The sequence below is a fragment of the Lasioglossum baleicum genome, chromosome 7, assembly GCF_051020765.1.
Source record: "Lasioglossum baleicum chromosome 7, iyLasBale1, whole genome shotgun sequence".
NCBI classification, from domain to species: Eukaryota; Metazoa; Arthropoda; class Insecta; order Hymenoptera; family Halictidae; genus Lasioglossum; species Lasioglossum baleicum.
This window is the reverse complement of record NC_134935.1, coordinates 10,602,937-10,707,081: the sequence shown is the minus strand read 5'-3', so window position 1 is coordinate 10,707,081 and position 104,145 is coordinate 10,602,937. Positions and strand designations below refer to the sequence as shown.

The 104,145-nt window shown below is 42.3% G+C and overlaps 6 protein-coding genes across 8 annotated transcripts; 5 read left to right on the top strand and 1 right to left on the bottom strand.

The window, feature by feature from the left end:
- The first annotated feature begins 7,292 nt into the window (after positions 1-7,292).
- LOC143210718 (uncharacterized) lies at positions 7,293-13,387 on the top strand. Its single transcript, XM_076427844.1, has 2 exons — positions 7,293-10,012; positions 12,054-13,387. The coding sequence occupies exons 1-2, from the start codon at positions 10,000-10,002 to the stop codon at positions 12,353-12,355; spliced, it is 315 nt and encodes a 104-aa protein (XP_076283959.1). The 5' UTR covers positions 7,293-9,999; the 3' UTR covers positions 12,356-13,387.
- A 2,511-nt stretch (positions 13,388-15,898) lies between these two features.
- Positions 15,899-29,266, bottom strand: LOC143210604 (uncharacterized). 2 transcript variants are annotated; one of them, XM_076427608.1, is made up of 5 exons: positions 29,201-29,266; positions 27,766-27,892; positions 26,199-26,404; positions 25,863-25,970; positions 15,899-19,578 (listed from the first exon to the last, which is right to left on the bottom strand). In XM_076427608.1, exons 1-5 carry the CDS (start codon positions 29,224-29,226, stop codon positions 19,443-19,445), a joined length of 603 nt encoding a protein of 200 aa, XP_076283723.1. In that variant the 5' UTR covers positions 29,227-29,266; the 3' UTR covers positions 15,899-19,442. The 2 variants fall into 2 exon arrangements, with proteins under 2 accessions (XP_076283723.1, XP_076283722.1); XM_076427607.1 differs by having other exon boundaries at positions 25,863-25,957; positions 29,201-29,260.
- Positions 29,267-36,767: 7,501 nt separating this feature from the next.
- LOC143210541 (uncharacterized) lies at positions 36,768-39,963 on the top strand. The gene is made up of 4 exons (XM_076427465.1): positions 36,768-36,916; positions 37,759-37,945; positions 39,387-39,561; positions 39,753-39,963. The coding sequence occupies exons 1-4, from the start codon at positions 36,794-36,796 to the stop codon at positions 39,907-39,909; spliced, it is 642 nt and encodes a 213-aa protein (XP_076283580.1). The 5' UTR covers positions 36,768-36,793; the 3' UTR covers positions 39,910-39,963.
- Positions 39,964-44,858: 4,895 nt separating this feature from the next.
- On the top strand, positions 44,859-78,605 carry LOC143210356 (uncharacterized). 2 transcript variants are annotated; one of them, XM_076427145.1, is made up of 5 exons: positions 44,859-45,325; positions 52,220-52,380; positions 54,339-54,473; positions 74,518-74,637; positions 77,950-78,605. In XM_076427145.1, exons 1-5 carry the CDS (start codon positions 45,119-45,121, stop codon positions 78,113-78,115), a joined length of 789 nt encoding a protein of 262 aa, XP_076283260.1. In that variant the 5' UTR covers positions 44,859-45,118; the 3' UTR covers positions 78,116-78,605. The 2 variants fall into 2 exon arrangements, with proteins under 2 accessions (XP_076283260.1, XP_076283261.1); XM_076427146.1 differs by lacking the exons at positions 74,518-74,637; positions 77,950-78,605 and adding an exon at positions 54,934-56,002 and having other exon boundaries at positions 44,883-45,325.
- Positions 78,606-81,014: 2,409 nt separating this feature from the next.
- LOC143210357 (uncharacterized) lies at positions 81,015-89,837 on the top strand. Its single transcript, XM_076427147.1, has 5 exons — positions 81,015-81,310; positions 81,423-81,563; positions 88,291-88,490; positions 88,930-89,037; positions 89,101-89,837. Exons 2-5 carry the CDS (start codon positions 81,423-81,425, stop codon positions 89,255-89,257), a joined length of 606 nt encoding a protein of 201 aa, XP_076283262.1. The 5' UTR covers positions 81,015-81,310; the 3' UTR covers positions 89,258-89,837.
- Positions 89,838-93,782: 3,945 nt separating this feature from the next.
- Positions 93,783-103,893, top strand: LOC143210546 (uncharacterized). The gene is made up of 4 exons (XM_076427480.1): positions 93,783-94,323; positions 99,049-99,203; positions 99,677-99,784; positions 102,894-103,893. Exons 1-4 carry the CDS (start codon positions 94,210-94,212, stop codon positions 103,006-103,008), a joined length of 492 nt encoding a protein of 163 aa, XP_076283595.1. The 5' UTR covers positions 93,783-94,209; the 3' UTR covers positions 103,009-103,893.
- The last annotated feature ends 252 nt before the right edge of the window (positions 103,894-104,145 follow it).

Here is a 104,145-nt window from a genome sequence, read left to right as displayed (position 1 = left end):
TTCGGTGGATTTCCGCGCGGGATTTCTATTTCGGTTGGTCAGCGCTCGGTTCGTAGAATTCGGTCGCGAGACGACACGCGTCATCGACCGGCAGCTAATCGCCGCGCCGGTCCCGGTTAAGCGGGAAAATCGGGTCCCCGAAGAGTTCAGGCCGGCTGACGCGCGGTCTGGCATCGATTTTCGTTTCTCGTTCCAGCAGAGGAACGCGCCTGGCCAACCGCTGCCCTCCCAGAGCTGTCCGGTTTGGTAATCAACGTACCAAGAGGGTTTAATCGTGGCCGCGCGGCGGCTTTATTTTCAGCCCGGCCAGCCCGGAACTTGAATCCTATCAGATTGCCTCATCGCTGCGGAATACACGGCCGCCAGCTTAGCGGTTGCGCCCTGACTCCGATCTCTCATAACTCTTTCAAGCCGAAGTCCATTGCCCACATTCGATTGGTTTGTTCTTGTTCCCTATCTCTTTCACGCCTCTCCGTTGATTAGATTTTCCAAAGAACCCGGTCAAATTCTTCACTTGCGACGCGGTCCACAAGAGTCCGATCGCTGACAACAGTGACCAAAATCTAATCGCAAACATTTGTTAACTCTTTGCATTACGATTCATTTATAATTTCCTAGAAGAAATCGAAAATTTATATCTATCTTCATAGTTGCTATTATTTAAAATGCTCTGCTTGGCCAGTGATAACTTCTTTCGACTTTCTCTGGCGCTAACAATAAGTGAAGTTTACAATAAAAAGAAACAAAACAAAATGTCTAAAAATTGGTGAAGAAGGAAATGACATGTGGAAAAGCAGAATAACCCGTCAAATAATTTTTGCTGGATACGTCGCGCGTCACGAGCGAACGGGAAGCGACGTTTCAATCTCTGCTCTTAGCTGGGCGGCGACCGCGCGTCCCTCTTCCCTTTTTATTGTAATTTACAGGGTAATCCGCGGATAGACGTATAGTGGATAGATTTCGTTTAGGGATGGGCCGTCGACGAGGGTTTGCACGGCGATGAAAGGCGAAGAGTGAGAGAGAGAGTGAGAGGGGGGGGGGACAAAGACCGCCGAGGGTAGCGGACGGGGTTGATTGTAGCCGGTCGAGCAGACCAGAGAGAAATTGCATTTCCCACCGCGTATATCCACGAGCCTTGCGTCATTTCGTTTAAACAAACCGCGTCCATCCACCGCTGCCGACGGCCGCCCTTTTCATCCCTGTTTCGTCTTTTTGCCGTACCATCCTCATCACCCCCACCGTCCTACGGAACCGCGAAACTTTCATTTGCCGTGGATATGCATCTCTCTGTACAGCGCGTACACTTTGATCGCGAGCCATCGAATTACTCCGGAACCGACCCGCCGTAAAATCACCTGTCGTGCCTCCAGATCTTGCTCGCGATCCTCGGGACACCAAGTAATAATGTTTACGCCTGTTTATGTAGGACAGGTTCACGCGAATACTAATTCTCGGAAGCACTGCTTCCCTTTTGTTTTTGTTTTCGCTTCTCCTTGTGTACAGACGGATGTGATCCTGTACTCTCTGTCCTTCAGAAGATGGCTGGGAATAGTGTTTACATTCTGACTCTGCCCTGGCTCCCCTACAATCGCACGCATTGTTGTTATTGGCCGAAGACGGTGGCGAAGAACGACAGCGGTCACATTGATACCCAGTGAAATGGAACGATGACTTCTTGGATAGATGCTATGATCATGCTACTTCACTCGGTCTCGGTATAATGTTCTTCATCAACTTCTTCGACCAATAGCGACAGCGCGTGCGATGGTGAACCATCATCAGACGGATAAACAGTACACGTGCACTGTTCAATTTGCCCAAAGACGAAGACAAACTGGTCTTAACCCTTTCGAATGAGACTTCAATTAATGCAATGTATAAACAAGTAAGTCTCTGAAGATTTAAAGTTTATTTATTAGTAAGTAATGAAAGAATTCAACACATGCTTAGTAAAACATCTGTCAACCACATACGATGGAAAACATTTGTACGCTCAATTTTATAACTTTATAATATGTCGCTTAATTTGAAATTTAATAGAGTCTGGTGTTATTCATGTAGTCCCCTCATTGAGTTTTTAATTAGCGTCTAAGAACAGCTCGTTCTCGCGTAAGTTTATTAAAAATCGCGTTACTCACAACAATAATTAATGGCTTCATTAGTGAGGCATTACCTCTGGTTATAGCGCGTGTGCAGCCATGCTATTTATCTAGACTGAAGAATAATTAAATATGCACAACTGGGACATGATAATACTAAATCAACAAGGTACGTTCTTCTATTTACTGTTGAATAACCGCACGATTATCTGCGATTACGTAGCATTAGCATTGTGATCATTTCACTTGCCTTTATAACAATTGATACGTTGTTATACGATTTTTTATACATCAACCGATTTCAATGAATAGGCACAGATAAAAAAGGTAAAAATCGTGACCTTCCTTTTTTCTTCGAACTTCCATGCAAAAGCAAGTGCAGAAACATTCAAACAATCTCTTTATTTAATTAAAACAGTAATAGCAAGTTCAAAAAATTCCTTAACGCATGACCTAATGAACTAATCATTCTGAAAAAACGTCGAGTCATTTCGTTTAATATTAGAAGAGTTATTAGTAGACTGCGGATTTTATGCGTTTATGATAAAAAAAATGGTAGGCCTAATTTCTGATAGTAAAAAATTTGAAGAATTTAAATATAGTACTATAGAGTAGTTTTAGCCGGAGTTGGCCAATAATCAACTAATATTTAAAAATGACTAATAGTCTTTATGAATGTTAGTCATAGCAAAATAGTCATTAGTCAAAATCTTTTTATTAGTTAGTGATAACTAAAATACAAATAAACAACTAAAAAACAAATAGTTAGTCGCAGCTCTAAGTAATCGTTAGCTATTGCTTGTTAGTTAATTAGTAGTAGATGATCAGTGTCATCAGTCACTATTGTGCGATTAACATACATTAATATTATTAATTAGTTATCGCTAACTAATCAAAAAGTTGTGACTAATGACTATTTTGGTATGACTAACATTCAAAAAGACAATTAGTCATTTTTAAATATTAGTTGATTATAACCCAACTCTGGTTTTAACCTATTAAACATATTCAACAAGAAATTAAAAATTTATTTCGCCCCAGCTTGTTTCGATTCAGGCAGAAAAAGTTTTTATTTTGCATAAATAAGCGTAAATAAGTGTCCACTTGATTTTGTCCCCGATTGTAAACCGACACGTTAATAAGAATAATTCGGCTGAGGATTGAACGGATGGAAAATGACACTTTAATTCAGCCTGATCATTCTGACTTTGCGTCTATCCCCTCGGCGGCGGGAAAGTGTCGTCGTCACGCATCCTCAACGGGTCGTTCGAAAAACTAATTGCATTCCGATGTAGCTCCACCTACGTCCGGCGCTAACTAACACGCAATCACCGTCAAAGGGGCGCTCGCTCGCGCCACGGCCAGAGCTTTTGTCGTCCGCGAACTTTCCGGATTGTAATTTTGCCGTAAATTAACTTTCCCGGATCACGATCCTTTCCTTTCGCCGAGGGAAACTTTTAGCCCCGATGATTGTCACGGAACTCGTTCGAAATGAGCGGGCACGTTACCTCTTTCCCGAATACTTCGTCCCTGTGCGACCCCTCTCGAAAGTTGTGATCAAAAATTGGAGCGTCGTCGTTTTCTTCCTTTTCCTGTTCCGTTCGCTGCGTCTCTCCCCACACCGCTCTTCTTTCCGCGCTGTTTTTCCCTCGCTGTCCCACACCCCCGGGCCAACCGCGTTCGTTTACTTAAACGTTAAACAGGATATTTCAACGTGAAAGATATACGCTCGAACGGGCGTTAAATTAGCGGAAAGCTCGGCCGATATTGGCAATGTTCGGCCCTGCGTGGCAGAAAAAAGCAGGAGGGAACAGGAAGAAAGAAGAGAAAGAGAGAAGAAAGATACGCCCCTATCGCAATAAGAGCAGCGCGTCGACCTTTAACCCGATAACTCGAACCAGCGTCGAAGGGAATGCGAATAATTATCACGAGCAATCGATCACAAGCGGAACGGTATTGGATTAAAGCGCTATTAACGATCTCGACTCTGCTGCTGGTCCGAGAGCAGCTTTTCCCAGAGCGTGACAAGCGACACCCCTGATGGCCGCGCCCGTTAGCAAGAATTGCCCGCCCACACAGTGGACAGCTCGCGGGCCGCATCCTCCGCCTCGAAGACGCGACAATGTTTGGTTGTATACAGGGTGTCTCAACTGAAGAATGCCACCTAAATATATCCTTTATTTTTAATGGCACAAAAAGAATATTTATGGCATAATTTAAATGGTATCGAAGGAGGAATATCATAGAAGAACAATTTCTTTCGTCCGGTTATTTTTTCATAGTTTTTTCAAGGTCATCGTTATTTTTTTTATCGGGAAAACTTATCTTTTTTCATTTCATCTTGTAGCGGCTGAAAAAATACATTTGAATATGCTTAAGTCGTTAACAAGATGGAATAAAAACAAATAAGCTTTATCGATAAAAAATAACGATGACCTTGAAAAAACTATGACAAAATAACCGGATAAAAAGAACTGTTCTTCTATGATATTCCTCCTTCGATACCATTTAAATTATGCCATAAATATTCTTTTTGTGCCATTAAAAATAAAGGAGATATTTAGGTGGCCTCCTTCAGCTGAGACACCCTGTATAGGAATCGGAGGAAAATTAATTACTTCTGAATTAATCCGTTTTCGACCTACAACACCTAATACTTTTTCAAAGAGGACAAGAAGGTGCATCGATTGATCAAAAAAAATGTTGCTAAAATGAATTCCATTAATCTATAATTTGTTTCATTGCAATTTATTATCGTGTCGAGTTTCGAGTCTCTAGTCAAGTTCAGGATCCGAAGTGAGTTCTGAAATTAATGTGCCGGACGAATTTTCGGGATCTCACTCAAACCCTACTCGAATTTTCGAGTGCCTTGACGCTCTTTGATATTATGCTTTATTCTGATTTAACACTAAATCTACCGCCATCGGTCAAAATGACCGTTTTCATATTCTTCATTTTATAATTATTGAAATTATGAAGTAGCATACATGGAAATTGATTCGATAAATTTTTTCGTCCGTACACATATTGTATTAAAAATTGCGCGAAATCTAAATAAATAGAACCTTGTCATTTTTATCAGCTGAAATATTTGAATCGCTTTTAGAGCTCGATAGGTTTAGTGTTAACTATTTTTAATATAGTCAATTAACTATACGTATAAATATGGTCTTCTCCATTACATTCGAAGAATTTTTAATCCTTCTGTGATAGTACCTTCTTAAAAATTGTATAAGAGTTATATTTAATAGGATGTCAACAATGTTTTAAAAGCGTGTGGCCTCAGAAATGATCATAAAGTTAGGAGTAAATGATAGTCAAAATGTTTATTGATCTTTCTGACGTCCTTGCTGGTCTAGTTATTTCGGGAATGTATTTTCCGGGTTCAAGGCGGAAAATGAATCGGAAAGCGTTCGTCCAAGAAACGACTCTTCTTCTCTCCTCTATTGGACCCAGCAGTATCCCTTCTTGCCAACGATTGCGTATTTCAATCGATGCTTCCAATTCCCGGTTACGTGTCCCGCTACAAAACTAATTTCGTCGTGGATTTATAATGCCCGGCCTCCGTCAGGCCGCCAATCAGTCGGCTTTGAGCCCGGCTCGCTTCAATCAGTCACGGTAACTACTTTTTTTTCTCCCCATCCGTGTAATTGTTCGCAAATTGAATGTCCGCGTTCGTGACAAGGTTTCCCGCCATAGCCGTCTCCCCTTGGCGCGCGCGCGCGCGAGCATCCGCGAATTAATTTGCACCGCGATTCCACGAGAAACAGAAACAAACGAGTATCGGTTTTTATGAATGCTTAATACTCGGGATTACGAATCGAATCGAATATGGAGGCATGCAGCGGCGGTGCTTGCAGAGATTAGGTTGTTAAATTTTGAAAACATAGTTTGTGGAAATAAAATGTCGTGAATAGACTGCGGATCTTTATGAGCATATTGTTACGTGCTAAAAAGAGCTATATTTTAATTTAAAGATTTAGGTAGAGGATAAAACGCAGTTTTTGAACCTATCTGCATTCACCGGCTTTTCGGTTCGGGTAATCGAGGATTTCTTAAGACTAATTGGCCTCGTTCGTGGATTTGGATAGTTGAAATCGAAGTTGGGTAACTCTTTCAAACATGATTTGATTTTTCGATTTAAGTATAAAAATATACACGAATATATTCTGAGCAACAAATTTCGGATACATTGAGTTATTGGGATTCTATTGTAAATTGTTAGTATTTACCGTAAGGTAACTCGCTTTCGGGGAGATTTTAACGGATGGTCGCTTCAATTTGTTGGTGATGGCGATGATGTTGAGGGCCGATCATATGGTTCCGCTTTTGGTGGCGGTGAAGACGGATGTTCACTTTAGTATGATGTTGATGGCGATGATGTTGTTCCGGCGGGTTAACACGCCTTTAAACTTTTTAAACTTCGCTAAACTGATTACTGAACTCTGAATATGAAATATTGACGGACTTTTGAATGCTAGTGAAACTTTGAAATATTGACTGGGTGTCCTGATGAGGAGCCATTAATTTTATACATCGGTCAATCCATTGTTCTAAGCTTGATATTCACAGGGTGAGTCCATCCTCACCAATTCTTCATAGTCGCTTTTCTTCTTAATCGTCTGCATTTTAACCGGATGTATAATTTTCGATTTATTCTTATCATCCTCTTGGCTAGATTATATTGCTCTGCACATCCTCCTAGATAGTTAGTCACCAACCTATTGTTCATCGATTCTTTTGTCCATTTCTTTTACGTAGTGTCTTCCTTAGTTTCCTCTGGGCTAGCTTTGTTCTTCAGTGATGAACAGGATCCAACGGATGCTTCTTTTAATTATTTGCTCGCATATTATATTTCGAATTATTTCATTTGTTTAATAAAATAGATTTCGCTGTACTCTTAATTTGTTCAATGGAGGTTTAAATTCAAGATGAGTTTTAAGTTTGAAATAAATCACATGGGTTAGCAATTCCACGTAGTCAACTGCGAAATATGTCTTATGAGTTTTCCGTAATTCTATCGCTCGCAATGTGGTATAATATACGATAGTTTAATATTAATTATCAATTATAACATTTGATATTTTGTTTGCCGTTTTAGAGCAAGTATAAAAAAGAAATTCAGAAAATTTATGTTATACGTGATTGATTTTATCAATTATTATTAATAGCTGAACCACCGGACATGACAATATGATAATTTTCAAAGAATGCTAGAATATAAAAGTCGATGGAATTTAGTACAATTCTTATCTATTTTGGATCTACAAAGGCTGTTCCTGTTAAAAGTAGGATTTTATTTGATTCCACTTTCTTAAAATTTGATTGTAAAAATTGAAAATTGCATAAACGTCCGCAGTCTAGTCACGAATAACATGAAAAGTGAAATATTATTGTGAACTGGTCCACAATCTACTAAGCCAATACAATATAACGTTACATCAAAATGAGAATAAATGAAGGATCTGGGAAATCGAGATCGACAGAATGATCTGAAACGGTTAGATTAACCGAACCTTCATTAATGAACAAGAAATTAACATAAACGGAACAAGAAAATTATTGTTACGCAACTGGCAACTGACAGATGACAGGTGTTGCTTCGCACCAGTTCTAAACGGTCCGCCATTTTCTGACGTTCGCCGAAGAAACCCGAACAGACCGTCCTGGAATTAAGGAAATACCGAAATTTATTCATCTACTAAATGAGAAATCGTAACCGCGATTACAATTAAAAATGATAAGGAAAGCTTTTTGTGTTGTTACGAATAAAATTCAACGACGTTTCTGTATATTCGTTAAAACACCTGTGGGCAGGGCCAGTTTGTTACCGCTAACGAATTCGCCGTTTGTATATGGATTAATTCCGGATTAACAACGGGAGCCGAATCTTAAATATTTATTCGTCCGACGACAACGTCCGTTGACCCCGTTTCGAAATGGTGACGGGTGCACGCGACACGGCGCGCCGGCGTAACTGTTTTTCGAATCGTTAGAGAGTTTTTGAAACGAAAATCCACCAGCAAAAATCACCTTTGGGGCGGTCGCGTCGCATCGCGTTGGGATCGGTGGGAAATTTCTACCCGCGCTTCGTCCTCCGGCACAATTGTCGCGCCGTGTTACGTTTATTGTTTTTCCGTTTCTCGTTTTTTCCCCCATCCTCGTAACGGTTCTCATTTCAGAGGGGAAGGTTGCTTAAAGTATCGGAAAAATTAATGGGAAACGCGACAAGTACTGGTGCGCGACCCGCCTGGCGCATTTATTCGCGCTTCCTGGTTGTGCAATTCGCCTGTTAACGAGCATTCTAATTGGGAATACTTTACCATGCGCGGGGATCAATTGATTGGAAACTCTCGATACTCGTATTTTGTTATGCCGACCGATAATTCCCGTGCTGCTTAAATTACAAGTTCGTTTACATACTTGCGAGTAATAGGCGCGTAATCCTTTATCGTAATTTGTCGCGCCGATGCATTGCACTCAACAAGTAGTTTGTTAATCAGGGGCCACGGCGCCGAGTCGGAAGACGAATAGATGACCGTTTAACGCGAACCCGATTTCACCCTGCACACGATTAATGATTCGCGGAACGGCTCGTTCGTCTGCACACGCCTCCACTAGAACAATTCTCGTCTCTGAACGGTCTAATGTGTCCTTGGCGCACGATATTTCTTCTCGCTCACCGATAGAGTATTATTTAATAAGCTAATCATCTAGCTCGACAGCAAAACGGAGGTCGTTTGGTCCATTTACACAAAAGTTATTGTGATTTAAAGAATAATCATCGATAGCCATCGATGTTTTTTAAATGGCACCATATATTTTTAACTTCATAGTGGCGTAGCTGATGTCTACTCTTGTATTAGGAGAATATCATAGTAATAGAGGTGGTAGGAAAATTTGGTGGTACCTCTTTCTCTATCATGTTCTAGTAGAAATCCAAACATTTACGAAACTCTTCAGACATCTCAGAAATCGACTTTTTATTAGGAGAATATGACATCGAAGGAGGTAGCACGAAAATTCAGTAGTGCGACTCAACGTCGAGCTAGGCAGCTGACAATTTTCGAAAATTCAGTAGTACAACTCAATGATAAGCCAGAGGGCCGAAAATTTTATTATAACCTCGGAAATCAACTTTTGTATTAGGAAAATATGACATTGAAGGACATGGCACGAAAATTCAGTCGTACTACTCGATGACAAGCCAGAGTGCCGAAAATTTTTCTAGAACATCGAAAATAGATTTTTGTGTTAGGAGAATACGATTGCGAAGGTGGTTCGAAAATTCAGTAGTACAGCTCAACGACAAGCTAGGCGGTCGAAAATTTTTGTTTTTCACAGTTGCGCTATTCTTGCAATTGCAAATCAGTACAATAACTCAATGACAAGTTAGACGAGCATGAATTCTTGCGGAAATCAGTAGTATAACTCTACGACAAGTCGGACGTTCGGGAAAAATTGATTCAATAAATACATACGCAGATATGTCTTATATTACTTGGTCTTTATTTATTCATTGTACATTCATACGTAAAGTGTTTCCATTGTACACGTACATAACTTATATTTAAAACATTTACCAGACTGACAACGCTGAAGACACGTATACCTTTTGTGTTGCAACCTGATATAGTTCACTAGCTGATCGTTTCATTTCAAAAAGTAAAACGGAGGAATCCTTAAAGTGGTCACAAATGGTGGGTCTGTCCTGCTGGAAAGACGCGCGAGGAAGCAATAAAGAGGACAGAAACATTAGCAGAGGCTGACTGGCCCGCAGAACGAGGGGAAAAAGGCACTATGAAACCGGGGGAGAACTGTGGAACGAACGAGCTGGGTGTTGCCAGGAGAAGAACTACCGCGGAATAATCAAAGAAGAACGAGAAGACAAAAACGGGAAATGCTGGAGATACGTAAGTTTCAGCCAGGTTTACGATGCGAACGTGACTTCTTTCTTATCATTGAGATTAAGATTCTCGGTGTGCGACCCGCAGATTTTCGTTCATTATTTCCATTTATTACCAGGGAAACTGAGCTCTGATTTCAAACGGCGAGCATTTCCGTGTTGGAGGTTCCTCGTAGAACCATTTTCTGTAGGATTAAATACATTATTTATTACCAGAGTCTGTTGACGCGCGTAGCTTACTTTCCTGAAAGATTACAACAATCATCTCCGACATCAGCGTCTAAAAATTATCGATTCGCGGTGTTTCTCAGGTTTCAACATTCGAAAAACAATCTGTAAATTCCTGATACGTGATAATGTTTAGAAACACGGCCATCCTGCGTGTCCATCCGCATTCTTGTAAAAACAACTTTGATAAATTATTGATCAGGTCAAGCGGAGCGAAGGGTTCCATGGAAAGTGCAATTTATAAGCCTGGCGCGTTCTTAGTGGTGAACATCGTTCACCATTCCACGAACCGGAGATACGGTGGGAATACTGCGGTGCTTTGAGAGCTAGCATGCAGCCAGAATTATACTAAATGCCCCGTCGATATTCCGATAATCTACAACTCTGGCCGAGCCTTTCCTTAAGAAACGTTGCGGCAGGATCTTCTCGGTGGCCTGTCGTTGACACAGATTTTCCTGGAAATTTTCTTGGAAATCAAAGACTTCTTAGTGTAGCTAGTCTTCCCCTCGTGCCCCCGGGATCCGTCAAAGAATTCTCGGCTCGTGTGTTCGCGAATGCTGAACGGGCTTACGTGCACGCGAAATTCTCTAGCCGGTATGCAAATATCAGCGCGCGACGCGGAGCCGAGCGGAGCGGTTCGGCTCGGCTCGGCGCAGCGCAGTCGTCGAAGAGCGAATCAATGGAAGCTATTACGGGCTCGGATTATTCCAGGAAATTCGTGGAAAGTAATTAATGCCGGCTGTCGAGGATTCAATTTGCCCGTATAAATATTGCAATAGCCGGTTAACGAACTCCCAGCCCCGCGATCGACCGGAAAAAATCGCCGATCACGAAAGGAGTTGAATCGACACCCCGATCGAGACCCGTCCGCGTCCTTCGAACACGTTTAAACGAGAGAACGGAACGAATGAACCGTCCCGGAACAACGAATTTGTTTCCCGGGGAATCTCGTCGAGCAAGTTTTCCCATCCGGAAGGAGCCATCCGCCGCAAACGACATCGAACTTCCAGATTTATCGTTTCACGTAATTTCTTATCGTTCCCTTTCGCTTCCTACGTTTTTTCGCCCTCCCTCACTCGTACGCCCCGCGCTGCTCCGATAAAAACTTCCGGGAAGTTTCATTCTCTTTGAAAGAGAACCGGCCGTTTTCACGGGGAACGTGGAAGAAAATTCCTGGGCTAATAAACTTTGTTCGTAACGGGCGCCGCTCTGCAGACGCGATTGTTTTTCTTTTGTTAACCAAAGAATTCGTTGGAATGCCTGCCCCGCATTCTTCCGGCCGTTCATTCATATCGAGGGACGCGCGTGCGTTCCGTTAACGGCTCGGACATGTTTCGCAAACAGCTCGAAACGCGACGCTGACATTTTCAGGTCCCTTCGAGCCTGTTTATTTATAAAACAAAAACCACCCCGAAAATACCGCGGCCGTCGGAACGAAATTTTCGGGAAGATGGTTCGTTACGGTTCACAGTGAAATCACGGAAGTTTGCGCTTTTAAATTAGTACGGTAAAGGACAGTCTCAAAATTTTCAGGAAAAGCAGTGAATATGTGGATTTTCAACATCGTGGCTACGGATAAACCGTGGATTTCGTGTAATTATGACAAAAATTAAGCAAACAAATTTAAGAATACTACCAGCATCAACTTACTAAAATTGTTAAATTAACACATACATCAAATACAAACTTAGAAGAGTTCGATCTAGTTATTTTCACCGTACCTGCACAAAATCCGCTTCTACTAATTTATTTCCGCCATAAGTGCATAAAATCCGCAGTCTATTCATCACTAATGAAAATGATAATGGTTTAAATTATAGAAAAGTTGACTCGTTTCACCGACTCGTCTACGTACATCGTGGTTCCATTTGACGACTGCGCAGCACTAGCGAAACACAAAAACAGTTTGAGACCACTTAAACTGGAGTCGCCTTTCCCAAAGGAATGCATCAATTTAAATCTGCTTACGAGCCCGCCCAACAAGCAATCTACGTCGCATATATCGCAGGGAAGTCTAAAGTCAAAGGTGGATGAGAATAAAAAGGTTGGTATAGACCTCCTTGTAGGAGGCAGCTCCTCGAGCGAGCTCGAGTATACGGATAGATCAAAAAGCGTCCTGTGACGACACTTTCCCGGAAAACACGGCTAGTATTTAACTGAAAATTCAGTGACGCCTCGCCGAACTCCTTTGAAAGGCATTTTCCATATAAGCTACTTAAAAACGCGATGCTTTCGTTCGGCATCAGACGGATTATTATGAGCAACCGCGAGACGGTACCGCAGTGAGCTTGCTAAGGACCCGGAGACCGGCGAAACGAAATCGGGAGCTGGTTAATCAATCTTCCCCGGTCTGATAAGATGAATCGTGCCGCAGGATAGGCTTGGGCGTGGCGATTAATTAGGGAGCATGCAGTTGCCCCGAGCGTATCCTTGCTCGTCCTTTTATCCGCAGCCGAGAGCATTTGTACCTTTCCGAGCTTCTCTTAAGCTCCTTTCCGCTTATCGAGATCGATCGCGTCGCCAGCGTGCAACCGTGAAACCGTTCCTCCCTGATTTCTTCGAATTCCAGCCATTTCTAGTTCCAGACCTCGATCATATGGCGGGCTGAGAATCATAGCGGTCTAACAAGGAGAGGTCACAGTGGTGGGATTGTCGATTTTAATAAAAATGTTTCTGGTGAGTCTGGAGCAAAAATAAGGTGACCAATGTCAGGGCGGTTTTGTTAATCTTTGCACTCCAGCCTAGTGACCCATATAGTTCACCAACAACTCCAGCACTATATTAGTTACAATTGTATATACAGTGGCCGAAATAATGATAGGCTCACTTCAATTTGTTGACATAATGTTGTGTTTAATGCAGTATTTTTGATTTTACTTATTATTATTTATTCATTCTAATAAAATTAAGAAAATCCACAGCTCAATTGAATAACACAATATTAATTAATGTCAATTACAAATTTTCTATTACAACACTTGAATTTTAGTTGCGAAATAAACATAGGTCCATTATGTACTTTCACATAAAAAATTAAAAAAAAGAAAAAATAATTCTAGTTCAGTGCTTAGTTGAACCTCCTTTGTGTTTTATAACTTCAAATATTCTGCGTGGAATTGATTAAATTCATTTTTGTAATGTTTCTAATTTAATTTCAGACACGGCTCTACAATCCCATTTTTCATTTCTGAAACAGTGCTATACAGTTTTCCGTTGTCGTATACCTTGAAGGCCAGGGTAAAATTTCAATTTTTATCCTCTCAAAATAGTTTTTAATTGTTTTTGCACGATGTATTGCTGCATTATCGTGTTGGAATATTAAATTAGGTCCACCAATCCTGTCGACAAATTCATCCAGTACGTATTCCAATAGTTTCTGATATTTTTCAGCATTGGTTTTTGGAGGGAACCACATGATCGGAGTCTTACCGTTCCAGCCGAATGCAGCCCAAACCATTACACATCCTCCTTCATGCAATCTTGTCATTTTTACACTTTTTCATCATGCAGATCGTGCCAGTAATATTAATACCCATCTGGGCCGTCCAAATTAAATTTTTTTTCATCAGACAAAATCACCGTCTTCCACTTTTTGGTCCACGACATATGATATTCTGCAAACCTTAATCTCTCCTACTTGTAGAATTTAGTTAGCGGAGGTTATTTCGTATTTTTAGAATATTTATTTTTATAATTTTATAATTTTACTTTTATTTTAGAGGCATTAAGCATATTTGGCCGTGCTTCTTGAAAAATTTTATCTTTGCCCCTATGTGTTAATCTTTTCGGATGACCTGTAGATTTTTTACTGCCGTATTTTCCTTCTAATTCAAAAAAATTGTTTATGACATTTAATGATCTTTTCAATCTTCCTGCAATTTCTCTGTTAGAGAGACTCATATTGTGAAAAGCAATAATTTCGCCCTTTTTGTTATCGTTTAATCACATCGTTACTCCTTAGCTACGTTATATAAAACAAGTTCAAGTTTATAAATCTCCAACAAAATGAAAATTTTATGTTTAAAGTTCATATTTCAAGTGCCGCATTATCGGCGACAACGGAGTGCATTTAATTTTCTGATGTCTAGAAAATTCATTGAAATACTTCATTTCATAAAATTAAATGGAAATTATCTCGAAGAATAATGAGTACATACTGTCTAAAACGCTCGAACATGAGTCAGTTTATTTTTGTTCTAGACTCACCAGAAATAGTTTAATTAAAATCGACAATCTGTGACCTCTCCTGCGAGTTCAAATTCTGAAGACATCGTTAATTTATGCAGGACGTCATTCTTTACTGAAAGATGGCAGCATATTCTGACACATATGGCTGCCACCGTATGTCAAAAGTGCCGGAGTCTGACAATCCCACCGACAAATCGCTCCCACACGGTGGCCCCGCGTCATTTTTCTTTCCGCGTCGTACCCGCTGGTGGCCTTTGGCGCGAAACGCCCCCGCAATCGCCGATTTACGAGGAACCGCGGTCCAAACGGACCTAGCCTCCCGGTCACCTTCGACCCTTTGTTTCACACGAGTAAACGAGCCACAGACTTGATCTGCGTCGGCAGGCCGTTCCGCCGATCAACTAGATCCAATTTCATCGTCGTTCGTCATTCTTCCCTCCTCGCGGGAAACGCCTGTTAGACGCTAGGCCCACGGCAACACTCTTGCCGGTGTAATTCGCGGAACTGCCATTTGTCTCGTCATCGCTCGCTCGAGGAAAATCGCTGATCGATCATCTCCAACTGACCCCGCTAGATTGATAGCGAGCCGATCGCTCAGAAAACCGACAGATCTTATTCAATTAGATTCGCTTGTTTCGGCGATGTTTTCTGAGGTCTGCGCCAGATCATTGAAAGATATTGTCCTAGGGGTAGGAAAGTTAGTTTGATCCTGAAATAGCGGGACTTGGATCTAGTCTGAGCTATTGTTAGAGTGGGTGATAAATTATTAGAGCCACTACTTTAAGCTCTACTTTAATTGTAAGTTATACTTGCCTGTGCTATGCACAAGATCCAGTGTTCATCTATTTGTAGTACAGAGATCTCGGCTAATTTAATACGTGGCGGAAACACGTTTTCGTAGTATTGTTCATAGCAGTGAACTATCCTCCGTGCAGTGTTGGGCAAATTTTATTTTAAATAATACATAAACGTGTGATTTTAATTACAAATAATAACTAAACTTTTTATTTAAATAATTCCAAAAATGATGTATTTATTATTTCTTATTTGCAAATAAAAGATTATTTATTATTTGGACTGAGGTGGAAATCAATTAAATAGTTTTTGGTCTTCTCTTATTTCTTGTATTTTATATATGTATACAATGAACACGTGGCGAAATGAATATCGTGTGATTACCCGTATGTATAATATTTACGTAAATACAACTATTTTTTGTACCAATTTGCTTGGGTCTGTTGCACGTGTTGTCCATCTGTCGGAGTTGAAGTTGTCGGAGCGCCGTGGTTTTAAATAATCGGCCGATTCGGAGCTGATCCGTGCGCGTTTTTTCTCTGCTATAGCAACCTTTTCAGGTATGTATACCGCCAGTGGTCGGGCTCGTCCGGAGGGCGGATTAATGAATGAAAATATTTAATTGTTATTTCTCCGAAACGGATAGACTTTTTAAAAAAATTCCCCAAGTGTGGGGGTGACTGTTTTCGAGGTACGTAATGGTACCTAAGAGGTACCTAAATGTTCGCGCTGTGCCTCTCAGATCGGTTGCGCCCGACGGAAGGTTAAATAATTCCGAAAATGATGTATTTATTATTTCTTATTTGCAAATAAAAGGTTATTTATTATTTGGACTGAGGTGGAAATCAATTAAATAGTTTTTGGTCTTCTCTTATTTCTTGTATTTTGTATATGTGTACAATGAACATGTGGCGAAATGAATATCGTGTGTGTGTGATTACCCGTATGTATAATATTTACGTAAATACAACTATTTTTTGTACCAATTTGCTTGGGTCTGTTGCACGTGTTGTCCATCTGTCGGCGTTGAAGTTGTCGGAGCGCGGTGGTTTTAAATAATCGGCCGATTCGGAGCTGATCCGTGCGCGTTTTTTTTTCTGCTATAGCAACCTTTTCAGGTATACCGCTAGTGGTCGGGCTCGTCCGGAGGGCGGATTATAATGAATGAAAACTAGGTACGATTCTTTGCGGGAACATTTGTAAAGAAAGTCTAATAAAATTCATAATTTGCTAATGAGTCATTTTGGGAAGTTTTCTCGCAGAAAATCTGTGAGACTATATTAAAAACATATTTAAGATTTTTGTGTCGTTCAATTGAAAGATAAAACTTCGTTCCTTCCTCCAAAAATTTTTCAAAATTTTTGAAAGAATTAATTTGCTGGCGTTTAAAAAATTTAAAAAATTACCGGAAACGCGTGCTGGAATTTCTGTACGCTATCTCTTTAAAGCTGTTACATAATCCGAGAATGGACCACGGTTTTTGTTGTTGTAAACAGTGTTACGAAGCGATTCTTTTTCAATGTGGGTCCATGTACGTTCTAGAGAATTATACATAACACCGATAACTATATCTTTTTTAACAGCCTGTACGTGCGGACGGTATACATATATTACGTTTGCGATGATGTTGAGTCTACCGCATTCCGGACAGCGCGCGATTATTTATACTATAAATATTTCATGTTTGTAAAGTAGAATATATGCGTTACGCAGCATTGTGTGTTATACGCACATCGTGCGCGATATGTCGTGAACACAATATTGCATTATACGTTTCACAGAATGTATTATCCGTACGATACACCGTGACACTTTGTATCGTATAGTTCACATGACATACAGCTGTAACGCATTTTACTAAATATTAACCAATGAACGCTCAGTACAAATAACTCTGTTCGTTTTCAGCTGATTAATACTCCCCACATTCAGTTTTATTCTACAATTTATTTTATCCAATTAATAATATGATAATATACAATCTATAATAAAAATGTCTACACAGGATTACATTGAATTCTGTTTCTACAGGCAAATTAATTAAGTTTAATGGTTGGTAGCTTGGTAAGCTGTCATTTGGTATACAGGGCATACCACAATAACAAAAATTATATTTTATTATTAAAAATGATTTGTTACGACCACTCATTTTCCAACCGTGTTAGAAATGAACTTTTCGGTTGGTTTCGAGCAATTTTTGATAAATCGTGCACATAAACATAATAAACATAAATCAGGTGTATCGTACACAAAATAAGGTGTATGAGAAATCCATCATACAGTGGTTGCTCAAATTATTAATGTATAAATGTATAAATTTGATAATTCTTCGTTAAATATGGAGAAATATCAATTTTTCAGGTCACTCTGAATAATAAATCACATCGCCTCTTGTTGCGATAATTTAATTCTTGTTTCCAAGAATGACTGAATATAAAATTAGCTTGCGTCTACGTTTATTATAAATTAATAATTCTTCATTAAAAATACATGAAGAAATACCAATTTTTTAAGGTTATTGTAAATAAAATATAACATCGCCTTCTGCTGCAATATTTTAATTCTTGACTCTAGAAAAATGACTTTCGATATAAAATTGGTAGTAACCAGATTACAGTAACTACATAGGTTCCCATTGAAGAATTCCCTGGTTCAGCGTGAAATCATACATTTATGCCAAGTTCCCGAATAATTCGAGCACCCACCGTACATTTCAGTAACTCGCGGAACCAGCTACATTATCTGGAACGTACAATATACAAATTACACATCTAACTCAATTGCTGCTCTGTCGCTGACGTATACGCATCTGCATTTCAACGACGACAGTTCCGCCCTATAGAATGCGATCTTCCCTGTCGCAAAATATTCCGTTAATAGCATCCGATCGGTGACGAGACTCCATCGGGATTCCTCTTGACGAGGTAATTGCAAGCACGGCGGAATTTGCACCTCGAGAATGACGTTGTTTTTTTACGTCGTTTCTGTTTGGCTATGCGAAGGAAATTGAATGTGACGAGCACGATGACAAGTTGACAAGTGCATGGGCCTATCCCGGCGACAACGGCAGCTTGTAACAACGTTTCGTAGACGAGGATAACTTCGAACGATGCGCGAATTCGGTTTCGTGAGTTTTAATCGAGTCAAGCTCGCCGCGAAGCTCCGATTCGAGGTACGCGTCGCCGAGCCAGTTGAAAAGCTCGAAAGTTGTCAAACATCTTAAACAGTTCCTCGACAGCGTGGCTCTGCTGGTAAACGTCTAAATTCTCCGAGACCTTCAAACCCGTGCAGGAGTTTCGAGACCTACTCGAGAGATCCTCGATACTCGAAAGATTCCGGCGACAGCTCTCGGGGCTCTCGCGAAACGGCGCAAGTGGTCAGCTAAACTTTCCCCTGATCAGCAAACTCGCTTCTGGGAATCTTTGTCCACTCTTGATCACAGTGTTTGCGTTGTGGAGCGGAGGAAATCGTGACTTAAAAATTCCAGGGTTGATCTGCTGAAGGATCGCAAGCAGTTCGAAGAGGAACACTGTTGCTACGATGCCGTGCGAAAAACTAGTTCGACTCGGCCTTTCTAAATAAAAAATAGCTACCCTATACGATAGATGCGATCAAATCCCTCCGAGACTGTCGCGTCTATAGAGGATTTACTGTACAAGACATATTCGAGTGGTTTTGCACATTAAGGGGACGTCTACCATTACAAAATTAAACGCGCTATGTACCTAAATTTCTTAGACGTCCGGATATCCACGAACGTTAACGTAACCGGCAAGATCGGGTTCGCGCGAACACGCTTAACACTACTTATCGCGCGCATACCTTTAACTACCCGATCCTTTGAACCCTCCGGACGAAACTTCGCGTAAACTTAGCAAAGTTGTCGTTCGAAAATATCCGGCTTTAGCTTGGGCGGGCTTCGTCGAAATTCCCGTTGACTGGTGGGTTCGGGCCGCCGCGCCGCACCCGGTCGGGTCCCGGGAACTTTCAGAATGGCAAGCCCTTTGCAGGAGGCGGGTTTCTTTCCGCTTTGAAAGAAGCCTCGGTGTCCCCTTTTGCCTTGGGTACCCCGGCAAAGATACAAGGCGAGATACGAGTCGATCAATCAGCCGAGTACACAATAGCCAGAATCCTCGAGCGTTCGTCGAGTGGCTGGCTCTGAAGCGGAGCGGAGGCATAAAATCGAACTGTTTACTCGGTGCACCGCGGCGGCGGTTTTTCAGGGCTCAGCCGAGGACTCCAATCAAGTCGAAGAGTCCCACGGGGCATTGCGGTTGGTACTTCGAGCAGCCTCCATTACGTCCGACCACTTCAGCTTGAAGAATGTCCTGCGGCAGTTCCTCGTGTCGCGAGCTCGTCGGTCTGAAAACAACAAGACTGCAGTCTATATACGTGCACACGTACACAGAGGACGTACACAACGACGATAATAAGGGGGCTTTCTATTCTTATCCGCGATACCGGGACAGCGTAACGAGCTCCACGTATCGCGGGACGACTCGTTAACGAACGGCCATTAAGTCGCCCATCACGAGACGCGATTTCTTCCGGCCAATTTAAGGTCTGGACCACGGGGCTCGGATTCGAGGGCGCTTCGAGTGTCCCGGTAGCTTGGAAAAACTGTGAGCATGGCTCGGTGCATCGTTGAACTGGATTCCGAGCGTTGTGTAACAATAGGGCACACACCAGTCTACCTGGTCGACAAAAGTTTCATGATCCCTAGAACTGTGATTCTAGTACGAGTTTGTTGACATTGGACACTTAAGGAGCACATTTTGCAGGAACATTCAATTATTGTATCGCACCCTTGCGACAAATGTGACGGAAGTCAGAAAACTATATTTTTCAGAAACAGCGAAAAACTGTTTCTACATAATAGAATGTTACACATTTAAGCATACACTGACTGGTAGACAATGAAGTTAAGTTAATATGCTTTTGATGACTTGTAAAATAATGTTTACAGAGTTCATTAATGGTAATAACTTTAAAATAAGGTCTTTTGACTTGCGGCATTTTTGTCGCAAGGGTGCGATATATTTTTGCAGTATAGAGTTGCCTCGAAAGATCTTTTCTTAAAAATTATCACAATTTTGTATCATTTCGAAAAACAATCTCATTATTTTCAAGTGTTCTAAATGAGATCACAAAAAGGCGACGTTCACGCGAGGTCCGGATTGAAAGAGAGAAAAAAGGGCCTCGAAGGGCCGGCGCTGTAAACAAATCTCTAGTTTCCGCGGCCGTTCTATGAAATTTTATATTTGCATTAAACATACGCGGTCTAAATGAAGTCGACGAATAAACGAACGCGAGAGCCGAGGTCACCCGCTTGCAAAGTAATTGTTGCAACCACCGTAAAGGATCGGCGTTTCCCCCGAGAGAAAGAGAGAGAAAATTTTCGAAATTGTACCGGCAAACAACGTTTGTTCTCGCGGATCGCCGTTCGTCTCTCCTTTGACGTAGCTGCAGTGAATTTTGCAACAAACAGCGCGGCGTTACGGGGATTCTCTCTCTCTCTCTCTCTCTCTTGCGCACACGTGTTCACGGGTCAGGTGTTTTTAAGCAACCGGGCACGCTCTGATAACGAAATCGCATTGTTTTTCGCCGCCGATTCCCGGAGCGGAACTATTTTTGCGATAAAGCAGAAGATGGAAGTAGGTGCGCTTTTTCGCGATCTCCTCCCATTTCTCAAGTTCTTTCAATCTTCCTCGAGCTCGATCGATTCCGAAGTCTAACTAGATCCGAGTCGGAACAACAACGTGCGAATTTTTGCGATCGCGGACGGTACGCGAATCATAAGCTCGCCAGAAACCTTGACCAGACAAATAAAGTAGTTTTTAAATAAATTCTGTTCAAACCTATATATGTATATCTTGTTTACGGAAGCATTCGTAAATGTTTCACTCAGGAATTTTCAAAAAATACATTTTCATGGGTCAAATATTTTAGAATCTGTATAATAACAACGTCTCGCAAGAGGAATTCAAACAAGGTCTGAACTATGAATTATGTAGGGGATAGGCAATTTTCTTAGACCCTAAAGATCCCGTTTTCTTAGATCAAGACTTCACATATTTTACTCTTTAATTATTGAAATTAGAAAGATCTTTCCATGGGAAGTAATGGAAGAAATTTTGTTATTCGAGCATGTATTGTTATCAAAATCCCACAACATCTAATGAAATTTAATCTTGCCATTTCTACAAGACGACAATAGTCGATTTTAATGCGTAAGTTTGGTGTTAAAGGTAAGCGAATATTTACGTAACATAAAAGTCCAGGAAATTATGTTCAAGAACGGGAAATTATATAAATATGGTCGGTGTACATACGACGGAAGAAATTCCGTTTATTTCCATCCAATTTTCCCCGCGGACCTGCCTCAAATCCTCAATCACGCTCCACCTTTTAACCTTTTACGGCAACATTGAATTCCGAGTGGTTTTAAGCACGCCGACTGATCTGGAATTCCTTGGATTCAATTTCTGGATGAACTGCGCGATGCCCAACGGAAATTTAAGACATTCGAATTGTTACACAAAGCCATATAATTTCATCTTCTTCCGTGTTTCATTCATCTTTCCCCGGACGAGAGACAGGTCTGATTTCGCGATACATTTTTCGCAAAAATCGTTCAGCAGACGTTTCTAATATTCCATTATTTTCGTTATTTTACAAAATGAAACTATCATATACACAAGAATCATATTCAATGGAATTATTCTAGGTCGGAAGAAATGTTTAATTTTCAAGTTAAAATAGTACTGACTGCAAGGGGTTAAAACCGTTTATGTTCTTTCCTCTTTCGACTTCTGTTTTTATACGAGCGTTTCTTTCATTTTCATCTGGTTTGTTCATTATTTTCAGTTTTTTCGTATAACCAAGGGGCACCGGTAAACCAAATTACCATCATTATCATTGAAATTGAATGTCGAGTACGCCCCTGCGTACGGTCGCAAACGTTTACGCAACTTGCGAATTTTTAGATTAAACAGAGAGAACACGATAAACCGTACGGACTGTTTCGCCCCGGTGAACTCCAGCCATCCGCGTGCGCCGTAAATAAATGCATAAACATTGGAATTTTACCGAACAATGGTACGTGTGGCACGAGGACGACACGTCCGCAGAAGAGAAGAGAAAATAACCAGTCCTCCCATGGTTTTTTCATACCTTCTTAGCCGGTACTATTCCCGCAAATTACCCGTGAGACCAGACGAAAGAGTTTCCCCAGCAAGGACAATGCATCCTGCGCGCGTCTTCCCGCGATAACAACTTCAACGGCAAAACAAACCTCATTTGCAATTTTTATTTTCTTCTCGCAAAAACCGTCCGCTCTTCCCCCTCTCTCTCTCTCTCTTTCTCTTTCTTCTAACCCCCTCCGTCTCTTTCTCTGCTTGCCTGTATTTCGCTTGGTCCGCGTTTTCTTCTCCCCAGCGCGGCCGGCCGGTTGCAGCCGCGGTTCTCCTTTCATGAATCACCGCGGGTTCCTTTCCGTCGAGGAAACTTTGAAAACGTTCTTTCCAAGGCTCGCAATAATAATTTAACACGCGGCCTCTGTATCGCGGTGCTTTGTGCGCCCGTGTAAGTGAAAAACTGAATAGAGCGGATCTCTCTTGGTCCATCGTGGTTATAGTGATCGATTTAAGAATGTGGGCTTTGGAAACGACGCGGCGTATAAGCTCAAGCGATCACGGACCGAGAGGAGGTCCGGCTTTCGCGCTTGTACGGTTAGGGGTGAAAAGATAGGACATCCCCAGGTTTCATTGAAACAGTAGAAACAATCTAAGAGTATCAAACACATTTTTAGGAATTCATTAACCGACTTCGAAAAAGGAGGATGTTTTACTCAATCCGATCTGTATGTGCTTTTTACGAATTTATCGGGATTCCCGAAAATTTCGAGAACCCGGTAATCATTTATATTCATTTTAATGAATACATTCATAGTTTCGGATTTTTTATTCTAGATGTTTTCGAAATTGAAAGAATGTTGTACATCACGAATTCTTTTCAAGAGTGTCTTATGTCATATTCCCGAAATATTCAGGAACCCGATTCCTTCGGGAATCTCGAAATTTTCGGGAACCCGATCCGACCCGACTCGTCCCGACCGTCGGGTTCCCGATATGTCGGGTTCTCGCACACCCCTACTGGTTACAGAATCTTGTAATGGATGAAGAAAATTTCTACTTTCCATAAAGATCCGCGGTCTAGTTATGAAGAAAGTCGTAAACATTGCAGTTTTCATGGGGGGGATAGTAATTCGCGAAATTTTCGGGACTCTCAAGAATTTTCGAGGAACCGTCCCGACTCGAGATTAGCGGTTACTCGCACAGCTCTAACCGAAGCGCGCAAGCGGCCGCAAGCTCGACCAAGGAACGCTAATATCATGACCGTCCGTAGGACGCGTCGAGTCGCGGCGCCGCCCATAAATGATCCAAAAACGCGGAGAAAGAACGTTCTCGACGGTCCTAGTTCTAATACATGCTCCCTCCCCGACAGGGCCAGTCCATTTTCTACCTCGTAGCCGGGAAACCGCTCGGAAATTCCCCGACGAGGAGGATGTAGGACGTCGTCGACGCGGAGGACGACGACAATGCGCCGTCACGGGCCGCCTGCGGGTCCTCTTTTTTTATTCATACGTCCCTGGCTCGAGAGTTTATCCACCCGTGATGGTTCTCTCGCGAGCGCACCTACACACAGTCGCGCGCGCGCACACATCGAACGGAAAAGCTTTACTGGGATGATGCAAGAGAGCGAGCGCGGTCGTGCGCGCAAGCTCGCAAGAGAAACGGAAGGAAGAGTTGGCTGACAGGAGAGAGAGGAGGGAGAAGAGAGAATGCTAAACCAAATTTGCTTTTCTACACGGCCCCTGTGTATCTACTCCAATTTGCGCCGCCTTCGACCGGCCGAAAAAAGGTCTCCGGCTAGAATTTGTTCTTTTCCATCGTCGCCGCGCGAAAAGGAGGTCGCGCCGACGAAATTTCCAGCCCCAGAGTCCTTTACCCGCCCGAGCGCGGCACGCTTCGCGCGAACAATGCCACTCGCGACGGTCGGCAACCCGAGGATGTGGTGAGCGGGCTCCAGACAGGGATCGAAACGGATTCCGAAAATCAGTGTTATTAATATCCACTATCAAAAACATTTTATTAAACCCTTTGCACTCGAAGCTAATTTAACTCTCAAAATTAAACATCTATTCCGATCTAGAATATTTCCAATCCCGATGATTTTTTCAATTTTATGGATATGAACCTGGTGTAATACCTTGTACAATACCTAAATGTTTAGTAAGTGATTAGCAGACTGCGGATCTTTATGCAAAATAAAAATATCTTACCTGAATTGCATCAATCTGGAGTGAAATTTATTTTCTCCCCTATTATGTTTAGTAGGTTGAATGTAATATAACAGTATGTTTAAATTTTTCTAATATGTTTGCTGTTTTAAATTTCACCTACTCATTTTTGTCACAAATGCATAAAATCCGCAGTCTAGTGGTTACTACAAATTTTCTGCATCAATTTTAAAAAACACAGGCCAAGAAAAAAAGTTCTTTCCTTCTTTAATAATTGTATTGGCTTGAAAATAATACATTGGTGTTTCTAAATTCTCTTCGTCTCTAATCTTTTTTCAATTGGACTTACACATCTTTGTTATAAATGCATCAAATCCGCAGTCTTGCGATTAGACACCGACATATTAAATAATGTAAACAATATTTTAAACAATGGCACAACAATTTTTGGTGGCGCTTGTCAAAGTTACCATTCGAGTGTTAAGGGTGAAAGAAGTCAATAAACTTCCCTCGTACGACTCCGAAAGATCTGGTGCGTTCAAAAAGTTCGGAAAGATTAATTAAAAAAATTATTTATTTAAAGGCTCATTAAATTCCACATTATCACCTTTTTAAGGTACTCTCCTTCGACACCTATGCTCTTAACCCACTGTCGTTCATATTGAGCAAAACAGTGCTACGTACACTGATGTCATGTATACACATAATTCTTTGATCTTGCCACCGGCAGAACATTTTTGGTATTTCTGGCGGATGCCGGGTCCACTCGGACCCAAACGCGCGTACTTCCTTGAAATGAAACGTTATTCCTGAGATCATTCGAAACAACTTTTTCCTTTATGAAAATATTCTCCGCGGCATCGTTAAGGAGTTATCAACAAGAAACTCTGACCAATCAGAGCGCGGCTACTGTGGACGGATTCCGCGAAACCTGTCGCTGATTGGTCCGTGTATTTCGTTCATAACTCCTTAACGAAGTCGCATAGAACATTATCGCAATGGAGAAAATTTGTGGAAATGACTTCGAGAATCACCCTTCTCAAGGAAATACAACATTTTTGGGACACCTTGTGAATTTCAATTTTCTACCTTCCATATAATAAAGTTCAACAGAGATGTAAAAATATTGAAAGAATCCGCGATTCCACCACCGACATTTATACAAATTATTCCAATTTTAGGACTCTCGAAAGGTCTCTTAAAACGAACGGTTTTATTCGGGCATTCGAGGTGCGGAATGAGAAACGTTTCACGATCCTTATCCCGGTTATGGTTGCGCCCGTCGGAGGAATCGCGGCGGAAAAAGTTGGGCGTTTAGCGGATTAGGGAAACGCAGGGAACTTACGTGAAGATCACGTGCAGAATGTCACCGATGAGCCCGTTATGTCTCAGGGTATGCTCCGAAGTTTCGCAAATTGCCCTCAGCAGACACTCGTGACCCTGATACCCGTAGCTGCGCAGAAACCAGGGAAGCAAAGCGAAAAATAAAATAAGACCGTCTCTGACCCACTGCGACTTCTAGGTCACCGGTCTCTGTACATGTGTCTATACGTTTCTGTACGCGTAACAGTTTCGTTGGTCCGCCCGCGCGCGAACGCAAGGGAACCAACGCGGCCGCAAGCTTAAGCAGCGAGAAGCTAATTGAAAAAGAAGACAGAGGGCACACCGGCCGCGAGTTCACCTGATAAACTTGTTCTCGATGACCTGGTAAACCGTAGCTCTGTCCAGGCTTCTTCTTGTTCGCCTCTTCTTTCTCGCTAGCTCTGTTTCCGTCCAGAGTAGCTCGTCGGTTGCGTTCGTTGGCAGGGGGTAACCAGCTTCGAAGAAGTTCGCCAGAGAGATCGATTTGTACGGATCCGCCAGAGGCACTGCCAATGCCAAGAACAACTAAAACGAACATTGTAGGTGAAGATCATTCACGCAATAAGAGAAATGATCAAAATGATGTGAAACTTTAGAAATGGATAGAAAAACCCGGCTCCTCGAGTTTATCCGAATAGCGTTTCACCTCGGAGCGTGATGAATCAGACTCATTCACTGCCCAGCAAAAATTGTGTACACGGTGCGCCTAAAGAAGTTTTCACTTGAATAACTGGCTTGAACACTTAATTAATTCTAACAACAATTCAGGTACATAATCATCATTTCTATCGAATGATGCAACACGGAAACGATCCCTGCTTTGTGTCGTATACTTTCTGCGACCCAGTAACAACCGACGAGGTTGACAAGGTCAGAGGGCGCAGATAACGATAAGTACATGCGTTCACTTTGATCTGTGCGACCGATCGTCACCGAAGATCGACGATTGCCCTACATACCGTCAACTAAACCATTAAATAAACTCTGTAAGTATGCGTAATAAAAAAGAAAGTTTGAGTACCTAAATTCTATTGAGTTTAATGAGAGGTATCACAATAACTACTTGGAACGAAAGAGAGTCCGTAGCGTTTCTAAATTACAGTTCAAAGATAAATTAATAGAACAGAATGTGAAATATTAGCTTGGCAAGAATGTAATTTCGGTATTTTAAGGAATGATAAAACTGAATTTTTTTTATTCGAGCAATGAACTTTAATCAAGAAATTGGGTTTTATTTCACCTTAAAATACCGAAATTACAGTGTTCCCGCGATTGTTGTGAGAACCTCGGGGGTATCGAGTCTCAGAAAACGAAATGGTACTACGTTTTTTTACGCGCGCGCGTAACGGTGCTAAGCGGGAAATTGTTGTATTTGTACTAATGCTATTCTATACCTGAGAATGATACATCGAGTATCATAAAACCCGAATTTAAACACCCTAATACCTTAATTTCTTTGTAGCGGGATCGACCGCCTAAGGGGGAACCCCCTAGTAGTGGAGATAAAAAAGTCACATCATCCGCATACCCGAAAGTCACATAAATCGCGGGAACACTGTACTTTCTTGCCAACCCAATATGTTAATAAAAATATTGAAGTTGTGTAATTGGATTAATAATGCTGCACACCGATATACCCGACCCCGTATCCGATTACGCGATGTGTTTACACTTTACACTGCCCCACGACCGAGGCAGCTTCTTCACCCCGCAGTGGAGGGGATATTCGTTTTTCTTAGACTGTACAGTTCCCGTTTTCTTAGATTCTACGATCCAGAATATCCCTAAAACCGTTCTGTTTGTAATTAATAATATACAATTACCAAAGACACGAATTTTCTCCAACATTTTGCGATTCTGGCACACTATGCGTCGTAAGTACTTACACCGCTTTGGCTTTCCTCGGGAAACGTCAGAGCCCGGATCGGTCGGCGAAGAATTTCGGCGAGCTCCGAATTCGTGGACTTGGAACACACCCGGCAGAGTAACAGTGCCAGATTGAACGTGAGAAACCTGCAAAAAGAGGTTCACTTTCCTTCGGAACAGTAAAAAGTACACGGCCCGCGCCGTGACGGTTCGGTTCGTTCTCGTAAAGCGGATTCGACGAAGCGACGCGTAAAAGTTTACACGCACGAGTTCCGCGCGGAAATAGAAAACAGAGAGTCAATGGGAGAATGCAAATCGCCTCGAGCCCGGTCTTTAATGCGCCGCGATATATCGCGGCTACCGCAGGAAGCACCCTTAATTAGCATTACAAATGAACGACCGGTCGTACGAAATTAAAGCTTCTTCGGCCCGAGGGGATGAAAATTCATCGGGCAAAGTTCAGACTCGCCATTTCTTCGCTCCCTTTACGAACTCTTAACGTGTCAACTTCCTTCACCATTGTACTTTTTAAAGGATCCTTCACAACGACAACGTCGAAAAATCGATTTCTTTTTACATCCTGCTTCTCGAGCGTCACTCGCGTAGGATACGATATTTCTCCTTTCAGATGATACCATTCTTCTTTATTTTTATTTTAGCTCTTCGACAATAGTCACGCTCATGAAAATTGGGAATTTTTGAAGGCTTTTATACACGTTGCAAAAACAATTGTAATAATTTTCTTGTTGCAATTTATATTTCTAGTCGAAGTCATTAAAGATGAAAATTATTGAAAAGAGAGATACATTTTTCATCTAATTTCTTACGATCGGCTTAGAAAATGTTTATTTTACACAATCAAGTCTATTTTATAATATGCTATGCCGATGAAAAGTTTGAAATCACTTGCTCACTCTTTTATAAATGTTATTTTAATAACAGGTTTTAAAACGAGTATTTACTAAGGATTAAGAGTATTCGCGTCGCACATTGGTTATCGACATCGCCGGTTTTTTCATCTTACTCGTTCAGTCAAACGTTAAATGGAAAATGAATATTTATAACGGAATGTCAATAAAAATTATATTCAGATCGTTGCTTCTCTTACAGACCCTTTGTGTCGATCACAACCGTGTCAAACTAAATGAATGAAAAATACTGCCCCCTTTCTATTTAATTGGAATCGAATTATTATTATTGGTCAATATGTATATATGTATATGTATATACTAACTTGACGATCTCGAGTTTTTAATAGCATTGGAGAAAAAATTGGTCTGTAACGGGAAGCAAATATTTACCTTGTCCGCAATTACTCAAATTCGTCAATTTAACGAGCGTAACTCCGTTTCCATCAATTTGCGGAACGATTTCAAACTTTCTGTTGGCAATTAATTAAAGAAACTTGTGGCAAATACCGGAGAGAATTGAATGAACGTTTAATGTGAAACGTACGGAAGTATTTCTCGAAGGCTCGACATCGCATGAACCAGGATCCACAACCATAAGCTTCAACGAAAGACACTGATCTACGAGTTGCGGCTACGGATCCCGGTTCGAGGAGAGACCGGTTCCAAGGTGTTAATCTCTTGTTGTAACATTGAATCGAACAACGGTACCAATCAGCAGGTCGATATAGACGTAGGAGGGGAAAGGCTGAATGGAAAAATTAAGAAAGAGTTCTCCCAGGACATTGTGCTTGTAATATAATTAGTGATCTACAAAAGATATTTGATTGGATTAATATATGCATTTATTTCTTCTTATTTTGTTAATTTTCTTATTTTGAAAGAATGCATTTAAAGATCATATTCCAACGAAAATACCATACCAGTATAAGTACCCTTCATTAGCGCGTGCACAATGAACTTGTTTGATAGGACCTGACGAATTGACTAACATAATACTAGTAGTCTGATAGTAAACAAGCCCTGGCATCGTGTAGTACACAAACACCGTTACAGTAGCGAACTGCGGTGAATGCAAATCCGTAATGCCAACAATTAGAATGCGGATTTTATGCATCTACGACAAAACTGAATTACAACATTTAACAACATCGATATACACGATTTTCAACTGACTAATATGATTAATTGATTGATTTATACTTCTTGAAATCGATGTTGAAAATATTCATTTCGTGGAAATATCCATTGTCTAATGTACACAGTTATTATCTACTGTCGAAAAACAGGATACTCGACTGTTTTTTAATTTTCTTAAAAAACGAAGCCATTAGCGTAATTCCATTTGTTCCAACTTTCGAATAATCAGACTGCGATCTGCATGTAACATACAAATTTTCTGTAGGAATTGATGATGCGCAAAAATGTATTTCTCATCTCGTAATAATTTCAATTTGTCCAACATGATTTAAATAAAACATATAGAAAAAAAACTTTTTTTCCTGAAAATAATTTTTTTCCTGTGCTTGTCCATAATCTAATTAAATGAACCTAATCTAATTAAATGATTAATAATATTTATCCTCAAAATTTTAAGCAATGAGTCCAAAATTTCTTCTGTTATAAAATTAGTGTCTAATTTAGTGTATAATCTATGACTATAAAAATAAAAGCGTGGAGCGTCCACGAAGATTACGTCAATATAGTTTAGCGCTCCACGCTTTTATTTTTATAGTCACTAATGTAATGATTTATTTTAAATTTATATTAAATCTTTCTATCTATTCCGACACTAATTTTATAACAGAAGAAATTTTTGAACTAATCGCTTAAAATTTTGACGATAAATATTATTAATCATTTAACTGGATTCGGTATTTTATGGAGAACCAGGAAAAAAATTATTTTCTCATTTTTAGTACATTTTAATAAAAGCGTGGTTTTTAAAACGTTTTTGTTTTATATATTTTAATTTCTACTTTTACTGTTTAGAGGTTTAAAATTCGATTACAAGATTTGACGCACACAACAACGCATCAAGTTAATATAAGCGTGGTAAAATGGTCGTCATAAATACAATGCCACTGTATATCAATTTATTAATACTGATACGAGCTAGGTTGTAGTGTAAGATTAAAGATTTTCGTAAAACAATTTCTCTAACAAGAAGAAACGGACTTGAGCCCCTCATTGCCAATTTTAACCCTAATTCAAGCATCCGGACGAAACGTGTTCCCGTAAACGGAGCGTTTCCCTAGGCTATGGATCGCGAGAACGCAATTACGATCGCGAGATCGTGAGTATACTGGTTGCGTTGATGAAAAAACTTCACCGATTTCGCGGCAGCTCGCGCGCAGAAAAAAAAATACGGCGAGAGTGGGTCGTGGTTAAAATGCTGGGCCGGGGTGAAACCGTGCATGCGTAAATGAGGCCACTTTGCCGGGATTATTCTCGTTTTTAATTCTCTTTCTCGTTTACATCAATACACGCCGTCCCGCGCGCACGGCAACGAGCTGTTCTCAGCGAACGAGCCACGCGCGTCCGCTTAACGACTCGAACACGATAATAAACTGCAACACACACGAGCAAATCCCCGAAGGAGTCCGTTCTTGTTGCGAGCCGAGCTTCGACCGCCGACACGAGAAAAATGTGTATCGACGTCCGAAAGCAGTTCCCTTCGCCGTCATGATTCGATTAATCGACGCGAAACTTGCCCGCACAAGTGTACACTCACGGAAACCGTCGTTGGTCCCTCTGGCCGCGAGGATGTTTGCGAGTTCGACGAAATGCGATTAATTTCAGGAAATCTCTCGCGCATTCAACTCCAACGATCATAATAACTGTCCGACTCACTCGCATCGCTCATACGCTGTAAGCCGAATGTAATTGCAGCTGGCAGAGCAGCTGTTATGGTTGTTAACGCAAACATCGGAGTCTTCTTCTCAAGCTCTAGGCTGCATAATTACTTGCATTACCAATTTCTATGAACTTGAAATATATATTTATTATGTTTCCGGGGTCACTATTCTAAACAACTTTCGTGTATACATATATTAGCTCTTACGAGGGTAAATACCTGACTGATGCACACCGATTTTGACGAAACCCCTTCTATGTAAGTGCTTATAAATCGCAAACGACGAAAGATACGGAAAAGTGGTTGAAATAAAAGTTATATCGTATCTGCGGGACCATTTCTGATGAGGTGGGACCAATATCTGTGCAAACATTTTTCTGAAAAATGCATTTCCAAAAGTTTTATTTCCAAAAAATGATTTTTTTTAAAATTTATCAGGCGGATTTATGGGCCCCAAGATACGATATAACTTTTGCATCGATCATTCTTTTATATCTTTTGTGATTTGTCATTTATAGGCACTTACGTAACAGCATAGAAGGGTTGATTTCTTCCTTAAAGTAAACGACGGGCACGAAGAAAATACGACTGAGAGAACACTTGTGAAAAGTTTCGTTAAAATCGGCGTACATTAGCCGCCGTGGTTCCTTTGTTATTTGGACACTGATAATAAAAATCGTGGAAATACGTTCCGCCTGTCGGAAACACGAATCGTTTCTCAACCGATTATGAAATTTCCGGGGCGTGAGCTCTCTCTCTCTGTTCTCGCGTGGATCGCGAAGGCAAGAGGCTGTACCGAGCCACAGCCCCCGTCACTGTAAACCACCCACGAATATGGTTCGTGTTCGCCCGGCGTCGTTGGATTTTCGTCCTGTTACACAACGCCCACGTACGGAGTCCCGCCGGGGTCTGTAATTTCCTCCCAGCCACGGACTATTCTAATTTCAATGATAGAGATGTAACGCGTCCGCACGGCCTGTCCTCGGGGACCGCGGAGAATCTGTTCAAAGGCGGAGTCGCCACTTCGCGCCGCGGTGCGGTGGTCCGAAATTACGATCCATACCGGTGGTCCCAAACAGTAATTTAACGTACTCGAATCCGCCGAGATCTCCTCCGTGTATACGCCTCCGCACTTTTTACTTCACCGGATTCCTATGCTCTCGCGCGACAGCGTCAAATAAAATTATCAAATATCTCGTGAAGTATTTCTACGATCTTAGGTCAGTACTTTCATACTCAGGATCATAAAAGGGACCAATTGGTTAAAAAAAAAAATTGGGCTGCTTTAATGAATGAAGTGCAATTGCACCTGGCGGGTGCATCGGTGCATCCATATAAAAAGTAAGGTCGTAAGAAGTTAGCACGTATTATGCCATATGACTTTTCTCCGATTTTTAACCGACTTCGAAAAAGGAGGAGGTTTCTCAATTCGATCTGTATGTGCTTTTTTTCGCTTTTTTTTCTATGTATGTTCACCGATTACGTCGAGATGGATGGACCAATCGGAACGAAACCTTTTGCATCTTGTAGAGTATGTTCCCGGGATGGTCCCGGGCAAAAAAATTTTACAATTATTTATTAATTATACGATTTTATTTGCGAAAATGTAGGGTGGTGATACCGTCGTGAACTCCGCTGAATGTTAGACATTAGGAACAGTAACGACGCGATGTCGTTACCGTTATCGATTGCCGCTTTCAGATATTTATAAATTACGATTCGGAATGTAACGGCTGACAGAGATGAAAAAGTGTGAAATAAAAAAAAACTTTTTAAAAAAAAATTAAACCGACTTCGAAAAAACGCACTAAAAAGTATGAAATAATTTCCATTTAATATATGTGAATATACACACGAACTTAAATAAAAAATTGAAAATTTTCGACACTGGAAATTACGAAAATCCTTCAATTGTTCTAAATACTAATATATTTATATTTAAATAATAATATATTTGCGCCGCCTCCGAAAAGATCGTATTGTATTTAAGTTCGTGTGTATATTCACATATATTAAATGGAAATTATTTCATACTTTTTAGTGCGTTTTTTTGAAGTCGGTTTAATTTTTTTTTTTTGAGCTTTTTTTTATTACTTAAAACTATGGCTATTTCGCACCTGTCTGTGCGAGTATACCCGAATAGCGTTTCACCTCGGAGCGTGACGGATCAGACGCATTCACTGCCCAGCAACCTGTCCTGGTCCCTTATTTTCCGTAACCCTAGACATTTTGTATCATTTCCCGGACGTCGGATGGGTCGAACGGTAAGCGCGAAAGGGTTAACCGCAGCTGCACGAGACAAATATGAATTCTATCGTTGGTACAAAGATGAAACTTTTTCCGAAAGCATCGGCCACACTCGATCCTCGGCGACCCTCGACTCGCGGCATTCCAAGGACAGAAACTATCTCCCGCAGAGAAAGTAAAGCAGTATTTCTCGTGCTTCCGGTCCAGATGGGAATAGATTGTCGCTGAAATAAACTGGATTCGCAGCTGGAGTCGTAAAAGCGTTCATCGGACCGCGGACAAAGATGAATGAACCGGTAACCGAGAAACCAGGCGCGATCAAGACGCGAACAGGACTCGAGAGCAGCGTTCGTCTCCACCCACGGAAATGAAATTACTCGTCTCTTCCCTTCTTGCGTTTTGGTCTCGAGCGGCTGCCGAAGTGTGTCCCGCACCTATCCTAAATCAGAGATCCTCCGGTTTCCTTGGGGGAAACGAGCAATAAACGTCAACGGAGACACCTCGATCGGTGCTCATGCGATAATCGCTTCTCGCGCAGCCTGCTTTTTTCGCCATTATCATGGCCTATGTGCTGCCAGCTATTCGTGAGAACCCGCCGCGGTATCACGTTCCTCGCTCGAATCAATCCCCAGGGCACTCGGCTAGGATATATATACATATACATATAACATATATTCCTCTCCGGTGTGTTTGCGGGCCGTTGTTAAGAAGATTTACGACCGTGGCGGACGTTCTGGGACGCGCGAGGCCGAGCGTAATACGAAAATAATGCAAATGTCGTGCGAACGCGACGATACAATTGGAAAAGAGTCGCAATGTCTAACGCGACGGAGCTGCGAATGCGATCATAGTCCGCGAACACCAACCAGACGGCGGAACATAAAGGTGGAATTTCCTAAGCGTGTCAGACCGCGCAGTGCGCAGTGTCCGAAACACAAAAATAAAACTTTTACGTTAGCACACGTAGGGACCTCACAGCAGTGTTCCTCGGTAACTATTTCAAAGATAAGTGTATTATACATTATATAGGGTGCCCCAGCTAAAAGAGTACACCTAATAATCTCCATTGTTTTTCGTGACATGAAAAGTGTTCGTAGCACAATTTGAAAGGTGTCAGCTAAGGAGTACTCTGAAAAGAACAATTTTTCGTCAGAAAGTGTATTTTCCTGTACAGGGAATTTCGGGCGAGATGCACCAGTTTTGTATTGTGGCAATACTGGACGATTTTTAACTGTTTTTCGCGTGTATAACCGCAAATCACCTCGTTTCGAGGAACACGTGTATCACATCATTTACGTGTAACAGAAGCATAAAAACTTCTTAGCGATCCGAACTCCTGACGAAATATTTTTGTAAGTGGTAAGTACAAATGTTATTACGTGTTATTATTGTATGGTTTTAACTATCAGTATCGACTTAAATAGAGATAATGATTTCTCCTTTACGATTTTTCATGTTACGACAAAATTTTTTGTACTGGTTCTTGTGATTTTATAGGTGCGTCTCTCCCACAATTTACGGATAGACGTACCAGTAATTTATGTAAGTATACCAGTCAGTCGTTTTCGTCAGGAGCACCCCTTTTTCAATTAATTACAAAGCGATGAATTAAAACTGAGACTTTTTGTTCGACACTCTATTTGTTAACATCATACACTCTTTAAATAATTAATATTAGTAATTATTTATAAAGAGGTACTCCTCTCCTCAACTTTTTCCTGTTCCTATATGAGGGGGTCTCTTTTAGTTTTCGAGATATTCGCAAAAAACTATTGCTAGAACTGAATTGAATTTTCCGTGTTCGTGGCAGTTCGTGCACACTCCATGACACATGCACAATGTATACTACTTTATGTAACATATGTGGTAGAGAAAAAAAAGAATAGAAGTAGAGAGAAGAGGCTATAAATGAAGGAGTGCGTCTATCCCCAATTAGGAGTGCATCTCACCCCAGGCCCTAGGGAGAGGTGCACTTTTTCGACCTTTTTTATAAACAGCATATTAATATATTGATATAAAAGTTTTACTCATGTAACGTTATATTTTATTGAAGAGAATTAAATAAAGAATTCATCTACGCCTGTCTACACACTTTCAATTCTATTTAATAAAATTTTTATAAGCAGAAAACAAAATTTGGTACATCTCTCCCTTACCCTATTGGATTTTGTAGTGGACGAGAAAGTACATTTGACTATACCTGAATTATGACATTCAGATGACCTTGACCACCAGCAATGTGATCAAATTGTTGGCAAGATCAATCGCAAATCCCGTGAAAATGACGGGTTCTAATATTCCTTAGAAATAAATGAAGATTAATAGTGAAACTACACGAGTTAAGTGTCAGCTTGCATTGTTACACCTGCATTTCAGATGGCTCCGAATACTTACGAAGGGTACAGTGGTGACTTTATAGAAGCTTCGCCGACTGTATTCGAGTCCGCATTAAGTTGGCTGCGTTCTATTCGCCCTCCCCCGGTCGCGTCGTTTTATTCGGCCGTTTGCGTATTCGAGATTGAAACTCGCCCCGAAAACTCTTCCGGCTCCAAAGCGCTGGTTCCAACGATAAGCTCCGCTTACGATCTTATGTAGATTTCGCAGATTTCGGCGTGGCGTTCGACTGCATCGAGCGCTCTCTCGGCACTTATCTCCGATCTTCATTTCCGCGAGAGGGAAAAATGCCGGGGCTACGCTACGCTTCGAAGCCCGTTAATTGATTCGACGCATTAATTGCAGCCCACGCTCGAAAAGTTTACGTCCGCAGCCCATCGGAGCGGTGAATAGGAGCTGATCGCTGCATTAACATCGCTGTGGGCGCCTTGCTGCAGTTTCAATGCAGCCTGTCCGTCCAGTGAGCACACCTTCGACCGCGGTAATGGGAACCAAGCGATCGAAACCGGTTCATTATTCGCAGAATTCGCGATAACGAACTAATTGCCGCTATTAACGAGTCTCTCGTCTGTGTCTAGACCTGTCCATCGCGCACCGTGCGCTAGTACCAGTCGCTACAGTTAGACGATACGCATAGTAAACATGCGCTACGAAATTCTAATCGTGATCATCCTCTCTATGTTTCGCGGTGCGAGTTGTCATGATCGCGGGAAACGGTACCTGGTGTTTCCCATACCTCGGGGCAATGCGCCGACGAAAGTGCAGGTATTTTGTTTAGCAGTACAGTTTAGATTAGAATCGATTTCCAAATAGCAAAATATGATTGGAAAGTGAAGACTTGATCTAAGGAAAACCATCGGGTCTGTGTTGTTTCTTACATTGCAGGCGTTTTGTTTAACAGTACAGTTTAGATTAGAATTGATTTCTAATAGAAAAATATGATTGGAAAGTAAAGCCTTGATCCAAGGCAAACCATCGGGTCGTTCTTAGATTTCCGAACGTAGAAAAGGACTACATACCGTCGTTGTTTTTCTTAGATCGTACAGTTCCCTTCTTCTTAGATCAAGGCTTCTGTATAGTACATCTAACTTTCCAAAATTAAAAACTTGAACACTTTACTACACCTATATACTTTCGCGACAGAGTTAGTTTACTGGAGAAGGACGAGAAAAACTTGGGTAAAGAGGCTTCGAGGCTTTTTTTATAAAAAAAAAGTTTCGAAAATATGACATATTTGCACCGGCGAAGCTTAAAAATTGTTTTTCGCGAGACCGCGGAATTCTGTATTCGGGAACGAGTCGCGAGAACATTTGGAAATTGAAACAGTGGTATGTCGCAGCGGGGATTGCGGGATTTCAGGTGAACACAGTTGCGCGGCGGCTCTTTCGATTGCACCGGTAATGTCTGACGCACACCTAAAACCGAAAATTGCCTGAGGTAGAAACGATCTCGTCGTCCGCGTTCCCCCGAATTTCACTGTGCCTACATTTCCCGATCTAATTTCATCCAGTTGAATGTCAGTCTCGAATGAGCCTGCCAATTGGAATTCGATTGGCGGTTATTATAAACGATCGATGACACCTTCGTGCATTTGAAAACCGTTCCAGTTAATCCTCGGCCTCGGTTTACCCATGGAAGTCGATGTCAGCCTGATTATCGGATATGTGATGAAATTTAATTACGTCCTACCCTATAACGCCTCCTACTTGACGGACTCATACATTCGGTATGACAGATCGATCAGCAGCGGTGTCGAAACCGACGAGGATGACGACCACTCGCTGGATTACCAAGGTACACGACCTCGCTTCTTTGCCGAATACCTTCTTTCTTCTTTCACTTTCAATAAGTTCTCCCACAAATTTGTTGGATAGTTTCGTTTCGACTGATTTTTGGTCAAAGCACTCCACTGTGCGTCAGCCCATAGAACATACTGGTATACCCCCACCAGTGTGTCCGGACAGGGGTAATCGAAAAAAGGAATCGGGGGGAATACAAGTACCCCCTCTCTGATGACCAGAGTAATATGTGACACGTTGCGCGTGCGCGATAGGGACTGAACGGTAGAATAGGATAGTGGAAGGGGATAAGGTGGAGAGCCTGGAGGGGGAAATGAGGTTGGTCTCAACCTCATCTGGCCACACTGACCCCCACTCTCTAATTCGCCACAAATGTATGAAGCAGGCTGCCGACGCTCGAGCCGCTACCCCCACTACCGAGAGAGGGGGAAGGGAACTTGCTTACTAACAAAGCGCGGTAGTGGGGAGTAGCGATTCGAACGTGTCGACACCTCGTGAGCAAGAAGTTGCCACCTGGCATTCAGTAACCTTCACTAATTCGTCAAAACAATCGAGCGTTAGCATCGGCTCTTGTGGGTAGGGTTAGGCACGCCCTGCACGGGTTAATATTGACCTATAGGACAAGAACAGGTGTGAGAGAGAGCCAAAGTTAGGTGAGCACTGGAGTAATGCGAGTAGCGGGTCGCAGTGCTCACCATTCTTTGGCCCCGTAGGAGGAGGAACGGATCTCAATTTGAGTCCTGGACTGTTAGGTTTTTTTAGTGGGTATGGGCCCGGTACATTTAAGAGTACCGTGTCGAGCCCCACACTTTCCCCCCGACTGTCATCTTTAGGGAGAATGGTATGTGCGTAAATGCATTTTTCCCTAACACAGTCCTTAAAAGTCTAACAGTCCTAACAATCCTAAAAAAATAATACTAAAATATTAGAAAGTCCCACTATTGTCTTCTATCAGAGCATCAAATTGCGGGGATGCCTTAATGAGTTCTACATTGTTTATTGAATGTATAATACATTGTGCTGCAAACTGCATGAAAATAATCGATGCTGTCCAAATTTGTATACGTCCGTAGCAAACATCCTGATGAAAACGGAGGTGCATAAGGGTTAATAAAATCTTCGGCTCGGTATTAGCAACAAAAGTATCGTATCGCGGGAGAAGAAGCGATCCGAGCGGGTTCTGAATAGAGCCCGGCTGTAACAATCCGATTCTTCTAAATCCGCGGGAGTAACCCGGGGCTTCAGGCTGGTCGAGAGACGAAGTCTGAACACGAAGGAGAGATCCTCTTCCTTTACATATTAACGAGGCTACTTTTGTTGCGTGCCTTCTAACGCCGTTCCCGAGCACAATGCCGGAAGCTGTCTGCCTTTTATCCGCTGATGCCCGGCCGTCTTCTTCTCTCACGGTATTTTTAGCAGTCCTTCCTTCCCGACAGGCGGAGAGTATCACGTCATTTCCAGGTGGGAAATTTACGAAATCTTGGAATCGGTGCTCGGCGACTCGCAGACAGGGAAAGCCTGCCTTCTGAGAGCTATCTGCGAGGTGTCCGCGGTTCCTTTCACCAACGGCGTTCACGGTCTCAGCTCGCAGCTCGTCCATCTTCTCTTCACGTGAGTACGGAAACCCACGGTTGTCAGAGTCGCATCCTAATGTTTGGAAACCCTAGCCCCACTTACGTATTCGACATACCAATCTCCCCTCCTCTGTACTCCATTGCAACGCTGAGCTGGTGACTTTTTCTATTGTTAACTCTGAAAAAATTCATAGTTTTTCTTTTCAAAAATGACTTTTCGTGTTCCAGCCCTTCGACGACTTCAGAACCTGTCAGAACCGACTTCGATCGAATGTATCATGCTGCCGAAATGCTAGGACGAAGTGCATCATGGAACTGCGGTAGTTTGTTTCCGGAATGTGAAGAGAGTCCCTTGGAATATTTCACAGAAGTGCATGATCAGTAGCGAATTTGTTGCATTTATGAGAAAAGTGAGTAGGTGCACTTTGGAACAGTAAAAACGTTCGAAGAATTACAAAGTACTGTCACATTATTTTCAACCTATTCAATATATGTACAGGGTGTCCTAGCTGAAGGAGGCCACCTAAATACCTCCTTTATTTTGGTATCGAAGGAGGAATATCATAGAAGAACAATTTCTTTTGTCGGGTTATTTTGTTCATAGTTTTTTCAAGGTCATCGTTACTTTTTTATCGGGAAAACCTTTCTTTTATTCCATCTAAAAGCGGCTGAAAAAATACATTTGAATATGTCATTAATAAGATGGAAAAAGTATAAGTTTTCCCGATAAAAAATAACGATGACTTTGAAAAAAACTATGAAAAAATAACCGGACAAATAAAAATTGTTCTTCTATGATATTCCTCCTTCGATACCATTTAAATTATGCCACTCAAAATAAAGGAGATATTTAGGTGGCCTCGTTCAGCTGAGACACTCTATATTAAGAAACAAAATTTCTACTCCGCTGCAGTTTGTTGCATATGACATGTCCGATTTTTAATGATATCGTAAAAAAAAGCACAGAAGTTTCCCACGAAAATATTTCTACAACTTGACGAATTGTGACCGAAATGAAAACTTCTCTATGGCGATTGCACGTCTGTCTACCCGAAGTTTGCTCGAATAGTGTTTCATTTCGCAGCGTGACGGATCACACTGACCAGCAATTGTGTACGCGGTGCGTCTAAAGAAGTTTTCACTTCAATAAGGAGAAGTGCCCAAGGATTTTAGTGGCAGGCACATAAGATAAAAAAGAATTGTATAGAATTGACCCAGTTAACGAACCCCGGACAGGGATCTCCGGGCGTGTTAGAAGAACCGAACGGTTAAGGCAAGGCCGGGGAGAATCTGCGGCTGAAACGAAACACCATATCGAGAGACCGTGCTGGGTAATTTATGTGTCCCGATGTCGTACGATATTAGAAATATCAAGGGAAGAAAGCACGGCCGGCGGAGGGTCGCGCGGCGAGTGCGGAGCTGCAAAGGAGCGGGGGTAGAAAAAGGGACGAGGGTTGTGGATGGTAGGCGGCGAGGGTGGCCGGGAACTCGCGGCGAAACGTGACGCAGTTATCCGGCGTTATTGGCAGTTCTCTCGTTCAATAACAGGTACACGTAAAAGAGAAAATACTCCGGTTGAAATTTATAGAGGGCGTAGAACGAGCGCGGAGCGGGGAGCAAAAAAAAATGGCCCGTGACGCTGCGCCGGTGACCGAGAGAACCGGAGAGAGCGAGAGAGAGACAGGGAGAATGGTTTCCCAGGGTAAAGCCATTCGTGGTAATTAACACGGGCCGACAATATACGATTTTACTTCCGCGTCGTTACAACGCCACCGAGGCCGAAACCTTTGAGCTTCGCGGTCTCTCTTGCTCCTTCACTACCTCCCCTCTCTCTCTTTCGCTGTCCTGCTACCTATCCGTATATTTCTGCTATCTCATTCTTTTTCTCCATTGTTACATCGCACGTCCCCAAACCTGTCTCGCCTCGTTTCCCTCGGCCCAGCAGCCACATTTAGTTAATTGTCAATGATTCTCACCACATGAAAATGACGAACCCTCGATGATACACGAAAGAACTCACAAGGACGATTTTCTCGCGGATTTACCGCGAACCTCGCGAGCTCTTGGCTTATTTCCGTCCCAACTGACATCCCTCTTTGCGAACTCGTTCTTCCGAATCGTTTCATCGCGTTGAATAATTGCACTGCGAGGAGAACGGAAATCTTTTTATTACCACGCTTATATTAGCTTGCCGAGTTATCGTTGTTGTATGCGTCAAATCTTGTAATAACCGTCACAACTCGCCCCGCGACGCTCGGTAGTACGTCATCGCGTTCAGCGATCCCCACTCCGCGCACCAGCGCTCCCTGCTCCAACTACGTGTTCCCACTCCGACTCATCCCCACTCCACTGGTCTACTTCGCACCGAAGGTGCTCGGTGTGGTTATGGTGTTCCGTTCATTCAGTTCCATTTCAATAAAGAAACTTTTTCAAAACCACGCTTATATTAAAATGCACTGAAAAGGAGAAATTAATTTTTTTAGACATTTTTATATATTTTTTTGTTGCACTTCTGTCGATCATCGATTTCGGACAAGAGTAGTGTAATTGCAGTATAACCTCGTTTATCCGAACACCTCAGCGAGATACATACACCACAGTCCGGGGAAGTTTGGAATTTCCATGGAATGGTGTAAGCTTCTCGTTCCACTCGCCCTGGTAATTCGCCAAGAGTCAGGATCTCGATGCACATTTTTCAAACCATCAAATGCACGAACGAGTATCCATACGTCCGCGATGACAGGGCCGAAATTTTTAATAAAGTTCCCGCTGGTTCGACAGCCGACGCAAAATTTGCTGAACTCTTCGAGCCGTTCACGCCGAACTACAATTTCACGATTCTGCTCCGAGTACAGATCATCACGGATATCACGATAACGTATTCGAAGAGTTCCCGTGGATGGATCAGCTATCGTGGCCGAGTGCCTGTAAGCTGATAGCCAAAATTAATTATCTCCGCGGAGAGTTTTTCGAACTACCCCGTCGCGTCGGAGAGGAAGCTGACCGTCGCGTCGCGTCGGCTGAGAAGTTCGGGAAGCTCGCGTTCTGTATCTCAACAAGGATGCAGAAAACTTCCGTTGCTCGTGTTTTCCGGTTACACGATTTCTGGTTGGCTTGAATGTGCGACAGCTTCGTCGTCCAGGAGAAAATCCATTACAAGAACTATTATTATGCCCCCGATTTTGTTCGGAGGAGAAAACGTTCTACGTAGCACACGATTTTTTTGATATCTCAATTCTTCCATTATTTGTAAACATTTAAAAAATATTTTCTCACAGAATCAGGCGTTTCTCCTTAATCTAAGCAAAATATCTTTCATCGCAGTTGACGTTCAACGACCTTGAATGACCTTGAGATAGTACAGAGATGTGTTGAGACCTATTAGATAGGTAAGTATCTAGGAAAGTATCTACTAGTAAGTATTTTCTAGGGAAGTATATCATTCTAATTTTAAAAAAACGGAGTTGACCTATTAACGGAGTTGACACTATTAGCACGAAATCAAGCAAGTTTCGGCTGACATTTTTTTCTGTTACCAACCGAGTTATTCAGATGGCCTGTTTTAGGCGCCTCACCCTGTACCTTGTCCATTAATTAACTCGTGATTCCGCCGACGCTTTCATTAGCCGCGAAGCCATATTTGATTCCGTTATCCGACTGGTAGCTTTCCGTCGCAGCATCGTTGCTGATTCATTGAAATCCAGCCATCGATTTTCTGCGTAGCGAGACAAGCTTTCGATTTCCTGCTCGACCGTCTCGGCCAGGCGGATAAGGAACGACAAATGGACATCGTTTAACCCACATAGATAAAAGCTGGGTATGCGTGCTCGCGTTCGTCGAGAAAAGATTCGTGTACATAACTACAGAAGGAGAGGGAGAACAGGAGAGAGCTAGGGGAGAAACAGAGAAGCCAAGAGGAAGGGAGAAGTTTTACGATGCCCGTTCAGGGGTTGTAATTCAATTTAATGCCGGGTTTGCAGACTGTCAGGCGGTTCGAGAACATTTCACCTTGCCTCCAAATTACGAATTGCGAGCCGCATACACTATACACTTACTCTGTTTGGGACTGTATAGCAGCACCCTGGAGGACCTCTGCACTTACACCATATCTCCATTGGAAATAAGTAGAGCGCAAACCACTTGCCGGATAAATTGCATCGTCGCCTTATAATCGGTTCACTCTGCTAAGATGATTACTGAACATCTCATGTTTGACTCCCAACAGCCGGCTGTAAGATCGTTTGCTCTTGGACACGTCTCTTGAGCTGCTTAGCTACTGAAGAGCCGAATACCAGCTAAATAAGGGACGTCTGCTTTACTCGATTAGTTAACAGGCTCACTGCCACGCCAGTTACCCATAGCTGCTACTCGTTTTCACCAGGGCTTCGGAGTCGGTAGACGAAATTCTTAACTCCATTTCCGACTCCGACTCCTCTTTTTTTTACCTCAGTCTCCGAATCCGACTCCGACTCCTACTCCGACGCCGATTTCGACTCCAACTCTCCAAATTGAAAAATATGTACTCAATAAAACTGAATAAATAGTTGAAATATTGTATTAAGGTCTAAGAATATGGAACAGATAACACAACACGACTGTTACTTTCTCACTTTCAGGAAATAGTTAGAAAATACTACTACCATAACTTTAACTGTTTCTCCTCTACATAGTGCCGAGGTATATAAATACATACATATACAATACGTCTACACTGTAGATCGAATATTATAGCAATTTACTTATGTATACATAAATCTATTAATGATTTATAGACAAAAGAGCCAGAGTTGGAATCGGAGTCGATATATTTTTATCCGACACCGACTCCGAAGCCGAAGCCCTGGTTTTCACAGTGGGTCCTTCGCGGTCGTGCAAGAAGTTTTTCAAAAATTACAATATGAATATTAGAATTAATTTATTTTGTGGAAGACGTTCTTCAATAAACCAACATAGAGAAATACGGATTCAATTTCTCACGATTTCTATTATTATTTCCATACTACACATTAATCTTTTATCTCCGTATGAAGCTTATACGACAGAGTCAGCCAATTAACAACAATAGAACCCATATGCAACCAGTGAGCCGATCTCCAAGACCACCTCGGTTCAACCATAGCAACTCTAACGTGTCGATAGTCCGCTGGTACCTCGTCCTCAAGAACCTCAGCGTCCGCGTTCGCAGGTAAATTCGTAACTCAAACAAAGACTAATCAAAGACTGACAGCAGAATGTCCCCAGAGAGAGGCTTGCTAACGAGGCTTCCCGTTACGAGCAAAGTCTCCTCGGCGGGGTTAGCAGTCGGGGGGCCGCATCGCATCGGTGCGAATTACAGTCAATTGAACGAGCAAACGGCTGGGTGACGAGCCCTGTGTCCTCCGACGAGGCGTTATTGCCAATCGTTCGGTTAGCCTACAACGGGATGAACCGGTTATTCTTCGGTTGACCGGTATCGCGATCGTTTCTTTCCCGGCTGTCTCCGTTGAACGCCCGCTCGGAGCGTTTTTCGGTTCGGTTTGCAGCTGAAGCTGGACGAGGCTGAGCTGAGCTGCTTCGAATATATTCCCGTCGCTCGGGGCTTAAGCTCCGTTCCGATGACTGGGGCGAGCATTTTCCTGACGCTGTTGCTCGTTTGGCTGTCGCGGTGTCTGCACCAGACTCGAGCTAACGTCGACGGCGACGACGACGGAACCGACGCAGGCGTCGTCAACGATTTCACGGCGAACAACGGCACCAGGCTGATCGAAAGTCCCTCACGGCGAGCCAGGGCCCTTGTTTTCCCTCGCGCGTCGCAGCTCCTGGTACGTATACCCGCCAAGTTCTCCTCGACGAGGCTAATCAACCGTCTCTGCGGCCAATCGAGGATTCAGTCGCGCGTCTCTCAAGTGCTCGGTATTGGCTCCTTCCATTGGCGTCTCTTCCACTGCTCGAGTGGAATTCGTGGGCTCGCGGTATCGGAAAAGTCGAGGATCTTTGCTCTCCCTGGCTATTAGCTACCCGGACCGTTGCGCGAGACTTGTTCCAGGATATATCGCTTGCTTCCGAATCACGCTTATCGTTGGTCGATTATTCTAATTGTTTTCCGATTATCTTCATTGGCCGAGTTATCACCTACACCATTTTTTCTCTCTCGATCTTTCCTGTTACCGTTGGATTCTATTCGTCGTGTTTGAATTCGAGGTCTACGCCGGAGTCATTTCTGACCCACACCAATATTTCACTAATGGTATTGAGAGTTGCTCGAGCTTGTCCTTACCGCTACTGCGATGGGCCACGAATGACTCCGGCATAGCATACGACAGAGAGTTGGGCAATAATCAACTAATATAATATTTAAAAATGACTAATAGTCTCTTTGAATGTTAGTCATAGCAAAATAGTCATTAGTCAAAACTTTTTGATTAGTTAGCGATAACTAAATGGCAAATAATTAGTCACAGCTCTAAGTAATCGTTAGCTATTGCTTATTAGTGAATTTGTAGTTGATGATCAGTCATCAATCTTCTGTCATCAGTCACTATTGTGCGATTAACATACATTAATATTATTAATTGGTCATCACTAAGTAATCAAAAAGTTTCGACTAATGACTATTTTGCTATGACTAACATTCAAAAAGACTAGTCTTGGTCATTTTTAAATATTAGTTGATTATTGCCCAACTCTGGCATACGGAGGGTTAATAGGGGGCATTCAGTAAAAAAATAAACTACCTGTTACAGTGCTGTTTATACAGGGTGTTCGAGTACAGGTGGGAGAAAATTTAAGGGGTGGTTCTCGACGATAATATAAGACGAAAATGAAGAATAAAAAAATACGATTTTGACTTCGTTATTTAGTTATTAACAATTACAAATCTGCCTAAAATGCGGCAACACGACCAACAGAGGTGTACGTTATAGAGGCACGCGACAGTCACGTATCGATATAGAGTGGATAAGTGGATATTAGATATGCCCTTGTGGATTTTAACGAGTTCAATGTCATCCAACGATTTATCAAACATTTTCACCTCGCTGGGGCCCCAAATGAGAACCAAGGTATGCATGCATCTGTCACTTGACACGTGACTGTCGCGCGCCTCTATGACGTACGCAACGTACACCTCTGTTGGTCGCGTTGCCGCATTTTAGGCGGATTTTTAATTGTTAATAACTGAATAACGAAGCCGAAAACGCATTTTTTTTTATTCTTCATTTTCGTATTATATTATCGTTGAGAACCACCCCTTAAATTTTCTACCGCCTGTAGTCGAACACCCTGTGTACCGCGATGAGATTAAAAAAAAATTAAACGTGAAGGTGTATAAAACGATAAATAATTTTGCGAGAATATTTTACAGTAAGTAAATGACTCATATTTAACTTTTCTCAAGCTGTGGGTTTGAGGACCCTGCTGTAGTATTCGTAGGATCAACACTAAACCTACCGAGCACTAAAAGCGATTAAAATGTTTTAGCATACGAAAATGACAAGGCTCCATTGATTTAGATTTCGTGCAATTTTTATTACAACGTGTGCTTGGATAAAGAAATTTATCGAATCAATTTCCATATAAGCAACTTCATAATTTCAATAATTGTAAGATGAGAAATATAAAACCCTCGTTTTATAAAAACGATATAAAACCGTTTAGTGTTTTTCCGAATGCTTATCCTCGCCACACTGTATAATTTGATGCATCAGCGTGGCCGACACATTATCGAAAATCATGCGTCAGAGCGGGAACCGAGTCGAAACTGCGGAGCATCATTGTTTCGGGCCATCGACGAGAATCGAACCTCGCACAGGAAAGAAACTCCCGGCGGACAACTAATTCAAGTTTTTGCGGGACTGTCCGGTCGGTTCGCTCAACTCCTCGACCGCACAAAGCGGAATCCGGTGGTCCGAGCGTTGCGGGGGCGGGCGGGGCGATTTCAACTCGGAGATTCGTGAGCTTGCTGGCTACGGTCTTGTCCATCCTATCAAACCGCCGCGGCGGTTGTAATCCTAACGGCGACCATTCCCAAACACACTGGATGGAAAATTGGATGAGCCTCGGACATGTGGCTCGGCCTGGGGAATTATTCAAGTAGCGGCCGCACCGTAAACGCCGCGGCGTACGGTTTCGAGCGACACCGTCTCTAAACCCTCGAACCCGTTTCTCTTTCGGAATAATTGAGGGAGCGGGATAATAATCGAGCGTTGATCCGCCGCGGGTGCCGACCGAAACGCTCCGGGCGACATCCGCGAAAGCTTTTCAGCTTCCAGTTTCCCGGCACTCGATGCTAATGGTACTCGTTTTTAGGGCGAGAAGATCGCTCGTTATTGTTCGCTCCTGGGCCTTCCGTGGGAACGGCATCGTATACTCTCGTCCCTCGCTATAACAACAATCTTCTCCTTTATTAAACGTCTGACGAACCTGGACTTTGCCTCGGCCACGTACAATGGCTAGCAAAAGTATGTGGATTTATATTAATATTCAAAATTAGACAGCGAATCTTTATGAAAAATAAAAATTGTCTACCTGAATTGCAACAAACTGGAGTGAAATGGAGATTTATTTTCTTTCTTAATATGTTTAGTGGGTTGAAAATAATATATTAGTATTCTTAAATTCTTTTGATGTGTATACCATTTTAAATATACAACTAATCATTCTTGTCATAAATACATAAATTTCAACAGAGAAGGAACGAGAATTTCTTCTACCGCAATTTGCAATTTCTGTTAGACGAATTTTAAGAAGGTGGAGTCAAATAAAATGTTATGTTCAGTGGTAGTATCTTTTGTAGATCTGAAATGAATAAAAATCGTACCAAATTCTGTCGAGTTATATATTCTAGTATTTTTTGAAAATTTTCAGGAGCCCCATAAATGCATAAAGATTCGCAGTCTATTCATTATACTTCGCACAGTCAATTTGGCTGCCAGTCCATAAACGTTAACTTTATTACACATTTTTCCATTGCCACAGCGTTCGAACGAAAGGGAAACACTCCGTCTGTGTAACGAGCGAAATTTAACACCTGTGACACGATGCTGTTACACTATCTCATCCTGAAGAATCGCGAGTTTATGTGCAATACATTTTTCTGTGCCGTGTAGACACTTTACTCGGAACCCGAGAAGAGATTTTATCTATGGAGAATAATAATAAATGTTCAGATTCAGATTCATTCTTGAACGAAACGATCTCAAAATGTTTTATTTACATTTCTTGCTGTTATTGTTATTATTATATAGAAGATATTATATTATAGACATACAGTGGTACCTTGTATACGACCTCAATCTGTTCCTGATGTTTGCACTTATACCGATTAGGACGTATACCAAATCAACCGTTCCCATAAGAAGTAATGTAAAATTATTAAACCGCGTTCTCATGTAAAAAAATCTCCTATTGATATTATACCTACATTAATGGGGTTGTAAAATGATTTAAACACTGTTTAAACACATAAACAAAAAATGAGATTTTATTATAGATTTTAAAATTTGAACTCTGCTTAATGCTAAAATACTACAAATTCTAAAATGCTAAAATAGGAGAAGAAGAGTCCCCTTGCAATAAAACCTGACATTCTGGTGTTTTTTCTTTTTCCGTCTTCTGTCGCTTTTCACTAGGCTCACAAGGTCAGTCAGTAATTAATACATCAACCGAATAAATTAATTTAATTTTTCCTCCGAGATAATTATTTTAAAAAGACGCAACATTTATGTTGTATATCGAGCAAAATTTGTTACGTCCAAACAAGACGTATTCCGAGTTGGACATACTCCAAAGCAGACGTATACCGAGGTACCACTGTACAAGATACATTGAATACCGATGGACCAAGAAGGATAAACTTATTCGACGAATTAATATCGATAAACAAAACATCTATCACTGTAATAGGAAAATTTATATTTTTTAAAGTTCTAGAGGCAAGAGGAATAAAGACATCTTTCAAAATATTTCATAGATCCGTGTTTTAAATAATCCATTATATACAAAGAAGTTTCATAACTTCTTCGATTTCTGTCGGGGAGTCAATGTCTCGAGGCAAAGCAAAGATTCTCGCAACTTGGAGAACGTAATGAGTGGTTGCTACATAACAAATCGCGAGCGATTTACCGCGGAACGGCCGGGAGAAGAGTCCAATAAACTGCTCGAATGCCGGGCGTATAACAAGAGGTCGAATGTCCATCGGCGATCGGGTGCATTGCGGAAAATCTATTTCGCCCGTTAAAGATCGCAATCGGTGGGCCGGCCGCGCGAGTAATAATAACCGGTCCCGGAAGACTTTGCTGACGTGGGTTCGATTCCCATCTTTCGTGGCTGGATATCGCGTTCCTGCTAACGCGTTCCACCTGACCTTTCTAGGGCTCGTCCAATTTCTGCGCCAGGTGGATATACCACGCTGTTCGAAGCGCGCGCGGCCGCTCGCGCGCACGTGTACCGCCGTATACATATTCATGCACACGTGCACGCGGCATCGTGGCCCGGTATGAATTTTCGATAAAACCGCGAATTTCCACGGAGAATCGTTTCGGGCCGCGCGTCTGGGGAGGACAGTTTAACGAGATTCGCGGAGGGCTTGGTGGAAGGGCGTCAAGCGTTTTTCCATCGAGTTCCGGCCCGCTGCCAATCGAGATCGATACAACACCGAGTGCCGGCCTCGTGCCATCCTGATCCTACCAATCCGTTCCAGTTACTGTAATAACGCTAATGATAACAGGCCAGATGCGGTTGAGCCTCTATAAGACAACGGTTTTGTATATCCCCTTTATGCCCTTAATCAACGTTTGTTAGTGTATCATCTAGATTTTTCATTTAATCTTGGTAACCCTCCTATTTTATTCACCCCACAATTTCAAGTTGTACCGATCTAATTTTATGTTTATGAATTTTAAGTGGCCATGAATCGTTTAAACGGACACGAATGTTCAACTGGGGATACACATAACCATATTAAGTGGGTAGGAACGAGACACAATAGAATATGAAATCGTTTAATACTGGATCATGTCGTATCACCTTTATGTGCACATCCACTGTTGCTAATATTTAGCTACAACAATTTTGTCAGTGTTATTTATTAATAAATATCGCGTATTTTATCCAATAACATTTAAATATTTAGGGAAATAATATTGAAAGTCGATACAAATATTTTCACAACAAATAACACACACAAGTATCCAAATACTGTTCGACGGTAATTAAAATTAATTTCACCGTCTATCACCAACAACCAGCTGGAAGCCTATCACTTAGGTAATTGTAAAATTGTGAAATCTCCTTTGACGTATTCTTTAAGTGTCAAAGAAGTAAAAAATTTTCAGAAACGATTTTTTCAAAGATCGAGACTGGAAACCTCCCGTTAACCTCTTGCCTTAGAATATCGGGTCTGACTCGTGATGAAGATTCTAAACAGACTCTGATGAAAATGTATGTTAATAATTTCCTTTAAAGCGAAATAAAATTCTATTTTGGTTTTGTTAATATACAGCTATTTGAGAACATATAGGAATACAATTTATATCAATATTCCCCTTTTTTTACCACGCTTATATTAGCTTGCCGAGTTGTCGTTGTTGTTGTTGTTGTATGCGTCAAATCTTGCAATCGAATTTTAAACCACTTCCCGATGAGCTAGAGACTTAGAACTTTAAACATAGCTCAGAACTGGATGACAATGCAATATTAAAAAACAAATTTTTAAAAAAACTATGCATTCAGGAGAAAAAAAATATTTTAAAAACCACGCTTCTACTAAAATGCACTAAAAAGGAGAAAATCATTTTTTTAGACTTTAGTGACTATAAATAAAAGCGTGGAGCGCCCACGAAGATTACGTCAATATAGTTTAGCGCTCCACGCTTTTATTTATAGTCATCGATGTCTAAAAAAATTATTTTCTCCTTTTTAATGCATTCTAATATTTAAGAAGTTGTTTTCATATATTTTTTTTAGGAAATTACAATCTACAAAAAGGTTCTAATCACTGAAACCGTAAAATAAATCGTGGGACAAGGGGTTAAGCGAAGATCGAACAGTTATGTGCGCGAAGTATTGAAAAATGTCTCGGTCGTTTGTCGCCGATCGAAGTCGGCCGGGATCTTAAACGCAATAAAGACGTATCTCCGGAGTATCGAGAAGATGATGACCGAAGAGTGATTTCTCTGGTTCGGAAGAAGCGTGGCATCCGTAAACATCCCTGACACGATTTGCCCGCGGGTTTCTGGATCCCTCTGGCGAACGCTCGACGGAAATGCGGTCGAGATACCGCGGCGAAGCGGTTTCTCGATTCTAGCTTCTAGCACCGGCGCGACCCGGCCCGGCCCGGGTTGGACACTGTTGGACCGTGCACCCCGATCTCATCTGAGTTCATCCAATTTCCGCTTTGGACCGGACGCCCCCTATGAATAACCACCATAACCGCGACTTTTCTGATCGAATCTCGCGACCCACATCCACACCGATATCTGGACTTAGTCCCTCGGCCCGACGGATTTCACGGAAACGCTCCGCGGAAGGAGTTTAAAGGCGACGTACCACCTGCAGAAACTGAGATAGCGTATAGAATAAACGTTCCTGAGCTTCTTATTATTCGTTCGAACGCCCAGCTCGATCGTAGACTCCTCGTGCCCGATCGTTCTGTCTTCCGAAATCGTTCATCTTGGATTCCGAGCATTTATGAAGGGAACGTGTCATATTGTTCACAGTTAATCTTCGGACTTGGAACACCGCTGCAACTGGATCGCGAGAGCGTGATTCTTGGATACTTCGCGAAGATCGTGTACGACATGCCCGCCAATGCTACGGATTTCACTGAACCTGGCATTTATTATTCTCGTCAGCAGAAGAGTAGGTGGAGCATTTACAGGTAGTTGTTAAACGAACTCAATGATAATTTCATTAATGTCGATGAAGATCAATTTAAGTAAATAAGTTGTAAGCAATTTGATTACGAGGTACAGTGAAGCCTTGATCTAAGAAAAACCATCGGGTCCGTGCTGTTTCTTAGATCGTGTAGTTCTACTATTTTGATTGAGAACTTACTACCTGATTGGATTGCAGTTCTGCATTTCATCTGAATCTATTGTGAACTAATAAAACAATTGCAAAAATTCAAAAGAGATAATCGCCTTGGATCGATTTGAATACAAATCAAAGATAATAGATTGATAGATATTGACGTGGCAGTTATTCGTTGCAATATGTTCTAAATTGTTGACAAATGCACCCACGATAAATTCATTCACAGAATATCAATATCAAACATAAACGCATCGATGGCGTTGAACTAGTCTCACAAGATTCTGCGCGAAAGAAACCGAAACCTATTTTGCAACGTACCAATTAATCACGTGAATTTTTGAGAAATTGGTTTGCTAGAATTTGGACATTTAAATATTTTCTCTGTAATTAATAGTTTCCCAGATAAATGACCAACTGTGCTTTGCATAGCCAACTTTGGAGGCTATTTCCACCCCTTGAATAAGAATGATGACCGCGAAAAAAGAAATACGTGTCGAATATTTTCCCGGGTCCTATATTGTATGTACTGTATACGGGGTGCGTCGTTTATCTTATCTGCCTTAATATCTTCCTACCTCTAGCCGATACAAGGAAATGTGCTAAATTAAAGACGTTTGTTTCAGAATGACGAATTTTATGATTTTTTCTTTTTTATCAGATAAATTTGGCAATGTTCTGAGATCACTTAGCTAATGACTTAATAACATAAATAATAACTGATATAATATATTTATTATAATATACTTATATAATGAAAAATTAAAATAATGACTTAGTTAACTGCAAATAGTTGAAACTCAAAATAGTTGTCTATTTCACTGCTTTAAAGAATTGTTGATATCTGAACTCGTGTAACGTCGTGTAAAAAAGTTTCTAAAAAAATAACTGTGTTTAAATACAGTTTCTCTAAAGTCACCTTGTTCTTAATTGTTTATCCAACCAATTTTTTCCACATTCATTTCAATGTGATCTTTTGAAGGAAAACCTGCCCTTGGCTATGACCTCGGAAAAATTGATCTGCGATTTTCAGTCACGGTTTCATTGCACTTTAAATGAAAAGTGTGCCGCCAGTGTTATACAATTAGACTGCGGATTTTATGCATTTATGACAAAAATGGGCACGTACAATTTAAAGCAGTGAACGAATTAGGAATATTTAAGGACATCTGTGTATTAATTTCAGCTTATTAAGATGATTAAACGAAGAAAGAAATTTGTATTTGGCTCCTGTGTCTTGCAATCAATGCAAACATTTTTTATTTTGCATGAAGATCCGCAGTCTAGTTATAATAATCTAAGGCACTCTGGGTATAGTCGGACTTGTGTCTGCGCGTGATCAGTGTTTGTGTCTAGTGCGTATGTCTAATCTACATCTAGTGTGTATGTGCAATGCGTGTGAGTGTCCAACATGTACGTCAAGTGTGTTTAGTAATTATTACATTATGTCTCCGTCGTCTTATCACCTGTATCTTGGGTTATTCGATTACCCACAGCACAGTTTCTATTTCAAGTACAATCAATCTGTGACCATTAATCGTAGATCGACTTTTACATTGAAACGAACGTATAGAAAAATTGTTAACCCCTATATAGTCATTTAAATCCGTACATTTTAAAGTGAAGAAAAACATCACGAAGCATCTGATTCGAGACTTTCGCACACGAAGTTAGTGGAGTTCGAGTGTCGACAATTTTCTGATTATAATTCAATGGTTCGTTAATTGTACGAAGAATGAGTATGTAATTTCCATGAAAATCATAAGGCAGTTGAGAAGAGTCCATTCACCCGATTCTTATCCGTAGGATGCTCGAGAAGGCCGCAGGCTTGTACGGTTTCGGCGGCAAGGCGTGCGTGATGAAGGCGATTTGCGAGGCGGCGTCGACACCGTTCGACGACAGGCACAGTCTATTGGGGCAGCTGTTGCAAGTACTTTTCAAGTAAGTAGACCGCATGAATGGGAATTACGGGCAGCTGGGGACACGTGCGAGGTAGCATCAGGCAACGGGGACAACACGACAACGTGGCGGCGTTAAATCAATGCCCCGAATTTCGTAATGCGGGACGCGACCGGTGGATTAGAACCGGACGACGGCTGCGGCAGGATTGAACGGTGTCCGCGGAACGTGGAGGATCAATTAACGGGTACCCGAGGGAGGCGCGAAATAACTTGGCGGGCTTTTCGCGTATCCGCTCGTATTATTGATCCCACGAACTCCACGAACGCAAGCCCCCGCAACACCCACGCCCCGTCCGCCCCCGAATTCTTTTCCGCCCCGTTTCTCGCGGCCCGAGAGAGCCCGCGCCCGGCACGATCCACCACCGGTCCGATCTCTCTCGCGGACCGATCGATTTTAATTCTTCGCAAGACTGCCGAGCCTGAATCCCGTGGAATTCCAGGCCCTCCAGCACCGAGGAACGGTACGAGGAATACGGCGACAGGGAGTACAGAGCGGCCGAGCGCTTGGGCGAGCAGGTGTCGACCGAAAACTGCCACGCCCTTTATCCAGAATGCCGCAGAAGTGTGCTCGACGTGTTCTCCACGGTGATCTCGTGAGCACCGACACCGAAAATACGGAGCCCAGATGGAACAGGCGCACGCCACCAGAACAGCCACGCCTCGAATCCTCGGCGTTTTCGAGGGCACGAACCGCTCTCTGTCTCGCTCTCTCTCTCTCCTCTCTCTCTCTCTCTCCCTCTCTCACTTCGCAAGCCATCTATCCGCTTTTGCTACGCTCTCCTCGAGCAAGGATCAGACCAGCCGATTGCCGGAAGCGTCTACCGTTGCTTTCTTCTTCTGTTGAAACTTTATGTACACCGGCGAAATGGCGAAGGTTAATTTCATTTCACCCTCCCCCCCCCGGAAGGAGGGGGGTGCTGTATCGAAACTGCCTGTGTCCACTCTAAACCAATTTCCTCTTTCAGGCTACTTGATGTTTTAGCAAAAACTCATGTATCAGCATTAACTATCGCATTATCGATCGATAAGAGAAATTCGATTTTTCATACAGTCTGTCTGATGATTGATGCCAGACACTTGAAATCAGAATCACTTTTTTGTAAATGAACCAAACGACTTCTGTGTCCACTCTAAATCAATTTGCTCGTTCGGACTACTTGATGTTTTAGCATAAACTCGTGTATCAACATTAACTATCTCATTATATTATCGATCGATAATATAAATTCGATTTTACATACAATCTGTCGGATGATTGATGGCAGACACTTGAAATCAGAATCAACTTTTTGTAAATGGACCAAACGACTTCGGATGACAATAAAAATTTCGAAAAAGTTGCATTTAATATGAATCACGATTTTTTTGAACAACAAGTTTTCACAACTTTTTTATTGAGACTTATAAGGAAGATTTGAAAGATGTGTTCTATAGGTTCGTATGTTCAGAGCACAACAAGTGATGTTAAACTACAAATTGTGTAAGAAATATATTAGTATTTCTCAAAAATTGATGTTACAAATTTTTACATCGTACCCCTAAAATGTAGTCAATGCTGAACAAGAGTTGAATGGTTCGTGGACGGAATCTCGTATGTCGAAGGTATTGGAATTTTATTGTTGTCGTTTGTTCCGGCATGGTGGACGAGGGATTATTTTGACGCTGGCATTAAAGCCATCGTATAACAATCGGATTCTTCGAAATAATGATGCGAGCTTAAAAGGATATATACTTTGACAGTAGAAAATACCTGCGATTGACATTTTTCAAAGAATATTAATAAACGTTTCGGTGTCAAACTTTGTAGACGGATTTATGAATCTGTAGAAAATGTACAACAATTTTTCAACGAGAACTTGGAACTTCTTTGTTACGCACGCCAACGTATATATTCGTGTCCTGAATCGTTATTGCGTTATATACATATGTACGTTTGCAGCATTAGTATCCCAACTTTAAACACGGATTCTCGAGTGGCAAGTTAAAAAAGAGTAAACTTTCTCTTGCACAAATCATAGAAGTACAACAATAACTTCCTCAACAATAACGAAGTTAAAGCTCGAAATAAAACCAACGCAACTTCAAAGCTACCATTTCGCGTCTGGCACCTTTTATGGAGGCATCACCATTAAAAATATTCAAATTGAATTTTATCTAGCTGCTTGCAACGTTTAACGCAAGTGTTTATACCGTGACCAAAATAATGAAATAAGTGTTCATCGTGATTTTAGCAACAACTTAATGCATGTTTAATTTTTGGGGTTAATTATAAATGTGAACACAAAATCTTTAGTAATACAGTAAAGCCTTGATCTAAGGAAAACCCTCGGGTCCGCGCTGTTTCTTAGACCGTGTAGTTTTACTAATTTTTGATTTATTGATGAAAATTGATTACTGAAGATTCTGGATTTATTTCGACGGCCCTATACAGTGCCACCAGGTTAAAAACTTGAAGAACAGAGGTTCCACGCGGTCCGATCTAACGAATAGCTCGTACACGAAACGGTACTAATGATTCCGGAAGGTTGAGCGGTTCGACGGTCGATTGTCTTTCAAATGTGGCGAAAATTCATCTGTTCGAGCGGGCCCGTAGTTTCTCAAGGTGTCGGTAGCCGCCGTGAAAGCATTTCTTAACTCCACGCGGCTTTCGCGAGCATTTTCACCGCGAGCTCGCCCTGCCCCAGAGTTTCATTTCCCTAAAAGTACCCGCAGCAATCGTCGAGTTCCGACCAGAGCGGCGCGGCAGCAAGCCGGTTCTCCTTGGAATCTGAAATTAAAGAATCCCCGTGTATCCGCGGGGTTGGTTTGCTTCAAACGAGCCGGCTTGCGTGCAGTGGTCTCGATTAGAATACCGAATACACGGCCAACCTTGGTTGCGTCTCCTAAATAAGAAACAAAACTGCCGACGAAGTCGGCGGGGGAGTGTGCGCGATCCTCGGGCACGTGTCGAGTACCAAAACAGTATACATGGTCTGTCCAAAAAGTTTCCGGAAATTATTCATAAAAATCACTTATTTACATTTTCTTCGAAATTTGCGTTATCGCCTTCAGAATTGAATACGATGGACTGTTCCAATCATTTAAGTATCGTTATTGGACCGCGGGTTTTATGCATGTATGACAAAAACAAAGTCAAATTTGAAACTGAAAAGACATTAGAAGAATTTCGGAAAATGATTAAATTATTTCTAATCATCTCTCTTTTAAATAAGAATTCAGGTGTCCGGACGTTTACGAGCAGGAGTGTACGTAAGAATGGAATAATCGTGAGTGCAATGGTTTGTAATCGTAAAAATAACTGTCGAAACGACGCCAATGGTAAGGGACGTGATAAAATCGAACGATTCTTGTTTTCATAGAGAGACGCGTAACGCGTCACTGAAGATCTGTATCGAGTTTCATCGATTGCATCGTGGAGCAGATGAAAACTGTATCCGAGGAAGTTCCATCGCGCCGGACTCCGCTGAACCGGTTGCGAAACGATAATAGCCGGTGTTATAGCACTTTAAAAAGCATAGTCCATTATCGTGCAGGGTGAGCCAAGTAGCGTAACGCTTAAAAGCTCGAAGGAAAGTATGTCAGAGAGAGAGAAGAAGCGAACGACAGAGAAAGCAAGAGAGAGGGGGAGAGAGAGAGAGATCGACGTCTATAGATATGCAAAATGATATTCTCGCCGGAGAAGGATGTTTGCCGCAGGATACAAGAGATTAACGCCAATTACCCTTTCGTTAATTTATTCAGTTCAGCACAGAAAGTTTCACGTTCGGATACTGTTTACAAACGAATATTTCAATTTCCAGACAGAATACTTTTTTAAATACTCGACCTTGGAATGCTACATTTTAACGAAATTTAAATTATAAATTTTAATTAAAAAAATGCGAATACTTTATTTTCGCTTACAATGAAAAGCATACTATTTGATCTAGAACCTGGTTTCCGGTATTATGTTACCCGAAAATGTCTGCTAATTTTATTACTTTTTGGCCCCTCGCGGGGTACGCCCCGCAGTGGACGGGGTATTCCTTTTCCTGAGATTGTACAGTTCCTGCTTTCTTAGATCAAGACTTTACTTTACGTGTTTATATTCACTATATCCTTTTATTATTATTTTACTAAAATTATTGGCGTCGACAATATCGACGCAATTTGTATATCTTCCTGTAGATACCTGTGGGAATCTCTGGATTTCATGGCGAAAGAGGTCTCACTTTTCCGCATTTCGTTGCACGCTTTTCGGAGAGTATTTCCGGAGGGGGTTAAACGACGATGAAATAAAAGCGTTCGACTGTTACAGCCCTGAGCAGCGTGTTTATCATTCGGAGCGAGAATTCCGTCGGGGGGACACAAATCTCGTGTCATTACGCGGGTCCACGCGATCGCGCATAATTTCCGGAGGATCCCGCGGAAAGTTTCCGCGTTGGAACGCGCGTGCATGGGCCACCGTGGCGCGGGAGTATACATATATCGCGGAAAATAAAAAAAAAAAGGATCGGTTTGTAATCCGACACTGCGAACTGTCGCGCGTGAAAATACTGAATATTTCGCGAGACCACTCGTTTTCACGAGCGACAACACCGGTTCCCGTGCACCGGATAAACTTTTTTCGTTCGGAACTCGTTCCCGTAAATTTCGCGTCCTTCTCGGGTCCTCGAGTCTTGTGCATCTGCGCGCCGTGATCTCTTATATCCGCGCGGAACGCAGCCCTATCGCGAGCAACGAAAAGAAACTGCGAGTTCTCTCATACCTGTCTGCTAAAATCGATGCCGTAACTGCTGTTACGGAAATGTGAAAGAAAGAGGGAGTGGAGGAAAGCATTTACTTCGTCTTGAGTTTTCCAAAGAACGCGTCTGGTAAGACTGTTGGTATGTCTTCCTTTAACCCTCATCCATCCCTCGTGTTAATTCGACACAGTTTTCCTGAAATAACTTATACTTTTCTGTTACTTGCAGGTAAATTTGTCCGAAACTTCGTGATTTTTATTCTTTTAATGCGGAACACAAAACCGAAAAACCTAAGATGTAAATGTTCACTCATCAATTTGAATGAACAAACATCGAAAAAAAAAATTAAACCTACTTCGAAAAAAATGCACTAAAAAGTATGAAATAATTTCCATTTAATTTGTGTGAACACACACACGAACTTAAATACAATACAATCTGTTCGGAGGCAGCGCAGAATTGAAAATTTTCCAAGTGGCAGATGTTGCCGATTATGATTTCATTGGAATATGGTGGACTTGGAAATCAGTAGGTGAGAAGGGAAGATACATTAATATGTGAAAGCGTGTAGAAGAATTTAAGGATTTTCGTAATTTCCAGTATCGAAAATGTTCAATTTTGTGCCACCTCCGAAAAGATTGTATGGTATTTAAGTTCGTGTGTATTCACATAAATTAAAGGGACATTATTTCATACTTTTTAGTGCATTTTTTAAGGCGTTTTTTCAAAGTCGGTTTAATTTTTTTGTATAAAATTGTTTTATTTCACACTTTTTAGTGGAACGTGCAGAATTTGTAGAACACCGTAGGATGGTTTTTCGGTCTTATTGGTTATTTGCAATAAAAACCGTAAAGAATGAAGAAATGCAAAATTTGTTTTCAAGGGACCAATCGGGAGACACCCTACAGAATGCAGAAGGTTTCGTCTTGATTAGTCCATCCATGTCGGAGTAATCGGTGAACATTCATGAAATAATTCATTTTTTGCAAATAAAATCGTAAGGAATAAAAAAAAAATGCAAAACAAAATGCAAGACATACTCTACAAGATGCAAAAGGTTTCGTTCCGATTGGTCCATCCATCTCGGCATAATCGGTGAACATACATAGAAGAAAAAAAAAACGAAGAAAAGGCACATACAAATCGAATGGAGTAACCTCCTCCTTTTTCGAAGTCGGTTAAGAATGACTTTACCTTGTTATTTTATCGTTTTTTATCACTGTGTCAATTTGACACTGAGGGACAGATTCAGTTCGGGAAATGAGGGACAGATGAGGGTTAATAAAAGTTGAATCCTGCACTAATATTCTTAATCCTGCACTAATATTCTTGAATTTTTTTAAAAACTACGCTGTTTCAAATTTGAAATGCGTCATATCCGCAATCAAGTGACAACAGTACATTAGAATATATTATTAAAGGACTTTCTTTTGTCACCCAGTATATTAATATCATATTTTCATCGTTTTTCTTTGTTTGCAATGGAACAAGTATCTGAAAGTTATAACCCTCCCGTATCGAAAGTAGGAAGCGCTTCGAGAATGCAAAATTCACCAGATCCCGATGGATGCGACGGTTTGCTTGGTCATTATTATTCCACAACAGTTGACGGCCGAACCAAAAGCCCGGCTTGTTAATAAATAAATTCAATTACCAACGAGGTCGGACCCTTCGAAAGGAATCGTCGCATGCCATCAATCATGCGTGGCAGTTCCCTTGAAAAGAAGCAAACCGGCTGCCTGCAGGGTCGTCAACCGAGAAACTTAATCGACGGGGTCCTTTGAAACTTGGACGATGTGACGAAAGTATATTGACAATTTTCGGAGCTCGTAAAAAACAGTTTTGGCAATATTTATATTTGTTACACAATACCGAATATATATATATATATAAATTATTAGTATCATTGAGATATCTTTTCAAGTTCTCTTTTAAGCATTACGCGAAGGTAACAACCCCTAAATTAAGTGCAAAAGATTAATATGACGAATAAATAAATGGTTAAATAAAATAGGAAAGTGGGGCAAGAATTTGTAAGCGACGAGAGTGAAAATCAGTCAAACTCCGATCGACTGGTCTAGTTTGTTCATTACTATTCCGCTCTGCTACGAAGCCACGATAGTGCGAACGACTCCGTGAGACGTGCTCCTTCCACTGTATTTTCATTCGAGTTCTCCGGAACGCCGCCAGAAAGTAACGATGGAAGAATGGAGAGGAACGGTAGCCGGAGAAAACGAGAACCAACCCTTCGCGAAAGGGCACATCGGGCTCTTCGGCAGACTACGAGATGCTTCTGCGAAAAAAGCTATGGTCCTCTTTTACCGACGAGTTTTATTATCATTATCATGTTGCCTTTATTGCGCGATACATAATTCGGCGTAAACATATACAGTGGCTGCTGAAATTATTAACCCCTTGCGTGTAATAACAAGTCACACTCGCGACGTACATTTCTTTTAGGATGTAATAAAATTTTCTATAGAGTGGAACCCCGTAGTTGGATCTCGATTATCCGAACCTCCGACGTCTGAAGTTCATAGCATCCCATGCTTCAGATGTAAAGTAACCCATATGTAGCCAACAAAAATGTATAGATTATATTTAAAACCTTTTGTATTTAACATACTCGCACAAATTCTCATTTTAAGAGTATAAATTAATATATTTGCGAGCAAAGAGTGTGGACATTCAGAGAAATTTTGTAATATTTTTAGAGGAACATTAACAAGTTTTTGAAAGAAATGCAGTAAATGGGTACACATGCAACACTATTTATTGTACAGGGTGTACAAGAAGTAATGGTCATCTTTTATATTTGTAAAAGAAACTTGCCACAAAATTGTTTTTTACATGGAAAAAGCATATTCTCTTTCGAAGACCGTACGAATCTTAATGGAATAGATCCTTTACTTTTGCGCTCGTGACCTGGTGTTACATCCCGAGAAGCATCTCGCCTTCGCATCGGCAAGTCAACTGAAATCTATCTCCTCGTCGAGCATATCCGTGCGCAGCGGCGCGCTGTCGAATTCAATTTCGCCGGCCGTGGATTCCAGCACAGCGTCGCCGGCGAGTCTCGCGTAGAATGAAAATTCTACTCGAGTTGCAAATGGCCGTGCATTCGTTTGTCGCGTTTCTACCAGAGAACATCCGTCGCGTTGGACGAGGGTTAACCGATCTACGGGTCGGGACGCTTTCCGAATTCGCCCTTTTCGCGAACACACGTAGAAGCAACGTCTTCGTAAAAGGTATCTAGCGAAGCGGCAAATCTCGCGAAAACTATTATCCGGGGCTGAAATATTCAAGAAATGCATCGCAGCAGCGGCGTGGGTTGCGAGAGTGGTAAAGCACAGGAGGGAGAACGTGCCCTCCGATCGAACAACGAACGGTCCGGCGGAACGATCCCCCGACCAGTAAGCTATCGTAATTTACGACGGGACCCTGAAGGAACTGTCTTCCGCCGGGTGCAGTGTAATCGGATCACGTCGTGGCGCGCTTCTAAAATTCAGGACCTTCGAAATGTCTCTTTCCTGTCTTCTTCCAATTACCGTCCCTGGAGATTTTCAGTTTTTCAGCCGATCCCCTTTGCATTCCGCGCGCCGCCAAACTGCCTCCCCGGCTTCAACAATATACTCGAGATCCCACGACGCTCACGCCCGATTCCAACTAGGGTCTGCCACGGAAACTTCCGTTACGTTTTCTAAGGGCAAATACCGCACCCCCGCAAGAAAAGTGACACAAGCCAGAAAATGGCAAATTTTAAGGTTGTGTCATTGAAAAGCGTCACATCTCTATCTCGCAATTTATCATACTTAACTGAAATTTAAAAGAAGCTTAACCCTCATTCGTCCCTCATTTCACGAACTGAATCTGTCCCTCAATGTCAAATTGATCAAATTGATAAAAAATCGATAAAATAAGGTAAACAGTTACTTTGCGATGGTTTTTTATTCAAATTGATGAGTTAACATTTATTTACACTTTCTAGTTCCACTGTGAAATAAAACAATTTTATAAAAAAAAATTAAACCAACTTTGAAAAAACGCCTTTAAAGAACGCATTAAAAATTATGAAATAATTTCCATTTAATTTATGCGAATACACACGTACTTAAATATGTAAGCGAAAATATACGGAAAATCAAATGATGTTTATTTTATCGTCGTCGATTGACAACTGAAATTCAAGACCCGCTTTTATTTCTCAAACCTCGAAACGGCTCGAGCAGTCGTCGCGGCAACGTGCACCGATCAACAACCACTCACACACACCTCACACATACCACCAGCGGCAACCTCTTACAAATACAATACAATCTTTTCGGAGGCGACGCAAAATTGAACATTTTCGTCACTGGAAATTACGAAAATCCTTAAATTCTTCTACATGCTTTCACATATAAATGTATCTTCTCTTCCCACCTACTGATTTCCAAGTCCACCATATTCCAATGAAATCATAATCGGCAACATCTGTCATTTGGAAAATGTTCAATTTTGCGCCGCCTCCGAAAAGATTGTATCGTAATCAAGTTCGTGTGTATTCACATAAATTAAATGGAAATTATTTCATAATTTTTAGTGCATTTCGAAGTCGGTTTAATTTTTACGCTACATTGTTTTACGCTTTCGTACAGCTTAAAACAGGTGCCGTGTGAACAATTTTTGATTCGAGTATCTACATTTTGTTTTACCCGAGCACAATCCCGTCGACCCACGGGAATTTCAATTTCTCTCCAAAAAAATATAATCTCCGACAGAGAGACGGAGCGAGCCTGTTCTAGCGATGCGTACAATTGGAGTCCGTCTGTAAAACAACAAAGGCGCGATAGAAGGCGAAGAGGAAAATAAACAGCGGCGAACCGTGACAAACTTGAAAACAGACTATCTTTTTCTTTTTTGAACAGAGGGGAAAGTCAGATGTCCCATATACAGCATGAGGTGCGTTTACAAAACAATGGAACGGGTGCCGTACAATTATTGATTCACAACTACACCAAAAAGGATCATCATGCTGTTGAAAGCAGTTCCTTGGGAAGCAATACCAACGTCAAAGACGTTGCTGCCACTTCTGGTAACGGTGTTGGAAGACTTCTGAAAGTAGCGCCAGCAAGTTTGCCATAACTTTTTGAATGATATTTTCAATTTCGACATGACGTCCTCTTATTGAAGTTTAGGAACCGGGGAGAAGTTGAAATCCCATTGAAATATGACCATACGATTTTTCGACGCGTTCGAGAAGATCGCTGCCAGGGACCTTCTTGTCCAATATTGTTCAATACTCATTTTTATCATAAATGCATAAAATCTGCAGTCTACTCGTTACTAGACAGCGGACTTTCATAAAGATCATCTTGTCATATCACCACAATACCCATATTTGAAACATTGTTCGAAAATTCAGAAAACGCGTTCCTTTTCGCTGCCGGATTTAAAATAATCTGATGTTTATGAGATGTGAATCATGTTTGCTACAATGGCGGAAGCGAAACGTGCTTGTTATCGATAGGAACATTGTGCTTCTTCCCGTGATAGAAATATGCTAGTATTCGTGAAACGAGTGAAATGTTTCGCGACGAACGTCGATGTGTTTGCTAAACGATCACAGGTAAATACACTGATCGTTGATCATCCTGTACGAGGTTTCGCGACGTGAATTTGATAGAACAGCTTTTGTGTTCACTGCGTTTCCCAAAGGCACGCGTACCAACGCACGCTTTTGCTTCTTTTTAATCGAGGTCGCTCTCCCCGACGCCTCATTTTACGTTCGTCGGGACCGTAAATGCCGTAATGACACGCAATAAAAGCGCCATCCATGCCGGAAGTAATACGTTCCCGTCTGGGAAAAATAGTAAAAACGATGCCATTTATCTTTATTCCGCGTCGACGCACTTGTTTGCTCGTTCCTCGGCTTGTTTTATCCTCTCGCCTCCGTACTCGCCCCGAAGTGAACGACCGTTACAGAGAACTGTTGCTCGACAGAGGGGGCTGAATCTTCTCGGGAACAATCATCATGTAATTATGGATCTTGGTGCCTATTTGCTCCACTGGAAAGATGTTGTCGCCATCTACGGTGACGGCGCGTTCGAGGCTTTTCTAGCGATTTGATTTCTAAAATCGATTTTTTATGATACACTGAGAAGAAAAAGTAGTTACTTCAATAACACGCGTGCTATTGTAATTTTTTTACTTCGATGAATATCAATGTATTCTTTTCAATAGTATGCAATTCAGAAGCAAATCGTGATGTATTTGAATTGTCTATCATGAAATGATTGAAAATATTATTCGATTCAATACCGTACATTATTATTCGTAATATTTCTCTGTTTCCTTCAATCAGATATGTTGTTAAAAAAATTTGAGAAATGTATTGATTTATACTGGAATTGGTTTGAGGCCATATCTTATTTTTTTGAAAACATTGATGGTCAAGCTATTCGCTTATATGATTGGCGGAAATGAGTTTTGCTATTGAAATTCAATAGTATTAAATATTAAAATAAGTTCATATGATATTGGCACTATTCAATAGTACATCTTATTGAATCAACGTATATTTTTTTTCTTTCGACAGGATTTTTTTCTCAGTGTAGAGGGACGTTATATTGAGGGATATTTTCACCCCGTTAACATGAATGTCTGCAGCTAAAAAAATACGTGCACAAATATTTTTTGATGAACTATATCCTCTATAAATTTCATTAAAATCGGCGTACTACACTTGAAAACGACGGACGGACGGACTTCAAAAAAAGAAGAGGGGCTAGATATTTATAATAAGATGTGAATAAAAGATCGTGATAAAAATTATTTTTTTTATTTTCTGTAAATACATAAAGCGTGGAGCGCTCACACACACACGAAGATTACGTCAATATAGTTTAGCGCTCCACGCTTTTATTTATAGTCACTAATGTCTAAAAAAATGATTTTCTCCTTTTTTGTGCATTTTAATATAAGCGTGGTTTTTAAAAAGTTATTTTTTATATACTTTTTTCTTGTTAAAATCGTTATCCTGTTACTAAACCTGGCTAAAGGCATGAGAGAAGGAAGGAGATGAAACACTTTCTGATACGCAAAGACAAAGCATGCTTCAAATACTCTTGAACGACGGTGTATATGTTATGTACTTGATATTTATGTACACTTTCGCACAATGAACGCCAGTTGCGAAAAAGGGGAATAAAGATCGGGTCCTTCTGCGGCAGAAGCGCGAAAGTTCCGAGCTTATGAACCCGCGACCCTCTTTCCCTCGTTATTACATTGCTCGGCGGTTCCGGGCATTGTTCACCGTATCCGCGTTATTTTATTTATCGCCAGCCCCCCCGATAGCGTTCTCGTTAGTCTCGCGAAATAATAAACTGCGGGGGCGAAGAGGAACAAATACAGAGAATGATCGAGCGAAAAAGAGACGGCAAAAACGAAAAAAAAAATAATTCGAAGAAGGAAATACTCTGCGTGAGACGAGCCGTCGATTAAATTTGCTTCTTGGTAACTTCTAAACGGAATAATGAAACTCGAAGCTGACTCATCCGGATTCCTTTCGAAAGAAGAAAAACCAATGGAAGAACAAGCAGACGAAGAAGAAGAAGAAGAAGAAAGAAGAAGCAACGACGGAAGAGAGGTACGACCGCGCAAAGTCAAGAAGAAGAAGAAGAAGCTAAAGTAAAATACAAGTCGAAGACCTCTCGGTTTCCAGTTTACCGATGCTCTTTGCATCGGGAACGAGAGAGAGATGCATTCGTGCGGCTGCATACATGCTTTACATGTGTGCGCGCGCCAACTAGAGCGCGCGCGTTATCTGGCAACCCTAACTCACTTCGGAATTGATTCCCCGCAAAGGGTAGCAAGGTCGCTTTCGAATGTCCAAGGAATGAGAGATCGGGCTGCTCCTCGCATTTCCCGGCAAATTTCCGTGAATCTCGAGAAGACGGAACACGCGACAGAGAAGAACAGAAAGGGAGAAGAAGAGAGAAACCGAGACGGCAGAGGGATACGAATCAAATGGATCAAGTAGCTCGTTATTCGTAGCCAATCGTCGTGATCTACCGACGATGTCGTCCCGTTCCATCAGAAACGATTCGCAGAGCGATAGAGCCACTCCCACGCTTGTGTCAAAGGTGAGGCGCATTCTTTGCGCTGTCGCGAAAAGCATCAAGGAATAAACTAAACCTGGAACGAAGAGGAGCATCATCGCCAGCGAGTGTCCCCGATGAGATTTTAATTCAACTTCGGTCGTTAATCGTGCCACGCTGGAAACGGAATTAATTAAAGCTGCTTAACGGTCCCGGCCTGGGCAATTATTGGATTTACAACACTATCGCTGGCAGGGGTTAAGCCGATGCCCGGATGAATCGCTCGCTGGTTTTCCAAGCAGCCTACGGGCGGTATGATAACGCGGAACCGTGTCAGTCCGCCTCCTCGCAAATCAATGTGTCTGCTATAGAGAAACTACTATCGAATCGTGTCTTTTGATGGAGGACTCCCTAGTCCTAGGGAATAAGACGAATCCTTTAGGTTTGCCTACTAGCTGTTGGTAAATACCCGCGTGCTCCGAGTCGACGCTAGCCTTCGATTGTTTTGAAAAATTAGAGAAGGTTGCTGTATACCAAGTCTGGACACCTGATTGCTCGCGAGGCGCAAGCGCTAACCGATCCGAGTATTCTAAAAAATCGAGCAGCCCGAAAGAATTCCATTTATTTTACCAATAACACAATTGAAACTTTTAGCATCCTTTCCTAATCTACGGAAACAGTAGGATCGGGATAGATAACGTATCGGACGAGTCAGCCACCCAAATACGATCGATCGGACTGCGCTAGGCGAACGAGACTGCGGATGTTTATGCTAATAGCCGCTGATTCTGCGGATTAATTCGCCGATACTGACGCCGAACAGGGAAGTTCTTCGTGGCATCGAGGATTTCAGTGAGCTCTGGATGGAATAAAAGTTTCACGGAATCCGCGGGCCACTGAGCCGCGCCAGTAACCGGCAAGCAAAGGTACTGTGCGATTCGTACAACAGTACATTTGGCAACGGGCGGCGTTAATCAAGAGCGCCGTGTTCCCGTAATCGCGATCAAAACGTGTGCAAATTTTCAAAGGATTCGTTAGCGACCGTTTGAAAATTCCGGAAAAATCGCTCGATAATTCGCCCCCAGGGACCGGCCCCCGGGATTTTTCACCGGCACGTAATTTACGGTTACAAAGGTTTGCGAAGCGCAAACATCGCGCCGGGTCGCGAATTCCAGCGTTCATTATCGCGTCGCCATTAATTCGTGGACACGTGCGCCAAGGCAGCACGGGCTATCCGTGGCCAGTTCGTTGACCAGTGACCTCCGGAAAACGGGAATCAAACGCTCCTGCCAGACGTATCGTTAACCACCGCGATTCTCGAGCCGTCCACCAGCAACATGGCTCCATCCTTGCGCTTGCTAGCTCCGCTGGTACTGGTCTTTCTCGCAGCCAACGGTGACTCCGTTCTGCTGTACCCGCAGAGGACCTTGTTTCAGGTAAGACGTATTTCCATTGCGACATCACCGTAATTTTACACTTCATTTAATGAAAATTAAACTATAATCTCGTCTTCCCGAATTGTTAGAGCCACAGTACGATGATTATATTTTTTAATCGGGTAATAATCCACTTTAACCCAGTTGCCATAATTGCCATGAGATAAACTTGCCCAATCCTTCCCCCAGGATGTTTCCGACAAAGTTTTAAGAAGCTTGGAATCTTTTAGTTATCGACGTTCCTTTGTTAGCGAAAAGAACGCTCGGCGCGGACAATGAATGGCTGTTTGACTATAGTTGACTTCAGTCGCGGAGGGGTAAATCGGTTCGAATTTCAGATTTCTTCTCGCGAATTTCGGTCTCTGTTCTTCGTCAATGGTCGCTCTTCGATTTTTCTTGCGTTTGTCCCAGACAAACGAGAAGACGATTCGGGACAAACCGAGTTGTAACCTCGGTCCTTATCTCCGTAGACAGCTCACGGAACTTATTAAGCCCGTTGCCTGGATAACGAGCACTCCTTTGCCAGTTCCCCTCTAATTAGATTGCGCCTCTGTTTGTATTGAATTCATAATGCTGCCTGCCTAAGACGGCCGAAGACGACGGCGACGACGACGACGACGTCGAAGAAGAGCTCGACGTGAAACCGGCAGGGTGCTTGTCGATTCTCGGCTGCGACGAAAGACCAAGGAACCGGACGATTTCTTCTTAATAAGGGGTTTTCATGGAACGTTTGAATAAGCAATCTCCAGAATGAAGCTTAATGGTGTATTCGCAGCTAGCTCCGCGAACACCGAGGAGGCGGCTTTTAAATAAACCAGCCGAAACTCGTCGAGTAGGCACCGGGTTAGATGAAAGATTACCTTTTACCAGTCCCTCGAAAGCAGTTACTCGCCACTCGACAAGACACTATCGGTTACTAAGTATTCGACAAGATATCCCCGCCTTTTGGCTCCGCCTCCGGTGAGCCATCCTCCTTTTCATCTCTTTAATTGGATTCTTTCCGGCCATGGCTTACCTCCGCAACGGTCTTTCCGGTAACGAGCGAAACTGCCAATTCACAGTGTCACTTTTTAAAACGCGACTCGAGATTCTCGCGAATTTATCACGGGAAAACATCCTGTTTACAAAATAATGTCTCCCAAATATTTTGTAAACCCCAAACTCATGATTCGGAGGTAATATCTGTTTTTATGTAGAAATTAGGAAAAATTGGTCTACTAGGAAATGCTTAAGAAGTTCTAATCACATTATTAGTGAAGATACTAATGCGAGCTCGAAGAAAGGAATATTATCCTGACTGTCCCCGTTTCCTCTAAAGGAGGAAAAAATATTCTCTCAGTGATTTTTCGAGTTTGACGAAAGCCATTAGCCGAACTATGCCCGAATAGAAATTCCTCAGTTAGACGCAAGAAAAGGACGTCGCGACGAAGCTTAGACGTGTGACGAGGGAGCTCTCCATAAAACTCGAACAGGCGGCGCGATCTACATAGCCTCGCGTCAAACTTTCGCAGCGACTTCGGTTCCAGCATCGAACCAAGCCAACCATCCATCCGACAGACCGCCGTGCAGCCTCGTTCCCCAACAAATTCTTTCGCGCAGCTTGAAAACTTGTTTCGCGAAAACGGATCGTTTCCTGCTGATCCGCGTCTGCTCGTTCCATTTTCCAGTTCACGTTCGGCGTCTCGGTACCGGTAACCATGAACAAAAGGGGCGGCGTGGTGTTCTCCTCCGCATTTCAATTAAATTATAAACTTCCTTCGAACTTGTCGGAGCTCGAGCCTACAATAATACCGGCTCGCCAGATGAGGGACTTGCATCTCCAGGACACTTACGAGGTCATCGAAAGTATATTCAACCGGTGAGTTTCCACGACTTCTCTCTATCTCTTTCTGTCTATGCCTCTATCGCTCATGACTACATTGCGGATTTTATGCGAAATACAAATTTTCTAAACGAACACATTTTTCTATTTGACCTGAATACACATTTTACTGGACAGCAGACTTTATGCATTTGTGACAAATATGAATAAATGTAAATGAAAGCAATAAAAACATTAGCATAGTTTGAAAATAATGTAACATTTATTTTCCATCCTAATGAACATATTAAGAAAGAAAATAAATTTCTATTTTCTCCAGTTTCTTGTAATTCTAGTAAAAAATTTTGATTTTCATAAAGATCCGCTGTCTACTAATTGCTTACAAAGAGTCGTTCAGATGTAGCTCCCATTGATTTCAATGAAGTTTGTTTTGATGATGGATCTACTATTGCAGTAGTAAATTACAGGTTCGAAGTTTGATGTCACAAACCATTCCATAATAAGGACATTTACAACAAGAACAGTTTTTCCATGTTCTTATATAAAATTTAAATCTTATAGAAGGATCGAATAAATGAGACTTCGACACAGGAACACGAGCGCCAATTGAATTTATCGAAACTCGAACAAGCACTCGTTTTTCTGAAAATTAGTTAGCCATCTGAGGACACAATTAAAGCTGGTTAATAATGAAAGTAGATATATCATCGCAGCGTGTTCATTGAAATCGGAGGGTGGCCACACCTGAAGCACACTCCTTGTTTGTATTCGGCGTCGAATCGCTGAAACGCTCGGATTCACCTCACGACGAACAATGGCCGATTTGCACGCGGAGTCGGAAAATAATCGGCGCCGCTCTCGGGCCCCGTCGAAAATTGCCCGATGAAGCGTGGTAAACACTGCCAGAAACGAACGAATAAACTCGCAATTATCTCGGGGAACGGAACCGGTCGTGACCGGGGCCGGTAACGCTTAATGAAAGCCCATTTTCTAGCTGAGAATCATCCGCGACCGGGGCTCCTGCCACATTCGCGTTTATCGTCGACAGACCGTACAATGAGTCGCTGATTACGCGAAACAAACGGCAGACGAGGCTTTATCGCGCGCTCCGTGGCACGGCGGCTCGCACTCGAAAACGCGTTTTATGAACCGGGCGACGCGGCCGGTTCTTGATACGAGTACGCCTATGTAACCATCGGAAATTGCGCGGGATGCGTTGCGAATATTCTGCGGGGCACCGCGTTTCCGTTGAAAAACCTCTCGTTAGTTCGACAGCCACGCCAATCTCTGTCGATGGAGACACTGAGCGAGATCAATCCCCGCACACCGTGGATCATGCCTTTTCACTTTTGTCACCGTCCTAATTTGAGGGGTGCATCTCGTGTAATGGCACTGGCAACGTGTGATTTTTAACAATTTTATTCAACTGATAACTATTGGACATATGACATTAGATCTTTTCGATGTTACGAGCCAGGGCTGCGAGCAGCACGAGTGGCCGGCGAAGGGTTGTTACCCTAGGAATATGATATCAATTTGTTAGTTAAGGAACGCGGACGAACCCAATGCGAAATTGGGGAGCCGCTAGGATTATAGACAGCGAGGACGAACCTGACGCGAAGTCAGGGAGCCTCTAGGAATGGAGTCAAACGCAGACGAACCCGATGCAAAACCGGGGAGCTGCTAGGAGGTTGTATAATAGCACAGACGAACCTGATGCGAAATCAGGGAGCTGTTAGGATGCGGACGAACCCAATGCGAAACTGAGGAGCCGCTAGGTTGGATAAATCTCTGTTGGACAATTGGAATGTCACGAAAGAACCTGATGCTTAATCAGGGAATCGCTAGGATAATTAGTAAGCCTCGTAGCTAGTATAATTTAATTAATACAATCCGAGCGGTAAGATTGTATCATGTGGGGACGTTCAATTACTTGATTAGGATATTGGACAATAATTATGGGTTCAATGAATTTGAGTTAATTATCAAAGAAGACAAATATATTCTTACTAGCTTTTGCCCGCGGCTTCGCTCGCATAGAAAATCGTTTAATGCCCTCGGAAATTGATATAGTTTCTCCATAAAACCTTTTAACCCTCCATTCACCCCTATAGAGTTTTAATTTTATGTTATGCCGCCATCTTAGATTTCAAACCCCCTTTTCACCCCCTCAGGGGTTGAATTTTTTTAAATGCCGAAACAGGTGTTTCATTAATTATATCAAAGAGCATTAAGATCAAGTTTCAAGCAAATCCGACCACAAATAAAATATTCCTCAGACAAACGTTACAACCCTTTTTCACCCCCTTGGAGGTTGAATTTCGAAATATCCTTTCTTATCCCTTGTATAGATCTTAAAGGAAACCTCTGTGCAAAATTTCAGCTTTCTAGGTCCAAGGGTTTAGCCTGGGCGTTAGTAGGTGAGTGAGTCAGCACTGCATTTTTATTGTATAGAGACTATAGAATCTCGTATTACAAGTGTGTTTGTGTCGCGAATGGACTGAATTTAGAATATAAAGAAATTGAAAGGTGATACATATTACCTAAACTAAGACGCACGGTGTTGACGCACTGGCAATGCGGGGGACTCGGAGCAACCTTGTCACTGCCTAACAGATTTTACACCGAACTCGCGGAATCTGTACGGTTAAACTTTGATTCAAAAGGAACGAACGTCCGATCTCACTGGTAGTTGACTTCCGAGATGCAGCACGACGCGACACTATTCGTGATTACGACAGTACTAGCCCACGAGAGTAGAAATGTAAGGGCTTATATAGCCCTGCAATGACGGGTGAACTTGTCAGTACCCTTCAAGTGAACATTCGTATTTTGTCAACGACCAGTCGTGCGTACGTTTGGGCCCTAAACTAACCTAAACAGTTATGTAGATTTATCTAGGGTAGCTCTGTTCGTTTATCTAGGACGGTTCCTGCCAGAGATGATATTGAACACCTGTTCGTCATCCGTAACATGGATATGCACAGATAGTCTTGATGTACAAGAAGTTTCTCTCTTTTTCGTTCAATTCTTATTATTTATTGTGTTATCAAACATTTATTGTATTGCAAGAAGCTAGTGATCAGCTTCGGATGAAGCTCATTCGAACACTAGCTGCCACGTTTCTCCGGCAACAATATGGCGCGAGGTTTAGGCAAAGCGGGAACGGTTCTCGCGTAGGTCCGCGAAGCGATGCTGTGCGGTCCCTAGAATCGCTATGAAATGCAATTGCTCGTGGAGGCAACAAAAGACGTTCTCGCCCGAGATTGAGCGAGCATCGCGTGCCACGGAGATCAAAGAGCGAGGGGCTACGGCACCCAGAACTCGAACGTAAATTAATTGGGACGTAAGGAAATTACTCGGGCGCCGTGGATACGGGAAGACACAAAGTGTAGGTAACAAGGGAACGAGTCCGCTTTGAAAGTTACGAAAGTGTCAGGGGTGATTCGGTGCAAGCTACGAGGAGACGCGACGTCACCAGAAATTGATCATTAGCTATGGTTTCTGAGGAGCCCTCGCGAGGAAACAGGCTGAGAGAGAGAAAGAAGGAGAAAGAGAAGTGGGGGGAGAATTTTGCGGTGATTTTTTTTAAGATAGCAGCCAAGTCGCACGGTAGAAGGATGATGAATTTCTTAACCTCAGGAAACGGGAACGGGATGACTTAACGCGTTTAAGAATTCTCTTTTCGCCCGTTTTTGTAAAACCGATACCGTCTCGGACCGCTACTCGGCTCGCCGTGGAACTTCCTAATAAAATTACTACCGTGCCGCATTTGAAATACGAGGGAAACAGAACGGAGACCGGTTAGAAGGAGAGGGGCAAAAAAAAGAGATGGAAGTGAAAACGGGAGCAGCGAGGCGAAGCCGTGTGCCGGCGCGACGCGGCGCAGTGGCAAAAATAAATACGGGACGGGAGGGAGGGAAGAGCTCTGGTCTGAAATGAAAATTGAAACGTTCGGTGTGCGCAGGCATGGCTGGCGGGACGGCAAGAACTGTCTTCTAAGGACCATTTGCGAGCTCGCGGAGACACCATTTGGCAGGACACGGGGCCAGGACGTCCTCGAGGAGGTGATCCACTTAATTTTAACGTAAGTTCGTTGCGAGGAATCGCGACACCGTTCGCCGGGCCGGGCTGGGACAGGCCGAGACAGGCCGCGCACGCGCCCCTCTCGACCCAAACGAAATTCATTTCTCGAGGAGCTTCCGGTTAATGAATTCCGTTGGAAGTCCTTAATGGCTGTCCTGCTCCCTCGCGATAAAGTGGGACATCGTGCCGGCCGAGGCACGAGCACCGGCTACACTCCGAGAATTTAGTAAATCGACGCAGCGCGGGAACAGCCCCGTCCGAGAACGATGGAGGTCGTCGTTAGAGACACCTGCGTGGGTGTCTGTCGCGCGTAAATATCGCGATGCTGTCCCCTGAGCGTTTAATAGGGCACTCTACTTTGAACGAGTGAAAAGACTAATTTTTTTTTCTTGTTGCATTTCCTGCAACTCGTCTGCAACTCTCGGACGCGTGCAGTCCCTTGAATCGCAATAGTCGTTACTACAATTGGAGACATCGTCGCTGAAAACGGGCAAGTCCATTTTTCAATGAAATTCTACTTGGTGAAGTTTAGGTTACTGCGCAAATAATTGCGATTTCTCATCCTCTTTAAAAAAGAATAGCTTTCTTGAAATTTAACCAAACAATTGGTTTACTAGGTGGGACGAAAAATTAAAGTTTTGAAAAATTACAAAGAATATATTTTGAACGAAGACTAAACTTTCGGAAAACCGTGATTTTCACCGTCTTCAACCGTTTCAACTGGTTTCAACAAGTCCGAAGTAGAGTAAAATTCCCCGTCTTTATCTAAACTTTCTCTTTTTAACGTCTTTTGCAAATTTTTATGCACTGCGAATGCACGAAGTTCTGCAATCTGCCTATAATGCCGCACGGTTTATGGGCCAAACACGAGGAACACGATGAACCTCGTGGATTCTGTTTTGAACGTATTTTTAACTATTAATTAGCGCCTTATAAACGTGAAAATATCTGCTCGTAATTTTTTACGGCTCTTATTAATATCTTCCTTAGTTTCAATCTGCACACAGTGCCGTTTTTAGGGGGTTTTTATGCATACTTCTGAACCAACATGGTTTATGAAACGATTTAATTTTCAATCCTCTGTGTACGATTCACCTAATTCGGAAACTCGTATTTTTAGCAGCTACTGCCGCGTTGGCCACGTGATCTGAAACAGTTACAAAGGAACGATACCATAGGCGGAACACAGTATGTCATAGATACACATTTTCTGCACAAGAATCCTCGAAATAAAAGCTAAATCAAAATAACTGATCAAGTTTCATCCACAATATTTTACTTAAAAAAATATTATCAAATGAATAAAAACAATATACCGGTCAATTGAAAGTTTTCATATGATCCGTTAAAAAAAAACATATTCTTTCTACTAGACCTTTACATCCGCAATCGATCCGCTAGCTTTCGGATGCACTATGTATTTTACACGCTTTTTCTAAACGATTTATTCGGAGAGCTGTACACCGTGTAAACAAGAATTGCGACCATTTAAAAAACAGGGTACACATTGTTTAAAAAAAAAGATATACGTGAAAGAACCGTTTCCCCGGGTATAAAAATAATCGGAGGAGCGTGTTGACACTACCTCCCGAAACAGTTAATTACAAGTGTTCAAAAAGAAAGTTCCAAATATTATCAAAGACTTGAATTTCTTTTTTTAAATGACTGGTTTTCCTCACTGTGTGACGACTTGCTACTGCTTTATATACTTTAATGAATTTTTGAGCAGTTAATCATTACTAGACAGCGGATTTTATAAACAGTGAAAATATTAGAAGAATTTAAAAATACTGTTATATTATTTTCAAGCTCTTAAACATACCAAGAAATAATATAAATTTCTATTTCACTCCAGTTTGCTGCAATTCAGGTAGAACACATAATTACTAGACTGCGGATCTTTATGCAAAATAAAAAATGTTCCCATTGGTTGCAGGACACAGGAGTCTTCTTTTAATTATCCCATTAAGCTGAAACGAATACCTTGATGTCCTTAAATATTTTTAATATGTTCACTGCTTTAAATTGTACGTGCACATTTTTGTCGTAAATGCATAAAATCCGCAGCCAAATAATTACTTTGCACAAAGATCCGTTGTCTAATGATTACATTATATCCTCTGTGTTCCATTAACTTTTATTTTTTTTACTTTTCCACTCTCAGACAACCAATTTTCCCCACGGTGCGTCGTCGACGTCGAATCGCGTTTCTGGTTGTGCCCTCTGGCATGTGGAACGAGCGGCGTTCCATAGATGTCGGTTCCCGTCAAAGGGTGAACGCGTCAAGGATTTCCGCGATTCGAACGAAGAACAGAGATCTAATTAGTGGCCGATCGGCGGGCACCGGTTGCGAGCATGGAGGTGTTCGTCGGACGATCGGATCTCTGACGGTGGTAAAATCTGGGCACGTATTTGCTATTCGAAACGCGGCCGCGTGTACTCGAAAGGAAATTGCAACCGAGCCAGAGCGCAGCGACGGCGCGGCGGCGTTCTAATTGCGATGAAGTTAGGCGCTTGCATTAAGCGTCTAATGGAAGGTGTTTCGTGTAGGTTTTCGCTTTGCCGTGTTCCCTGCTGTGTACACGCGTCACCGTCGAATTTCTACAAACGTAATCCCGGCGAAACACCCGAGAACAATCGGCGTCTAGCTTATACCACCAAATGTCAATAATGCCAACAATATTTGCCGTTCATATGTTGCTCGCAATGCTACGACCTTCTTTAACCGACCACCGACGCCGTCTTCACCTCCTTTCTCGAGATTCCACGTGTACCGGACAATTATACTGTTTGCACTGACAATTCGTCGCAGCTCAAGGGCCCCTCTAGTTTCACGTTTCGTAAAAATTCTTTTACCATGCACTTTCTTAGCATTTTCAAAAGTGGACGACGAATTGAGGAGTATTTTCGTTCTGAACATTCTTTTTGTATTTTCTTAGGAATAAGTGTTCTCGAACATGTGTACAAAAATATTGCAATAATGTCTTGATATTGGTCTTTTTTTATGAAACATTTTCAAAGATATTTATGACATTTTTCTGAATAATCGAGGATCTACTAAATAGCCAATGGCGCAAGCAAACATGGTTCGACGTTCGATATCATGTTCGGTTTCATTAGAATCAGAAAAATATCACAAGTATATCGGTAAAAGTTTCATGGAAGAATAAAAGCAATACATTTCACGATGTAAAAATGTTTTTCAGCTGTACAGCAAGTTCGAGTGGCACGTTATAGCCATCATTAGAGTGTAAAGAATTAATGAACCGTTCGTAGAACCGTGCTCAGATGGAAACTCGTCTTTTTCAATTAGACCGACCGAAGACTTGCCAGGGACAGCTAATTCCACTCACCGCAGCGTCGACGAATTGTATCGGGAAGCGGAACGATTGGGAAGATCTGGCGGTGACTGCATCTTGGCCTATCCCGATTGCATCGAGTCACCTTTGGAATCATTCACGGAGATCGCATTCCCCTAGGGGATCCGGGATTTAAACGTCTGCCTGCCTGCCTGCCTATCACGGTTCGACTTTCTTCCTCGAGGATGGAACCACTGTCGTTTATTTGTCCGACGCCTTCGAAATCAACTAAAATTCCACCGCTCGAGTTTCACGTGAACTTATATCAGCGCGATAAAAAATTCATTCGTCCATTCAACCCCGGTTTTCTAAACTGAACTTTTTCCTTTCCCGTCAAATTGGCACAACTATCAAAAATTCAGTAGAAGCCAGTTCACTTTTTCTTCGCAACGAAAAAATTAAACTTTTAACAAGCGCGAGGTTGTTGCATCGTTTTGAACATGATATGCAGTAATGAATTATAGAGGAAAAATATTTTAAACAGTTTCTCTGTGATACAAAAAAATATGAATAGTACACATTCGATTTAAAATAAAATACATGGTGTATTATTTATTGTATTGAACAATATTTTACCCAGCTCTCCCCTTACAGTTTAAAACCTAATATTGTTAAAAGTTAGAAACCGCAATGGAGAAAATTCCTGATCAAATCTAGTCCCTCGAAACTACTCTATAAAAATATCTGCGTCCTGATTATTATAAAAAGTAAGCAGAAGCGGTCCCAGTTGAATCATTCGCAATACAAGGTACCAAACAACAGTAAACTGGAACACCTCGCGACCGGAAAAATATCCAGGAACGCTGCGAAACGATCTCGACTGGCAATCAAATAGAAAATGAACCACTATGTCCGCGACAACGCTATAAATTACTTGTAACCCGGAGTCGTGCGAGGCGATAATAGCCGCAGAATTTTTATACACAGTGGAAATTTCTCGGCGGGCTGCCTATCGATCAAAGTTCTCAAATAACGGCGGAGTGACAGTGATCGAAACGGTATTTGAAACGAGCAATCGACGCGCGAGCGATTCACGTGGCAAAGAGTAGTAGACGATAACATTTCGTTCGACATCCAATTCGACTGATCGATAAGAGCAGCCCCCGCCTTTTGTGATTCCTTTCTCGACCGCGCGCAACCATAAGTCGGCTCGATTTTAACCGGGCGATCGAACCTTCTCGGCCGTGCCACCTCCGCAAAAGTGGAACGAGACAAGGAGGAAAGTCCTAAGTAAATTTCGCTGTCGAGACACACCGTAAAATGGCCGGAAATGCGACATAAGCCCGCCGATCTTTTTTCCGAACCAACCACAATCCCACTCTCTTTCTCCATCTCGCGCCAGAGCAGCGAATCGCGTTCTCTCCGCTCGCGTGGCCGTTTGTCACGATTTTCAATCGCGTTTGCCCTCTCCGCGTTTTCCGCTTCAAACTGTTTCCTTTTTTTCCGTCCGCCATTCACCGAGATTCGCGTATTCCGCCGGGCTCTTACGAACAGAATATGTATGTTGCTTTGTGATCGAGAATCCTTGAAACTTCAATACCGATATTTCTCGAGCGGCCGACGCGCGTTCGGTGAAGAAGATACAGCAACTTTTGAAATTCTATAATCCCTAGCACCGTCTGCCACGGTTGCCTGATGAAAAATCTTCCTTTCTTCGACTCTGCTTGCCCGTCCCGCCGCACGCCGACCCGCGCCGATATCTCAGACCGCCGGAAACGTTTCGAACGGAATTCTTCTTCCGGTAGGAGAAGATCGACGTCGTAACTTCTTCTTGAACCCGTAATCGTCCACTTCGGTGGCGCGTCTATCTTCTCGACAACTTAGCTTCCTTCTCCTTCCTCTTCCTCTTCCCATTTCGCGTACACGTCTTCCTCTTCGTGTCTTGTTTATACGCGCGAGATTCTGTCCCTTTGTCATCGCGCACACCAATGTCGCGTCGTTGTCGCACCGCGCCGCCAAGTTTCAACTCGCGATCCCCGCGTTCCCGAGACTTGTCCTGTGCACCGCTACTTATTTCGAAGTTGTCTGCGTCCTCAGTCACCTGGAGGATAGTTAGACGCTTACTCGACAACTTCCGGCGAGCTACCGTGATCTCTCCCCGAGCGACTTTGACAAACGCTCGTGGCAACGGGAGGTCGACAAAGGAACGTCGATAAAAATTCTGTTGTGGAAGAGGTGGATTTTCGATCTGGATGGTCCGAGTTGGATCCATTTTGATCCAGAGTTAGATTGCGTATCTTTATGCAAAATAAAAATATTCTTTCTTTCTTTAATGATTTTAGCAGTTCGTTTTTAATTCAGTTATATAAAAACAGCAATGTAAAAGCAGTTTCAGAAATTTCCAAATAGTATTTGCAACAATACAGTGTTCCCGCGATTGATGTGACTGTCGGGTATGCGGATGATGTGACTTTTTTATCCCCACTAGATTAAAGTATTAAAAAGAACAAACCAAAGAAATTAATTATGATACTCGACGTATCATTTTCAGGTATGGAATAGCATTGGTACAATACAACAATTTCCCGCATTTACTCGGGATCGTCGTTTACACTTGGAAAAGTTATCCAAGAAATCTATGTTCGGCACACAACACACGTAAAAAAACGTAGTAGCATTTCGTTTCCTGAGACTCGATACCCCCGAGGTTCTCACAAGAATCGCGGGAACACTGTATTTTGAACAGAAAAAGTAATACTGCTTGAAACACATCAGATGTCTTTGAATACTTCATCATTTTTAGGACAGCTGGTGTTTGGAGTGGAGTGTACAAGCAATTACGGTGATATAATCACCACCTGTCTGAGAACTGCGTAATTACCTGACTACAAATATTTGTAAAACAGTCACTCACCGATACAGCACGTTCCGGTCACTATCGTCGCAAACCCGTTGCCATCAGAATGGAAAAGAAAAAATGTTGTTCCACCGCGATAAATTTGTCGTTTTCTTTACCCATTAGCGCGACGGAGAGGCCAAAGGCAAGAAAGCGGCTTGCTTTATAAATTCGAAAGATTAGCGGATAAGAGAGGAACGGTTCGGTACGGTGTTCTCAGTTGAATCCGCTGGAAAATTAGCTCGTTTAGCTCCCTACAGTCAGCCGCAGAGGCCTGCCGGTGTAACTATGCTGCGAGTTGACGGATGACACGTTAATTTCGCCGAGGAACTGCAAGTTCTAGCGGCCGGGCCGTGCCGGGTTGCTCGAGAGACAAGAGGCTGCGAGTTTGCCGGCAGCTGCGAGATCCTTTGTGTCTCAGAAGGAACGAACCGTAGCTGGTTTCTTGATTTCGACTGGGTCATCTTTCGGCTAAAGAGGTGAGTGACGTCGCGTTTCCAACAATTCGGGAGCCACGCTGCTATCCGCGTTTCTGCTTGTGTTGCTGCAAATGGGGGATAATGAACACGCGGGACGAACATATTTATTCAGATGCATGCGGAGTGGACAGTGTTTCTATTGCTGTGCCTCGGGATGGACGGGATTTCAAGCCGCGTCGGCGAGCAAGCCCGTGAGAAGAGACAACTGCTGTATCCTCCGCCACTTGTTAACCCTTTCGGCGGCACATTCAAGGTATGTATTCACATTCCGATGAATGCTAACGCGTCGCCACCGGCCCGGGTTGGTTACGTGTCGTTCTGATAAGCTCTTCGAGAAATACACTATGCCAAGTTCACGTACGGTTACAGCTGTAAGCGTCGAGTTGATACTGTGCGATCCACCGTGTGACGGATCGCCAATCCGGCAGAGCTTTTACTGCATTTATCAGTTGATATTCAGACCTGGATTTCTTTTCACGGTACTTCTTGGAACGATTCATACAAAGCGAACTTGTTGTACTACAGTAGAAAGCGACGATTCATTGTTAAGCAACAAGAGTAGTCAGATTAGTGAGAATTATTTTTAATTTAATAGGGATCGCAGGATTATACTACAAGTGATTCTCATCGTTGATGGGTGAAGGAGTAAAAACAAATAGTCAGAAAGCTTGTCAAACACTACTGACTCTCGGGATCAGATATCCCGAATCAGCAGGCTTTCGTGACTCGTTTCACTGAAAAATACCCGAGGGGAAACTTCGATGGAGAGTCGAGTGAACTTCGCAGTGGCCTAGCCGAATGAACTGATTAGAAGACGGCTAGTGCAATTTATACGTCTTTTGCACCCATTCCGTCGGCGCGGCGGTTCCGGCCTTCATTTTTCCTGGCGCGGCCACGGACGATAGTCCACGGCTGCTATCCACCGCCGAACCATATTCAACGTTCGGAGTAGTTTTTGAAGAGGGTGGGGGAAAAAACGGCAAAAACTCGGAAGGAATTGCCACGACGGCGAAGTTGCTCGGTGGCTAGAAAGACTGATTCCCCCTTGCGCAATTAACATCTCCGATGTCGGACTCGTCAGGGAGGAATTAATTAGACGGCCGTTAAACGCTTTACCCGTGGTGGCTTGATTCTGCAGAACGGACATAAAGGGAATCGGTAGCCAGAAACGGTACACAAACTGAACCGAACTCGAGAGTTCGACGCCGAGACTTAGAACAGCGACGCGTTTAACCCAACCCTCTCTCTTCCGACCACGTCGAAACGGGAAATAGCGGAAACTTTAAATAGAGCGAATCGTCTTGGCTTGCCATTCTCCGAGCCGATCCACGGCCAATAATTAACTCGAGCCGTACCCAAAGTCCACGTCTAAAATTTCCTAATTAAATCGGGCAACTCTTTCTGTAGTGTCCTGTTTGCCTTGGCGATAGTCGTTGGCGTTGGCATTCCCAATTACTCGCGGCTCCCGTTCCAGTTGCACCGGATTTCTATAGGATCGCGGGCCGCGTAAATATGCCGTTGACGCTCTAACTGCTGCCTCGCGTTGGGATAACACAATTAATAATGCGACTCCGTTCGAAAAATTCGCACTTGTCTGACTAATATCATTGTTACACTTCCTGTCTGACTTTTATCGTTTATTCTACTGGTCTGATTTAAAACACAACTATTCTCCATTCCTTATTTATAGAGAGAGAGAGACAGAGAGAGTCAACAGCGCTTGTCTGTGACTAATCTTACTGCTATAATTCCTGTCTGACTTATACAGTTTATTCTACTGGTCTGATTCAAGACACAACTATTCTCCGTTCCTTATTTACAGGATGCACTTGTTTGGTCTGGTCAATATCACAATTCTTGTCTGACTTAAGCAATTTATTCTGCTTGTACAATTCGAACATCTCACAACAGAACTTCGTGGCTACACAAATTACACAACAATTTGATAATTCCTAACAAAAGAATCTCTTTCAGGAAAGATGTAAATACGAAATTAACTTTATAGTACCAAAAAATCATGTAACACTACGTAATTTTATCTGAAGAGAGTATAATTACTAGTTGATTTCTAGCCGAACGCCCTCCTTTGAAGTACCCGGTTGACATTTTGCGGCTCGATCAGACCAGTCTTGCGCGTTCATGGCACAAAAGAGACGCGTGCTTGATCATTTAATTGTTCCTCGAGCAAGACCTCAGAGCCGAGTCTCGGCGCGCGTACTCGTTTGCGCGAAGAGACAGAAGTAATTGAAAGTCGTTGCGCTTCTTCGCGGCGCTTTCCGCCCTTCCGTCCTCCTCCTTCTCGCCGGTGTTTCTTCTTTTTCGTCGCGCTTTGATGTCGCGCTTTTTGACGCAGTGCAGGCTCCGTCTGTTTAGATACACACTGACCCAGAAACGGTGGATTTTATTTCCCGTCCCCGGCCGCTTCCTTAATGCGAGCATCGAAATATTTGCCGTGTCGAGCAGAGCCCCGCGAAATCCCCCAATCAGCTGATCCCCCCGCCGCCCCTCCGTCGATCAGACAGGGTAAGACGATTTTATGGCCCCCTGCCTCTCGACAAATTGCTGCGACACGCTCCTGCTTGCTTCGTGCCTGCGCATTGACCTGGAGGCGTCGGGTTCTCGATACTTCGATCGCTTCTCTCGTTTCTTTCATGCTTTTCCGCATTCTAACGATCAGTTATGTCCACCAAAGTATGCGTTATCGAACCCCGAACGCGTCCTTCACAAGTTTCCTCCGAAAGCACATACAAGTCAACCACCCAACCGGACGATTTGTGAACAGCTGTTAGTTGACCATTGTTCTTTGAACATTATTGTTCGAACAATACTAACACTGAACATTACATTAGTACTGTTACAATATCCCTTGGTTTCCCTGAAAGATTCAGTGATAATACTTGTTTGTTTCTCATTGTTTCGTTGTGCAACTTTCACCAACAGATTCCTGAAACTTTCCCGATTAAAACGATACCAAGCACGACACAATTAGGATGACGTATACTCGTTTAATCCACGATACAGTGGAACCTCGATTATCCGTACCGATCTGTATTCCACATTAATGTATGACGTTAAAGTAATAACACGAGAGCGGAGTTGGGCAAAAATTTAATCAACGATTGACGACTAAATTTCTACTTCAATCGATAATTGCAATTAACAATTAATCTCCTACTTTAGTCGTTCATTGCGGTTATCGATTAAATACTAATCAATCGTTAATTGCGGTTAACGATTAAATTTCTGCTTTAGTCGTTAATTGCGATTAACGATTACATTCCTTTCAATTGTAATCGTCAATCCGATAATTGATTAATGATTAACTGCTGAAATTTCGAAATGAAATACGGAATCAAAACTATATGTATATGAATACTGACAAAAATGTAAACTGAGTTTGGGTGTATTGTCATTCGGTCTATAATATAAACTCTGTTTACGTGCTTTTATGTTTTTTTCAATGATTTCTATTTTTAATCAACGATTGACGATTAACTTCATCAATCGATTAATTCAATCGTCGATTTTTCGATGATTTCTTCTTTTAATCAACGATTGACGATTAACTTCACCAATCGATTGAACCAATCGTCGATTTTTCGAAGAAGCATTAATCAATCAATCATGATTAAAATTTTAATCGATTAATGCCCAACTCTGAACGAGAGACGACAGTAAGATTTTCAGCGCTATTTTGAAGGGAATATCATCGTCTTGGAGGAAAGTCGAAACATCAAATTTGTTGATGTGACACAGAAAAAGCAACGTCAGACTGGCCGCTCGACCGAAAATTTCGCGGAAATCGTAGGGTAGCGATTCGCGATACAAGTTGGCAAGCAAATGGCAGTGAGGTGGGAAGCAAATGAAGAGCCGAGCAGAAGAAGTGGGTGGAATAAAGGTTCGGGGAGTGGAGAAGCGAAGGAAGGAGCACCAGGAAGAAAGAAAGTTCACCGACGCCGTAATATCTTGGGAACGAATGGGGGTTAAGCGGTATTTCAAAAGTTGAAATACGAGGACTGCGTTCGCGGAGGCCGGCTAAATTTCCCACGAATGGGAAAAAAGGGCCGCGGCCCCGCTGTAATTTTCCGTTCCCTCTTGCTCCCACCCTTTGTCGGGCTTTATTTCATTTCTCCCCCTTGTGTCTTCCTATCAGCCCAGCCGGGGCCGCTCGAAACGCGAGGAGCTTCTTCGCGTTTCCCGTGCTTCGTATATCCGTTCCCCGCTCGTGCCGAGGTGTCGAGATTCCCCGGCGCCGCCGCCGCCGCCGCGCCGCGCCGTTCCCTTTGAATCCGTTTGCACAAATAGAACGAACCGTACGGTTATAAGATGGCGCATCGCTCTCGGCGAGCAACTCGAATTCAAGCGTGCTAGAACCTTGAATAAACGACATAACGTCGTAGAGTCGAGAGAAATAGTAAAAACGATGTTATTCGTTATCCTCGGTCTATTTAACAAGACGGCGCCGATTTCTACCTGGTTGATGATGATTTAAACACTCGGGTCGTCTCAACGGGTTATTCCAATACTGAATCCCATGTTTTACATCAACTTCGTCAATTCCTTCATCATGCACCCTGCGACAAAACTGTATTACGTATAACAAAATCAATGGAAAGTGTATTCTACTGAGAATTTTGTCCTTCCTTAGAAATACACTCCTGCAGCTGCGGTAAAACCATAAGAAATCATTTTACCTTATATTTACGCCAGATTTACGAGACAAAATAACGCCTTCCGATATTTTTAATTTACAATTCAGCTAACTTATTCCTTTGGGTGCATATTATACAAAAAAGGCTGAAAATTTGGAGATAGACACATTCTCGTTATTTGTATAAAGTAATGTAAAAGGGTCACGGAACATTTAACTGCCAAAACGATGTTGCGGATCACACCGTGCGCCAGTTTTCGAAACAGGGCGGATTTGGATCGAGCGATCGATTAAGGACGCGCTGATATTAAAGCAGGCCTGGCGACGGCGGTTCTTTGCGTAAGAAAAGTAATTGCCAGATAGAGAGGATCCGCGGGAGAAGGGAAACTTCTCTCGCCTGCGAACTTCGCAGGATTGTTAAACGGAACTTTTGCAAGTGTAAAGAATTCGACGACCGGAAGGTGAAGAGCGGACGGGGTAGAGTCGGGATCAGGGTGTGGGAAGGAATCTCAAAAGGGACTGGATAGGGAAAGAAGTTCTTCCCTTGCCCCTTAAACCCCGCGGACTCTCCGCGCATCGTCTTTGAAGCGTCGCGGAAGGAGGATAAATGTGCTGGATGTAATGAAATGAAAAGTCTGGGGAAACGGAATCAAAGGAACAGCAAATAAGCGTGGTAAAAATGGCCTTGCTCGACGGGCAAAAGAAATCGTGCTTATTCTGGAATCTGCATGGTATTTTGCGCGTCCCGAGGGACCGACAGAAATAAATGCAGCCGGATAAACGTGGGAGATGCGGACGCGATCCGGATGCGACTGAGATCGTTCAGGATCTCGAACAGCGGACCGCTCTTCCCAGGAAAAGTCAAGAAAACATATTTGTTGGAAGATGAACGAAGCGGTCGATCCACGGTATAAAGCGGAAGATGGCAAACGCTAGCTGAACTAGGGTTCCCTGGAAAAGAGTGCGCCTTGAATCAAACAATATCAGACGGTTGCTTTCTGAAACTGTGCCTAGATTTTCTTCTACTAATTAGATGGTTAAAGATAGAATTTCGGGGAAATCGATAATCTTTTCTTAGAATTAAGTATAGGCACACTTATACCAGTTCGTGACTACATCTTTTTTACACTAAATTAACCGTGTAATTGCATCATATAGCACAATGCCGAATAAGTCACAAAGAAAGAAGATCTCTTTAACTTCTTTTAGCTTATACTAGTCTAGTCGAAGAAAAACCATCGGGTCCGTGCTGTTTCTTAGATCGTGTAGTTCTAATATTTTTTGTGATCTCGCCGACCGCGCCGAACGTAGAAAAATGAAATCTTGTAAGTGGCGTCCACAGTCCATTGTCCCTTTCGCAGAGGAACGCCGCGGCCATCTTTCCTCGCAGCTAACGTTTCCGCGATGGACCCTTCGATTCGTTTAGCTCGTGTAACTGAGCTCGCTTTTATCGACGACGGCAAAGGAGACGCGAAACGTTATTGCATTCGTTCGCGTTGCTGTAGTCCTTTTGCGCTTGGCTTCTTTTGACGGTCACGCCCATGCTGGTGCCCGAGCCCGAGCCGAAGACACCGAGTAAAAACAGGAGAGCGACATCATCAAACTTCTAGACGATCCGGTTTCTCCCGGGCCAAAGAAAGCCGGATTACGGCCGGCTTTTATTCTCCGGCTGTTTTACACGCTTACGTACTTTCGGTGATGAATTTTTTCGCCCGGTCTCCCTTTCAACCGATGAATGGGCCTCCGTCGCGGACAAATTGCTCCATCGCGTATGAAAATGAACGGGCTGAAAGTGGCTGGAACTGGAGCCCAGCTCGTTTGTTTCTTCCGTTCCCATCGATCCTTCTCTCCTTCGTTGATTCTTTCCTCGCACCGAACCTCGGCGACGGAACTTATTTTTCTATTCCCTCGGAATCAAGAGAGATGTTCGCCGGTGAACCGATAAACACGGTCAGCTTCCTGGTATTCGACGGCTGCAGCTTCCTCGAGTTCAGTCTCCCGATGCTCCAGTCGAATTCCATCTACAAATTTCCCCTAAATTTGAAGCAGATACGTACATACTTTTTATATAATAACTTTTTTTATGAAAGTCTTCAGCTTGATAGATGACGACACTTAATGAAAATTTTGGAAGAACTATGTTTAGCCGGAATTACAAAAGAAAATAGTAAAAAAATTGTTTTCTACACCGTTCATATTTGAGCTGGTAACAGAAGTTTGAAAAATGTGTTTTGTAAATTTCATCGGACTTGGTAAATTGGTTTACGAGTTACAAACGATCGAAATGGTGAAAAATCGCTAAAAACTCGTTTTCGTTTGTATCTTTAAGCTGCTGATCGGAGTCGCAGTGCCGGTGCAAATACCTGGTAGGACCTTGGTCTACGGCCAGAACATACAATTCCAATACAGCCTGCCTGACAACGCGACCTTCTTCACCAATTTCTTCGAGGGTTTGTCGCGACGACGGAGAAATGCCGGTTGGAACGAGAGAGCAGCTGTCTATGATATTCTCAAGAGCGAACTGGACAGGTGAAAACCTTATTCGATTTGAACTGGATGTCGAATTTAGAGGAAACCGGGATTACGGCTTTGAGAGATTGAATTTTTAGCGTTCCCTTACAGCTTTACATCTTGAAAACTGACTTTCAATTCTTTACGATGGAATTTCGAGTCAGATCTTTCTGTTAATTTCACGTGAACTTCCACTCACGTGATCTCAATTTCCTAAGATGAATATAAAAATAAAAATGGATATAAAAGAATGAATTAATCTTAATGATTTAACTGTATAAGTACGTATAATATAGTATACACATTTTCTGGCAAATTTTACATTAATTTTCATAACAAGAGGTGAATAATAATTTTCGGAATGATTTAATGCAAATAATGCTTACAGCTGTAACTCAGTAATAAACTCCAGTAAATTGATGAGATCTAATTATGCCACTCGATAAAACGTTTTCAGGAAAGGCATCGACGGGAAAAGTTGCCTGAAAAGGGACATCTGTGAAGCAGCAGCAACACCGCTGAAAGACGAGGGTCTGATTGGTGAACTGTTGCACTTGCTGTTCAGGTAAAATGGATCAATAACTTTTATTCACCGAGAAGCTTGTGTAATCGCGGAATTCGTTTCTAGTCCAGATGACGGGAACGTTTTGGATATGGATCAAGAATATTTGGATGCAACGGCTGCTGGAAGAAGACATGAAAACTGTTCGACCATCTATTCTTTGTGTCCCGACGGTCTCGGGATTTTGGATCGAATTTCCACCGTTTATGAACAATTCATTTAAAACCACGCCAAAGTGGCATCTTCTGTACGGACCCAGCTGCTCCTTTCATCCCGGCATGCGTCAGTCTTCCTTTCAACGGGAATAAATCTTTTTCCGTCTTACGTTTCGCGTTGTTAGATGCGCACCAAGTCCTGTCTATTCCAACACTGAGCATGATTTATCGAAAATTGTCGGACGCTTTATATCTGTTAAGGATATCCACTGGAGATGCACAATTGAAAACTACTATCTAGATCATCTATAACCATTGTCAAACAGCTCCGTACGTGATGTGTGTACACATTTAATAAAACGTTTCTGTATAACATCATTACTAGACGGCGGATCTTTATGCAATATAATAATGTTCTGCATTAATTGTGGGCAGCAGGAGTAAAATAAAAATTGATTTCATCCCGTAATGATTTTGTTCCATTAAGAACAACGTTACAACATTCTGAAATTTTTCTCATATGTTATTCTTTTATAATTCACCCAGCCAATTTCTTCACAAATGTAAGTTATTCTTCATCAATTTATTCTTCATAAAACATAATAACAATATATGCTTCGGTCTTAAATTTATTGTAAAATATGTTCACGTAACCATATCAGCATTTATCACATGTTTAACATGCGCCATCGATGATACACGCGGCACGGAACGTGTTGAACAGACATCAGCTAGCGCGTCTGATTATGGCGTGGCTATTCTACTTCTTATAGAGACTACAGATCATTATTATACAAAAATGAAGTGTGACCACATTTTTCTTATAATAATTTTGTTATAAAATGACAGCGGTACAACTCTCCCCATTCAGAACTTCCACAATTTTTTACTTCGAACAATAAACCAAAAATTTTTGAGATTTATATTCCAACAGTAGTTGGAGCAGTACGTGCAGTTTTTTTTATGGTGCATACTTTCTTTGTTACAAGCAATTTCCCACCGACTTCGTTGGTTGAAAATGTAACAAGTATTTTTCAAATGTGTATAATTTTTGCAAAAAACGGCATATTGAAATTTCCGTACGTACTTCTCGAGGCAAAAAATTGCGAGAGTTATCTTTCCGGTCGCGGAGCACTCCCCACGAGCAGGGGTTACCGTTGGAGTATCTCCATCAGTTTATAACCAGATTATTGCAAAAAATATCTCTTTTCGCATTTAAAAATCTGTAAATATGATAAATTTGTCATTTATTTCAGCATTACCCGTAAAAAATTCGCAAAATTGTTTTTTGTGATTTAAAGTACAGTAAATTTTCTATAGATGCAAAGGCCTCGGTGGGATTTCTATCGCATATGGGTACCTATTTTTTGAGCTTCAAAGGCCGAGCCGAACGTAGAGAAGGACAGCGCGTGTAAAGAGAGCTGGTACGTGGTGTAAAGAGAGACCGGCAACTGTCGATGCGATGTCCTTCCCTGCGTTCGAAACTCTCATCATCGATTAAACTACTAAATACAGTTGAAATTATATCGTGTTTGGTATCATTTTGCATTAGAAAAATGCCAGGAATATGTTGCTGAAAGTTCCATAAAAAAATAATGATAAATAAAGAAGATTAAATATTGGTGTTACATTGTGATGACGCACGGGCGTTTGAACTGTGCCGACGACTGCGACTCTCCGCGTCGCGTTAGTAGTAGTTCACACCGATATACCGAGCCGAGATCAGATTACTAAGTTGGGGGGATATTTTTTTCGCATGTGTCGTACAAAAATTTCTGCATCTATAGAACATTTATTGTACATATGCCCTCCAGGTACAAAAAGATATTTTGTATTTAACTAGTTAGCTACACGAACGACGAACAAACTTCAGCACGAAACAAAGGCGCTTCGTTGAGGAGTATAGCAGAGCGCTAGTGTTTTATGCAGTGTCGATATTAAGTTCATAAATACCGTCTTAAGAGGTGCCATTAGGCGGCGGATGAGCGGCAAATAATTTCTTATTAAACAGCGCTTTACCGTTGTTCAGGACGCGCAAGCCTTATTCACGACCCGAGCCGAGCCAAGCCGTGCCGGTTTAACAGGTCGGTGAAGTCACTCTAATCAATGGTAACTAACTGCAAAGACACCAATTGCCGGCTGACAGACCGGTCCGACTCCCGGGAATTATTCCGTCGCCGATTCCGCGAGAACGGTCTTGTCGCGGGAGAAGTGCAGCTAAATGCATTTGCCCAAGTTTAATGAACTGTCTTGTTCGATAAGTACGATCCTAACCGGTTACAACCCGGCCCTTGTCGAACCGATGCTCCGAGGATGTTCAGTTAGAGCCAACTTCCGAACCTGAACAATAAAAAAAACTCTTTCTTGCACTAACGCCTTACAATTCACTGAACTTGAAAGTTGCAACGAAATTTTCTTACCCAACGTTTTGCCGATCGCATCCTCACAAGTCAAGTCGCTAATATTCCTTCATTTTCGTTTTATCTAAACTAATCAATTTGTATACAAAAATGAAATGTACATTTAGCAGCACTGTGGACAACATCTCTAATAATTTTATCACCCGAAGAGTATCGACAAATTCATAGAGAAATAAGAAGTTTTGCAAAATCTACAGTCAGTCTCATAATCGGTATACCTATAAATTATAAATTAGAACACAGAAACCAATTTCGATGAAATGTTCAGCATGTACAACTTGTACGAATGAAGAAAACACATTTTTTACATTATCGTTACGAGCCCAAATAAAGAAGCTGTAAAAACCAATTTTTACTATTTTCTTTTATACTTCAGACTATAGCACCACTATATCATCCAGAGTAATCTAATCTATCTAGCTTGTCAGAAAAGCTGAAATCGTTTGAGAGTGACTGTACGCAATTCATCGGAGGGGCGTATGAAAATTAATCGTAGCACCGAACGGACGTGTGTGAGACATCACTCGGCGATCCATGTAATTATGTTTCCCAGCAATGTGCGAGCACATTGATAATAGCAATAATAATAACACTCGATGTTACGGTGGGTCAGTTGCGTCTCATTCTGTGGATCGATAGACAAATCACTTCTAGTATGTAACGACTCGTCCCGATACCTCAGACGGTGGAGTGCCGGTTGTAAAATGGCTCAGAGATAGAGAAAGAGAAACAGCGAGGAAAAGAGAGACAGAGAGAAAGAGAGAGAGAGAGGGGGAAACAAGATGGGAAAGGGAGAGGGGGGAGGTAGAGGAGAACGCAAGATCGCTTCGTGTTCCAGGCAGTTTAGTAGTTTACCGAGGAGAGTCCCGGTATTCGAGCGAGAGGTACTGGCATGTTCCATATTTCAGACAAAGGAGCATCTGATGCTTTGGACCGGTGAAATTCAGCGTGTCTCGCGTTTTCGACAGAGCCACATCGCAGACAAATTGTAGTCGTTTAGCCAAATTCACTATCTCGTAACAAAGGTGGAGAATGAAGCTGTATGTATTAACAAGTGGGAAAGGAACAGGTGATAGCGCCGAAACGCGAAAACGTGAACGGTTAGCGAGGCATAGGGTGTCCCAAAACTTCTGTACTTTCTCGAAAGAAATGTACGTCACTCTATACGCCATTGGAAATAACATTTCCCTTTGTGAAAATGTTCGCCGCGGCTTTGTTAAGAAGTTATTAACGAAAAAGCACGCGGACCAATCAAGCCGCTCCTACAGCAGACGGATTCCGACTCGGCCAATGTCAACACTAAGCTATAGCCGCGCTCTAATTTGTCCGTGTTTTTCGTTAATAAATCCTCAACAAAGCCGAGGCAGACATTTTCGCTAAGTAAAAAGTTACTTGATATGACCTCGCAAACCTTTCAAGGATTTCCGACATTTTGGACTACCCTGTAGAGTAACTGGAAAGAAGTAAATTTCAATGTACGTCTCGCGACGCGAAATGAGGTAGTAGTGGTAATCGTCTCAGCAAATAGAGAGAATGTGTGTGACCCAACTGTGGACGCCTGATCAAATTAGACCGGTCCTTTGTGAACACCTTCCGCATTCGTTCCGTGTATTTTCTTATGAGACGCGGAAATTTTTGTAAACACATTATGTAAGTTATGTAACCATGCCAGCATTTATCGCGTGTGTAACATGTGCCATCGATGATACACGTGGCACGGAACGTGTAAAACATGTGTCGTCTACTGTGTCTGATCATTGCCGTCTTACTCCACTTCTTACAGATACTAATGCACGAGAACGTCACGAATTTTCAAATTCAATTTTCTCAAAGTCGAAGTCTTGTTTAAATAAATGTTATTCTGTATTGCCGACTTACTTTTCGCTGTAGAATCATCCCCTTCTCGGTTGTACCACCAGTCACCCTGTGTACAGGGTGTATAAAAAGTAATGGTCACATCCGTCCTAGAGGTAAATCTACACCTCTGGATCGGTGGACATTTGTAAGGGAAACTTGCCGCAAAACTGTTCATAACAATGAAAATTGTTGTTAAAATTTGTTTTAGCCAACAACAATTTTCTTAGTTATAAACAATTTTGCGGCAAGTTCTCTTGCAAATGTCCACCGATGCAGAGGTGTACATTCATTCCTAGAACGGACGACCATTACTTTTTATACTTTTAAACAAATTCGGACATCTTTTTAAAGACATGTGCCCTTAGAAAATGCTGACTTTTTCAAGGTGCCAGACTAGAAGACGCCCTCAAGGGTGAAAGGTCACCGAAATCGAGAAGACTCCAAAAATAGCCGACTCCGTCCACGCTAATTGATGCGACCAAGCATTCGCGACCGAAGGACCTCGCGAACGTTTGGAATGGAAGAAAGAAGTGGCAATAGTGGGGTCGAAAGAGTACCGTTATCGATATCCCAAGGCGACGAGCTCGAACCGATTCGATCTCGTCGGACGAGGGTATTTCTGGCGAGAGACAGTTCGCACGATCTATAGGCCGCGCTAGTAGCATTGCTGAAGCGAGAGAGGGACCGAGAGAGAGAGAGAGAGAGAGAGGACATCTTGGCCCGGGGCCCGACATCTCCTGATTATGCGTCTGTTGTTCTGGAGCATCCTCTGTTTCGGCCTCGTTACCGCGAGCGAATTCGTGGTCGCGGACAGAGCCAGCCGATCCTTGGCATTCCGGAAGGGCAGCTCCTTTTTCGTGAGTATCCGACTCTCTGCCAAGTGCTTTTAACCCGGCCGGTAATCGAATTACGTACACAGATAGCCTGTAGAATGCTGAAGCCTGATCGCTATCCGTTGCGTTAGCGCCCGCGATCCTGATCTAGACACGCGGTTCCTTCCCGTGCCGGACGAATCACCTTGGCAAATGCGACTCGTTCCATATCGTTGACCTCCTATTAGATTATCTTGCCAGTCGTGTTGCTCTTTCACTCTTTAAATGCAAAATTTTTGGACAGTCCAAACTGCCCTTGCCCCCCTCCTCCCTAAACCATAGCACGGTTACGTCACTTCATGTTGCAGTCAAGCCATGATAGCTATTCAGGGATAAAAAGATAGGGCATTGGGACACGTGCACGAAAGAGACGAAACGCGTCACGTGACCGGGTCGTGGCGGAACGGTGGGGGAATGACGTCTCGGAGGGGAATGGCAGAGTGGGAGTTAAGTCTTAATGTGGCAACTCTGGTGTGCCCCTCACTCTCTAGGACGCCACAACAATATACGTAACCTTCACTAATTCGTCAAAACAATAATAAATTTAATTTTAGAATGATTTAATAGTCAATTAATTTAAAATTTACTTTGATATTCTCTTTCGAATCTCTATAATAATTTTCTTAATAGATTGCTCCGTTGCGATCATTTAGTACCTAGTGGTTTCGTAAAGGTGATCCTCACACCGGCCCCTACCCGTTCCACGCGACAGAATCTGTTCGAGCGAAATCCGAATGGGCCGAAGACAAACCGCGACTACTTCAGAAATTTACGAACCGCTTCGCCGGTTTCCGCTGTATCCTTCCCTGTAATATTCAAGCCGCGATACCGAGGTCTAACGCGTTCGGGACGATCGACGAGCCGTCTCGGTTCGATCGACGAGTTATGGCGGTCCAAGTTGCATCACGGAGTGGCCCGGAACGCGTTCTCGCCGGAGAGGATCGCCTTTTAAAGCGAAAATACGGTGCAACGATCAGTTTGCATTAGTCGCACCACCCCGTACCGTCGTACGATGCATAAATTCCCGCGGTGCATGCCGCAGCCGGTCGCGACCCGTGCCCCATAAACGGGGTCGACAGCGTAAAGTGTACGTATATTGTCGTTCGAGGACAAACATGCAGGCTAATTTCGATGCGGGGCCCAACGGAAATTCGTTCTCCGTCGTTCCCACACGGCACTATCGGCTAGACAATGGTTTCGGAGCGGAAGTCACCGCGAAATAACGCCAAACACCGTCCTACATCCACATCGAAAACACATACAACTTTGTCCACCTGGAGTATTTCCGTTAATTAATAAGAAAAAATTATATATGCAAAAGTTGCATGCTAGAAAGGGGGAAATCTTGTGATGTAAACAATTTTTATTTCTTTAGATAGAAAGACCTACCTTTTCTATCATGAATCGATAGAGTATCAAATTTCCAATTTTCCGTTTAAAGCAATCAATGACGTTGAAATTTCTGAAACGCCTTCACGCTCGTGAAAAGTGTTCACATCACAATATTTCCCCCTTTACACCATGAAACTTGTACACGTACAGTATTCCCGCGATTGATGTGACTTTTTTTTATGCCCAATACTACGGGGTTCCCCCTTGGGCGGTCGATCGCACTACAAAGAAATTAAGGTATTAGGGTGTTTAAATTGGGGTTTTATGATATACTCGTTATATCATTCTCAGGTATGGAATAGAATATGAGATAAAAAAACGTTATCACCGAGGTTCTCACAACAATCGCGGGAACGCTGTATAATTTCTTCAAATTATTGCAAGAAACGTGGAAATATACCAGATGTACAAAGTTATTGCGCCACACCTTGTATATCTCATAGTTTTGTGGCGGGGCGTACAATGCACTACCCAGTTTTCGGAAGGAGTTTGGTTTGGGTAAATTCGTTTCGGTTTATCTTCGGACAGGTCGGAGCTCGTTCGGCACGGTTCCGTGACGTCAGGCAGGTGCAGGAGATGTAGGAGGAAAGGTGAGCCGCGGTCAAACGAGCTACCGGTTTTCGGGAACGGTCAAACATTGACATTGACTGATTCTTTCGGGACGGTGGCGTTGACGTTGCCGTGCGGAGGACGGTTTCCATTCCATTGTACTGATCAAACAATTCCCGCGGTCCCGAGACCGCGCTGAAAGATTCAGCGCACGGCGAAATAAAGTTGGCCCCGCGGAGAAAACGGGACGGGAAATTTCCCGAAAGGCGAGGCCACGAAGTTTGACGTCCGTAATTGTTTACGATTTTCGGTACGACGGGACGCGGTGGGATGCGCCAGATGGGACCCAAGCGCGTCGCGACGCATGCCACCGCACCGTCGCGCGACGCCGTAATCGGTAGGCTACACTTCCGCCCGTCTCTACACGGAGGACTGAAGAATTACGCGACTACCGATGATCCAGTGCACTTACCGGAAAGTACACGATCCAGCATCGTCGATACGGCCGCAGCCACCGCCTGCATCTACACCACACACCCCCTTCCTAATGCACGGAACTGCGGCTGAATTTCAGATCACCTGCGAATCGATACCACCCGCACACCGTCCTGACATAAAATCTTATTTTCTTCTATATTTTTTTGCAAATTATCCACCTCTGAATTAACGCTTCCACCCGCACCCCTGACACGAACCGTCATTTCTGTGGTTGTCAGGAAGAACGCCGCACGTCACATAATTTCTCTTTCGAGCTATTGCCGATTAAAGTTTTGGTCATTATTGCTTCGCCATAGGATATCGGTTCAATTGCATTACGGTTTTAAGCATTTCGAATTTATTTTCATGACTTTTTCTCAGATAAAGACGTAAATCCTATACTATAAATCTCAATGAATGCATAAACTGAAATTTTTTGAAATTGTGACGTGCGGCGTTTTTTCTGACAACCACAGATCTAAGGGGGTAGACTCGTTTTTCCAGGATTGCGAGGGTGCGAGATTTGCTGTCTCATTTCTCGATAATGCAAGGACGGGATTTTTCAGTAGTCAAAAGCGCTAGATACAAGATCAATCTAGGCCCTCAAACGTCCTATTTTTACGTTTGCGAGGCGTAATTTGCAGTATTCGGAAGTATAAAGCTGCGACAGCTACGTGCTTGCGAATAATACAAATTACGCCTCGTAAACGAAAAAATGGGACTTTTGAGGGCGATTGCGGCCCAGATCGATTTTTTATGTAGCGTTTTTGACTACTGAAAAACTTTATCTTTGCATTATCGAGAAATGAGAAGGAGCATCACGCACCCTTGCAATCCTGAAAACGAACACAGTGGTCCTGGCGGCCGATACTGCGGTCATTATGTACAAGGTGTAAAGAAATGTTTGGTCTTGGTCTTGCCATAGGCGTACTCTACATCTTCATCGATCGAAGATGTAGAATACACCTATGGAGTTCAAGACCACACATTTCTTTACACCCTGTACACTCGAAACGTCTCATAGGCCGAAGTAATTCAGCTCCCGCGACCCAGAAAACAATGGAGCGGACGTTTTCCATCGAATTACTCGGACGCTCTTGCTGATACGCTAACGAAGTTCGGAAAGCGAGTACGGGGTCCAGGGAATTTTCCTTAAAACCTCGGACAAAGGGTCAGCTAGCTCACTCCGACTCGAAATCCCCCAATTACCCTCTTGATTATTCCGCGCACGGGCGTGAAGGATTATTCAATTTACCCGCGCATAACTGGGAAACAGGTTTCGCGAGGTGCAACCACGAATTCTTGGACGCGCGATCCCGGAAACAGAGGAACAAAGCTCACCGAACCAAGAAAAATCCGTTGAACTCGTTCAACGCACACGATTCCCATGTAGAAATGTACTCGGTCGTCGAACCAGAAACGTCCGCAGACTTTCGAAGTCGAGCTCGGAAGCTTGAGCCGAAGTGTATCGCGGCGAAACGTCCTCGCGATTCATCATCGTTTCCTTATTCGACAGAGCCGAATGCATTCATACATCCGCTGCCGGGATCCCGGAATCCGTGAAGAAGGTCCCGACGCGATATATTTATTATCTCCCGGCTGCTGAATTGGAAATTCGTCGTGAGATTTTTGTCCGAGTCGACGCTCATGGCGGCGATAGATGAACAGAGCGGTCTAAAGATTAAGAGTAAATTCGGTTTCGAGGATGTTGGCGAATACAGGAAGATCTAGGATCTTGCAGCCATTTAGCTCGTTTGGCAGCAAACGCGCGTGTCGCCGCACTGAGCAAAGAATCGTGGAACACCGATTCCAACCGTGCACGGTCGAGTATTCAAAGGACAACCTTATTTTCATTCCTATTTCGGCGGGGACGGCCGAGTCCAGACTCGTCTGACAAACGACTTGCCAGATCCAGGTGACACCGCAGTTCGTAGTATTCTGCTCTCCTTAGCCAGGAGTCCGCGTACGTGTTTACCCGCGCTGTTCTTTCCCAAGATCACAAAAAGATAGCAGAACGACATGATCTAAGAAACAGCACGGACCCGAGTGTTTTTCATAGATCAAGGCATTACTGTAACTCGAAGAAGGTGTTTAGAATCAACTCTTCCCGTTTCTATAATAGCTTAGCGATATTAAATGATCAATTTCGCTGAAGGATCGATCGCACAATGATCGCGAACAACACGATAACAGACGACTCGTATCAGCGTTCGCGGAGTTCCCATCGAATGCCGCCTCAGCCTTTATACTCGAGCATTCGGCAACTATGAAAAGGGAACTTCTGGCTTTCAGTTCAGGATGAATTTCAAGATCACTCTGTTCCCGTCGTCGACACTGTTCGCCCAGGCGGCCGGCTTCAAGATGGTTTGGGAGCTTCCGACGGGCACCGGTCGGCCAGGCAGGTCGGTCTCCGACGTTCACGAGGCGGCCGAGCTCGTCTACGAAAGGTAATAAATAGTTTAATATGACCGGTGAATAATGCAAGGGTTAGCCAGCCATCCGTGGCAGCAGCCGGCATAGAAGTTGCGGAGCCTGGAAATTGCCGCGGCTCGGCCGAGGCAGGAAAGGTTCACAAAAAGATCTGGATTTCTGGCCCGGACGGTTTCCGGCCTCGTCTACGAATTGGCCAATGGCGCAGTGCCGTCCGTTTCCGCAGTCAACTTCTACACCCTCTCGGTTCCTCTCTCTCTCTCTCTCTCTCTCTCTCTCTTTTTCGTTCGCCGCCGTGGTCTGGTCTCCATTTCGCTTCGCCAGGTGCGCATCCGATGGGATCTTTTCGGCCCCTACCGAGGCGCCGCCAATGAATCTCTCGCGTCGTTACTTCGCGCGACTTTATTTGCTGAATAAAATACCACCACGAGCTGGCGAGCCCGGTATAACTCGGCTGACGGTTTCACACGACCAACCGTTCCCTTTCCAGCAACGGATTCGACGGAAGGGCTTGCCTACTGAAGAACGTCTGCGAAGCTATGGAGTACGCAAGCCACAGGGACGGAGTCATGGCGAAGATATTGAAACTACTCGTCGGGTAAGTGAATCCAGCTCTGTGCACCTTGCGACAAAACTGTAAAACATATGTAGATTGCAAATTTGATACATTTATGACAAAAATGGGTACGTGCAGTTTGAAACAGTTGAGGTATTAAAAAAATTGATGGACCCCAGTGCATTAGTTTCACCTTAACAAGATAATCAAAAGAAGAACGAAATTTTTATTTGGCTCCTGTGTCTTGCAATCGATACAAACATTTTTTATTTTGCATAAAGATCCGCAGTCTACATATAAAAGCATACGAGTGAAAAGTGTATTTGTTCATTCCAGCTCCTCTTTCGTGTTATTCGACCTTCACAATTTTCTTTCACGTCATCCCTTTTTCAGTTCCCTTCACATCACAAGGTGACCTGTACAATGAACACTTCTCTCGTGAATGAATATAATTCATATCGAACGCGAAAAAATATTGTTTATAATACCGATCCTAAAGTGATGCACCTAAAGATAGCCATTGAGTTGTAATAATATACAGTGACTCCCACTAATATTTGGACACTCTCAAAAACACCATAACTTTTTTAATATTGGACTATGCGATTTGAACTTTTTTTGGGAAACTAGAGCAATTAGTAATGTGAAAAGAAATTTTACAAAAATTTCATTCTGTCGGAATTGTAGAGAAAATACAAAAAGTTGCATATTACAACTTTATTATAGGCCTATATTGAAATTTTAAAAAATACGTTTTGTAGATCTGTGTTAATTATATGCACCGTGAAAGTTTCATAGAAATCGGTTGATGCGGGGAAAGAACGACAGGCATTGAAAGTTGTAAGTATCCTTAGAATCAATGCAGTTGGAGGCCGAAAATCGTGAAAAACTGCAATTTTTACCATCCTTAAACGTTTGTAGTTCTGAAATTTTCAGAACATGTTTAATTGATAGAGATCTACGAAACGTGTTTTCTAAATTTTCCATATGAGCCCACATAAAAGAGCTGAAAAATACAACTTTTAGTATTTTCTCTGCAATTCCGACAAATTGCAGTTTTTCTAAAAAAATTTTTGTCACGTTGTGTAGCAAACCAATTGTTCTAACTTCTCCAAAAATTTCAAGTCTTATATTCCTATATTAAAAAAGTTATGGTGTTTTTAAGAGTGTCCGAATATTAGTGGTAGTCACTGTAAGTATCTGTATAACATTTACTAGCAAAACATGCATCTCTTAAATAATATTAATTTCCATGGAAATTACTAGCCAAATACAGCATAGAGTTTTCGAATATTTTAGAAAGTTAAATTTTTGTGAAAAATTTTCTTTTTCTCCATAACACGTACAATGGTGTACGTCATGATTTAAAAATGATGTCTCTTGGCTTACATCATTCCTTGGTTCTCCACGGTCGTGTCTCATAAAAATGCGTGCATCGTAAGGGAAAGAAGGTATATTACAGAACAGGAATAAGTTATATTGTTGTCAATATTCACAGAGGAACGTAACACAGAAAGGGCCATTCGCGTTGTAAATTTTACGATAGCGCGCTCGCTCGAAGTTTAAATGCACTGCAACCTCTTTATGAAATATGAACAAAATTTGAGAAAGAAAAGTCGTGCTTCCTTTGAATATTATGTTACGCGTTGGAACTAGACGGGGAAGTCGTATGAAACGTTTACGAAAAACAATTCATACGAAACTTAATAATCGTTATTTAATAGAACAATAGAACTTTCTAAAAATTCTGAAACTCGACGTTTGAAAAAGTTAACGAGGTGTCGTATATAAAATCGTTTTCCAATTTTTCGACATTAAAAATCCTGTTCATATTCTATATAAAAATTCAATGTATTTCATTGTCTAAAGAATCAAATTTTCTAAAGGATCCGCTGGTTGCAATAGAGTTAGAAACGTAAGGTGGAGTGGGGTAAGTCCATCTACGGGGCAAGTCCGTTAATTGGTTATTTTTAGTATAATATGAACGAAATTTTTCTAGCTTGTATTTATTAATGTAGTATAAATTAGTATGAACTATTCCACATAGATGTCGCACAAGAATAAAGGTGTTTTCCTCGCTTAAATCAACCAATGCCAAATAGTCACGTGCGAGGTACACGTACAACTTTGAGGTTACCCTGAACGTGCAATAGTTTACAAACTTATTAATATATTCTATGTTGTTATTTTAGGTAATTACAACAAATATTGATGTAGGTTTACATTAACTAAACCGTTCTCTGTATTTTTTTTAATTTATTAAGAAAAACACTAAGATGATCTTGCCCCGTACATATTACTACACGAGGCAAGTCCGTACTATCACGGTGGGGTAAGTCCGTACTGTATGGGTAACTATAAAACTAAACAATATAATTTAATGCAATACGAAGCATTTTAAAGCAGGCTTGTTACTCATTCTTTTTTTGCCCCATAGCACTTTAAATAAGATTCGAAAGCATTTTTAACTCTCAGAGACGGACTTGCCCCATTTTCGGGGCAAATGCGTCCTAGTAGACACTTTGTACAATATCCTATCAAAATGATAATTTTCAAGCAAAATTAGAATCCTACATAATACTAATTCATCAGTAATAACTGTGGCAAGAGTTTGATACCAAGAACGTTAAGTTTTTACGTACCAGACTGAAAATACATCAGTTTAAACTCCAACTTTACAAAAACTAGGGCGGACTTACCCCACTCCACCTTAACGATAAATCCCGACTGTTTTTGAATTTCTGTTTCCTCTATGGATTAATTAGTATGAGTCGACGTGCTAGAGAGAACCAACGGCGCTAATATCTTAAGTTTCGAGTTTTCGCGGTTCGAATCATTGTACCGAGTAATTTTGATCCAGACTGCAGCTTTGAGACGTACTGCCTCTAAATACACGCATTCCTATACATGTGTATGCTAGAGCGAACAGACGCCATAACGAACGAGGTTTTAGAACCAATTAGTTCGTTCTAGCATACCTCACTGCACATGGAAAGCGAGAAATTATAAGCAGGGCCAAAATGGAATCTGTTGTCTCACAATTAATTATCTTACGAATTGCCTGTTTACCTTTATGCGTTGCCTCGCGTATACGAAACGATTTATTAACACTTTAACACTAACAATTCTACTGGCCTTCTTCGATTCGCAGATCGTACGCGAATAACGGAGGCTCCGCGGAAGACGAAGAACCGATTCTCTGCGACGTTCACGTCAGAAATTGTCCCCTAGAGCTAATCGGGATCGATAGCTTTATCGAGCAATGAACTGTGGCGACTTAACGACTCGGAATGAATACTGAACACCAAGGAAATTATACGAAGAAATCAAAATAACGTGACCCTAATTGAATCTCCGATTTATCTAACGCGACGCGCTAGAACTATGACTGCTCTATTTTTCACTAATGGCCAATGCCTGTTTTTCTACGAGCCGGGGAATACATCAATTGTCACCAATATTGTTCGCCTGACTGCGAGTATGCTTACTCTCTCCAGTATTTGCGGCTTTCATGATCAGGTCCAAAGTAATTGATTAAAGTAGGTCCGAGATAAATAAAAATCTGCAGCGTTTCTTGAAAATTCTTGTAAACCAAAAATGCATAAAGATCCGCAGTCTATTTATGATGTACAGGGTGTATAAAAAGTAATGGTCATCCGTCCTAGGGGTGAATCTACACCTCTAGATCGCAGGACATATGTAAGAGAAACTCGCCGCCAAAGTGTTTACAACAAAGAAAATTGTTGGTAAAGTTGTTTTTTACGTCAACACCTTCCACTCATCCAGAAGAGAAAAAATTTGAGAGGAGCCATATGTAGCAAACAATCATTGAGATATAAGCTGTTGAATTTGTTGCAAAATTTGATTGTGTAGAATTATACGTATAGACAAAACTCTACTACTACAGTCCACACGATCGTGTCGATGAGACAGAATGAGATCGTGTGCGTGCCTTAAGCCAAACGAGGTACAAATCTATTGGATTACATACCAAATACATCATGATTTATAGGAGAAAGGCACTTTCGTTTGCTCAGTCTCATGTTCAGTCTCATCGACACGGTCGGGTGGACTGTAGTAGTAGGCTTTTGTCTATATGTATAACACTACACAATCAAATATTGCAAAAACTTTAACAGCTTATATCTCAATAACGACTTCTTTGCGACATGTGGCTTCTTTCAAACTTTTACTCTTCTTGATAAGTAGAAGGTGTTGATGTAAAAATCAACTTTACCAACAATTTTCTTTGTTACAAACAATTTTGCGGCAAGTTTCTCTTACAAATCTCCACCGACCCGGAGGTGTAGATTCACCCCTAGAAGGGATGACCATTACTTTTTATACACCCTTACAAACCTACAAGTTTAATTAAGTTGAGGGGTTTTTGATAGAATTATGAC

Bases quoted from the DNA above. Each gene is read 5' to 3' on its own strand.
- LOC143210604 (XM_076427607.1), bottom strand. From the start codon at position 29,251: ATGGTTGTGGATCCTGGTTCATGCGATGTCGAGCCTTCGAGAAATACT. The intron at 27,893-29,200 runs GTACGTTTCACA...CTCTTTTTGCAG, and splicing joins AGCCTTCGAGAAATACTTCC to GTTTCTCACGTTCAATCTGG. The intron at 26,405-27,765 runs GTAAGTACTTAC...TGTTCGTTTTAG, and splicing joins CCGAGGAAAGCCAAAGCGGT to TTGTTCTTGGCATTGGCAGT.
- LOC143210541 (XM_076427465.1), top strand. From the start codon at position 36,794: ATGCGCTACGAAATTCTAATCGTGATCATCCTCTCTATGTTTCGCGGT. The intron at 36,917-37,758 runs GTATTTTGTTTA...AAACCGTTCCAG, and splicing joins ATGCGCCGACGAAAGTGCAG to TTAATCCTCGGCCTCGGTTT. The intron at 37,946-39,386 runs GTACACGACCTC...CCTTCCCGACAG, and splicing joins CCACTCGCTGGATTACCAAG to GCGGAGAGTATCACGTCATT.
- LOC143210356 (XM_076427145.1), top strand. From the start codon at position 45,119: ATGACTGGGGCGAGCATTTTCCTGACGCTGTTGCTCGTTTGGCTGTCG. The intron at 45,326-52,219 runs GTACGTATACCC...TATTGTTCACAG, and splicing joins CTCGCGCGTCGCAGCTCCTG to TTAATCTTCGGACTTGGAAC. The intron at 74,638-77,949 runs GTAAGTTCGTTG...TTTTTCAATTAG, and splicing joins GTGATCCACTTAATTTTAAC to ACCGACCGAAGACTTGCCAG.
- LOC143210357 (XM_076427147.1), top strand. From the start codon at position 81,423: ATGCATGCGGAGTGGACAGTGTTTCTATTGCTGTGCCTCGGGATGGAC. The intron at 81,564-88,290 runs GTATGTATTCAC...TGTATCTTTAAG, and splicing joins CTTTCGGCGGCACATTCAAG to CTGCTGATCGGAGTCGCAGT. The intron at 89,038-89,100 runs GTAAAATGGATC...ATTCGTTTCTAG, and splicing joins CTGTTGCACTTGCTGTTCAG to TCCAGATGACGGGAACGTTT.
- LOC143210546 (XM_076427480.1), top strand. From the start codon at position 94,210: ATGCGTCTGTTGTTCTGGAGCATCCTCTGTTTCGGCCTCGTTACCGCG. The intron at 99,204-99,676 runs GTAATAAATAGT...TTCCCTTTCCAG, and splicing joins GCCGAGCTCGTCTACGAAAG to CAACGGATTCGACGGAAGGG. The intron at 99,785-102,893 runs GTAAGTGAATCC...TTCGATTCGCAG, and splicing joins ATATTGAAACTACTCGTCGG to ATCGTACGCGAATAACGGAG.